The sequence below is a fragment of the Colletes latitarsis genome, unplaced genomic scaffold, assembly GCF_051014445.1.
Source record: "Colletes latitarsis isolate SP2378_abdomen unplaced genomic scaffold, iyColLati1 scaffold0028, whole genome shotgun sequence".
Taxonomy (NCBI): domain Eukaryota; kingdom Metazoa; phylum Arthropoda; class Insecta; order Hymenoptera; family Colletidae; genus Colletes; species Colletes latitarsis.
Window position 1 is genome coordinate 4689577 of NW_027488378.1, and position 144179 is coordinate 4833755.

A 144179-nucleotide genomic window follows, 5' to 3' on the forward strand; every position below is an offset into this window, starting at 1 on the left:
GGCTTATACTTTCGCCTTCTTCGCATACTTGTTGGCCAGATCCTGGGTTTTTTTCGTGTTTGAATCACGTAGTAATGTGGTAACTCACTGAAGCAGTCAATTAAACCTGGTTTCGATCAATATTTTAGAGGATAACACCGGTTAGGTCTGGGTTCGGTCTGGGATTTGCGCGCATATGGCTTATACTTTCGCCTTCTTCGCATACTTGTTGGCCAGATCCTGGGTTTTTTTCGTGTTTGAATCACGTAGTAATGTGGTAACACACTGAAGCAGTCAATTAAACCTGGTTTCGATCAATATTTTAGAGGATAACACCGGTTAGGTCTGGGTTAGGTCTGGGTTATGCCCGCATCTGGCTCATGATTTTGCCTTCTTCGCATACCTGTTGGCCAGATCCTGGGTATTTTCCGTGTTTGAATCACGTAGTAATGTGGTAACACACTGAAGCAGTCTATTAAACCTGGTTTCGATCAATATTTTAGAGGATAACACCGGTTAGGTCTGGGTTAGGTCTGGGAAATGCGCGCATCTGGCTTATACTTTCGCCTTCTTCGCATACTTGTTGGCCAGATCTTGGGTTTTTTTCGTGTTTGAATCACGTAGTAATGTGGTAACACACTGAAGCAGTCAATTAAACCTGGTTTCGATCAATATTTTAGAGGATAACACCGGTTAGGTCTGGGTTAGGTCTGGGTTATGCCCGCATCTGGCTCATGATTTTGCCTTCATCGCATACTTGTTGGCCAGATCCTGGGTTTTTTCCGTGTTTGAATCACGTAGTAATGTGGTAACTCACTGAAGCAGTCAATTAAACCTGGTTTCGATCAATATTTTAGAGGATAACACCGGTTAGGTCTGGGTTAGGTCTGGGTTATGCCCGCATCTGGCTCATGATTTTGCCTTCATCGCATACTTGTTGGCCAGATCCTGGGTTTTTTCCGTGTTTGAATCACGTAGTAATGTGGTAACTCACTGAAGCAGTCAATTAAACCTGGGTTCGATCAATATTTCAGAGGATAACACCGGTTAGGTCTGGGTTAGGTCTGGGAAATGCGCGCATCTGGCTTATACTTTCGCCTTCTTCGCATACTTGTTGGCCAGATCCTGGGTTATTTTCGTGTTTGAATCACGTAGTAATGTGGTAACAAACTGAAGCAGTCAATAAAACCTGGTTTCGATCAATATTTTAGAGGATAACACCGGTTAGGTCTGGGTTCGGTCTGGGTTATGCCCGCATCTGGCTCATGATTTTGCCTCCTTCGCATAGTTGTTGGCCAGATCCTGGGTATTTTCCGTGTTTGAATCACGTAGTAATGTGGTAACTCACTGAAGCAGTCAATTAAACCTGGTTTCGATCAATATTTCAGAGGATAACACCGGTTAGGTCTGGGTTAGGTCTGGGATTTGCGCGCATCTGGCTTATACTTTCGCCTTTTTCGCAAACTTGCTGGCCAGATCCTGGGTATTTTCCGTGTTTGAAACACGTAGTAATGTGGTAACACACTGAAGCAGTCAATTAAACCTGGTTTCGATCAATATTTCAGAGGATAACACCGGTTAGGTCTGGGTTAGGTCTGGGATTTGCGCGCATCTGGCTTATACTTTCGCCTTTTTCGCAAACTTGTTGGCCGGATCCTGGGTTTTTTTCGTGTTTGTATCACGTAGTAATGTGGTGATACACTGAAGCAGTCAATTAAACCTGGTTTCGATCAATATTTTAGAGGATAACACCGGTTAGGTCTGGGTTTGGTCTGGGATATGCGCGCATCTGGCTTATACTTTCGCCTTCTTCGCATACTTGTTGGCCAGATCCTGGGTTATTTTCGTGTTTGAATCACGTAGTAATGTGGTAACAAACTGAAGCAGTCAATAAAACCTGGTTTCGATCAATATTTTAGAGGATAACACCGGTTAGGTCTGGGTTCGGTCTGGGTTACGCCCGCATCTGGCTCATGATTTTGCCTTCTTCGCATACTTGTTGGCCAGATCCTGGGTTTTTTTCGTGTTTGAATCACGTAGTAATGTGGTAACACACTGAAGCAGTCAATTAAACCTGGTTTCGATCAATATTTCAGAGGATAACACCGGTTAGGTCTGGGTTAGGTCTGGGAAATGCGCGCATCTGGCTTATACTTTCGCCTTCTTCGCATACTTGTTGGCCAGATCCTGGGTTATTTTCGTGTTTGAATCACGTAGTAATGTGGTAACAAACTGAAGCAGTCAATAAAACCTGGTTTCGATCAATATTTTAGAGGATAACACCGGTTAGGTCTGGGTTCGGTCTGGGTTACGCCCGCATCTGGCTCATGATTTTGCCTCCTTCGCATACTTGTTGGCCAGATCCTGGGTATTTTCCGTGTTTGAAACACGTAGTAATGTGGTAACTCCCTGAAGCAGTCAATTAAACCTGGTTTCGATCAATATTTCAGAGGATAACACCGGTTAGGTCTGGGTTAGGTCTGGGAAATGCGCGCATCTGGCTTATACTTTCGCCTTCTTCGCATACTTGTTGGCCAGATCTTGGGTTTTTTTCGTGTTTGAATCACGTAGTAATGTGGTAACACACTGAAGCAGTCAATTAAACCTGGTTTCGATCAATATTTTAGAGGATAACACCGGTTAGGTCTGGGTTTGGTCTGGGATATGCGCGCATCTGGCTTATACTTTCGCCTTCTTCGCATACTTGTTGGCCAGATCCTGGGTTATTTTCGTGTTTGAATCACGTAGTAATGTGGTAACAAACTGAAGCAGTCAATAAAACCTGGTTTCGATCAATATTTTAGAGGTTAACACCGGTTAGGTCTGGGTTCGGTCTGGGATTTGCGCGCATATGGCTTATACTTTCGCCTTTTTCGCAAACTTGTTGGCCAGATCCTGGGTATTTTCCGTGTTTGAATCACGTAGTAATGTGGTAATACACTGAAGCAGTCAATTAAACCTGGTTTCGATCAATATTTTAGAGGAAACACCGGTTAGGTCTGGGTTAGGTCTGGGTTATGCCCGCATCTGGCTCATGATTTTGCCTTCTTCGCATACTTGTTGGCCAGATCCTGGGTTTTTTTCGTGTTTGAATCACGTAGTAATGTGGTAACACACTGAAGCAGTCAATTAAACCTGGTTTCGATCAATATTTTAGAGGATAACACCGGTTAGGTCTGGGTTAGGTCTGGGAAATGCGCGCATCTGGCTTATACTTTCGCCTTCTTCGCATACTTGTTGGCCAGATCTTGGGTTTTTTTCGTGTTTGAATCACGTAGTAATGTGGTAACACACTGAAGCAGTCAATTAAACCTGGTTTCGATCAATATTTTAGAGGATAACACCGGTTAGGTCTGGGTTAGGTCTGGGTTATGCCCGCATCTGGCTCATGATTTTGCCTTCATCGCATACTTGTTGGCCAGATCCTGGGTTTTTTCCGTGTTTGAATCACGTAGTAATGTGGTAACTCACTGAAGCAGTCAATTAAACCTGGTTTCGATCAATATTTCAGAGGATAACACCGGTTAGGTCTGGGTTAGGTCTGGGAAATGCGCGCATCTGGCTTATACTTTCGCCTTCTTCGCATACTTGTTGGCCAGATCTTGGGTTTTTTTCGTGTTTGAATCACGTAGTAATGTGGTAACACACTGAAGCAGTCAATTAAACCTGGTTTCGATCAATATTTCAGAGGATAACACCGGTTAGGACTGGGTTAGGTCTGGGTTATGCCCGCATCTGGCTCATGATTTTGCCTTCTTCGCATACTTGTTGGCCAGATCCTGGGTTTTTTTCGTGTTTGAATCACGTAGTAATGTGGTAACTCACTGAAGCAGTCAATTAAACCTGGTTTCGATCAATATTTCAGAGGATAACACCGGTTAGGTCTGGGTTAGGTCTGGGAAATGCGCGCATCTGGCTTATACTTTCGCCTTCTTCGCATACTTGTTGGCCAGATCTTGGGTTTTTTTCGTGTTTGAATCACGTAGTAATGTGGTAACACACTGAAGCAGTCAATTAAACCTGGTTTCGATCAATATTTTAGAGGATAACACCGGTTAGGTCTGGGTTTGGTCTGGGATATGCGCGCATCTGGCTTATACTTTCGCCTTCTTCGCATACTTGTTGGCCAGATCCTGGGTTATTTTCGTGTTTGAATCACGTAGTAATGTGGTAACAAACTGAAGCAGTCAATAAAACCTGGTTTCGATCAATATTTTAGAGGATAACACAGGTTAGGTCTGGGTTCGGTCTGGGATTTGCGCGCATCTGGCTTATACTTTCGCCTTCTTCGCATACTTGTTGGCCAGATCTTGGGTTTTTTTCGTGTTTGAATCACGTAGTAATGTGGTAACACACTGAAGCAGTCAATTAAACCTGGTTTCGATCAATATTTTAGAGGATAACACCGGTTAGGTCTGGGTTAGGTCTGGGTTATGCCCGCATCTGGCTCATGATTTTGCCTTCTTCGCATACTTGTTGGCCAGATCCTGGGTTTTTTTCGTGTTTGAATCACGTAGTAATGTGGTAACACACTGAAGCAGTCAATTAAACCTGGTTTCGATCAATATTTTAGAGGATAACACCGGTTAGGTCTGGGTTAGGTCTGGGTTATGCCCGCATCTGGCTCATGATTTTGCCTTCATCGCATACTTGTTGGCCAGATCCTGGGTTTTTTTCGTGTTTGAATCACGTAGTAATGTGGTAACACACTGAAGCAGTCAATTAAACCTGGTTTCGATCAATATTTTACAGGATAACACCGGTTAGGTCTGGGTTAGGTCTGGGTTATGCCCGCATCTGGCTCATGATTTTGCCTTCATCGCATACTTGTTGGCCAGATCCTGGGTTTTTTCCGTGTTTGAATCACGTAGTAATGTGGTAACTCACTGAAGCAGTCAATTAAACCTGGTTTCGATCAATATTTCAGAGGATAACACCGGTTAGGTCTGGGTTAGGTCTGGGTTATGCCCGCATCTGGCTCATGATTTTGCCTTCTTCGCATACTTGTTGGCCAGATCCTGGGTTTTTTTCGTGTTTGAATCACGTAGGAATGTGGTAACACACTGAAGCAGTCAATTAAACCTGGTTTCGATCAATATTTTAGAGGATAACACCGGTTAGGTCTGGGTTAGGTCTGGGTTATGCCCGCATCTGGCTCATGATTTTGCCTTCATCGCATACTTGTTGGCCAGATCCTGGGTTTTTTCCGTGTTTGAATCACGTAGTAATGTGGTACCACACAGAAACAGTCCACTAAACCTGGATTCGGACAGTATTTAGGAGGATAACACCGGTTAGGTCTGGGTTAGGTCTGGGTTATGCCCGCATCTGGCTCATGATTTTGCCTTCATCGCATACTTGTTGGCCAGATCCTGGGTTTTTTTCGGGTTTGAATCACGTAGTAATGTGGTAACAAACTGAAGCAGTCAATTAAACCTGGTTTCGATCAATATTTTAGAGGATAACACCGGTTAGGTCTGGGTTAGGTCTGGGAAATGCGCGCATCTGGCTTATACTTTCGCCTTCTTCGCATACTTGTTGGCCAGATCTTGGGTTTTTTTCGTGTTTGAATCACGTAGTAATGTGGTAACACACTGAAGCAGTCAATTAAACCTGGTTTCGATCAATATTTTAGAGGATAACACCGGTTAGGTCTGGGTTAGGTCTGGGTTATGCCCGCATCTGGCTCATGATTTTGCCTTCATCGCATACTTGTTGGCCAGATCCTGGGTTTTTTCCGTGTTTGAATCACGTAGTAATGTGGTAACTCACTGAAGCAGTCAATTAAACCTGGTTTCGATCAATATTTCAGAGGATAACACCGGTTAGGTCTGGGTTAGGTCTGGAAAATGCGCGCATCTGGCTTATACTTTCGCCTTCTTCGCATACTTGTTGGCCAGATCTTGGGTTTTTTTCGTGTTTGAATCACGTAGTAATGTGGTAATACACTGAAGCAGTCAATTAAACCTGGTTTCGATCAATATTTTAGAGGATAACACCGGTTAGGTCTGGGTTATGCCCGCATCTGGCTCATGATTTTGCCTTCTTCGCATACTTGTTGGCCAGATCCTGGGTTTTTTTCGTGTTTGAATCACGTAGTAATGTGGTAACACACTGAAGCAGTCAATTAAACCTGGTTTCGATCAATATTTTAGAGGATAACACCGGTTAGGTCTGGGTTAGGTCTGGGTTATGCGCGCATCTGGCTTATACTTTCGCCTTCTTCGCATACTTGTTGGCCAGATCCTGGGGTTTTTTCGTGTTTGAATCACGTAGTAATGTGGTAACAAACTGAAGCAGTCAATAAAACCTGGTTTCGATCAATATTTTAGAGGATAACACCGGTTAGGTCTGGGTTCGGTCTGGGATTTGCGCGCATATGGCTTATACTTTCGCCTTTTTCGCAAACTTGTTGGCCAGATCCTGGGTATTTTCCGTGTTTGAATCACGTAGTAATGTGGTAATACACTGAAGCAGTCAATTAAACCTGGTTTCGATCAATATTTTAGAGGATAACACCGGTTAGGTCTGGGTTCGGTCTGGGATTTGCGCGCATATGGCTTATACTTTCGCCTTTTTCGCAAACTTGTTGGCCAGATCCTGGGTATTTTCCGTGTTTGAATCACGTAGTAATGTGGTAATACACTGAAGCAGTCAATTAAACCTGGTTTCGATCAATATTTTAGAGGATAACACCGGTTAGGTCTGGGTTAGGTCTGGGTTATGCCCGCATCTGGCTCATGATTTTGCCTTCTTCGCATACTTGTTGGCCAGATCCTGGGTTTTTTTCGTGTTTGAATCACGTAGTAATGTGGTAACACACTGAAGCAGTCAATTAAACCTGGTTTCGATCAATATTTTAGAGGATAACACCGGTTAGGTCTGGGTTAGGTCTGGGTTATGCCCGCATCTGGCTCATGATTTTGCCTTCATCGCATACTTGTTGGCCAGATCCTGGGTTTTTTTCGTGTTTGAATCACGTAGTAATGTGGTAACTCACTGAAGCAGTCAATTAAACCTGGTTTCGATCAATATTTCAGAGGATAACACCGGTTAGGTCTGGGTTAGGTCTGGGAAATGCGCGCATCTGGCTTATACTTTCGCCTTCTTCGCATACTTGTTGGCCAGATCTTGGGTTTTTTTCGTGTTTGAATCACGTAGTAATGTGGTAACACACTGAAGCAGTCAATTAAACCTGGTTTCGATCAATATTTTAGAGGATACCACCGGTTAGGTCTGGGTTAGGTCTGGGTTATGCCCGCATCTGGCTCATGATTTTGCCTTCATCGCATACTTGTTGGCCAGATCCTGGTTTTTTTCCGTGTTTGAATCACGTAGTAATGTGGTAACTCACTGAAGCAGTCAATTAAACCTGGTTTCGATCAATATTTCAGAGGATAACACCGGTTAGGTCTGGGTTAGGTCTGGGAAATGCGCGCATCTGGCTTATACTTTCGCCTTCTTCGCATACTTGTTGGCCAGATCTTGGGTTTTTTTCGTGTTTGAATCACGTAGTAATGTGGTAATACACTGAAGCAGTCAATTAAACCTGGTTTCGATCAATATTTTAGAGGATAACACCGGTTAGGTCTGGGTTAGGTCTGGGTTATGCCCGCATCTGGCTCATGATTTTGCCTTCTTCGCATACTTGTTGGCCAGATCCTGGGTTTTTTTCGTGTTTGAATCACGTAGGAATGTGGTAACACACTGAAGCAGTCAATTAAACCTGGTTTCGATCAATATTTTAGAGGATAACACCGGTTAGGTCTGGGTTTGGTCTGGGATATGCGCGCATCTGGCTTAAACTTTCGCCTTCTTCGCATACTTGTTGGCCAGATCTTGGGTTTTTTTCGTGTTTGAATCACGTAGTAATGTGGTAACACACTGAAGCAGTCAATTAAACCTGGTTTCGATCAATATTTTAGAGGATAACACCGGTTAGGTCTGGGTTTGGTCTGGGATATGCGCGCATCTGGCTTATACTTTCGCCTTCTTCGCATACTTGTTGGCCAGATCCTGGGTTATTTTCGTGTTTGAATCACGTAGTAATGTGGTAACAAACTGAAGCAGTCAATAAAACCTGGTTTCGATCAATATTTTAGAGGATAACACCGGTTAGGTCTGGGTTCGGTCTGGGATTTGCGCGCATATGGCTTATACTTTCGCCTTTTTCGCAAACTTGTTGGCCAGATCCTGGGTATTTTCCGTGTTTGAATCACGTAGTAATGTGGTAATACACTGAAGCAGTCAATTAAACCTGGTTTCGATCAATATTTTAGAGGATAACACCGGTTAGGTCTGGGTTAGGTCTGGGTTATGCCCGCATCTGGCTCATGATTTTGCCTTCTTCGCATACTTGTTGGCCAGATCCTGGGTTTTTTTCGTGTTTGAATCACGTAGTAATGTGGTAACACACTGAAGCAGTCAATTAAACCTGGTTTCGATCAATATTTTAGAGGATAACACCGGTTAGGTCTGGGTTAGGTCTGGGAAATGCGCGCATCTGGCTTATACTTTCGCCTTCTTCGCATACTTGTTGGCCAGATCTTGGGTTTTTTTCGTGTTTGAATCACGTAGTAATGTGGTAACACACTGAAGCAGTCAATTAAACCTGGTTTCGATCAATATTTTAGAGGATAACACCGGTTAGGTCTGGGTTAGGTCTGGGTTATGCCCGCATCTGGCTCATGATTTTGCCTTCATCGCATACTTGTTGGCCAGATCCTGGGTTTTTTCCGTGTTTGAATCACGTAGTAATGTGGTAACTCACTGAAGCAGTCAATTAAACCTGGTTTCGATCAATATTTCAGAGGATAACACCGGTTAGGTCTGGGTTAGGTCTGGGAAATGCGCGCATCTGGCTTATACTTTCGCCTTCTTCGCATACTTGTTGGCCAGATCTTGGGTTTTTTTCGTGTTTGAATCACGTAGTAATGTGGTAACACACTGAAGCAGTCAATTAAACCTGGTTTCGATCAATATTTCAGAGGATAACACCGGTTAGGACTGGGTTAGGTCTGGGTTATGCCCGCATCTGGCTCATGATTTTGCCTTCTTCGCATACTTGTTGGCCAGATCCTGGGTTTTTTTCGTGTTTGAATCACGTAGTAATGTGGTAATACACTGAAGCAGTCAATTAAACCTGGTTTCGATCAATATTTTAGAGGATAACACCGGTTAGGTCTGGGTTACGCCCGCATCTGGCTCATGATTTTGCCTTCTTCGCATACTTGTTGGCCAGATCCTGGGTTTTTTTCGTGTTTGAATCACGTAGTAATGTGGTAACACACTGAAGCAGTCAATTAAACCTGGTTTCGATCAATATTTTAGAGGATAACACCGGTTAGGTCTGGGTTAGGTCTGGGTTATGCCCGCATCTGGCTCATGATTTTGCCTTCATCGCATACTTGTTGGCCAGATCCTGGGTTTTTTCCGTGTTTGAATCACGTAGTAATGTGGTAACTCACTGAAGCAGTCAATTAAACCTGGTTTCGATCAATATTTCAGAGGATAACACCGGTTAGGTCTGGGTTAGGTCTGGGAAATGCGCGCATCTGGCTTATACTTTCGCCTTCTTCGCATACTTGTTGGCCAGATCCTGGGTTATTTTCGTGTTTGAATCACGTAGTAATGTGGTAACAAACTGAAGCAGTCAATAAAACCTGGTTTCGATCAATATTTTAGAGGATAACACCGGTTAGGTCTGGGTTCGGTCTGGGATTTGCGCGCATATGGCTTATACTTTCGCCTTTTTCGCAAACTTGTTGGCCAGATCCTGGGTATTTTCCGTGTTTGAATCACGTAGTAATGTGGTAATACACTGAAGCAGTCAATTAAACCTGGTTTCGATCAATATTTTAGAGGATAACACCGGTTAGGTCTGGGTTAGGTCTGGGTTATGCCCGCATCTGGCTCATGATTTTGCCTTCTTCGCATACTTGTTGGCCAGATCCTGGGTTTTTTTCGTGTTTGAATCACGTAGTAATGTGGTAACACACTGAAGCAGTCAATTAAACCTGGTTTCGATCAATATTTTAGAGGATAACACCGGTTAGGTCTGGGTTAGGTCTGGGAAATGCGCGCATCTGGCTTATACTTTCGCCTTCTTCGCATACTTGTTGGCCAGATCTTGGGTTTTTTTCGTGTTTGAATCACGTAGTAATGTGGTAACACACTGAAGCAGTCAATTAAACCTGGTTTCGATCAATATTTTAGAGGATAACACCGGTTAGGTCTGGGTTAGGTCTGGGTTATGCCCGCATCTGGCTCATGATTTTGCCTTCATCGCATACTTGTTGGCCAGATCCTGGGTTTTTTCCGTGTTTGAATCACGTAGTAATGTGGTAACTCACTGAAGCAGTCAATTAAACCTGGTTTCGATCAATATTTCAGAGGATAACACCGGTTAGGTCTGGGTTAGGTCTGGGAAATGCGCGCATCTGGCTTATACTTTCGCCTTCTTCGCATACTTGTTGGCCAGATCTTGGGTTTTTTTCGTGTTTGAATCACGTAGTAATGTGGTAACACACTGAAGCAGTCAATTAAACCTGGTTTCGATCAATATTTCAGAGGATAACACCGGTTAGGTCTGGGTTAGGTCTGGGTTATGCCCGCATCTGGCTCATGATTTTGCCTTCTTCGCATACTTGTTGGCCAGATCCTGGGTTTTTTTCGTGTTTGAATCACGTAGTAATGTGGTAACTCACTGAAGCAGTCAATTAAACCTGGTTTCGATCTATATTTTAGAGGATAACACCGGTTAGGTCTGGGTTTGGTTTGGGATATGCGCGCATCTGGCTTATACTTTCGCCTTCTTCGCATACTTGTTGGCCAGATCCTGGGTTTTTTTCGTGTTTGAATCACGTAGTAATGTGGTAACTCACTGAAGCAGTCAATTAAACCTGGTTTCGATCAATATTTTAGAGGATAACACCGGTTAGGTCTGGGTTTGGTTTGGGATATGCGCGCATCTGGCTTATACTTTCGCCTTCTTCGCATACTTGTTGGCCAGATCCTGGGTTATTTTCGTGTTTGAATCACGTAGTAATGTGGTAACAAACTGAAGCAGTCAATAAAACCTGGTTTCGATCAATATTTTAGAGGATAACACCGGTTAGGTCTGGGTTAGGTCTGGGTTATGCCCGCATCTGGCTCATGATTTTGCCTTCATCGCATACTTGTTGGCCAGATCCTGGGTTTTTTCCGTGTTTGAATCACGTAGTAATGTGGTAACTCACTGAAGCAGTCAATTAAACCTGGTTTCGATCAATATTTCAGAGGATAACACCGGTTAGGTCTGGGTTAGGTCTGGGAAATGCGCGCATCTGGCTTATACTTTCGCCTTCTTCGCATACTTGTTGGCCAGATCCTGGGTTATTTTCGTGTTTGAATCACGTAGTAATGTGGTAACAAACTGAAGCAGTCAGTAAAACCTGGTTTCGATCAATATTTTAGAGGATAACACCGGTTAGGTCTGGGTTCGGTCTGGGTTATGCCCGCATCTGGCTCATGATTTTGCCTTCTTCGCATACTTGTTGGCCAGATCCTGGGTATTTTCCGTGTTTGAATCACGTAGTAATGTGGTAACTCACTGAAGCAGTCAATTAAACCTGGTTTCGATCAATATTTCAGAGGATAACACCGGTTAGGTCTGGGTTAGGTCTGGGAAATGCGCGCATCTGGCTTATACTTTCGCCTTCTTCGCATACTTGTTGGCCAGATCTTGGGTTTTTTTCGTGTTTGAATCACGTAGTAATGTGGTAACACACTGAAGCAGTCAATTAAACCTGGTTTCGATCAATATTTTAGAGGATAACACCGGTTAGGTCTGGGTTTGGTCTGGGATATGCGCGCATCTGGCTTATACTTTCGCCTTCTTCGCATACTTGTTGGCCAGATCCTGGGTTATTTTCGTGTTTGAATCACGTAGTAATGTGGTAACAAACTGAAGCAGTCAATAAAACCTGGTTTCGATCAATATTTTAGAGGATAACACCGGTTAGGTCTGGGTTCGGTCTGGGATTTGCGCGCATATGGCTTATACTTTCGCCTTTTTCGCAAACTTGTTGGCCAGATCCTGGGTATTTTCCGTGTTTGAATCACGTAGTAATGTGGTAATACACTGAAGCAGTCAATTAAACCTGGTTTCGATCAATATTTTAGAGGATAACACCGGTTAGGTCTGGGTTAGGTCTGGGTTATGCCCGCATCTGGCTCATGATTTTGCCTTCTTCGCATACTTGTTGGCCAGATCCTGGGTTATTTTCGTGTTTGAATCACGTAGTAATGTGGTAACAAACTGAAGCAGTCAATAAAACCTGGTTTCGATCAATATTTTAGAGGATAACACCGGTTAGGTCTGGGTTCGGTCTGGGATTTGCGCGCATATGGCTTATACTTTCGCCTTCTTCGCATACTTGTTGGCCAGATCCTGGGTTTTTTTCGTGTTTGAATCACGTAGTAATGTGGTAACTCACTGAAGCAGTCAATTAAACCTGGTTTCGATCAATATTTCAGAGGATAACACCGGTTAGGTCTGGGTTAGGTCTGGGAAATGCGCGCATCTGGCTTATACTTTCGCCTTCTTCGCATACTTGTTGGCCAGATCTTGGGTTTTTTTCGTGTTTGAATCACGTAGTAATGTGGTAACACACTGAAGCAGTCAATTAAACCTGGTTTCGATCAATATTTTAGAGGATAACACCGGTTAGGTCTGGGTTTGGTCTGGGATATGCGCGCATCTGGCTTATACTTTCGCCTTCTTCGCATACTTGTTGGCCAGATCCTGGGTTATTTTCGTGTTTGAATCACGTAGTAATGTGGTAACAAACTGAAGCAGTCAATAAAACCTGGTTTCGATCAATATTTTAGAGGATAACACCGGTAAGGTCAGGGTTCGGTCTGGGATTTGCGCGCATCTGGCTTATACTTTCGCCTTCTTCGCATACTTGTTGGCCAGATCTTGGGTTTTTTTCGTGTTTGAATCACGTAGTAATGTGGTAACACACTGAAGCAGTCAATTAAACCTGGTTTCGATCAATATTTTAGAGGATAACACCGGTTAGGTCTGGGTTAGGTCTGGGTTATGCCCGCATCTGGCTCATGATTTTGCCTTCATCGCATACTTGTTGGCCAGATCCTGGGTATTTTCCGTGTTTGAATCACGTAGTAATGTGGTAACTCACTGAAGCAGTCAGTAAAACCTGGTTTCGATCAATATTTTAGAGGATAACACCGGTTAGGTCTGGGTTCGGTCTGGGTTATGCCCGCATCTGGCTCATGATTTTGCCTTCTTCGCATACTTGTTGGCCAGATCCTGGGTATTTTCCGTGTTTGAATCACGTAGTAATGTGGTAACTCACTGAAGCAGTCAATGAAACCTGGTTTCGATCAATATTTCAGAGGATAACACCGGTTAGGTCTGGGTTAGGTCTGGGTTATGCCCGCATCTGGCTCATGATTTTGCCTTCTTCGCATACTTGTTGGCCAGATCCTGGGTTTTTTTCGTGTTTGAATCACGTAGTAATGTGGTAACTCACTGAAGCAGTCAATTAAACCTGGTTTCGATCAATATTTCAGAGGATAACACCGGTTAGGTCTGGGTTAGGTCTGGGAAATGCGCGCATCTGGCTTATACTTTCGCCTTCTTCGCATACTTGTTGGCCAGATCTTGGGTTTTTTTCGTGTTTGAATCACGTAGTAATGTGGTAACACACTGAAGCAGTCAATTAAACCTGGTTTCGATCAATATTTCAGAGGATAACACCGGTTAGGTCTGGGTTTGGTCTGGGATATGCGCGCATATGGCTTATACTTTCGCCTTTTTCGCAAACTTGTTGGCCAGATCCTGGGTATTTTCCGTGTTTGAATCACGTAGTAATGTGGTAATACACTGAAGCAGTCAATTAAACCTGGTTTCGATCAATATTTTAGAGGATAACACCGGTTAGGTCTGGGTTCGGTCTGGGATTTGCGCGCATATGGCTTATACTTTCGCCTTTTTCGCAAACTTGTTGGCCAGATCCTGGGTATTTTCCGTGTTTGAATCATGTAGTAATGTGGTAATACACTGAAGCAGTCAATTAAACCTGGTTTCGATCAATATTTTAGAGGATAACACCGGTTAGGTCTGGGTTAGGTCTGGGTTATGCCCGCATCTGGCTCATGATTTTGCCTTCTTCGCATACTTGTTGGCCAGATCCTGGGTTTTTTTCGTGTTTGAATCACGTAGTAATGTGGTAACACACTGAAGCAGTCAATTAAACCTGGTTTCGATCAATATTTTAGAGGATAACACCGGTTAGGTCTGGGTTAGGTCTGGGTTATGCCCGCATCTGGCTCATGATTTTGCCTTCATCGCATACTTGTTGGCCAGATCCTGGGTTTTTTTCGTGTTTGAATCACGTAGTAATGTGGTAACACACTGAAGCAGTCAATTAAACCTGGTTTCGATCAATATTTTACAGGATAACACCGGTTAGGTCTGGGTTAGGTCTGGGTTATGCCCGCATCTGGCTCATGATTTTGCCTTCATCGCATACTTGTTGGCCAGATCCTGGGTTTTTTCCGTGTTTGAATCACGTAGTAATGTGGTAACTCACTGAAGCAGTCAATTAAACCTGGTTTCGATCAATATTTCAGAGGATAACACCGGTTAGGTCTGGGTTAGGTCTGGGTTATGCCCGCATCTGGCTCATGATTTTGCCTTCTTCGCATACTTGTTGGCCAGATCCTGGGTATTTTCCGTGTTTGAATCACGTAGTAATGTGGTAACTCACTGATGCAGTCAATTAAACCTGGTTTCGATCAATATTTCAGAGGATAACACCGGTTAGGTCTGGGTTAGGTCTGGGTTATGCCCGCATCTGGCTCATGATTTTGCCTTCTTCGCATACTTGTTGGCCAGATCCTGGGTTTTTTTCGTGTTTGAATCACGTAGTAATGTGGTAACACACTGAAGCAGTCAATTAAACCAGGTTTCGATCAATATTTTAGAGGATAACACCGGTTAGGTCTGGGTTAGGTCTGGGAAATGCGCGCATCTGGCTTATACTTTCGCCTTCTTCGCATACTTGTTGGCCAGATCTTGGGTTTTTTTCGTGTTTGAATCACGTAGTAATGTGGTAACACACTGAAGCAGTCAATTAAACCTGGTTTCGATCAATATTTTAGAGGATAACACCGGTTAGGTCTGGGTTAGGTCTGGGAAATGCGCGCATCTGGCTTATACTTTCGCCTTCTTCGCATACTTGTTGGCCAGATCTTGGGTTTTTTTCGTGTTTGAATCACGTAGTAATGTGGTAACACACTGAAGCAGTCAATTAAACCTGGTTTCGATCAATATTTTAGAGGATAACACCGGTTAGGTCTGGGTTAGGTCTGGGTTATGCCCGCATCTGGCTCATGATTTTGCCTTCATCGCATACTTGTTGGCCAGATCCTGGGTTTTTTCCGTGTTTGAATCACGTAGTAATGTGGTAACTCACTGAAGCAGTCAATTAAACCTGGTTTCGATCAATATTTCAGAGGATAACACCGGTTAGGTCTGGGTTAGGTCTGGAAAATGCGCGCATCTGGCTTATACTTTCGCCTTCTTCGCATACTTGTTGGCCAGATCTTGGGTTTTTTTCGTGTTTGAATCACGTAGTAATGTGGTAATACACTGAAGCAGTCAATTAAACCTGGTTTCGATCAATATTTTAGAGGATAACACCGGTTAGGTCTGGGTTATGCCCGCATCTGGCTCATGATTTTGCCTTCTTGGCATACTTGTTGGCCAGATCCTGGGTTTTTTTCGTGTTTGAATCACGTAGTAATGTGGTAACACACTGAAGCAGTCAATTAAACCTGGTTTCGATCAATATTTTAGAGGATAACACCGGTTAGGTCTGGGTTAGGTCTGGGTTATGCCCGCATCTGGCTCATGATTTTGCCTTCATCGCATACTTGTTGGCCAGATCCTGGGTTTTTTCCGTGTTTGAATCACGTAGTAATGTGGTAACTCACTGAAGCAGTCAATTAAACCTGGTTTCGATCAATATTTCAGAGGATAACACCGGTTAGGTCTGGGTTAGGTCTGGGAAATGCGCGCATCTGGCTTATACTTTCGCCTTCTTCGCATACTTGTTGGCCAGATCTTGGGTTTTTTTCGTGTTTGAATCACGTAGGAATGTGGTAACACACTGAAGCAGTCAATTAAACCTGGTTTCGATCAATGTTTTAGAGGATAACACCGATTAGGTCTGGGTTCGGTCTGGGATTTGCGCGCATATGGCTTATACTTTCGCCTTTTTCGCAAACTTGTTGGCCAGATCCTGGGTATTTTCCGTGTTTGAATCACGTAGTAATGTGGTAATACACTGAAGCAGTCAATTAAACCTGGTTTCGATCAATATTTTAGAGGATAACACCGGTTAGGTCTGGGTTCGGTCTGGGATTTGCGCGCATATGGCTTATACTTTCGCCTTTTTCGCAAACTTGTTGGCCAGATCCTGGGTATTTTCCGTGTTTGAATCACGTAGTAATGTGGTAATACACTGAAGCAGTCAATTAAACCTGGTTTCGATCAATATTTTAGAGGATAACACCGGTTAGGTCTGGGTTAGGTCTGGGTTATGCCCGCATCTGGCTCATGATTTTGCCTTCTTCGCATACTTGTTGGCCAGATCCTGGGTTTTTTTCGTGTTTGAATCACGTAGTAATGTGGTAACACACTGAAGCAGTCAATTAAACCTGGTTTCGATCAATATTTTAAAGGATAACACCGGTTAGATCTGGGTTAGGTCTGGGTTATGCCCGCATCTGGCTCATGATTTTGCCTTCATCGCATACTTGTTGGCCAGATCCTGGGTTTTTTCCGTGTTTGAATCACGTAGTAATGTGGTAACTCACTGAAGCAGTCAATTAAACCTGGTTTCGATCAATATTTCAGAGGATAACACCGGTTAGGTCTGGGTTAGGTCTGGGAAATGCGCGCATCTGGCTTATACTTTCGCCTTCTTCGCATACTTGTTGGCCAGATCTTGGGTTTTTTTCGTGTTTGAATCACGTAGTAATGTGGTAACACACTGAAGCAGTCAATTAAACCTGGTTACGATCAATATTTTAGAGGATACCACCGGTTAGGTCTGGGTTAGGTCTGGGTTATGCCCGCATCTGGCTCATGATTTTGCCTTCATCGCATACTTGTTGGCCAGATCCTGGGTTTTTTCCGTGTTTGAATCACGTAGTAATGTGGTAACTCACTGAAGCAGTCAATTAAACCTGGTTTCGATCAATATTTCAGAGGATAACACCGGTTAGGTCTGGGTTAGGTCTGGGAAATGCGCTCATCTGGCTTATACTTTCGCCTTCTTCGCATACTTGTTGGCCAGATCTTGGGTTTTTTTCGTGTTTGAATCACGTAGTAATGTGGTAATACACTGAAGCAGTCAATTAAACCTGGTTTCGATCAATATTTTAGAGGATAACACCGGTTAGGTCTGGGTTAGGTCTGGGTTATGCCCGCATCTGGCTCATGATTTTGCCTTCTTCGCATACTTGTTGGCCAGATCCTGGGTTTTTTTCGTGTTTGAATCACGTAGTAATGTGGTAACACACTGAAGCAGTCAATTAAACCTGGTTTCGATCAATATTTTAGAGGATAACACCGGTTAGGTCTGGGTTAGGTCTGGGTTATGCCCGCATCTGGCTCATGATTTTGCCTTCTTCGCATACTTGTTGGCCAGATCCTGGGTTTTTTTCGTGTTTGAATCACGTAGGAATGTGGTAACACACTGAAGCAGTCAATTAAACCTGGTTTCGATCAATATTTTAGAGGATAACACCGGTTAGGTCTGGGTTTGGTCTGGGATATGCGCGCATCTGGCTTATACTTTCGCCTTCTTCGCATACTTGTTGGCCAGATCTTGGGTTTTTTTCGTGTTTGAATCACGTAGTAATGTGGTAACACACTGAAGCAGTCAATTAAACCTGGTTTCGATCAATATTTTAGAGGATAACACCGGTTAGGTCTGGGTTTGGTCTGGGATATGCGCGCATCTGGCTTATACTTTCGCCTTCTTCGCATACTTGTTGGCCAGATCCTGGGTTATTTTCGTGTTTGAATCACGTAGTAATGTGGTAACAAACTGAAGCAGTCAATAAAACCTGGTTTCGATCAATATTTTAGAGGATAACACCGGTTAGGTCTGGGTTCGGTCTGGGATTTGCGCGCATATGGCTTATACTTTCGCCTTTTTCGCAAACTTGTTGGCCAGATCCTGGGTATTTTCCGTGTTTGAATCACGTAGTAATGTGGTAATACACTGAAGCAGTCAATTAAACCTGGTTTCGATCAATATTTTAGAGGATAACACCGGTTAGGTCTGGGTTAGGTCTGGGTTATGCCCGCATCTGGCTCATGATTTTGCCTTCATCGCATACTTGTTGGCCAGATCCTGGGTTTTTTCCGTGTTTGAATCACGTAGTAATGTGGTAACTCACTGAAGCAGTCAATTAAACCTGGTTTCGATCAATATTTCAGAGGATAACACCGGTTAGGTCTGGGTTAGGTCTGGGAAATGCGCGCATCTGGCTTATACTTTCGCCTTCTTCGCATACTTGTTGGCCAGATCTTGGGTTTTTTTCGTGTTTGAATCACGTAGTAATGTGGTAATACACTGAAGCAGTCAATTAAACCTGGTTTCGATCAATATTTCAGAGGATAACACCGGTTAGGACTGGGTTAGGTCTGGGTTATGCCCGCATCTGGCTCATGATTTTGCCTTCTTCGCATACTTGTTGGCCAGATCCTGGGTTTTTTTCGTGTTTGAATCACGTAGTAATGTGGTAATACACTGAAGCAGTCAATTAAACCTGGTTTCGATCAATATTTTAGAGGATAACACCGGTTAGGTCTGGGTTAGGTCTGGGTTACGCCCGCATCTGGCTCATGATTTTGCCTTCTTCGCATACTTGTTGGCCAGATCCTGGGTTTTTTTCGTGTTTGAATCACGTAGTAATGTGGTAACACACTGAAGCAGTCAATTAAACCTGGTTTCGATCAATATTTTAGAGGATAACACCGGTTAGGTCTGGGGTAGGTCTGGGTTATGCCCGCATCTGGCTCATGATTTTGCCTTCATCGCATACTTGTTGGCCAGATCCTGGGTTTTTTCCGTGTTTGAATCACGTAGTAATGTGGTAACTCACTGAAGCAGTCAATTAAACCTGGTTTCGATCAATATTTCAGAGGATAACACCGGTTAGGTCTGGGTTAGGTCTGGGAAATGCGCGCATCTGGCTTATACTTTCGCCTTCTTCGCATACTTGTTGGCCAGATCTTGGGTTTTTTTCGTGTTTGAATCACGTAGTAATGTGGTAACACACTGAAGCAGTCAATTAAACCTGGTTTCGATCAATATTTTAGGGGATAACACCGGTTAGGTCTGGGTTAGGTCTGGGTTATGCCCGCATCTGGCTCATGATTTTGCCTTCATCGCATACTTGTTGGCCAGATCCTGGGTTTTTTCCGTGTTTGAATCACGTAGTAATGTGGTAACTCACTGAAGCAGTCAATTAAACCTGGTTTCGATCAATATTTCAGAGGATAACACCGGTTAGGTCTGGGTTAGGTCTGGGAAATGCGCGCATCTGGCTTATACTTTCGCCTTCTTCGCATACTTGTTGGCCAGATCTTGGGTTTTTTTCGTGTTTGAATCACGTAGTAATGTGGTAACACACTGAAGCAGTCAATTAAACCTGGTTTCGATCAATATTTCAGAGGATAACACCGGTTAGGTCTGGGTTAGGTCTGGGTTATGCCCGCATCTGGCTCATGATTTTGCCTTCTTCGCATACTTGTTGGCCAGATCCTGGGTTTTTTTCGTGTTTGAATCACGTAGTAATGTGGTAACAAACTGAAGCAGTCAGTAAAACCTGGTTTCGATCAATATTTTAGAGGATAACACCGGTTAGGTCTGGGTTAGGTCTGGGAAATGCGCGCATCTGGCTTATACTTTCGCCTTCTTCGCATACTTGTTGGCCAGATCTTGGGTTTTTTTCGTGTTTGAATCACGTAGTAATGTGGTAACTCACTGAAGCAGTCAATTAAACCTGGTTTCGATCAATATTTCAGAGGATAACACCGGTTAGGTCTGGGTTAGGTCTGGGAAATGCGCGCATCTGGCTTATACTTTCGCCTTCTTCGCATACTTGTTGGCCAGATCCTGGGTTATATTCGTGTTTGAATCACGTAGTAATGTGGTAACAAACTGAAGCAGTCAGTAAAACCTGGTTTCGATCAATATTTTAGAGGATAACACCGGTTAGGTCTGCGTTCGGTCTGGGTTATGCCCGCATCTGGCTCATGATTTTGCCTTCTTCGCATACTTGTTGGCCAGATCCTGGGTATTTTCCGTGTTTGAATCACGTAGTAATGTGGTAACTCACTGAAGCAGTCAATTAAACCTGGTTTCGATCAATATTTCAGAGGATAACACCGGTTAGGTCTGGGTTAGGTCTGGGTTATGCCCGCATCTGGCTCATGATTTTGCCTTCTTCGCATACTTGTTGGCCAGATCCTGGGTTTTTTTCGTGTTTGAATCACGTAGGAATGTGGTAACACACTGAAGCAGTCAATTAAACCTGGTTTCGATCAATATTTTAGAGGATAACACCGGTTAGGTCTGGGTTTGGTCTGGGATATGCGCGCATCTGGCTTATACTTTCGCCTTCTTCGCATACTTGTTGGCCAGATCCTGGGTTATTTTCGTGTTTGAATCACGTAGTAATGTGGTAACAAACTGAAGCAGTCAATAAAACCTGGTTTCGATCAATATTTTAGAGGATAACACCGGTTAGGTCTGGGTTCGGTCTGGGATTTGCGCGCATATGGCTTATACTTTCGCCTTTTTCGCAAACTTGTTGGCCAGATCCTGGGTATTTTCCGTGTTTGAATCACGTAGTAATGTGGTAATACACTGAAGCAGTCAATTAAACCTGGTTTCGATCAATATTTTAGAGGATAACACCGGTTAGGTCTGGGTTAGGTCTGGGTTATGCCCGCATCTGGCTCATGATTTTGCCTTCTTCGCATACTTGTTGGCCAGATCCTGGGTTTTTTTCGTGTTTGAATCACGTAGTAATGTGGTAACACACTGAAGCAGTCAATTAAACCTGGTTTCGATCAATATTTTAGAGGATAACACCGGTTAGGTCTGGGTTAGGTCTGGGTTATGCCCGCATCTGGCTCATGATTTTGCCTTCTTCGCATACTTGTTGGCCAGATCCTGGGTTTTTTTCGTGTTTGAATCACGTAGTAATGTGGTAACTCACTGAAGCAGTCAATTAAACCTGGTTTCGATCAATATTTCAGAGGATAACACCGGTTAGGTCTGGGTTAGGTCTGGGTTATGCCCGCATCTGGCTCATGATTTTGCCTTCTTCGCATACTTGTTGGCCAGATCCTGGGTATTTTCCGTGTTTGAATCACGTAGTAATGTGGTAACTCACTGAAGCAGTCAATTAAACCTGGTTTCGATCAATATTTCAGAGGATAACACCGGTTAGGTCTGGGTTAGGTCTGGGTTATGCCCGCATCTGGCTCATGATTTTGCCTTCTTCGCATACTTGTTGGCCAGATCCTGGGTTTTTTTCGTGTTTGAATCACGTAGGAATGTGGTAACACACTGAAGCAGTCAATTAAACCTGGTTTCGATCAATATTTTAGAGGATAACACCGGTTAGGTCTGGGTTAGGTCTGGGTTATGCCCGCATCTGGCTCATGATTTTGCCTTCATCGCATACTTGTTGGCCAGATCCTGGGTTTTTTCCGTGTTTGAATCACGTAGTAATGTGGTACCACACAGAAACAGTCCACTAAACCTGGATTCGGACAGTATTTAGGAGGATAACACCGGTTAGGTCTGGGTTAGGTCTGGGTTATGCCCGCATCTGGCACATGATTTTGCCTTCATCGCATACTTGTTGGCCAGATCCTGGGTTTTTTCCGTGTTTGAATCACGTAGTAATGTGGTAACACACTGAAGCAGTCAATTAAACCTGGTTTCGATCAATATTTTAGAGGATAACACCGGTTAGGTCTGGGTTAGGTCTGGGTTATGCCCGCATCTGGCACATGATTTTGCCTTCATCGCATACTTGTTGGCCAGATCCTGGGTTTTTTTCGGGTTTGAATCACGTAGTAATGTGGTACCACACAGAAACAGTCCACTAAACCTGGATTCGGACAGTATTTAGGAGGATAACACCGGTTAGGTCTGGGTTAGGTCTGGGTTACGCCCGCATCTGGCTCATGATTTTGCCTTCTTCGCATACTTGTTGGCCAGATCCTGGGTTATTTTCGTGTTTGAATCACGTAGTAATGTGGTAACAAACTGAAGCAGTCAGTAAAACCTGGTTTCGATCAATATTTTAGAGGATAACACCGGTTAGGTCTGGGTTAGGTCTGGGTTACGCCCGCATCTGGCTCATGATTTTGCCTTCTTCGCATACTTGTTGGCCACGTGTTGACGATAAAACTGTAAGATATAGGATGAATTAAGTTCCATGTCCCTAAAATTTTCCAAATCATAGATTTAAAAATGATTTAGATATTTAGATGATTTTAGTGTGGGTATTTATACAAGTATGTAAATCTCTATTTATGCATAACATGTTACCCCTAAATGGGCAAGTTAATGAATTATATACATGTTAATTGTATAATAATAACCCTTTGTTCCTCATAAAAATTCATAACTGAATTGCTATCATTCTAAAAAAATCCATCCCAAAATATATTGTCAAAACTAGTAATAAATTATTTGGTCAAGGTGATAACAGATTTGAAATATTTAATAAAATTTAAATACCAGTAGTATTAATAAAAGATAATATTATTACTATTTTGACACTGTTATTTGATTTTAATATTAATTATAGATACTTTGATTATTGATTTATTAAAACATAAAGTTAATGAAGTCCCAGTAGATTATAAATATTTTAAAGAGCATGAATTAGCATAGAATTTCATAAAAAATTTGATGAGTGATAGAAGTAACTTGAATAATCTGAATTTTGTAGCTTTTACTATATCTTTGGATATGGAATCACAGATTCATTTTATTAATAAAAATAGAGATAGTACTGATGATTTACTCAGGCTCGTTAAAGTAAGTGGGCCAAGTGGGAAGAATATTAAGATAGATGGATAGATATTGGTAAAAGTATTCTTCTTGTCCTTATATAGGAAATCTTTAATATTACAAATAAACTCTTTCTGTAAAATCTTGAACTTATCATTATAATTTATAGAATTAAAGTCAACGCATCTAATAATGAAAGTGAACTGAAGTATTTTATAGACTTGTCAAGAACGTTTTTTGGTATATTCCTAGCAAACGACCCGTTCAACGATCGGGATGAGTTATACGTAATTCGATTCGTCTAATTCAGTATATTATTTCATTAGTATATGCATTTCATTATCTGCGGAAATTCGGTATTTTTACAAAGTAACTAAGTATTTTAAATATATTCTGACAGGTTCACAGGTGGAAACAAGTGACTGTCGTTACCTGTGTTCAAAATGCCAGCTAGTCAAATGCTAATTTGTTAACAATAACATTTATTGAATGAAATTTCTGCTATTTCTGCAAATATCTCATTGAATAAATCACCATCTTTCTATTATATATACATTTACTAAATACATAATGGCTCAGGTATCCAATGAAGTTACTCTTATTGAAAATATAAAATATTGATAGTATTATATGTTAGAAAAAAGTGGTTTCTTCAATTTAATTCATGTAAGCATCAGTAATGAGATCTTGAAAATTGACGCTGTGATTAATTTTCAAATGGCCTCTGTGCCATTATTTCTACAACAAAATGTTGATTCATCAGTCTCTATCTACTCTACCCTTCCACAATTGCTGCGCAGTATTTTTATTTAATGTTAGTTATATAATATATCACGACATTGCTCATAATTATACGTTAGCATATATGGTAATTTTAAAACAATATCTGTAACTGAGTTTGTTTTTAGAAAACCACGTTCTTTGCTTTTCAAATATCTTTATATAATGCAATGGCTTTTAAAAACTAAGGGTATAAACATCTCACCGTAAACCGTAAATAGTTTACATTTTAAAGATCCAGAAACAGGCGCTCATACGAATAAAACAGAAACTACGTGGAAGCATAGTAAACACTTTTTGCCTGAATATTGTCGGTTAGTATTTGCAGTTCCACACGTTTTTTAATATGTTTTTCTAACATATAATACAAAATAATAAATATTATATTTTCTATTTTCAGCAAAAAAGATAATTTCATTGGGTACTTAAGCCATTACGTGTTTTATAAACCTTCCAAGCAAGGAAAGGATGATTTATTTAATCAGTTCTTAAAAGAAATTTCAGAAATTTCATTTGATGATGATCGATTCTGTAAAAAATCAAAATATACCAGACTTAGATGATAATGAAATTTAATAATAAAAACAAGTTAAACCAACGTACTGCGTACAATAGTAATTTACTATATATTGTAAACACTGTCAGCGACGGGGAGACATTTTTTACTGTTGCTGCATGTACTGTCTACATACCTGGTTTTAATACTGTCCACCTGACCGACTCGTGGAAGTTCTATGCCTAAAAAAATGATTTTTATGCATCATACAAATTCTTCTACAAATTCCCATTTGACAATGTAGAATAGATCCAATTAGATAAATTATTTATAATTTTTAAAATGAACATAGCAACGATGGTCACTAGTTTCTATCTGTGAACCTGTCAAAAAATCTACTTGACCTTACTTTTTTACTGTAACTTTTTATAATAACTGTTAAAATACTGTTTATATTATTTATTATAATGAATCTTGTTACAAAACAAACACACTTATTTTCCATTGTGAAAAGAAAACTTAAAAACTAAAAGAACATTCCTCTACATGTGCTTCTTTCACACACACACACACACACACACCACACTACCCCTCTTATCTGAAACGGTAAACTCCTAAACACTAAAGAAACTAACGAATTTTAAGTCATATTTCTAACACGCCTTCTTGACTTAAAATTTATCAAAACAACAACAAAAATTTTGCCTTTCCTAACGATTTAGTCAGTACATCTGCAATTTGATCGTCCGTAGTCACACTTATTAGTCCCTTTTTTCATAATCATAAACAAAATGATAACTTATATCTATATGCTTGGAATTTTTTGAAAATTTTCCATTTTTTGATAAGGCTATCGCTCCAATATTGTCTTCATATATTTTTACTGGATTGTCATTCTTCACGTCAAAAACAGATAAAATGCCCTTAATTGGAATGATTTCTTCTACACAATCAGCAAGAGCGTAGTATTCAGCATGCGTTGAGGCTCTGGAGACAATTTTTTGTTTTTGCGATTTCCATAGTACTACATTTCCAAAAACTCGTATGATTATCCCTGTAGTCGATTTTCTGTCCGTAGTGTCTGCAGCCCAATCAGCGTCAACAAATGCATCCATTATTTCCTGAGTAGTTGAGTTATAAACAAGATTTATGGAACGAGTGTGATACAAGTATTTTAGAACACGTGTGCTGTCATAGCTATTTTGGAATCGACTTAGGTAATTGACCGCAAATGAAATGTCTGGGCGAGTACCATTTGCAATATACAATAATGCTCCAATTAAATTCCTATATTTCAGTTCTTCATCCACTATATCAGCAGGTTCAATTTTTCGATTCATTTCCATAGGTGTATCGAACCTTTTACTATTTATTATTCCGTACTTATGACTAAGATTTTCAATATATTTTTCTTGATTCAAGTATATTTCCTCTTTACTTTGGTTACGTTGTACTTCAATTCCCAAGTATTGCTTTATTTGTCCCAAGTCTTTCATGCGAAATCGTTTATTAAGCATGATCTTAACTTCATCTATAGCCATTTCATTTATACCACTGATTAATATATCATCCACATATAAAATAATATATATTTTTGTGTCGTTTATCTCTCCAGTATACAGACAGTAATCATAATCAGATCTTTTAAAATGCAAGCTTATCATGTAATTATGAAAACAATCATACCAGTCACGTGGACTTTCTCTCAATCCATAAAGCGCCTTCTTAAGTAAACAAACCTTATCTGACTGTATATTACTACCATCAGGAGGGTAGATGTAAACTTCAGACTTGATATTTCCGTTTAAAAAAGCTGTTTGAACATCCATTTGTTCTATTTTTAAATTTTTAACACATGCAATTGACAGCAACACCTTTAGCGTGCTCATTCTTGCAACCGGTGAATAAACTTCTTCATCGCTTTGGTACAACTGTTGGAAATGCGACTTTGGCGACAATGCGCGCTTTGCATACTCCATCTGTCTTAATTCTATATATCCACTTTACTTCAATTATTTTCTTATTTATTGGAACGTTGACCAAATCCCATGTGTCGTTTTCTTTTAAACCATCAAGTTCTTGTTTCATAGCCGCTTTCCATTTTCTTGACTCTTCGCAGTTCAATGGTTCTTGGTAGTTTTCAGGTATCAAAGCATTGCAATAGTTTGTATATACGACATGATCATCAAATTTCACAACATTTCACACATTATGTTACGCTTGGGGCGTGTATCTTATTTAACTTCCTCAGTTTTGCTGCATTGATAATCGTCAGTTTTATTTTCTTTTATTTTCAAAACTCTTTCTTCTTCTTCTTCTTCTTCTTCTTCTTCTTTTGGCGTTTCCCCTTCGTATTTTTCTTCGTTATCAGTATTTCTATAAATGGTATATCTTGCACGTGACGACTTACAACTATTTTGTCATTAACCAATATCTGTATACCCTATTAATATTAATTCCTTTTTCGGCCTTTGGATTTAGCTTTGAATATCTGCATGCCTCGGGAATTCGTACAAAAGCAGTGCTTCCATATAAGTGTAAGTTTGAAACATCAGCCCTTTTATTAAAAAATATTTCATATGGTGTTTTTCTTATTCTTGTGTTTGCTAATAGGCGATTTCCAATGTAGGCAGCCGTGTAAATACATTCTGGCCAATAAAACTTGTCGACATTTGCCTCTGACAGCAAGCAGCGTGCACGATCCATTATCGTTCTGTTGTGCCTTTCGGCGACTCCGTTCAATTCGTGTGTGTATGCTGGTCCTGGTTTCAAATAAATACCTTCTCGTTTCGCTAATTCATCAAAGTTTTTGTTAAGATATGATTCTCTTCCATTGTCACATCGAATTTCTTTAATACTTTTTCCAGTTTGATTTTTTACTAATTTCCTAATATACCTAATGAAGCAATAAAAAACATCACTTTTTTGTTTTATGCAATACACAACAGCAATTTTACTGAAATCATCTATAAAAGACACAAAGTATTTCTCACCATTATGACCTGTCTGAGTTATTGGACCATGGACATCTGTATGGACTATTTGTAACAAATCATTTGCTCTTGTACGTTTGTTTTTAAATTTCAAATTTGTCATTTTATTCTCCGGACAAACTTCGCATTTTATAAATTCGTTTTCGAGTTTCACCGGTGTTCCATTTAGCAGCTGAGCTTCACACAAATATTTTAAATCTCTAAAATTTGTGTGACAAAGTATATATCTATGCCATTTTTCTATATTTGAAATTCCCATTGAACTAGTGTACGTACTTGTTTTCTTATTCTCAAGTCTGGCAACTTCTCCATTTAATTCAAAGAGTTTATTTCTTTTAACAGCAATAGCAATGAGTTTTTCTTTCGAATTACAAATTTTATTGTAATTCATTGTCTTTCTCAAACATTATTTTTAATTGTTTTGATTTACAAATACAAGAGACACTTAGTAAGTTTTGTTTCATTTCTGGTACATAGTATATACATTTTTAATCTTTATTCCCTCCGACTTATCATTAATGTTAATCATTACATTACCAATTTTTCCAGATATTAGTTTAAAACCATCACCAACTTTAATATCAACCGGGTTTTGTAGATTTTTGGATTCATAAAAGTACTCATCTGTGTTTATTATGTGATCTGAGCAACCACTATCTAGTAGCCATTTAATATTTCTACTTCTTCTATTTTGCTACTTTTCATTACTTCAACCTTGAATGAATTGTAATTTCTACTGTCATCTAGACTCGAATTTCCAGCCACTTTTCTATCGTGTCTATTTTGTATATGTTTGAAAAGGTTGCATTTTGTAATAATTATTAAAGTTTTCTGGGCAGTAACGTTGGATGTGCCCTGACTTATTACACTGACTTAACATACCGCTTCAGTAGTCGTTGCACTGCTATGCTGATTATCCTTTGAATTGAGATACTTGTTCTGATTGCGTTGTACGTGTCGAAACCTATGACCTCTAGGATTTTTAGTTAAATTTGAACTAAACGTGCGAGTGTAATTTCTGCTGTACTCAAAGTAGTAACTTTTACCGTTTCTCTTTTGATACTCTAACAGTAATTTAGATTTTACATACTCAACTGTTTTCTCCTTCGTTGGCAGTGCATCAATAATATCAACAATACGTGAGAAGTTAACGTTAATAACAGATAATTCAATTTATCCTCTTCATTCACAGTCTCACCAGTATTTTTGAGCCTATTTATATGCGTTTCAAATTCGTTAAAGAAGTCACTTGGATTTTCACCTTCTTTCATTTTTAATTCTAACAATCTTCTTTTACACAATAGCTTTACTGCACTGTTTTTAACTAGATAAATTTCGTCAAGCTTTGCAATCATATTTTTCGCAGTCGTTTCTGATATTATTAATTCTAACTGAGTGTTTGAAATACTGTTTACGATGTAACTTTTTGCTTTAATTTCCTTTTTTATTCCAATCTTCGACTCTTATTTCAGCCGGTCTTTCATCATGTAGAATAACCTCGTTACAGTCTTTCATTTCTAAAAATAAATTTAGCCTGAATTTCCAGTTCCATAAAATATTTGTAACATGAAATCGTCCTTTTTTTCACTTGCCATGCTTCAAACTTAGGTTATCTTCCTTTCACAACTAAATTTCTTTTCTTTACTGTTAACGAACAAACCACGGACCTCTGCTACCATGTTAAAATACTGTTTATATTATTTATTATAATGAATCTTGTTACAAAACAAACACACTTATTTTCCATTGTGAAAAGAAAACTTAAAAACTAAAAAACATTCCTCGACGTGTGCTTCTCTCACAAACACACACACACTCCTAAACACTAAAGAAACTAACGAATTTTAAGTCATATTTCTAACAATAACAGTAACATGTACTGAATTAGGCGAATCGAATAATGTATAACTCACCCCGATCCGTGAACGGGCCTAGCGTTTGCTAGGAATATAATGTTCCATAACTTTTCAACAAAGTCTAAAATTTTTCCCAAGGGTTTTTGAATACCTATACACTGTATAGATATCCTGTTTCCTTCAACCGAACGACATGTGTCCCTAAAAAATATATTTATAAAGTAAGTCGGTCAAGTAGGAAGAATATTCAGATATTTAAGAATATGAATATATTGGTAAAAATATCCATTCCTCTTACCTTTATGTCCTGTGTATTGGATAATATAGATTTACATACTTTTACCGCTGAATTCGAAATTCTGAACTAAACATAGGTACAGGACTCGTAAAAACCGTTTTTTATTCTTTTTATAGTTTTATCTGTTTTCCAAAAAACAACCAATTAAATTAAGTTGCAAGAATGCAAAAGCGATAAAACTTACAGAGGCTTTAATAGAAAATTATAAAACAAAATGTTTACTTAAGACTTTACCTTTTGTAAAAACCGGCGATATTGACTGTGTGTGTGTAAATCGTCGTACGTTCGTGCCCGGTGCAGTAAAACACGTGCATCGATCTAGGTTACGTACGTTCCTCACGTGCCACTTTCTCAATCTATACTTTTACATAAAAATTACTTAGAAAATCACTCCTACTCCTCATTTGGACAGAATTTTTACTTTCATGATTTTAGCGAAAAGTCGTTTTCCTGCTCGGGGAACACATATGTACAGGGTGTTCGGCCACCCCTGGGAAAAATTTTAATGGGGGATTCTAGATGCCAAAATACGAAAATACAGACGAAAATCAAGAATACCAATTTGTTGATAGAGGCTACGTTGAAAAGTTATTAACAATTAAACTCAAAAATTTCAAATCGTTCTGGAAAAATTGTTATCGGTTGCGGGGGTCAATTGCAATCATTTTTGGTGAATACACATACCTCCGAAATCTTACCCACTTTCGAGATAAAAATTCGAGAATGTGTGAAATTTTTTCGATGGAAAAGAAAAATTTCAAATCGTTTTGGAAAAATTGTTATCGGTTGCGGGGGTTACTTACAACCATTTTGGGTGAATCGTCATACCCCCCTAATCATGCGCATTTTCGAGAAAGAAATTCAGTACGGGCGGAACTTTAAACGTTAATAACTTTTTAATAAAGCCTCCATTAACAAATTGGTATTCTTGATTTTCGTCTTACTTTGGTCTCTAGAATCCCCTGGGAGAAATTGTAATGGGAGATTCTAGAGGTTAAAGTAGGATGAAAATCAAGAATACCAATTTGTTGATGGAGTAATACGATACTAAACAAGTTATTGACGTTTAAAGTTCCGCTCTTACTTTCGAATTTTTTTCTCGAAAATGCGCAGGATTTCGTATGTGGTATGTCTATTCACCGAAAATAATTGTAATTGACCCCCGAAACCGAAAGTAATTTTTTCAGAACGATTTGAAATTTTCTTTTTCTTTCGTCGAAAAATTTAGGCACTGTCTGTCGATTTTTCTTAAAAATTCCTTTCTGATTTTTATTCAGTTTGTAAAATAGTTGTTTAATAATACTCTTTGTGTAGGTACCCATGAGCTCTACTCGCGAAAAAAAACGTTTCATTGGAATATATTCACTATTCACTATATCAGTAGGAGTTGCGGGGGCTGTTTGAAAATTTGACCAGTTATATGGGATTTTTCTCACTTTACGGGGTCAAGGAACAACTTTTCCAACATCTCTACATATTCTCCATTAAAATATGCGTTGTGTTGCTGTTTGAAACATTAAAATCGTTCAATCCGGCTGTCGACCAAAAAAAAAAAATGCTTGTAACTGACCCCTGCAACGAAAACTAATTCTTCCAAGACGATTCGAAATTCTTTTTTACTTGAATTTTTTTTGTCGAAACTGAGTAGGATTTCGGGGGTACGATTCTAACTGACCTCCGCGACCAACAATAATTTTTTCAGAACGATTTGAAATTTTTTTATTTAATGTTATTAATAACTACTTTTTAACGAAACCTCAGTCGAAAAATTGATATTCTTAATTTTCGTCTTATTTTGGCTTCTAGAATCTCCCATTAAAATTTTTCCCAGGGGTGGCCAAACACCCTGTATATATTAAATCAATATTAATGAAATTACACCTTGACCGAATTCATTTCAATCCCCCCACACTAATACATATATTGTGTGTAGCCCATAAATGGTTGAGAATGGAGTCACCTTTCCTATACTGGTATTATTAGATGGTCGCAGGTCCTGCATAAATTTCAATTTACATAATTTTTGTTTTGAGTAAACTCATTTTACTTTTTTGTATATTACCTAATGCAACTCATATTTTCCAGCCATGCGATGTAGGAATATTTAGACGATTAAAAGTTGCATGGCGAAAGGTAGTACAGGAACATAGACAAAGTACGTAGGTAGACTAAACCCATTACGAAGGTGAATTTCGCACCAATATATATATCATACCATATATAAATTCCATGAAGAAGGAAATGCTTTTAAAGCTTGTGGTGGCCTATGACCGTTTAACTCAAATACAATTTACTAGACAAAACGTATTTCAGAAAGAAGAAAATAAATTAGAATTCATGTCGCCAGATGAAACTGACATCAATGACAGCAATATAGGTAGTTTTACATAGCATTCAAGAGCATATTCCAGATGATCTGAGAGGGGAACAATTTTCTTTTCTATATAGAAAATATTAAAATACAATCGGGACACAACTAAGACACAACACAAGACACAACTCGCAGAGAGAAAGCACTGCTGATGTTCAACGCAGTGCAGTTCATAGTAACAGTAAAACCAATACCAGTGTAGAAGACTAATTTAACAACGTTTCGCTAGAAGAAACTAATATATGATATACTGATCATTAATTAACTTTAATATTTCATGACAATGATGCTTTTACTTTTTTCTAATGGGAATTGTTTTGTTTCCGATGGTACTGAAATCAAACTACATTAATTCTACAACGTTACTTTACTTATTTTCTCGTAAAGACAAAGATTCTTCAGAATCTATTCTGGATAAACATTATCAACATTATCAAAAAATTGAAAAAACAACAAAGAAAAGAAAAGAAAAGAAAAGAAATATAGAAAGGTGTGTGCAATCAAAGTTACATCAAAGACATGGAAATAGACTCAGCTTGAAAAAATAGAAGCAATTGATAACCAGGAAAAAGAAAAACAAAGAATGAAAGAAGAACGATTAGAAAAGAAAAAAACAAGCCGAGAAATTAAAAGAAGAAAAGCTATTGAAAAAAGAAAGAAAAACAGAAAAATGAAAAGGAAAAGGAGAAAGAAAAGCAAGACGAAGAGAAGGAGAAATGTAAAACTCAAACTAAAAATAAAAATAAAGTTAAGAACGTGAAAAGAAAATAATAAATAATATTATTGTGTTGTTTTTACAGGGTGAATGTAGTAACTGAACCAGGTGGTTATGACTATGCAACATTTTTATTAGCATCTTTTTCAAACTCCACTTGGAACAACACTGTACGTATGTATGTATGGGATTATCAGGAACCGTGTTTGTTCGTTAATCGGCACACTCGTATTTATTTCGTTAAACACAGTCACACCTACTACGTACTTTTCTTCAATCTTTCTCTCTTCCGTGCTGTCTTTTCTCGCTTTCTGGGTTATTCACCCATCAGCTGTTCGGCCGTACGCTCGCCGCGTGTTGACGGCTTTTTCGGCGGTAACCGTCTTCGCTCGTGCAAGCTCGTGGACAGCGAACGATTCGCTGTTCGGCCAAAAATTCGTGCGCGATTTAATAATTTTCAACTGCACGGTTCCCTACATACAGGGTGTTCGGCCATCCATGGGAAAAATTTTAATGGGGGATTCTAGAGGTCAAAATAAGACGAAAATCAAGAATACCAATTTGTTGATGGAGGCACTGTTAAAAAGTTATTAATGTTTAAAGTTCCGCTCGTACTGAATTTTTTTCTCGAAAATGCGCAAGATTACGGGGGTATGTCTATACATAAAAAATGATTGTCACCGACCCTCGCAACTGAAACTAATTTTTCACAGAACGATTTGAAATCTTTCTTTTTCATCGAAAAATATAGGCACCCGATTAGATTTTCGGTAAGGAATTTTTCTCTCGAAAGTGCGTAGGATTTCGGGGGTATGTGTAATGACCAAAAATGATTGTAATTGACCCCTGTAACCGAAAATAATTTTTTTAGAACGATTTGAAAAATTTGTTTTTCGCCGAAAAATATCAACACATACTCGAATTTTTTTCTCGAAACTGAGTAGGATTTCGAATATATGTCTATTCACTAAAAATGCTTGTAATTGACCTCCGCAGCCGAAAATAATTTTTCTGGAACGACTTGAAATTTTTGAATCAAATTGTTAATAACTTTTTAACGAAGCCTCCATCAACAAATTGGTATTCTTGATTTTCGTCTTAGTTTGGCCTCTAGAATATCCTATTAAAATGTTTCTCAGGGCTGGCCGAACACCCTCTATACTACTATGTTTACTAGATCCTGGGTTTTTTCCGTGTTTGAATCACGTAGTAATGTGGTAACACACTGAAGCAGTCAATTAAACCTGGTATCGATCAATATTTCAGAGGATAACGCCGGTTAGGTCTGGGTTAGGTCTGGGAAATGCGCGCATCTGGCTTATTCTTTCGCATTCTTCGCATACTTGTTGGCCAGATCCTGGGTATTTTCCGTGTTTGAAACACGTAGTAATGTGGTAACACACTGAAGCAGTCAATTAAACCTGGTTTCGATCAATATTTCGGAGGATAACACCGGTTAGGTCTGGGTTAGGTCTGGGAAATGCCCGCATCTGGCTCATGATTTTGCCTTCTTCGCATACTTGTTGGCCAGATCCTGGGTTTTTTTCGTGTTTGAATCACGTAGGAATGTGGTAACACACTGAAGCAGTCAATTAAACCTGGTTTCGATCAATATTTTAGAGGATAACACCGGTTAGGTCTGGGTTTGGTCTGGGATATGCGCGCATCTGGCTTATACTTTCGCCACTTCGCATACTTGTTGGCCAGATCCTGGGTTTTTTTCGTGTTTGAATCACGTAGTAATGTGGTAACACACTGAAGCAGTCAATTAAACCTGGTTTCGATCAATATTTCAGAGGATAACGCCGGTTAGGTCTGGGTTAGGTCTGGGAAATGCGCGCATCTGGCTTATACTTTCGCCTTCTTCGCATACTTGTTGGCCAGATCTTGGGTTTTTTTCGTGTTTGAATCACGTAGTAATGTGGTAACACACTGAAGCAGTCAATTAAACCTGGTTTCGATCAATATTTTAGAGGATAACACCGGTTAGGTCTGGGTTAGGTCTGGGTTATGCCCGCATCTGGCACATTATTTTGCCTTCATCGCATACTTGTTGGCCAGATCCTGGGGTTTTTCCGTGTTTGAATCACGTAGTAATGTGGTAACACACTGAAGCAGTCAATTAAACCTGGTTTCGATCAATATTTCAGAGGATAACGCCGGTTAGGTCTGGGTTAGGTCTGGGAAATGCGCGCATCTGGCTCATGATTTTGCCTTCTTCGCATACTTGTTGGCCAGATCCTGGGTATTTTCCGTGCTTGAATCACGTAGTAATGTGGTAACACACTGAAGCAGTCAATTAAACCTGGTTTCGATCAATATTTCAGAGGATAACACCGGTTAGGTCTGGGTTAGGTCTGGGTTATGCCCGCATCTGGCTCATGATTTTGCCTTCTTCGCATACTTGTTGGCCAGATCCTGGGTTTTTTTCGTGTTTGAATCACGTAGTAATGTGGTAATACACTGAAGCAGTCAATTAAACCTGGTTTCGATCAATATTTTAGAGGATAACACCGGTTAGGTCTGGGTTAGGTCTGGGTTATGCCCGTATCTGGCTCATGATTTTGCCTTCTTCGCATACTTGTTGGCCAGATCCTGGGTTTTTTTCGTGTTTGAATCACGTAGTAATGTGGTAACACACTGAAGCAGTCAATTAAACCTGGTTTCGATCAATATTTTAGAGGATAACACCGGTTAGGTCTGGGTTATGCCCGCATCTGGCTCATGATTTTGCCTTCATCGCATACTTGTTGGCCAGATCCTGGGTTTTTTTCGGGTTTGAATCACGTAGTAATGTGGTACCACACAGAAACAGTCCACAAAACCTGGATTCGGACAGTATTTAGGAGGATAACACCGGTTAGGTCTGGGTTAGGTCCGGGATATGCGCGCATATGGCTTATACTTTCGCCTTTTTCGCAAACTTGTTGGCCAGATTCTGGGTTTTTTCCGTGTTTGAATCACGTAGTAATGTGGTAACACACTGAAGCAGTCAATTAAACCTGGTTTCGATCAATATTTCAGAGGATAACACCGGTTAGGTCTGGGTTAGGTCTGGGAAATGCGCGCATCTGGCTTATACTTTCGCCTTCTTCGCATACTTGTTGGCCAGATCCTGGGTTTTTTTCGTGTTTGAATCACGTAGGAATGTGGTAACACACTGAAGCAATCAATTAAACCTGGTTTCGATCAATATTTTAGAGGATAACACCGGTTAGGTCTGGGTTAGGTCTGGGTTATGCCCGCATCTGGCTCATGATTTTGCCTTCTTCGCATACTTGTTGGCCAGATCCTGGGTTTTTTTCGTGTTTGAATCACGTAGTAATGTGGTAACACACTGAAGCAGTCAATTAAACCTGGTTTCGATCAATATTTTAGAGGATAACACCGGTTAGGTCTGGGTTATGCCCGCATCTGGCTCATGATTTTGCCTTCATCGCATACTTGTTGGCCAGATCCTGGGTTTTTTCAGTGTTTGAATCACGTAGTAATGTGGTAACTCACTGAAGCAGTCAATTAAACCTGGTTTCGATCAATATTTCAGAGGATAACACCGGTTAGGTCTGGGTTAGGTCTGGGTTATGCCCGCATCTGGCTCATGATTTTGCCTTCTTCGCATACTTGTTGGCCAGATCCTGGGTTTTTTTCGTGTTTGAATCACGTAGGAATGTGGTAACACACTGAAGCAGTCAATTAAACCTGGTTTCGATCAATATTTTAGAGGATAACACCGGTTAGGTCTGGGTTAGGTCTGGGTTATGCCCGCATCTGGCTAATGATTTTGCCTTCTTCGCATACTTGTTGGCCAGATCCTGGGTTTTTTTCGTGTTTGAATCACGTAGTAATGTGGTAACTCACTGAAGCAGTCAATTAAACCTGGTTTCGATCAATATTTCAGAGGATAACACCGGTTAGGTCTGGGTTAGGTCTGGGTTATGCCCGCATCTGGCTCATGATTTTGCCTTCTTCGCATACTTGTTGGCCAGATCCTGGGTTTTTTTCGTGTTTGAATCACGTAGGAATGTGGTAACACACTGAAGCAGTCAATTAAACCTGGTTTCGATCAATATTTTAGAGGATAACACCGGTTAGGTCTGGGTTAGGTCCGGGATATGCGCGCATATGGCTTATACTTTCGCCTTTTTCGCAAACTTGTTGGCCAGATTCTGGGTTTTTTCCGTGTTTGAATCACGTAGTAATGTGGTAACACACTGAAGCAGTCAATTAAACCTGGTTTCGATCAATATTTCGGAGGATAACACCGGTTAGGTCTGGGTTAGGTCTGGGAAATGCGCGCATCTGGCTTATACTTTCGCCTTCTTCGCATACTTGTTGGCCAGATCCTGGGTTTTTTTCGTGTTTGAATCACGTAGGAATGTGGTAACACACTGAAGCAATCAATTAAACCTGGTTTCGATCAATATTTTAGAGGATAACACCGGTTAGGTCTGGGTTAGGTCTGGGTTATGCCCGCATCTGGCTCATGATTTTGCCTTCTTCGCATACTTGTTGGCCAGATCCTGGGTTTTTTTCGTGTTTGAATCACGTAGTAATGTGGTAACACACTGAAGCAGTCAATTAAACCTGGTTTCGATCAATATTTTAGAGGATAACACCGGTTAGGTCTGGGTTAGGTCTGGGTTATGCCCGCATTTGGCTCATGATTTTGCCTTCTTCGCATACTTGTTGGCCAGATCCTGGGTTTTTTTCGTGTTTGAATCACGTAGTAATGTGGTAACACACTGAAGCAGTCAATTAAACCTGGTTTCGATCAATATTTTAGAGGATAACACCGGTTAGGTCTAGGTTATGCCCGCATCTGGCTCATGATTTTGCCTTCATCGCATACTTGTTGGCCAGATCCTGGGTTTTTTCAGTGTTTGAATCACGTAGTAATGTGGTAACTCACTGAAGCAGTCAATTAAACTTGGTTTCGATCAATATTTCAGAGGATAACACCGGTTAGGTCTGGGTTAGGTCTGGGTTATGCCCGCATCTGGCTCATGATTTTGCCTTCTTCGCATACTTGTTGGCCAGATCCTGGGTTTTTTTCGTGTTTGAATCACGTAGGAATGTGGTAACACACTGAAGCAGTCAATTAAACCTGGTTTCGATCAATATTTTAGAGGATAACACCGGTTAGGTCTGGGTTAGGTCTGGGTTATGCCCGCATCTGGCTCATGATTTTGCCTTCTTCGCATACTTGTTGGCCAGATCCTGGGTTTTTTTCGTGTTTGAATCACGTAGTAATGTGGTAACTCACTGAAGCAGTCAATTAAACCTGGTTTCGATCAATATTTCAGAGGATAACACCGGTTAGGTCTGGGTTAGGCCTGGGTTATGCCCGCATCTGGCTCATGATTTTGCCTTCTTCGCATACTTGTTGGCCAGATCCTGGGTTTTTTTCGTGTTTGAATCACGTAGGAATGTGGTAACACACTGAAGCAGTCAATTAAACCTGGTTTCGATCAATATTTTAGAGGATAACACCGGTTAGGTCTGGGTTAGGTCCGGGATATGCGCGCATATGGCTTATACTTTCGCCTTTTTCGCAAACTTGTTGGCCAGATTCTGGGTTTTTTCCGTGTTTGAATCACGTAGTAATGTGGTAACACACTGAAGCAGTCAATTAAACCTGGTTTCGATCAATATTTCAGAGGATAACACCGGTTAGGTCTGGGTTAGGTCTGGGAAATGCGCGCATCTGGCTTATACTTTCGCCTTCTTCGCATACTTGTTGGCCAGATCCTGGGTTTTTTTCGTGTTTGAATCACGTAGGAATGTGGTAACACACTGAAGCAATCAATTAAACCTGGTTTCGATCAATATTTTAGAGGATAACACCGGTTAGGTCTGGGTTAGGTCTGGGTTATGCCCGCATCTGGCTCATGATTTTGCCTTCTTCGCATACTTGTTGGCCAGATCCTGGGTTTTTTTCGTGTTTGAATCACGTAGGAATGTGGTAACACACTGAAGCAGTCAATTAAACCTGGTTTCGATCAATATTTTAGAGGATAACACCGGTTAGGTCTGGGTTTGGTCTGGGACATGCGCGCATCTGGCTTATACTTTCGCCTTCTTCGCATACTTGTTGGCCAGATCCTGGGTTTTTTTCGTGTTTGAATCACGTAGTAATGTGGTAACAAACTGAAGCAGTCAATAAAACTTGGTTTCGATCAATATTTTAGAGGATAACACCGGTTAGGTCTGGGTTAGGTCTGGGTTATGCCCGCATCTGGCTCATGATTTTGCCTTCATCGCATACTTGTTGGCCAGATCCTGGGTTTTTTCCGTGTTTGAATCACGTAGTAATGTGGTAACACACTGAAGCAGTCAATTAAACCTGGTTTCGATCAATATTTCAGAGGATAACACCGGTTAGGTCTGGGTTAGGTCTTGGAAATGCGCGCTTCTGGCTTATTCTTTCGCATTCTTCGCATACTTGTTGGCCAGATCCTGGGTATTTTCCGTGTTTGAAACACGTAGTAATGTGGTAACACACTGAAGCAGTCAATTAAACCTGGTTTCGATCAATATTTCAGAGGATAACACCGGTTAGGTCTAGGTTAGGTCTGGGAAATGCGCGCATCTGGCTTATTCTTTCGCATTCTTCGCATACTTGTTGGCCAGATCCTGGGTATTTTCCGTGTTTGAAACACGTAGTAATGTGGTAACACACTGAAGCAGTCAATTAAACCTGGTTTCGATCAATATTTCAGAGGATAACGCCGGTTAGGTCTGGGTTAGGTCTGGGAAATGCGCGCATCTGGCTTATTCTTTCGCATTCTTCGCATACTTGTTGGCCAGATCCTGGGTATTTTCCGTGTTTGAAACACGTAGTAATGTGGTAACACACTGAAGCAGTCAATTAAACCTGGTTTCGATCAATATTTTAGAGGATAACGCCGGTTAGGTCTGGGTTAGGTCTGGGAAATGCGCGCATCTGGCTCATGATTTTGCCTTCTTCGCATACTTGTTGGCCAGATCCTAGGTATTTTCCGTGTTTGAATCACGTAGTAATGTGGTAACACACTGAAGCAGTCAATTAAACCTGGTTTCGATCAATATTTTGGAGGATAACACCGGTTAGGTGTGGGTTAGGTCTGGGTTATGCCCGCATCTGGCTCATGATTCTGCCTTCTTCGCATACTTGTTGGCCAGATCCTGGGTATTTTCCGTGTTTGAAACACGTAGTAATGTGGTAACACACTGAAGCAGTCAATTAAACCTGGTTTCGATCAATATTTTAGAGGATAACACCGGTTAGGTCTGGGTTAGGTCTGGGTTATGCCCGCATTTGGCTCATGATTCTGCCTTCTTCGCATACTTGTTGGCCAGATCCTGGGTATTTTCCGTGTTTGAAACACGTAGTAATGTGGTAACACACTGAAGCAGTCAATTAAACCTGGTTTCGATCAATATTTTAGAGGATAACACCGGTTAGGTCTGGGTTTGGTCTGGGATATGCGCGCATCTGGGTTATACTTTCGCCTTCTTCGCATACTTGTTGGCCAGATCCTGGGTTTTTTTCGTGTTTGAATCACGTAGGAATGTGGTAACACACTGAAGCAATCAATTAAACCTGGTTTCGATCAATATTTTAGAGGATAACACCGGTTAGGTCTGGGTTAGGTCTGGGTTATGCCCGCATCTGGCTCATGATTTTGCCTTCATCGCATACTTGTTGGCCAGATCCTGGGTTTTTTCAGTGTTTGAATCACGTAGTAATGTGGTAACTCACTGAAGCAGTCAATTAAACCTGGTTTCGATCAATATTTCAGAGGATAACACCGGTTAGGTCTGGGTTAGGTCTGGGTTATGCCCGCATCTGGCTCATGATTTTGCCTTCTTCGCATACTTGTTGGCCAGATCCTGGGTTTTTTTCGTGTTTGAATCACGTAGGAATGTGGTAACACACTGAAGCAGTCAATTAAACCTGGTTTCGATCAATATTTTAGAGGATAACACCGGTTAGGTCTGGGTTTGGTCTGGGATATGCGCGCATCTGGCTTATACTTTCGCCTTCTTCGCATACTTGTTGGCCAGATCCTGGGTTTTTTTCGTGTTTGAATCACGTAGTAATGTGGTAACAAACTGAAGCAGTCAATAAAACCTGGTTTCGATCAATATTTTAGAGGATAACACCGGTTAGGTCTGGGTTAGGTCTGGGTTATGCCCGCATCTGGCTCATGATTTTGCCTTCATCGCCTACTTGTTGGCCAGATCCTGGGTTTTTTCCGTGTTTGAATCACGTAGTAATGTGGTAACACACTGAAGCAGTAAATTAAACCTGGTTTCGATCAATATTTCAGAGGATAACACCGGTTAGGTCTGGGTTATGCCCGCATCTGGCTCATGATTTTGCCTTCATCGCATACTTGTTGGCCAGATCCTGGGTATTTTCCGTGTTTGAAACACGTAGTAATGTGGTAACACACTGAAGCAGTCAATTAAACCTGGTTTCGATCAATATTTCAGAGGATAACACCGGTTAGGTCTGGGTTAGGTCTGGGAAATGCGCGCATCTGGCTTATTCTTTCGCATTCTTCGCATACTTCTTGGCCAGATCCTGGGTATTTTCCGTGTTTGAAACACGTAGTAATGTGGTAACACACTGAAGCAGTCAATTAAACCTGGTTTCGATCAATATTTCAGAGGATAACACCGGTTAGGTCTGGGTTAGGTCTGGGAAATGCGCGCATCTGGCTTATTCTTTCGCATTCTTCGCATACTTGTTGGCCAGATCCTGGGTATTTTCCGTGTTTGAAACACGTAGTAATGTGGTAACACACTGAAGCAGTCAATTAAACCTGGTTTCGATCAATATTTCAGAGGATAACACCGGTTAGGTCTGGGTTATGCCCGCATCTGGCTCATGATTTTGCCTTCATCGCATACTTGTTGGCCAGATCCTGGGTATTTTCCGTGTTTGAAACACGTAGTAATGTGGTAACACACTGAAGCAGTCAATTAAACCTGGTTTCGATCAATATTTCAGAGGATAACACCGGTTAGGTCTGGGTTAGGTCTGGGTTATGCCCGCATCTGGCTCATGATTTTGCCTTCTTCGCATACTTGTTGGCCAGATCCTGGGTTTTTTTCGTGTTTGAATCACGTAGGAATGTGGTAACACACTGAAGCAGTCAATTAAACCTGGTTTCGATCAATATTTTAGAGGATAACACCGGTTAGGTCTGGGTTTGGTCTGGGATATGCGCGCATCTGGCTTATACTTTCGCCTTCTTCGCATACTTGTTGGCCAGATCCTGGGTTTTTTTCGTGTTTGAATCACGTAGGAATGTGGTAACACACTGAAGCAATCAATTAAACCTGGTTTCGATCAATATTTTAGAGGATAACACCGGTTAGGTCTGGGTTAGGTCTGGGTTATGCCCGCATCTGGCTCATGATTTTGCCTTCTTCGCATACTTGTTGGCCAGATCCTGGGTTTTTTTCGTGTTTGAATCACGTAGTAATGTGGTAACACACTGAAGCAGTCAATTAAACCTGGTTTCGATCAATATTTTAGAGGATAACGCCGGTTAGGTCTGGGTTAGGTCTGGGAAATGCGCGCATCTGGCTTATTCTTTCGCATTCTTCGCATACTTGTTGGCCAGATCCTGGGTATTTTCCGTGTTTGAAACACGTAGTAATGTGGTAACACACTGAAGCAGTCAATTAAACCTGGTTTCGATCAATATTTCAGAGGACAACACCGGTTAGGTCTGGGTTAGGTCTGGGTTATGCCCGCATCTGGCTCATGATTTTGCCTTCATCGCATACTTGTTGGCCAGATCCTGGGTTTTTTCAGTGTTTGAATCACGTAGTAATGTGGTAACTCACTGAAGCAGTCAATTAAACCTGGTTTCGATCAATATTTCAGAGGATAACACCGGTTAGGTCTGGGTTAGGTCTGGGTTATGCCCGCATCTGGCTCATGATTTTGCCATCTTCGCATACTTGTTGGCCAGATCCTGGGTTTTTTTCGTGTTTGAATCACGTAGGAATGTGGTAACACACTGAAGCAGTCAATTAAACCTGGTTTCGATCAATATTTTAGAGGATAACACCGGTTAGGTCTGGGTTTGGTCTGGGATATGCGCGCATCTGGCTTATACTTTCGCCTTCTTCGCATACTTGTTGGCCAGATCCTGGGTTTTTTTCGTGTTTGAATCACGTAGTAATGTGGTAACAAACTGGAGCAGTCAATAAAACCTGGTTTCGATCAATATTTTAGAGGATAACACCGGTTAGGTCTGGGTTTGGTCTGGGTTATGCCCGCATCTGGCTCATGATTTTGCCTTCATCGCATACTTGTTGGCCAGATCCTGGGTTTTTTCCGTGTTTGAATCACGTAGTAATGTGGTAACACACTGAAGCAGTCAATTAAACCTGGTTTCGATCAATATTTCAGAGGATAACACCGGTTAGGTCTGGGTTAGGTCTGGGAAATGCGCGCATCTGGCTTATTCTTTCGCATTCTTCGCATACTTGTTGGCCAGATCCTGGGTATTTTCCGTGTTTGAAATACGTAGTAATGTGGTAACACACTGAAGCAGTCAATTAAACCTGGTTTCGATCAATATTTCAGAGGATAACACCGGTTAGGTCTGGGTTAGGTCTGGGAAATGCGCGCATCTGGCTTATTCTTTCGCATTCTTCGCATACTTGTTGGCCAGATCCTGGGTATTTTCCGTGTTTGAAACACGTAGTAATGTGGTAACACACTGAAGCAGTCAATTAAACCTGGTTTCGATCAATATTTCAGAGGATAACACCGGTTAGGTCTGGGTTAGGTCTGGGTTATGCCCGTATCTGGCTCATGATTTTGCCTTCTTCGCATACTTGTTGGCCAGATCCTGGGTTTTTTTCGTGTTTGAATCACGTAGTAATGTGGTAACACACTGAAGCAGTCAATTAAACCTGGTTTCGATCAATATTTTAGAGGATAACACCGGTTAGGTCTGGGTTAGGTCTGGGTTATGCCCGCATCTGGCTCATGATTTTGCCTTCATCGCATACTTGTTGGCCAGATCCTGGGTTTTTTTCGGGTTTGAATCACGTAGTAATGTGGTAACACACTGAAGCAGTCAATTAAACCTGGTTTCGATCAATATTTTAGAGGATAACACCGGTTAGGTCTGGGTTATGCCCGCATCTGGCTCATGATTTTGCCTTCATCGCATACTTGTTGGCCAGATCCTGGGTTTTTTCAGTGTTTGAATCACGTAGTAATGTGGTAACTCACTGAAGCAGTCAATTAAACCTGGTTTCGATCAATATTTCAGAGGATAACACCGGTTAGGTCTGGGTTAGGTCTGGGTTATGCCCGCATCTGGCTCATGATTTTGCCTTCTTCGCATACTTGTTGGCCAGATCCTGGGTTTTTTACGTGTTTGAATCACGTAGGAATGTGGTAACACACTGAAGCAGTCAATTAAACCTGGTTTCGATTAATATTTTAGAGGATAACACCGGTTAGGTCTGGGTTTGGTCTGGGACATGCGCGCATCTGGCTTATACTTTCGCCTTCTTCGCATACTTGTTGGCCAGATCCTGGGTTTTTTTCGTGTTTGAATCACGTAGTAATGTGGTAACAAACTGAAGCAGTCAATAAAACCTGGTTTCGATCAATATTTTAGAGGATAACACCGGTTAGGTCTGGGTTAGGTCTGGGTTATGCCCGCATCTGGCTCATGATTTTGCCTTCATCGCATACTTGTTGGCCAGATCCTGGGTTTTTTCCGTGTTTGAATCACGTAGTAATGTGGTAACACACTGAAGCAGTCAATTAAACCTGGTTTCGATCAATATTTCAGAGGATAACACCGGTTAGGTCTGGGTTAGGTCTTGGAAATGCGCGCATCTGGCTTATACTTTCGCATGCTTCGCATACTTGTTGGCCAGATCCTGGGTATTTTCCGTGTTTGAAACACGTAGTAATGTGGTAACACACTGAAGCAGTCAATTAAACCTGGTTTCGATCAATATTTCAGAGGATAACACCGGTTAGGTCTGGGTTATGCCCGCATCTGGCTCATGATTTTGCCTTCATCGCATACTTGTTGGCCAGATCCTGGGTATTTTCCGTGTTTGAAACACGTAGTAATATGGTAACACACTGAAGCAGTCAATTAAACCTGGTTTCGATCAATATTTCAGAGGATAACACCGGTTAGGTCTGGGTTAGGTCTGGGAAATGCGCGCATCTGGCTTATTCTTTCGCATTCTTCGCATACTTGTTGGCCAGATCCTGGGTATTTTCCGTGTTTGAAACACGTAGTAATGTGGTAACACACTGAAGCAGTCAATTAAACCTGGTTTCGATCAATATTTCAGAGGATAACACCGGTTAGGTCTGGGTTAGGTCTGGGAAATGCGCGCATCTGGCTTATTCTTTCGCATTCTTCGCATACTTGTTGGCCAGATCCTGGGTATTTTCCGTGTTTGAAACACGTAGTAATGTGGTAACACACTGAAGCAGTCAATTAAACCTGGTTTCGATCAATATTTCAGAGGATAACGCCGGTTAGGTCTGGGTTAGGTCTGGGAAATGCGCGCATCTGGCTTATTCTTTCGCATTCTTCGCATACTTGTTGGCCAGATCCTGGGTATTTTCCGTGTTTGAAACACGTAGTAATGTGGTAACACACTGAAGCAGTCAATTAAACCTGGTTTCGATCAATATTTTAGAGGATAACACCGGTTAGGTCTGGGTTAGGTCTGGGTTATGCCCGCATCTGGCTCATGATTTTGCCTTCTTCGCATACTTGTTGGCCAGATCCTGGGTTTTTTTCGTGTTTGAATCACGTAGTAATGTGGTAACACACTGAAGCAGTCAATTAAACCTGGTTTCGATCAATATTTTAGAGGATAACACCGGTTAGGTCTGGGTTCGGTCTGGGATTTGCGCGCATATGGCTTATACTTTCGCCTTTTTCGCATACTTGTTGGCCAGATCCTGGGTATTTTCCGTGTTTGAATCACGTAGTAATGTGGTAATACACTGAAGCAGTCAATTAAACCTGGTTTCGATCAATATTTCAGAGGATAACACCGGTTAGGTCTGGGTTAGGTCTGGGAAATGCGCGCATCTGGCTTATTCTTTCGCATTCTTCGCATACTTGTTGGCCAGATCCTGGGTATTTTCCGTGTTTGAAACACGTAGTAATGTGGTAACACACTGAAGCAGTCAATTAAACCTGGTTTCGATCAATATTTCAGAGGATAACACCGGTTAGGTCTGGGTTAGGTCTGGGAAATGCGCGCATCTGGCTTATTCTTTCGCATTCTTCGCATACTTGTTGGCCAGATCCTGGGTATTTTCCGTGTTTGAAACACGTAGTAATGTGGTAACACACTGAAGCAGTCAATTAAACCTGGTTTCGATCAATATTTCAGAGGATAACGCCGGTTAGGTCTGGGTTAGGTCTGGGAAATGCGCGCATCTGGCTTATTCTTTCGCATTCTTCGCATACTTGTTGGCCAGATCCTGGGTATTTTCCGTGTTTGAAACACGTAGTAATGTGGTAACACACTGAAGCAGTCAATTAAACCTGGTTTCGATCAATATTTTAGAGGATAACGCCGGTTAGGTCTGGGTTAGGTCTTGGAAATGCGCGCATCTGGCTCATGATTTTGCCTTCTTCGCATACTTGTTGGCCAGATCCTAGGTATTTTCCGTGTTTGAATCACGTAGTAATGTGGTAACACACTGAAGCAGTCTATTAAACCTGGTTTCGATCAATATTTCAGAGGATAACACCGGTTAGGTCTGGGTTAGGTCTGGGAAATGCGCGCATCTGGCTTATAATTTCGCCTTCATCGCATACTTGTTGGCCAGATCTTGGGTTTTTTTCGTGTTTGAATCACGTAGTAATGTGGTAACACACTGAAGCAGTCAATTAAACCTGGTTTCGATCAATATTTCAGTGGATAACACCGTTTAGGTCTGGGTTAGGTCTGGGTTATGCCCGCATCTGGCTCATGATTTTGCCTTCTTCGCATACTTGTTGGCCAGATCCTGGGTTTTTTTCGTGTTTGAATCACGTAGTAATGTGGTGACACACTGAAGCAGTCTATTAAACCTGGTTTCGATCAATATTTCAGAGGATAACACCGGTTAGGTCTGGGTTAGGTCTGGGAAATGCGCGCATCTGGCTTATACTTTCGCCTTCTTCGCATACTTGTTGGCCAGATCTTGGGTGTTTTTCGTGTTTGAATCACGTAGTTATGTGGTAACACACTGAAGCAGTCAATTAAACCTGGTTTCGATCAATATTTTAGAGGATAACACCGGTTAGGTCTGGGTTAGGTCTGGGTTATGCCCGCATCTGGCACATGATTTTGCCTTCATCGCATACTTGTTGGCCAGATCCTGGGTTTTTTCCGTGTTTGAATCACGTAGTAATGTGGTAACACACTGAAGCAGTCAATTAAACCTGGTTTCGATCAATATTTCAGAGGATAACGCCGGTTAGGTCTGGGTTAGGTCTGGGAAATGCGCGCATCTGGCTCATGATTTTGCCTTCTTCGCATACTTGTTGGCCAGATCCTGGGTATTTTCCGTGTTTGAATCACGTAGTAATGTGGTAACACACTGAAGCAGTCAATTAAACCTGGTTTCGATCAATATTTCAGAGGATAACACCGGTTAGGTCTGGGTTAGGTCTGGGTTATGCCCGCATCTGGCTCATGATTTTGCCTTCTTCGCATACTTGTTGGCCAGATCCTGGGTTTTTTTCGTGTTTGAATCACGTAGTAATGTGGTAATACACTGAAGCAGTCAATTAAACCTGGTTTCGATCAATATTTTAGAGGATAACACCGGTTAGGTCTGGGTTAGGTCTGGGTTATGCCCGTATCTGGCTCATGATTTTGCCTTCTTCGCATACTTGTTGGCCAGATCCTGGGTTTTTTTCGTGTTTGAATCACGTAGTAATGTGGTAACACACTGAAGCAGTCAATTAAACCTGGTTTCGATCAATATTTTAGAGGAAAACACCGGTTAGGTCTGGGTTAGGTCTGGGTTATGCCCGCATCTGGCTCATGATTTTGCCTTCATCGCATACTTGTTGGCCAGATCCTGGGTTTTTTTCGGGTTTGAATCACGTAGTAATGTGGTACCACACAGAAACAGTCCACAAAACCTGGATTCGGACAGTATTTAGGAGGATAACACCGGTTAGGTCTGGGTTAGGTCCGGGATATGCGCGCATATGGCTTATACTTTCGCCTTTTTCGCAAACTTGTTGGCCAGATCCTGGGTTTTTTTCGTGTTTGAATCACGTAGGAATGTGGTAACACACTGAAGCAATCAATTAAACCTGGTTTCGATCAATATTTTAGAGGATAACACCGGTTAGGTCTGGGTTAGGTCTGGGTTATGCCCGCATCTGGCTCATGATTTTGCCTTCTTCGCATACTTGTTGGCCAGATCCTGGGTTTTTTTCGTGTTTGAATCACGTAGTAATGTGGTAACACACTGAAGCAGTCAATTAAACCTGGTTTCGATCAATATTTTAGAGGATAACGCCGGTTAGGTCTGGGTTAGGTCTGGGAAATGCGCGCATCTGGCTCATGATTTTGCCTTCTTCGCATACTTGTTGGCCAGATCCTGGGTATTTTCCGTGTTTGAATCACGTAGTAATGTGGTAACACACTGAAGCAGTCAATTAAACCTGGTTTCGATCAATATTTTAGAGGATAACACCGGTTAGGTCTGGGTTATGCCCGCATCTGGCTCATGATTTTGCCTTCATCTCATACTTGTTGGCCAGATCCTGGGTTTTTTTCGTGTTTGAATCACGTAGTAATGTGGTAACACACTGAAGCAGTCAATTAAACCTGGTTTCGATGAATATTTCAGAGGATAACACCGGTTAGGACTGGGTTAGGTCTGGGAAATGCGCGCATCTGGCTTATACTTTCGCCTTCTTCGCATACTTGTTGGCCAGATCCTGGGTTTTTTTCGTGTTTGAATCACGTAGTAATGTGGTAACTCACTGAAGCAGTCAATTAAACCTGGTTTCGATCAATATTTCAGAGGATAACACCGGTTAGGTCTGGGTTAGGTCTGGGTTATGCCCGCATCTGGCTCATGATTTTGCCTTCTTCGCATACTTGTTGGCCAGATCCTGGGTTTTTTTCGTGTTTGAATCACGTAGGAATGTGGTAACACACTGAAGCAGTCAATTAAACCTGGTTTCGATCAATATTTCAGAGGATAACACCGGTTAGGTCTGGGTTAGGTCTTGGAAATGCGCGCATCTGGCTTATTCTTTCGCATTCTTCGCATACTTGTTGGCCAGATCCTGGGTATTTTCCGTGTTTGAAACACGTAGTAATGTGGTAACACACTGAAGCAGTCAATTAAACCTGGTTTCGATCAATTTTTCAGAGGATAACACCGGTTAGGTCTGGGTTAGGTCTTGGAAATGCGCGCATCTGGCTTATTCTTTCGCATTCTTCGCATACTTGTTGGCGAGATCCTGGGTATTTTCCGTGTTTGAAACACGTAGTAATGTGGTAACACACTGAAGCAGTCAATTAAACCTGGTTTCGATCAATATTTCAGAGGATAACACCGGTTAGGTCTGGGTTAGGTCTGGGAAATGCGCGCATCTGGCTTATTCTTTCGCATTCTTCGCATACTTGTTGGCCAGATCCTGGGTATTTTCCGTGTTTGAAACACGTAGTAATGTGGTAACACACTGAAGCAGTCAATTAAACCTGGTTTCGATCAATATTTCAGAGGATAACGCCGGTTAGGTCTGGGTTAGGTCTGGGAAATGCGCGCATCTGGCTTATTCTTTCGCATTCTTCGCATACTTGTTGGCCAGATCCTGGGTATTTTCCGTGTTTGAAACACGTAGTAATGTGGTAACACACTGAAGCAGTCAATTAAACCTGGTTTCGATCAATATTTGAGAGGATAACACCGGTTAGGTCTGGGTTAGGTCTGGATTATGCCCGCATCTGGCTCATGATTCTGCCTTCTTCGCATACTTGTTGGCCAGATCCTGGGTATTTTCCGTGTTTGAAACACGTAGTAATGTGGTAACACACTGAAGCAGTCAATTAAACCTGGTTTCGATCAATATTTTAGGGGATAACACCGGTTAGGTCTGGGTTAGGTCTGGGTTATGCCCGCATCTGGCTCATGATTTTGCCTTCTTCGCATACTTGTTGGCCAGATCCTGGGTTTTTTTCGTGTTTGAATCACGTAGTAATGTGGTAACACACTGAAGCAGTCAATTAAACCTGGTTTCGATCAATATTTCAGAGGATAACACCGGTTAGGTCTGGGTTATGCCCGCATCTGGCTCATGATTTTGCCTTCATCGCATACTTGTTGGCCAGATCCTGGGTTTTTTTCGTGTTTGAATCACGTAGTAATGTGGTAACAAACTGAAGCAGTCAATAAAACCTGGGTTCGATCAATATTTTAGAGGATAACACCGGTTAGGTCTGGGTTAGGTCTGGGTTATGCCCGCATCTGGCTCATGATTTTGCCTTCATCGCATACTTGTTGGCCAGATCCTGGGTTTTTTCCGTGTTTGAATCACGTAGGAATGTGGTAACACACTGAAGCAATCAATAAAACCTGGTTTCGATCAATATTTTAGAGGATAACACCGGTTAGGTCTGGGTTAGGTCTGGGTTATGCCCGCATCTGGCTCATGATTTTGCCTTCTTCGCATACTTGTTGGCCAGATCCTGGGTTTTTTTTCGTGTTTGAATCACGTAGTAATGTGGTAACACACTGAAGCAGTCAATTAAACCTGGTTTCGATCAATATTTTAGAGGATAACACCGGTTAGGTCTGGGTTATGCCCGCATCTGGCTCATGATTTTGCCTTCATCGCATACTTGTTGGCCAGATCCTGGGTTTTTTCAGTGTTTGAATCACGTAGTAATGTGGTAACACACTGAAGCAGTCAATTAAACCTGGTTTCGATCAATATTTTAGAGGATAACACCGGTTAGGTCTGGGTTAGGTCTGGGTTATGCCCGCATCTGGCTCATGATTCTGCCTTCTTCGCATACTTGTTGGCCAGATCCTGGGTATTTTCCGTGTTTGAAACACGTAGTAATGTGGTAACACACTGAAGCAGTCAATTAAACCTGGTTTCGATCAATATTTCAGAGGATAACACCGGTTAGGTCTGGGTTAGGTCTGGGAAATGCGCGCATCTGGCTTATTCTTTCGCATTCTTCGCATACTTGTTGGCCAGATCCTGGGTATTTTCCGTGTTTGAAACACGTAGTAATGTGGTAACACACTGAAGCAGTCAATTAAACCTGGTTTCGATCAATATTTTAGAGGATAACACCGGTTAGGTCTGGGTTAGGTCTGGGTTATGCCCGCATCTGGCTCATGATTTTGCCTTCTTCGCATACTTGTTGGCCAGATCCTGGGTTTTTTTCGTGTTTGAATCACGTAGGAATGTGGTAACACACTGAAGCAGTCAATTAAACCTGGTTTCGATCAATATTTTAGAGGATAACACCGGTTAGGTCTGGGTTTGGTCTGGGATATGCGCGCATCTGGCTTATACTTTCGCCTTCTTCGCATACTTGTTGGCCAGATCCTGGGATTTTTTCGTGTTTGAATCACGTAGTAATGTGGTAACACACTGAAGCAGTCAATTAAACCTGGTTTCGATCAATATTTTAGAGGAAAACACCGGTTAGGTCTGGGTTAGGTCTGGGTTATGCCCGCATCTGGCTCATGATTTTGCCTTCATCGCATACTTGTTGGCCAGATCCTGGGTTTTTTTCGGGTTTGAATCACGTAGTAATGTGGTACCACACAGAAACAGTCCACAAAACCTGGATTCGGACAGTATTTAGGAGGATAACACCGGTTAGGTCTGGGTTAGGTCCGGGATATGCGCGCATATGGCTTATACTTTCGCCTTTTTCGCAAACTTGTTGGCCAGATTCTGGGTTTTTTCCGTGTTTGAATCACGTAGTAATGTGGTAACACACTGAAGCAGTCAATTAAACCTGGTTTCGATCAATATTTCAGAGGATAACACCGGTTAGGTCTGGGTTAGGTCTGGGAAATGCGCGCATCTGGCTTATACTTTCGCCTTCTTCGCATACTTGTTGGCCAGATCCTGGGTTTTTTTCGTGTTTGAATCACGTAGGAATGTGGTAACACACTGAAGCAATCAATTAAACCTGGTTTCGATAAATATTTTAGAGGATAACACCGGTTAGGTCTGGGTTAGGTCTGGGTTATGCCCGCATCTGGCTCATGATTTTGCCTTCTTCGCATACTTGTTGGCCAGATCCTGGGTTTTTTTTCGTGTTTGAATCACGTAGTAATGTGGTAACACACTGAAGCAGTCAATTAAACCTGGTTTCGATCAATATTTTAGAGGATAACGCCGGTTAGGTCTGGGTTAGGTCTGGGAAATGCGCGCATCTGGCTCATGATTTTGCCTTCTTCGCATACTTGTTGGCCAGATCCTGGGTATTTTCCGTGTTTGAATCACGTAGTAATGTGGTAACACACTGAAGCAGTCAATTAAACCTGGTTTCGATCAATATTTTAGAGGATAACACCGGTTAGGTCTGGGTTATGCCCGCATCTGGCTCATGATTTTGCCTTCATCTCATACTTGTTGGCCAGATCCTGGGTTTTTTTCGTGTTTGAATCACGTAGTAATGTGGTAACACACTGAAGCAGTCAATTAAACCTGGTTTCGATGAATATTTCAGAGGATAACACCGGTTAGGTCTGGGTTAGGTCTGGGAAATGCGCGCATCTGGCTTATACTTTCGCCTTCTTCGCATACTTGTTGGCCAGATCCTGGGTTTTTTTCGTGTTTGAATCACGTAGTAATGTGGTAACTCACTGAAGCAGTCAATTAAACCTGGTTTCGATCAATATTTCAGAGGATAACACCGGTTAGGTCTGGGTTAGGTCTGGGTTATGCCCGCATCTGGCTCATGATTTTGCCTTCTTCGCATACTTGTTGGCCAGATCCTGGGTTTTTTTCGTGTTTGAATCACGTAGGAATGTGGTAACACACTGAAGCAGTCAATTAAACCTGGTTTCGATCAATATTTCAGAGGATAACACCGGTTAGGTCTGGGTTAGGTCTTGGAAATGCGCGCATCTGGCTTATTCTTTCGCATTCTTCGCATACTTGTTGGCCAGATCCTGGGTATTTTCCGTGTTTGAAACACGTAGTAATGTGGTAACACACTGAAGCAGTCAATTAAACCTGGTTTCGATCAATTTTTCAGAGGATAACACCGGTTAGGTCTGGGTTAGGTCTTGGAAATGCGCGCATCTGGCTTATTCTTTCGCATTCTTCGCATACTTGTTGGCCAGATCCTGGGTATTTTCCGTGTTTGAAACACGTAGTAATGTGGTAACACACTGAAGCAGTCAATTAAACCTGGTTTCGATCAATATTTCAGAGGATAACACCGGTTAGGTCTGGGTTAGGTCTGGGAAATGCGCGCATCTGGCTTATTCTTTCGCATTCTTCGCATACTTGTTGGCCAGATCCTGGGTATTTTCCGTGTTTGAAACACGTAGTAATGTGGTAACACACTGAAGCAGTCAATTAAACCTGGTTTCGATCAATATTTGAGAGGATAACACCGGTTAGGTCTGGGTTAGGTCTGGGTTATGCCCGCATCTGGCTCATGATTCTGCCTTCTTCGCATACTTGTTGGCCAGATCCTGGGTATTTTCCGTGTTTGAAACACGTAGTAATGTGGTAACACACTGAAGCAGTCAATTAAACCTGGTTTCGATCAATATTTTAGGGGATAACACCGGTTAGGTCTGGGTTAGGTCTGGGTTATGCCCGCATCTGGCTCATGATTTTGCCTTCTTCGCATACTTGTTGGCCAGATCCTGGGTTTTTTTCGTGTTTGAATCACGTAGTAATGTGGTAACACACTGAAGCTGTCAATTAAACCTGGTTTCGATCAATATTTCAGAGGATAACACCGGTTAGGTCTGGGTTATGCCCGCATCTGGCTCATGATTTTGCCTTCATCGCATACTTGTTGGCCAGATCCTGGGTTTTTTTCGTGTTTGAATCACGTAGTAATGTGGTAACAAACTGAAGCAGTCAATAAAACCTGGGTTCGATCAATATTTTAGAGGATAACACCGGTTAGGTCTGGGTTAGGTCTGGGTTATGCCCGCATCTGGCTCATGATTTTGCCTTCATCGCATACTTGTTGGCCAGATCCTGGGTTTTTTCCGTGTTTGAATCACGTAGGAATGTGGTAACACACTGAAGCAATCAATAAAACCTGGTTTCGATCAATATTTTAGAGGATAACACCGGTTAGGTCTGGGTTAGGTCTGGGTTATGCCCGCATCTGGCTCATGATTTTGCCTTCTTCGCATACTTGTTGGCCAGATCCTGGGTTTTTTTCGTGTTTGAATCACGTAGTAATGTGGTAACACACTGAAGCTGTCAATTAAACCTGGTTTCGATCAATATTTCAGAGGATAACACCGGTTAGGTCTGGGTTATGCCCGCATCTGGCTCATGATTTTGCCTTCATCGCATACTTGTTGGCCAGATCCTGGGTTTTTTTCGTGTTTGAATCACGTAGGAATGTGGTAACACACTGAAGCAGTCAATTAAACCTGGTTTCGATCAATATTTTAGAGGATAACACCGGTTAGGTCTGGGTTTGGTCTGGGATATGCGCGCATCTGGCTTATACTTTCGCCTTCTTCGCATACTTGTTGGCCAGATCCTGGGTTTTTTTCGTGTTTGAATCACGTAGTAATGTGGTAACAAACTGAAGCAGTCAATAAAACCTGGTTTCGATCAATATTTTAGAGGATAACACCGGTTAGGTCTGGGTTAGGTCTGGGTTATGCCCGCATCTGGCTCATGATTTTGCCTTCATCGCATACTTGTTGGCCAGATCCTGGGTTTTTTCCGTGTTTGAATCACGTAGTAATGTGGTAACACACTGAAGCAGTCAATTAAACCTGGTTTCGATCAATATTTCAGAGGATAACACCGGTTAGGTCTGGGTTAGGTCTTGGAAATGCGCGCATCTGGCTTATTCTTTCGCATTCTTCGCATACTTGTTGGCCAGATCCTGGGTATTTTCCGTGTTTGAAACACGTAGTAATGTGGTAACACACTGAAGCAGTCAATTAAACCTGGTTTCGATCAATATTTCAGAGGATAACACCGGTTAGGTCTGGGTTAGGTCTGGGTTATGCCCGCATCTGGCTCATGATTTTGCCTTCTTCGCATACTTGTTGGCCAGATCCTGGGTTTTTTTCGTGTTTGAATCACGTAGTAATGTGGTAACACACTGAAGCAGTCAATTAAACCTGGTTTCGATCAATATTTTAGAGGATAACACCGGTTAGGTCTGGGTTATGCCCGCATCTGGCTCATGATTTTGCCTTCTTCGCATACTTGTTGGCCAGATCCTGGGTTTTTTTCGTGTTTGAATCACGTAGTAATGTGGTAATACACTGAAGCAGTCAATTAAACCTGGTTTCGATCAATATTTTAGAGGATAACACCGGTTAGGTCTGGGTTAGGTCTGGGTTATGCCCGTATCTGGCTCATGATTTTGCCTTCTTCGCATACTTGTTGGCCAGATCCTGGGTTTTTTTCGTGTTTGAATCACGTAGTAATGTGGTAACACACTGAAGCAGTCAATTAAACCTGGTTTCGATCAATATTTTACAGGATAACACCGGTTAGGTCTGGGTTAGGTCTGGGTTATGCCCGCATCTGGCTCATGATTTTGCCTTCATCGCATACTTGTTGGCCAGATCCTGGGTTTTTTTCGGGTTTGAATCACGTAGTAATGTGGTACCACACAGAAACAGTCCACAAAACCTGGATTCGGACAGTATTTAGGAGGATAACACCGGTTAGGTCTGGGTTAGGTCCGGGATATGCGCGCATATGGCTTATACTTTCGCCTTTTTCGCAAACTTGTTGGCCAGATTCTGGGTTTTTTCCGTGTTTGAATCACGTAGTAATGTGGTAACACACTGAAGCAGTCAATTAAACCTGGTTTCGATCAATATTTCAGAGGATAACACCGGTTAGGTCTGGGTTAGGTCTGGGAAATGCGCGCATCTGGCTTATACTTTCGCCTTCTTCGCATACTTGTTGGCCAGATCCTGGGTTTTTTTCGTGTTTGAATCACGTAGGAATGTGGTAACACACTGAAGCAATCAATTAAACCTGGTTTCGATCAATATTTTAGAGGATAACATCGGTTAGGTCTGGGTTAGGTCTGTGTTATGCCCGCATCTGGCTCATGATTTTGCCTTCTTCGCATACTTGTTGGCCAGATCCTGGGTTTTTTTCGTATTTGAATCACGTAGTAATGTGGTAACACACTGAAGCAGTCAATTAAACCTGGTTTCGATCAATATTTTAGAGGATAACACCGGTTAGGTCTGGGTTATGCCCGCATCTGGCTCATGATTTTGCCTTCATCGCATACTTGTTGGCCAGATCCTGGGTTTTTTCCGTGTTTGAATCACGTAGTAATGTGGTAACACACTGAAACAGTCAATTAAACCTGGTTTCGATCAATATTTCAGAGGATAACACCGGTTAGGTCTGTGTTAGGTCTTGGAAATGCGCGCATCTGGCTTATTCTTTCGCATTCTTCGCATACTTGTTGGCCAGATCCTGGGTATTTTCCGTGTTTGAAACACGTAGTAATGTGGTAACACACTGAAGCAGTCAATAAAACCTGGTTTCGATCAATATTTCAGAGGATAACACCGGTTAGGTCTGGGTTAGGTCTTGGAAATGCGCGCATCTGGCTTATTCTTTCGCATTCTTCGCATACTTGTTGGCCAGATCCTGGGTATTTTCCGTGTTTGAAACACGTAGTAATGTGGTAACACACTGAAGCAGTCAATTAAACCTGGTTTCGATCAATATTTCAGAGGATAACACCGGTTAGGTCTGGGTTATGTCTGGGAAATGCGCGCGTCTGGCTTATTCTTTCGCATTCTTCGCATACTTGTTGGCCAGATCCTGGGTTTTTTCGTGTTTGAATCACGTAGGAATGTGGTAACACACTGAAGCAATCAATTAAACCTGGTTTCGATCAATATTTTAGAGGATAACACCGGTTAGGTCTGGGTTAGGTCTGGGTTATGCCCGCATCTGGCTCATGATTTTGCCTTCTTCGCATACTTGTTGGCCAGATCCTGGGTTTTTTTCGTGTTTGAATCACGTAGTAATGTGGTAACACACTGAAGCAGTCTATTAAACCTGGTTTCGATCAATATTTCAGAGGATAACACCGGTTAGGTCTGGGTTAGGTCTGGGAAATGCGCGCATCTGGCTTATACTTTCGCCTTCTTCGCATACTTGTTGGCCAGATCTTGGGTTTTTTTCGTGTTTGAATCACGTAGTAATGTGGTAACACACTGAAGCAGTCAATTAAACCTGGTTTCGATCAATATTTTAGAGGATAACACCGGTTAGGTCTGGGTTAGGTCTGGGTTATGCCCGCATCTGGCACATGATTTTGCCTTCATCGCATACTTGTTGGCCAGATCCTGGGTTTTTTCCGTGTTTGAATCACGTAGTAATGTGGTAACACACTGAAGCAGTCAATTAAACCTGGTTTCGATCAATATTTCAGAGGATAACACCGGTTTGGGCTGGGTTAGGTCTGGGTTATGCCCGCATCTGGCTCATGATTTTGCCTTCTTCGCATACTTGTTGGCCAGATCCTGGGTTTTTTTCGTGTTTGAATCACGTAGTAATGTGGTAACACACTGAAGCAGTCAATTAAACCTGGTTTCGATCAATATTTCAGAGGATAACACCGGTTAGGTCTGGGTTAGGTCTGGGAAATGCGCGCATCTGGCTTATACTTTCGCCTTCTTCGCATACTTGTTGGCCAGATCTTGGGTTTTTTTCGTGTTTGAATCACGTAGTAATGTGTTAATACACGGAAGCAGTCAATTAAACCTGGTTTCGATCAATATTTCAGAGGATAACGCCGGTTAGGTCTGGGTTAGGTCTGGGAAATGCGCGCATCTGGCTCATGATTTTGCCTTCTTCGCATACTTGTTGGCCAGATCCTGGGTATTTTCCGTGTTTGAATCACGTAGTAATGTGGTAACACACTGAAGCAGTCAATTAAACCTGGTTTCGATCAATATTTCAGAGGATAACACCGGTTAGGTCTGGGTTAGGTCTGGGTTATGCCCGCATCTGGCTCATGATTTTGCCTTCTTCGCATACTTGTTGGCCAGATCCTGGGTTTTTTTCGTGTTTGAATCACGTAGTAATGTGGTAATACACTGAAGCAGTCAATTAAACCTGGTTTCGATCAATATTTCAGAGGATAACACCGGTTAGGTCTGGGTTAGGTCTGGGAAATGCGCGCATCTGGCTTATACTTTCGCCTTCTTCGCATACTTGTTGGCCAGATCCTGGGTTTTTTTCGTGTTTGAATCACGTAGGAATGTGGTAACACACTGAAGCAGTCAATTAAACCTGGTTTCGATCAATATTTTAGAGGATAACACCGGTTAGGTCTGGGTTAGGTCTGGATTATGCCCGCATCTGGCTCATGATTTTGCCTTCTTCGCATACTTGTTGGCCAGATCCTGGGTTTTTTTCGTGTTTGAATCACGTAGGAATGTGGTAACACACTGAAGCAGTCAATTAAACCTGGTTTCGATCAATATTTTAGAGGATAACACCGGTTAGGTCTGGGTTTGGTCTGGGATATGCGCGCATCTGGCTTATACTTTCGCCTTCTTCGCATACTTGTTGGCCAGATCCTGGGTTTTTTTCGTGTTTGAATCACGTAGTAATGTGGTAATACACTGAAGCAGTCAATTAAACCTGGTTTCGATCAATATTTAAGAGGATAACACCGGTTAGGTCTAGGTTAGGTCTGGGTTATGCCCGCATCTGGCTCATGATTTTGCCTTCTTCGCATACTTGTTGGCCAGATCCTGGGTTTTTTTCGTGTTTGAATCACGTAGTAATGTGGTAACACACTGAAGCAGTCAATTAAACCTGGTTTCGATCAATATTTCAGAGGATAACACCGGTTAGGTCTGGGTTAGGTCTGGGAAATGCGCGCATCTGGCTTATACTTTCGCCTTCTTCGCATACTTGTTGGCCAGATCCTGGGTTTTTTTCGTGTTTGAATCACGTAGTAATGTGGTAACACACTGAAGCAGTCAATTAAACCTGGTTTCGATCAATATTTCAGAGGATAACACCGGTTAGGTCTGGGTTAGGTCTGGGAAATGCGCGCATCTGGCTTATACTTTCGCCTTCTTCGCATACTTGTTGGCCAGATCCTGGGTTTTTTTCGTGTTTGAATCACGTAGGAATGTGGTAACACACTGAAGCAGTCAATTAAACCTGGTTTCGATCAATATTTTAGAGGATAACACCGGTTAGGTCTGGGTTAGGTCTGGGTTATGCCCGCATCTGGCTCATGATTTTGCCTTCTTCGCATACTTGTTGGCCAGATCCTGGGTTTTTTTCGTGTTTGAATCACGTAGTAATGTGGTAACACACTGAAGCAGTCAATTAAACCTGGTTTCGATCAATATTTTAGAGGATAACACCGGTTAGGTCTGGGTTAGGTCTGGGTTATGCCCGCATCTGGCTCATGATTTTGCCTTCTTCGCATACTTGTTGGCCAGATCCTGGGTTTTTTTCGTGTTTGAATCACGTAGGAATGTGGTAACACACTGAAGCAGTCAATTAAACCTGGTTTCGATCAATATTTCAGAGGATAACACCGGTTAGGTCTGGGTTAGGTCTTGGAAATGCGCGCATCTGGCTTATTCTTTCGCATTCTTCGCATACTTGTTGGCCAGATCCTGGGTATTTTCCGTGTTTGAAACACGTAGTAATGTGGTAACACACTGAAGCAGTCAATTAAACCTGGTTTCGATCAATTTTTCAGAGGATAACACCGGTTAGGTCTGGGTTAGGTCTTGGAAATGCGCGCATCTGGCTTATTCTTTCGCATTCTTCGCATACTTGTTGGCCAGATCCTGGGTATTTTCCGTGTTTGAAACACGTAGTAATGTGGTAACACACTGAAGCAGTCAATTAAACCTGGTTTCGATCAATATTTCAGAGGATAACACCGGTTAGGTCTGGGTTAGGTCTGGGAAATGCGCGCATCTGGCTTATTCTTTCGCATTCTTCGCATACTTGTTGGCCAGATCCTGGGTATTTTCCGTGTTTGAAACACGTAGTAATGTGGTAACACACTGAAGCAGTCAATTAAACCTGGTTTCGATCAATATTTCAGAGGATAACGCCGGTTAGGTCTGGGTTAGGTCTGGGAAATGCGCGCATCTGGCTTATTCTTTCGCATTCTTCGCATACTTGTTGGCCAGATCCTGGGTATTTTCCGTGTTTGAAACACGTAGTAATGTGGTAACACACTGAAGCAGTCAATTAAACCTGGTTTCGATCAATATTTGAGAGGATAACACCGGTTAGGTCTGGGTTAGGTCTGGGTTATGCCCGCATCTGGCTCATGATTCTGCCTTCTTCGCATACTTGTTGGCCAGATCCTGGGTATTTTCCGTGTTTGAAACACGTAGTAATGTGGTAACACACTGAAGCAGTCAATTAAACCTGGTTTCGATCAATATTTTAGGGGATAACACCGGTTAGGTCTGGGTTAGGTCTGGGTTATGCCCGCATCTGGCTCATGATTTTGCCTTCTTCGCATACTTGTTGGCCAGACCCTGGGTTTTTTTCGTGTTTGAATCACGTAGTAATGTGGTAACACACTGAAGCTGTCAATTAAACCTGGTTTCGATCAATATTTCAGAGGATAACACCGGTTAGGTCTGGGTTATGCCCGCATCTGGCTCATGATTTTGCCTTCATCGCATACTTGTTGGCCAGATCCTGGGTTTTTTTCGTGTTTGAATCACGTAGTAATGTGGTAACAAACTGAAGCAGTCAATAAAACCTGGGTTCGATCAATATTTTAGAGGATAACACCGGTTAGGTCTGGGTTAGGTCTGGGTTATGCCCGCATCTGGCTCATGATTTTGCCTTCATCGCATACTTGTTGGCCAGATCCTGGGTTTTTTCCGTGTTTGAATCACGTAGGAATGTGGTAACACACTGAAGCAATCAATAAAACCTGGTTTCGATCAATATTTTAGAGGATAACACCGGTTAGGTCTGGGTTAGGTCTGGGTTATGCCCGCATCTGGCTCATGATTCTGCCTTCTTCGCATACTTGTTGGCCAGATCCTGGGTATTTTCCGTGTTTGAAACACGTAGTAATGTGGTAACACACTGAAGCAGTCAATTAAACCTGGTTTCGATCAATATTTCAGAGGATAACACCGGTTAGGTCTGGGTTAGGTCTGGGAAATGCGCGCATATGGCTTATTCTTTCGCATTCTTCGCATACTTGTTGGCCAGATCCTGGGTATTTTCCGTGTTTGAAACACGTAGTAATGTGGTAACACACTGAAGCAGTCAATTAAACCTGGTTTCGATCAATATTTTAGAGGATAACACCGGTTAGGTCTGGGTTAGGTCTGGGTTATGCCCGCATCTGGCTCATGATTTTGCCTTCTTCGCATACTTGTTGGCCAGATCCTGGGTTTTTTTCGTGTTTGAATCACGTAGGAATGTGGTAACACACTGAAGCAGTCAATTAAACCTGGTTTCGATCAATATTTTAGAGGATAACACCGGTTAGGTCTGGGTTTGGTCTGGGATATGCGCGCATCTGGCTTATACTTTCGCCTTCTTCGCATACTTGTTGGCCAGATCCTGGGTTTTTTTCGTGTTTGAATCACGTAGTAATGTGGTAACAAACTGAAGCAGTCAATAAAACCTGGTTTCGATCAATATTTTAGAGGATAACACCGGTTAGGTCTGGGTTAGGTCTGGGTTATGCCCGCATCTGGCTCATGATTTTGCCTTCATCGCATACTTGTTGGCCAGATCCTGGGTTTTTTCCGTGTTTGAATCACGTAGTAATGTGGTAACACACTGAAGCAGTCAATTAAACCTGGTTTCGATCAATATTTCAGAGGATAACACCGGTTAGGTCTGGGTTAGGTCTTGGAAATGCGCGCATCTGGCTTATTCTTTCGCATTCTTCGCATACTTGTTGGCCAGATCCTGGGTATTTTCCGTGTTTGAAACACGTAGTAATGTGGTAACACACTGAAGCAGTCAATTAAACCTGGTTTCGATCAATATTTCAGAGGATAACACCGGTTAGGTCTGGGTTAGGTCTGGGTTATGCCCGCATCTGGCTCATGATTTTGCCTTCTTCGCATACTTGTTGGCCAGATCCTGGGTTTTTTTCGTGTTTGAATCACGTAGTAATGTGGTAACACACTGAAGCAGTCAATTAAACCTGGTTTCGATCAATATTTTAGAGGATAACACAGGTTAGGTCTGGGTTATGCCCGCATCTGGCTCATGATTTTGCCTTCTTCGCATACTTGTTGGCCAGATCCTGGGTTTTTTTCGTGTTTGAATCACGTAGTAATGTGGTAATACACTGAAGCAGTCAATTAAACCTGGTTTCGATCAATATTTTAGAGGATAACACCGGTTAGGTCTGGGTTAGGTCTGGGTTATGCCCGTATCTGGCTCATGATTTTGCCTTCTTCGCATACTTGTTGGCCAGATCCTGGGTTTTTTTCGTGTTTGAATCACGTAGTAATGTGGTAACACACTGAAGCAGTCAATTAAACCTGGTTTCGATCAATATTTTACAGGATAACACCGGTTAGGTCTGGGTTAGGTCTGGGTTATGCCCGCATCTGGCTCATGATTTTGCCTTCATCGCATACTTGTTGGCCAGATCCTGGGTTTTTTTCGGGTTTGAATCACGTAGTAATGTGGTACCACACAGAAACAGTCCACAAAACCTGGATTCGGACAGTATTTAGGAGGATAACACCGGTTAGGTCTGGGTTAGGTCCGGGATATGCGCGCATATGGCTTATACTTTCGCCTTTTTCGCAAACTTGTTGGCCAGATTCTGGGTTTTTTCCGTGTTTGAATCACGTAGTAATGTGGTAACACACTGAAGCAGTCAATTAAACCTGGTTTCGATCAATATTTCAGAGGATAACACCGGTTAGGTCTGGGTTAGGTCTGGGAAATGCGCGCATCTGGCTTATACTTTCGCCTTCTTCGCATACTTGTTGGCCAGATCCTGGGTTTTTTTCGTGTTTGAATCACGTAGGAATGTGGTAACACACTGAAGCAATCAATTAAACCTGGTTTCGATCAATATTTTAGAGGATAACATCGGTTAGGTCTGGGTTAGGTCTGTGTTATGCCCGCATCTGGCTCATGATTTTGCCTTCTTCGCATACTTGTTGGCCAGATCCTGGGTTTTTTTCGTATTTGAATCACGTAGTAATGTGGTAACACACTGAAGCAGTCAATTAAACCTGGTTTCGATCAATATTTTAGAGGATAACACCGGTTAGGTCTGGGTTATGCCCGCATCTGGCTCATGATTTTGCCTTCATCGCATACTTGTTGGCCAGATCCTGGGTTTTTTCCGTGTTTGAATCACGTAGTAATGTGGTAACACACTGAAACAGTCAATTAAACCTGGTTTCGATCAATATTTCAGAGGATAACACCGGTTAGGTCTGTGTTAGGTCTTGGAAATGCGCGCATCTGGCTTATTCTTTCGCATTCTTCGCATACTTGTTGGCCAGATCCTGGGTATTTTCCGTGTTTGAAACACGTAGTAATGTGGTAACACACTGAAGCAGTCAATAAAACCTGGTTTCGATCAATATTTCAGAGGATAACACCGGTTAGGTCTGGGTTAGGTCTTGGAAATGCGCGCATCTGGCTTATTCTTTCGCATTCTTCGCATACTTGTTGGCCAGATCCTGGGTATTTTCCGTGTTTGAAACACGTAGTAATGTGGTAACACACTGAAGCAGTCAATTAAACCTGGTTTCGATCAATATTTCAGAGGATAACACCGGTTAGGTCTGGGTTATGTCTGGGAAATGCGCGCGTCTGGCTTATTCTTTCGCATTCTTCGCATACTTGTTGGCCAGATCCTGGGTTTTTTCGTGTTTGAATCACGTAGGAATGTGGTAACACACTGAAGCAATCAATTAAACCTGGTTTCGATCAATATTTTAGAGGATAACACCGGTTAGGTCTGGGTTAGGTCTGGGTTATGCCCGCATCTGGCTCATGATTTTGCCTTCTTCGCATACTTGTTGGCCAGATCCTGGGTTTTTTTCGTGTTTGAATCACGTAGTAATGTGGTAACACACTGAAGCAGTCTATTAAACCTGGTTTCGATCAATATTTCAGAGGATAACACCGGTTAGGTCTGGGTTAGGTCTGGGAAATGCGCGCATCTGGCTTATACTTTCGCCTTCTTCGCATACTTGTTGGCCAGATCTTGGGTTTTTTTCGTGTTTGAATCACGTAGTAATGTGGTAACACACTGAAGCAGTCAATTAAACCTGGTTTCGATCAATATTTTAGAGGATAACACCGGTTAGGTCTGGGTTAGGTCTGGGTTATGCCCGCATCTGGCACATGATTTTGCCTTCATCGCATACTTGTTGGCCAGATCCTGGGTTTTTTCCGTGTTTGAATCACGTAGTAATGTGGTAACACACTGAAGCAGTCAATTAAACCTGGTTTCGATCAATATTTCAGAGGATAACACCGGTTAGGGCTGGGTTAGGTCTGGGTTATGCCCGCATCTGGCTCATGATTTTGCCTTCTTCGCATACTTGTTGGCCAGATCCTGGGTTTTTTTCGTGTTTGAATCACGTAGTAATGTGGTAACACACTGAAGCAGTCAATTAAACCTGGTTTCGATCAATATTTCAGAGGATAACACCGGTTAGGTCTGGGTTAGGTCTGGGAAATGCGCGCATCTGGCTTATACTTTCGCCTTCTTCGCATACTTGTTGGCCAGATCTTGGGTTTTTTTCGTGTTTGAATCACGTAGTAATGTGTTAATACACGGAAGCAGTCAATTAAACCTGGTTTCGATCAATATTTCAGAGGATAACGCCGGTTAGGTCTGGGTTAGGTCTGGGAAATGCGCGCATCTGGCTCATGATTTTGCCTTCTTCGCATACTTGTTGGCCAGATCCTGGGTATTTTCCGTGTTTGAATCACGTAGTAATGTGGTAACACACTGAAGCAGTCAATTAAACCTGGTTTCGATCAATATTTCAGAGGATAACACCGGTTAGGTCTGGGTTAGGTCTGGGTTATGCCCGCATCTGGCTCATGATTTTGCCTTCTTCGCATACTTGTTGGCCAGATCCTGGGTTTTTTTCGTGTTTGAATCACGTAGTAATGTGGTAATACACTGAAGCAGTCAATTAAACCTGGTTTCGATCAATATTTCAGAGGATAACACCGGTTAGGTCTGGGTTAGGTCTGGGAAATGCGCGCATCTGGCTTATACTTTCGCCTTCTTCGCATACTTGTTGGCCAGGTCCTGGGTTTTTTTCGTGTTTGAATCACGTAGGAATGTGGTAACACACTGAAGCAGTCAATTAAACCTGGTTTCGATCAATATTTTAGAGGATAACACCGGTTAGGTCTGGGTTAGGTCTGGATTATGCCCGCATCTGGCTCATGATTTTGCCTTCTTCGCATACTTGTTGGCCAGATCCTGGGTTTTTTTCGTGTTTGAATCACGTAGGAATGTGGTAACACACTGAAGCAGTCAATTAAACCTGGTTTCGATCAATATTTTAGAGGATAACACCGGTTAGGTCTGGGTTTGGTCTGGGATATGCGCGCATCTGGCTTATACTTTCGCCTTCTTCGCATACTTGTTGGCCAGATCCTGGGTTTTTTTCGTGTTTGAATCACGTAGTAATGTGGTAATACACTGAAGCAGTCAATTAAACCTGGTTTCGATCAATATTTAAGAGGATAACACCGGTTAGGTCTAGGTTAGGTCTGGGTTATGCCCGCATCTGGCTCATGATTTTGCCTTCTTCGCATACTTGTTGGCCAGATCCTGGGTTTTTTTCGTGTTTGAATCACGTAGTAATGTGGTAACACACTGAAGCAGTCAATTAAACCTGGTTTCGATCAATATTTCAGAGGATAACACCGGTTAGGTCTGGGTTAGGTCTGGGAAATGCGCGCATCTGGCTTATTCTTTCGCATTCTTCGCATACTTGTTGGCCAGATCCTGGGTTTTTTTCGTGTTTGAATCACGTAGTAATGTGGTAACACACTGAAGCAGTCAATTAAACCTGGTTTCGATCAATATTTTAGAGGATAACACCGGTTAGGTCTGGGTTTGGTCTGGGATATGCGCGCATCTGGCTTATTCTTTCGCATTCTTCGCATACTTGTTGGCCAGATCCTGGGTATTTTCCGTGTTTGAAACACGTAGAAATGTGGTAACACACTGAAGCAGTCAATTAAACCTGGTTTCGATCAATATTTTAGAGGATAACACCGGTTAGGTCTGGGTTAGGTCTGGGTTATGCCCGCATCTGGCTCATGATTCTGCCTTCTTCGCATACTTGTTGGCCAGATCCTGGGTATTTTCCGTGTTTGAAACACGTAGTAATGTGGTAACACACTGAAGCAGTCAATTAAACCTGGTTTCGATCAATATTTTAGAGGATAACACCGGTTAGGTCTGGGTTAGGTCTGGGAAATGCGCGCATCTGGCTTATACTTTCGCCTTCTTCGCATACTTGTTGGCCAGATCCTGGGTTTTTTTCGTGTTTGAATCACGTAGGAATGTGGTAACACACTGAAGCAGTCAATTAAACCTGGTTTCGATCAATATTTTAGAGGATAACACCGGTTAGGTCTGGGTTAGGTCTGGGTTATGCCCGCATCTGGCTCATGATTTTGCCTTCTTCGCATACTTGTTGGCCAGATCCTGGGTTTTTTTCGTGTTTGAATCACGTAGTAATGTTGTAACACACTGAAGCAGTCAATTAAACCTGGTTTCGATCAATATTTTAGAGGATAACACCGGTTAGGTCTGGGTTAGGTCTGGGTTATGCCCGCATCTGGCTCATGATTTTGCCTTCTTCGCATACTTGTTGGCCAGATCCTGGGTTTTTTTCGTGTTTGAATCACGTAGTAATGTGGTAACACACTGAAGCAGTCAATTAAACCTGGTTTCGATCAATATTTTAGAGGATAACACCGGTTAGGTCTGGGTTTGGTCTGGGATATGCGCGCATCTGGCTTATACTTTCGCCTTCTTCGCATACTTGTTGGCCAGATCCTGGGTTTTTTTCGTGTTTGAATCACGTAGTAATGTGGTAACAAACTGAAGCAGTCAATAAAACCTGGTTTCGATCAATATTTTAGAGGATAACACCGGTTAGGTCTGGGTTAGGTCTGGGTTATGCCCGCATCTGGCTCATGATTTTGCCTTCATCGCATACTTGTTGGCCAGATCCTGGGTTTTTTCCGTGTTTGAAACACGTAGTAATGTGGTAACACACTGAAGCAGTCAATTAAACCTGGTTTCGATCAATATTTTAGAGGATAACACCGGTTAGGTCTGGGTTAGGTCTGGGAAATGCGCGCGTCTGGCTTATTCTTTCGCATTCTTCGCATACTTGTTGGCCAGATCCTGGGTTTTTTCGTGTTTGAATCACGTAGGAATGTGGTAACACACTGAAGCAATCAATTAAACCTGGTTTCGATCAATATTTCAGAGGATAACACCGGTTAGGTCTGGGTTAGGTCTGGGAAATGCGCGCATCTGGCTTATACTTTCGCCTTCTTCGCATACTTGTTGGCCAGATCCTGGGTTTTTTTCGTGTTTGAATCACGTAGTAATGTGGTAACACACTGAAGCAGTCTATTAAACCTGGTTTCGATCAATATTTCAGAGGATAACACCGGTTAGGTTTGGGTTAGGTCTGGGAAATGCGCGCATCTGGCTTATACTTTCGCCTTCTTCGCATACTTGTTGGCCAGATCTTGGGTTTTTTTCGTGTTTGAATCACGTAGCAATGTGGTAACACACTGAAGCAGTCAATTAAACCTGGTTTCGATCAATATTTTAGAGGATAACACCGGTTAGGTCTGGGTTAGGTCAGGGTTATGCCCGCATCTGGCTCATGATTTTGCCTTCTTCGCATACTTGTTGGCCAGATCCTGGGTTTTTTTCGTGTTTGAATCACGTAGTAATGTGGTAACACGCTGAAGCAGTCAATTAAACCTGGTTTCGATCAATATTTTAGAGGATAACACCGGTTAGGTCTGGGTTAGGTCTGGGTTATGCCCGCATCTGGCTCATGATTTTGCCTTCTTCGCATACTTGTTGGCCAGATCCTGGGTTTTTTTCGTGTTTGAATCACGTAGTAATGTGGTAACACACTGAAGCAGTCAATTAAACCTGGTTTCGATCAATATTTTAGAGGATAACACCGGTTAGGTCTGGGTTAGGTCTGGGATATGCCCGCATCTGGCTCATGATTTTGCCTTCTTCGCATACTTGTTGGCCAGATCCTGGGTTTTTTTCGTGTTTGAATCACGTAGTAATGTGGTAACACACTGAAGCAGTCAATTAAACCTGGTTTCGATCAATATTTTAGAGGATAACACCGGTTAGGTCTGGGTTTGGTCTGGGATATGCGCGCATCTGGCTTATACTTTCGCCTTCTTCGCATACTTGTTGGCCAGATCCTGGGTTTTTTTCGTGTTTGAATCACGTAGTAATGTGGTAACAAACTGAAGCAGTCAATAAAACCTGGTTTCGATCAATATTTTAGAGGATAACACCGGTTAGGTCTGGGTTAGGTCTGGGTTATGCCCGCATCTGGCTCATGATTTTGCCTTCATCGCATACTTGTTGGCCAGATCCTGGGTTTTTTCCGTGTTTGAAACACGTAGTAATGTGGTAACACACTGAAGCAGTCAATTAAACCTGGTTTCGATCAATATTTTAGAGGATAACACCGGTTAGGTCTGGGTTAGGTCTGGGAAATGCGCGCGTCTGGCTTATTCTTTCGCATTCTTCGCATACTTGTTGGCCAGATCCTGGGTTTTTTCGTGTTTGAATCACGTAGGAATGTGGTAACACACTGAAGCAATCAATTAAACCTGGTTTCGATCAATATTTCAGAGGATAACACCGGTTAGGTCTGGGTTAGGTCTGGGAAATGCGCGCATCTGGCTTATACTTTCGCCTTCTTCGCATACTTGTTGGCCAGATCCTGGGTTTTTTTCGTGTTTGAATCACGTAGTAATGTGGTAACACACTGAAGCAGTCTATTAAACCTGGTTTCGATCAATATTTCAGAGGATAACACCGGTTAGGTCTGGGTTAGGTCTGGGAAATGCGCGCATCTGGCTTATACTTTCGCCTTCTTCGCATACTTGTTGGCCAGATCTTGGGTTTTTTTCGTGTTTGAATCACGTAGCAATGTGGTAACACACTGAAGCAGTCAATTAAACCTGGTTTCGATCAATATTTTAGAGGATAACACCGGTTAGGTCTGGGTTAGGTCTGGGTTATGCCCGCATCTGGCACATGATTTTGCCTTCATCGCATACTTGTTGGCCAGATCCTGGGTTTTTTCCGTGTTTGAATCACGTAGTAATGTGGTAACACACTGAAGCAGTCAATTAAACCTGGTTTCGATCAATATTTCAGAGGATAACACCGGTTAGGTCTGGGGCAGGTCTGGGTTATGCCCGCATCTGGCTCATAGTTTTGCCTTCTTCGCATACTTGTTGGCCAGATCCTGGGTTTTTTTCGTGTTTGAATCACGTAGTAATGTGGTAATACACTGAAGCAGTCAATTAAACCTGGTTTCGATCAATATTTTAGAGGATAACACCGGTTAGGTCTGGGTTAGGTCTGGGTTTTGCCCGCATCTGGCTCATGATTTTGCCTTCTTCGCATACTTGTTGGCCAGATCCTGGGTTTTTTTCGTGTTTGAATCACGTAGTAATGTGGTAACACACTGAAGCAGTCAATTAAACCTGGTTTCGATCAATATTTCAGAGGATAACACCGGTTAGGTCTGGGTTAGGTCTGGGAAATGCGCGCATCTGGCTTATACTTTCGCCTTCTTCGCATACTTGTTGGCCAGATCCTGGGTTTTTTCGTGTTTGAATCACGTAGGAATGTGTTAACACACTGAAGCAGTCAATTAAACCTGGTTTCGATCAATATTTCAGAGGATAACGCCGGTTAGGTCTGGGTTAGGTCTGGGAAATGCGCGCATCTGGCTCATGATTTTGCCTTCTTCGCATACTTGTTGGCCAGATCCTGGGTTTTTTTCGTGTTTGAATCACGTAGGAATGTGGTAACACACTGAAGCAGTCAATTAAACCTGGTTTCGATCAATATTTTAGAGGATAACACCGGTTAGGTCTGGGTTAGGTCTGGGTTATGCCCGCATCTGGCTCATGATTTTGCCTTCTTCGCATACTTGTTGGCCAGATCCTGGGTTTTTTTCGTGTTTGAATCACGTAGGAATGTGGTAACACACTGAAGCAGTCAAATAAACCTGGTTTCGATCAATATTTCAGAGGATAACGCCGGTTAGGTCTGGGTTAGGTCTGGGAAATGCGCGCATCTGGCTCATGATTTTGCCTTCTTCGCATACTTGTTGGCCAGATCCTGGGTTTTTTTCGTGTTTGAATCACGTAGTAATGTGGTAACACACTGAAGCAGTCAATTAAACCTGGTTTCGATCAATATTTCAGAGGATAACACCGGTTAGGTCTGGGTTAGGTCTGGGAAATGCGCGCATCTGGCTTATACTTTCGCCTTCTTCGCATACTTGTTGGCCAGATCCTGGGTTTTTTTCGTGTTTGAATCACGTAGGAATGTGGTAACACACTGAAGCAGTCAATTAAACCTGGTTTCGATCAATATTTTAGAGGATAACACCGGTTAGGTCTGGGTTAGGTCTGGGTTATGCCCGCATCTGGCTCATGATTTTGCCTTCTTCGCATACTTGTTGGCCAGATCCTGGGTTTTTTTCGTGTTTGAATCACGTAGGAATGTGGTAACACACTGAAGCAGTCAATTAAACCTGGTTTCGATCAATATTTTAGAGGATAACACCGGTTAGGTCTGGGTTTGGTCTGGGATATGCGCGCATCTGGCTTATACTTTCGCCTTCTTCGCATACTTGTTGGCCAGATCCTGGGTTTTTTTCGTGTTTGAATCACGTAGTAATGTGGTAACAAACTGAAGCAGTCAATAAAACCTGGTTTCGATCAATATTTTAGAGGATAACACCGGTTAGGTCTGGGTTAGGTCTGGGTTATGCCCGCATCTGGCTCATGATTTTGCCTTCATCTCATACTTGTTGGCCAGATCCTGGGTTTTTTCCGTGTTTGAAACACGTAGTAATGTGGTAACACACTGAAGCAGTCAATTAAACCTGGTTTCGATCAATATTTTAGAGGATAACACCGGTTAGGTCTGGGTTAGGTCTGGGAAATGCGCGCATCTGGCTTATACTTTCGCCTTCTTCGCATACTTGTTGGCCAGATCCTGGGTTTTTTTCGTGTTTGAATCACGTAGTAATGTGGTAACACACTGAAGCAGTCAATTAAACCTGGTTTCGATCAATATTTCAGAGGATAACACCGGTTAGGTCTGGGTTAGGTCTGGGAAATGCGCGCATCTGGCTTATACTTTCGCCTTCTTCGCATACTTGTTGGCCAGATCCTGGGTTTTTTTCGTGTTTGAATCACGTAGGAATGTGGTAACACACTGAAGCAGTCAATTAAACCTGGTTTCGATCAATATTTTAGAGGATAACACCGGTTAGGTCTGGGTTAGGTCTGGGTTATGCCCGCATCTGGCTCATGATTTTGCCTTCTTCGCATACTTGTTGGCCAGATCCTGGGTTTTTTTCGTGTTTGAATCACGTAGTAATGTGGTAACACACTGAAGCAGTCAATTAAACCTGGTTTCGATCAATATTTTAGAGGATAACACCGGTTAGGTCTGGGTTAGGTCTGGGTTATGCCCGCATCTGGCTCATGATTTTGCCTTCATCGCATACTTGTTGGCCAGATCCTGGGTTTTTTTCGTGTTTGAATCACGTAGTAATGTGGTAACTCACTGAAGCAGTCAATTAAACCTGGTTTCGATCAATATTTCAGAGGATAACACCGGTTAGGTCTGGGTTAGGTCTGGGTTATGCCCGCATCTGGCTCATGATTTTGCCTTCTTCGCATACTTGTTGGCCAGATCCTGGGTTTTTTTCGTGTTTGAATCACGTAGGAATGTGGTAACACACTGAAGCAGTCAATTAAACCTGGTTTCGATCAATATTTTAGAGGATAACACCGGTTAGGTCTGGGTTAGGTCTGGGTTATGCCCGCATCTGGCTCATGATTTTGCCTTCTTCGCATACTTGTTGGCCAGATCCTGGGTTTTTTTCGTGTTTGAATCACGTAGTAATGTGGTAACACACTGAAGCAGTCAATTAAACCTGGTTTCGATCAATATTTTAGAGGATAACACCGGTTAGGTCTGGGTTATGCCCGCATCTGGCTCATGATTTTGCCTTCTTCGCATACTTGTTGGCCAGATCCTGGGTTTTTTTCGTGTTTGATTCACGTAGTAATGTGGTAACACGCTGAAGCAGTCAATTAAACCTGGTTACGATCAATATTTTAGAGGATAACACCGGTTAGGTCTGGGTTCGGTCTGGGATTTGCGCGCATATGGCTTATACTTTCGCCTTTTTCGCAAACTTGTTGGCCAGATCCTGGGTATTTTCCGTGTTTGAATCACGTAGTAATGTGGCAACACACTGAAGCAGTCAATTAAACCTGGTTTCGATCAATATTTTAGAGGATAACACCGGTTAGGTCTGGGTTATGCCCGCATCTGGCTCATGATTTTGCCTTCATCGCATACTTGTTGGCCAGATCCTGGGTTTTTTTCGTGTTTGAATCACGTAGTAATGTGGTAACACACTGAAGCAGTCAATTAAACCTGGTTTCGATCAATATTTTAGAGGATAACACCGGTTAGGTCTGGGTTAGGTCTGGGTTATGCCCGCATCTGGCTCATGATTTTGCCTTCATCGCATACTTGTTGGCCAGATCCTGGGTTTTTTCCGTGTTTGAATCACGTAGTAATGTGGTAACTCACTGAAGCAGTCAATTAAACCTGGTTTCGATCAATATTTCAGAGGATAACACCGGTTAGGTCTGGGTTAGGTCTGGGTTATGCCCGCATCTGGCTCATGATTTTGCCTTCTTCGCATACTTGTTGGCCAGATCCTGGGTTTTTTTCGTGTTTGAATCACGTAGTAATGTGGTAACACACTGAAGCAGTCAATTAAACCTGGTTTCGATCAATATTTTAGAGGATAACACCGGTTAGGTCTGGGTTATGCCCGCATCTGGCTCATGATTTTGCCTTCATCGCATACTTGTTGGCCAGATCCTGGGTTTTTTCGTGTTTGAATCACGTAGTAATGTGGTAACACACTGAAGCAGTCAATTAAACCTGGTTTCGATCAATATTTCAGAGGATAACGCCGGTTAGGTCTGGGTTAGGTCTGGGAAATGCGCGCATCTGGCTTATACTTTCGCCTTCTTCGCATACTTGTTGGCCAGATCCTGGGTTTTTTTCGTGTTTGAATCACGTAGGAATGTGGTAACACACTGAAGCAGTCAATTAAACCTGGTTTCGATCAATATTTTAGAGGATAACACCGGTTAGGTCTGGGTTAGGTCTGGGTTATGCCCGCATCTGGCTCATGATTTTGCCTTCTTCGCATACTTGTTGGCCAGATCCTGGGTTTTTTTCGTGTTTGAATCCCGTAGGAATGTGGTAACACACTGAAGCAGTCAATTAAACCTGGTTTCGATCAATATTTTAGAGGATAACACCGGTTAGGTCTGGGTTTGGTCTGGGATATGCGCGCATCTGGCTTATACTTTCGCCTTCTTCGCATACTTGTTGGCCAGATCCTGGGTTTTTTTCGTGTTTGAATCACGTAGTAATGTGGTAACAAACTGAAGCAGTCAATAAAACCTGGTTTCGATCAATATTTTAGAGGATAACACCGGTTAGGTCTGGGTTAGGTCTGGGTTATGCCCGCATCTGGCTCATGATTTTGCCTTCATCGCATACTTGTTGGCCAGATCCTGGGTTTTTTTCGTGTTTGAATCACGTAGTAATGTGGTAACACACTGAAGCAGTCAATTAAACCTGGTTTCGATCAATATTTTAGAGGATAACACCGGTTAGGTCTGGGTTTGGTCTGGGATATGCGCGCATCTGGCTTATACTTTCGCCTTCTTCGCATACTTGTTGGCCAGATCCTGGGTTTTTTTCGTGTTTGAATCACGTAGTAATGTGGTAACAAACTGAAGCAGTCAATTAAACCTGGTTTCGATCAATATTTCAGAGGATAACACCGGTTAGGTCTGGGTTAGGTCTGGGAAATGCGCGCATCTGGCTCATGATTTTGCCTTCTTCGCATACTTGTTGGCCAGATCCTAGGTATTTTCCGTGTTTGAATCACGTAGGAATGTGGTAACACACTGAAGCAGTCAATTAAACCTGGTTTCGATCAATATTTTAGAGGATAACACCGGTTAGGTCTGGGTTAGGTCTGGGTTATGCCCGCATCTGGCTCATGATTTTGCCTTCTTCGCATACTTGTTGGCCAGATCCTGGGTTTTTTTCGTGTTTGAATCACGTAGTAATGTGGTAACACACTGAAGCAGTCAATTAAACCTGGTTTCGATCAATATTTCAGAGGATAACACCGGTTAGGTCTGGGTTAGGTCTGGGAAATGCGCGCATCTGGCTTATTCTTTCGCATTCTTCGCATACTTGTTGGCCAGATCCTGGGTATTTTCCGTGTTTGAAACACGTAGTAATGTGGTAACACACTGAAGCAGTCAATTAAACCTGGTTTCGATCAATATTTCAGAGGATAACACCGGTTAGGTCTGGGTTAGGTCTGGGAAATGCGCGCATCTGGCTTATTCTTTCGCATTCTTCGCATACTTGTTGGCCAGATCCTGGGTATTTTCCGTGTTTGAAACACGTAGTAATGTGGTAACACACTGAAGCAGTCAATTAAACCTGGTTTCGATCAATATTTTAGAGGATAACACCGGTTAGGTCTGGGTTAGGTCTGGGTTATGCCCGCATCTGGCTCATGATTCTGCCTTCTTCGCATACTTGTTGGCCAGATCCTGGGTATTTTCCGTGTTTGAAACACGTAGTAATGTGGTAACACACTGAAGCAGTCAATTAAACCTGGTTTCGATCAATATTTTAGAGGATAACACCGGTTAGGTCTGGGTTAGGTCTGGGAAATGCGCGCATCTGGCTTATACTTTCGCCTTCTTCGCATACTTGTTGGCCAGATCCTGGGTTTTTTTCGTGTTTCAATCACGTAGTAATGTGGTAACAAACTGAAGCAGTCAATTAAACCTGGTTTCGATCAATATTTCAGAGGATAACACCGGTTAGGTCTGGGTTAGGTCTGGGAAATGCGCGCATCTGGCTCATGATTTTGCCTTCTTCGCATACTTGTTGGCCAGATCCTGGGTTTTTTTCGTGTTTGAATCCCGTAGGAATGTGGTAACACACTGAAGCAGTCAATTAAACCTGGTTTCGATCAATATTTTAGAGGATAACACCGGTTAGGTCTGGGTTTGGTCTGGGATATGCGCGCATCTGGCTTATACTTTCGCCTTCTTCGCATACTTGTTGGCCAGATCCTGGGTTTTTTTCGTGTTTGAATCACGTAGTAATGTGGTAACAAACTGAAGCAGTCAATAAAACCTGGTTTCGATCAATATTTTAGAGGATAACATCGGTTAGGTCTGGGTTAGGTCTGGGTTATGCCCGCATCTGGCTCATGATTTTGCCTTCATCGCATACTTGTTGGCCAGATCCTGGGTTTTTTTCGTGTTTGAATCACGTAGTAATGTGGTAACACACTGAAGCAGTCAATTAAACCTGGTTTCGATCAATATTTTAGAGGATAACACCGGTTAGGTCTGGGTTTGGTCTGGGATATGCGCGCATCTGGCTTATACTTTCGCCTTCTTCGCATACTTGTTGGCCAGATCCTGGGTTTTTTTCGTGTTTGAATCACGTAGTAATGTGGTAACAAACTGAAGCAGTCAATTAAACCTGGTTTCGATCAATATTTCAGAGGATAACACCGGTTAGGTCTGGGTTAGGTCTGGGAAATGCGCGCATCTGGCTCATGATTTTGCCTTCTTCGCATACTTGTTGGCCAGATCCTAGGTATTTTCCGTGTTTGAATCACGTAGTAATGTGGTAACACACTGAAGCAGTCAATTAAACCTGGTTTCGATCAATATTTTAGAGGATAACACCGGTTAGGTCTGGGTTAGGTCTGGGTTATGCCCGCATCTGGCTCATGATTTTGCCTTCTTCGCATACTTGTTGGCCAGATCCTGGGTTTTTTTCGTGTTTGAATCACGTAGTAATGTGGTAACACACTGAAGCAGTCAATTAAACCTGGTTTCGATCAATATTTCAGAGGATAACACCGGTTAGGTCTGGGTTAGGTCTGGGAAATGCGCGCATCTGGCTTATTCTTTCGCATTCTTCGCATACTTGTTGGCCAGATCCTGGGTATTTTCCGTGTTTGAAACACGTAGTAATGTGGTAACACACTGAAGCAGTCAATTAAACCTGGTTTCGATCAATATTTCAGAGGATAACACCGGTTAGGTCTGGGTTAGGTCTGGGAAATGCGCGCATCTGGCTTATTCTTTCGCATTCTTCGCATACTTGTTGGCCAGATCCTGGGTATTTTCCGTGTTTGAAACACGTAGTAATGTGGTAACACACTGAAGCAGTCAATTAAACCTGGTTTCGATCAATATTTTAGAGGATAACACCGGTTAGGTCTGGGTTAGGTCTGGGTTATGCCCGCATCTGGCTCATGATTCTGCCTTCTTCGCATACTTGTTGGCCAGATCCTGGGTATTTTCCGTGTTTGAAACACGTAGTAATGTGGTAACACACTGAAGCAGTCAATTAAACCTGGTTTCGATCAATATTTTAGAGGATAACACCGGTTAGGTCTGGGTTAGGTCTGGGAAATGCGCGCATCTGGCTTATACTTTCGCCTTCTTCGCATACTTGTTGGCCAGATCCTGGGTTTTTTTCGTGTTTCAATCACGTAGTAATGTGGTAACACACTGAAGCAGTCAATTAAACCTGGTTTCGATCAATATTTTAGAGGATAACACCGGTTAGGTCTGGGTTAGGTCTGGCTTATGCCCGCATCTGACTCATGATTTTGCCTTCTTCGCATACTTGTTGGCCAGATCCTGGGTTTTTTTCGTGTTTGAATCACGTAGTAATGTGGTAACACACTGAAGCAGTCAATTAAACCTGGTTTCGATCAATATTTTAGAGGATAACACCGGTTAGGTCTGGGTTAGGTCTGGGTTATGCCCGCATCTGGCTCATGATTTTGCCTTCATCGCATACTTGTTGGCCAGATCCTGGGTTTTTTTCGTGTTTGAATCACGTAGTAATGTGGTAACTCACTGAAGCAGTCAATTAAACCTGGTTTCGATCAATATTTCAGAGGATAACACCGGTTAGGTCTGGGTTAGGTCTGTGTTATGCCCGCATCTGGCTCATGATTTTGCCTTCTTCGCATACTTGTTGGCCAGATCCTGGGTTTTTTTCGTGTTTGAATCACGTAGGAATGTGGTAACACACTGAAGCAGTCAATTAAACCTGGTTTCGATCAATATTTTAGAGGATAACACCGGTTAGGTCTGGGTTTGGTCTGGGATATGCGCGCATCTGGCTTATACTTTCGCCTTCTTCGCATACTTGTTGGCCAGATCCTGGGTTTTTTTCGTGTTTGAATCACGTAGAAATGTGGTAACAAACTGAAGCAGTCAATAAAACCTGGTTTCGATCAATATTTTAGAGGATAACACCGGTTAGGTCTGGGTTAGGTCTGGGTTATGCCCGCATCTGGCTCATGATTTTGCCTTCATCGCATACTTGTTGGCCAGATCCTGGGTTTTTTTCGTGTTTGAATCACGTAGTAATGTGGTAACACACTGAAGCAGTCAATTAAACCTGGTTTCGATCAATATTTTAGAGGATAACACCGGTTAGGTCTGGGTTTGGTCTGGGATATGCGCGCATCTGGCTTATACTTTCGCCTTCTTCGCATACTTGTTGGCCAGATCCTGGGTTTTTTTCGTGTTTGAATCACGTAGTAATGTGGTAACAAACTGAAGCAGTCAATTAAACCTGGTTTCGATCAATATTTCAGAGGATAACACCGGTTAGGTCTGGGTTAGGTCTGGGAAATGCGCGCATCTGGCTCATGATTTTGCCTTCTTCGCATACTTGTTGGCCAGATCCTAGGTATTTTCCGTGTTTGAATCACGTAGTAATGTGGTAACACACTGAAGCAGTCAATTAAACCTGGTTTCGATCAATATTTTAGAGGATAACACCGGTTAGGTCTGGGTTAGGTCTGGGTTATGCCCGCATCTGGCTCATGATTCTGCCTTCTTCGCATACTTGTTGGCCAGATCCTGGGTATTTTCCGTGTTTGAAACACGTAGTAATGTGGTAACACACTGAAGCAGTCAATTAAACCTGGTTTCGATCAATATTTTAGAGGATAACACCGGTTAGGTCTGGGTTAGGTCTGGGTTATGCCCGCATCTGGCTCATGATTTTGCCTTCTTCGCATACTTGTTGGCCAGATCCTGGGTTTTTTTCGTGTTTGAATCACGTAGTAATGTGGTAACACACTGAAGCAGTCAATTAAACCTGGTTTCGATCAATATTTTAGAGGATAACACCGGTTAGGTCTGGGTTATGCCCGCATCTGGCACATGATTTTGCCTTCATCGCATACTTGTTGGCCAGATCCTGGGTTTTTTTCGTGTTTGAATCACGTAGTAATGTGGTAACACACTGAAGCAGTCAATTAAACCTGGTTTCGATCAATATTTTAGAGGATAACACCGGTTAGGTCTGGGTTCGGTCTGGGATTTGCGCGCATATGGCTTATACTTTCGCCTTTTTCGCAAACTTGTTGGCCAGATCCTGGGTATTTTCCGTGTTTGAATCACGTAGTAATGTGGTAACACATTGAAGCAGTCAATTAAACCTGGTTTCGATCAATATTTTAGAGGATAACACCGGTTAGGTCTGGGTTATGCCCGCATCTGGCTCATGATTTTGCCTTCATCGCATACTTGTTGGCCAGATCCTAGGTTTTTTTCGTGTTTGAATCACGTAGTAATGTGGTAACACACTGAAGCAGTCAATTAAACCTGGTTTCGATCAATATTTCAGAGGATAACACCGGTTAGGTCTGGGTTAGGTCTGGGTTATGCCCGCATCTGGCTCATGATTTTGCATTCTTCGCATACTTGTTGGCCAGATCCTGGGTTTTTTTCGTGTTTGAATCACGTAGTAATGTGGTAACACACTGAAGCAGTCAATTAAACCTGGTTTCGATCAATATTTTAGAGGATAACACCGGTTAGGTCTGGGTTATGCCCGCATCTGGCTCATGATTTTGCCTTCATCGCATACTTGTTGGCCAGATCCTGGGTTTTTTTCGTGTTTGAATCACGTAGTAATGTGGTAACACACTGAAGCTGTCAATTAAACCTGGTTTCGATCAATATTTTAGAGGATAACACCGGTTAGGTCTGGGTTATGCCCGCATCTGGCTCATGATTTTGCCTTCATCGCATACTTGTTGGCCAGATCCTGGGTTTTTTTCGTGTTTGAATCACGTAGTAATGTGGTAACACACTGAAGCAGTCAATTAAACCTGGTTTCGATCAATATTTTAGAGGATAACACCGGTTAGGTCTGGGTTCGGTCTGGGATTTGCGCGCATATGGTTTATACTTTCGCCTTTTTCGCAAACTTCTTGGCCAGATCCTGGGTATTTTCCGTGTTTGAATCACGTAGTAATGTGGTAACACACTGAAGCAGTCAATTAAACCTGGTTTCGATCAATATTTTAGAGGATAACACCGGTTAGGTCTGGGTTATGCCCGCATCTGGCTCATGATTTTGCCTTCATCGCATACTTGTTGGCCAGATCCTGGGTTTTTTTCGTGTTTGAATCACGTAGTAATGTGGTAACACACTGAAGCAGTCAATTAAACCTGGTTTCGATCAATATTTTAGAGGATAACAGCGGTTAGGTCTGGGTTAGGTCTGGGTTATGCCCGCATCTGGCTCATGATTTTGCCTTCATCGCATACTTGTTGGCCAGATCCTGGGTTTTTTTCGTGTTTGAATCACGTAGTAATGTGGTAACACACTGAAGCAGTCAATTAAACCTGGTTTCGATCAATATTTTAGAGGATAACACCGGTTAGGTCTGGGTTAGGTCTGGGTTATGCCCGCATCTGGCTCATGATGTTGCCTTCTTCGCATACTTGTTGGCCAGATCCTGGGTTTTTTTCGTGTTTGAATCACGTAGTAATGTGGTAACACACTGAAGCAGTCAATTAAACCTGGTTTCGATCAATATTTTAGAGGATAACACCGGTTAGGTCTGGGTTAGGTCTGGGTTATGCCCGCATCTGGCACATGATTTTGCCTTCATCGCATACTTGTTGGCCAGATCCTGAGTTTTTTCCGTGTTTGAATCACGTAGTAATGTGGTAACACACTGAAGCAGTCAATTAAACCTGGTTTCGATCAATATTTCAGAGGATAACACCGGTTAGGTCTGGGTTTGGTCTGGGATATGCGCGCATCTGGCTTATACTTTCGCCTTCTTCGCATACTTGTTGGCCAGATCCTGGGTTTTTTTCGTGTTTGAATCACGTAGTAATGTGGTAACAAACTGAAGCAGTCAATAAAACCTGGTTTCGATCAATATTTTAGGGGATAACACCGGTTAGGTCTGGGTTAGGTCTGGGTTATGCCCGCATCTGGCTCATGATTTTGCCTTCATCGCATACTTGTTGGCCAGATCCTGGGTTTTTTTCGTGTTTGAATCACGTAGTAATGTGGTAACACACTGAAGCAGGCAATTAAACCTGGTTTCGATCAATATTTTAGAGGATAACACCGGTTAGGTCTGGGTTAGGTCTGGGTTATGCCCGCATCTGGCTCATGATTTTGCCTTCATCGCATACTTGTTGGCCAGATCCTGGGTTTTTTCCGTGTTTGAATCACGTAGTAATGTGGTAACTCACTGAAGCAGTCAATTAAACCTGGTTTCGATCAATATTTCAGAGGATAACACCGGTTAGGTCTGGGTTAGGTCTGGCTTATGCCCGCATCTGGCTCATGATTTTGCCTTCTTCGCATACTTGTTGGCCAGATCCTGGGTTTTTTTCGGGTTTGAATCTCGTAGTAATGTGGTAACACACTGAAGCAGGCAATTAAACCTGGTTTCGATCAATATTTCAGAGGATAACACCGGTTAGGTCTGGGTTAGGTCTGGGAAATGCGCGCATCTGGCTTATTCTTTCGCATTCTTCGCAAACTTGTTGGCCAGATCCTGGGTATTTTCCGTGTTTGAAACACGTAGTAATGTGGTAACACACTGAAGCAGTCAATTAAACCTGGTTTCGATCAATATTTCAGAGGATAACACCGGTTAGGTCTGGGTTAGGTCTGGGAAATGCGCGCATCTGGCTTATTCTTTCGCATTCTTCGCATACTTGTTGGCCAGATCCTGGGTATTTTCCGTGTTTGAAACACGTAGTAATGTGGTAACACACTGAAGCAGTCAATTAAACCTGGTTTCGATCAATATTTTAGAGGGTAACGCCGGTTAGGTCTGGGTTAGGTCTGGGAAATGCGCGCATCTGGCTCATGATTTTGCCTTCTTCGCATACTTGTTGGCCAGATCCTAGGTATTTTCCGTGTTTGAATCACGTAGTAACGTGGTAACACACTGAAGCAGTCAATTAAACCTGGTTTCGATCAATATTTTAGAGGATAACACCGGTTAGGTCTGGGTTAGGTCTGGGTTATGCCCGCATCTGGCTCATGATTTTGCCTTCATCGCATACTTGTTGGCCAGATCCTGGGTTTTTTCCGTGTTTGAATCACGTACTAATGTGGTAACACACTGAAGCAGTCAATTAAGCCTGGTTTCGATCAATATTTCAGAGGATAACACCGGTTAGGTCTGGGTTAGGTCTGGGAAATGCGCGCATCTGGCTTATACTTTCGCCTTCTTCGCATACTTGTTGGCCAGATCCTGGGTTTTTTTCGTGTTTGAATCACGTAGGAATGTGGTAACACACTGAAGCAGTCAATTAAACCTGGTTTCGATCAATATTTTAGAGGATAACACCGGTTAGGTCTGGGTTAGGTCTGGGTTATGCCCGCATCTGGCTCATGATTTTGCCTTCTTCGCATACTTGTTGGCCAGATCCTGGGTTTTTTTCGTGTTTGAATCACGTAGTAATGTGGTAACACACTGAAGCAGTCAATTAAACCTGGTTTCGATCAATATTTCAGAGGATAACACCGGTTAGGTCTGGGTTAGGTCTGGGTTATGCCCGCATCTGGCTCATGATTTTGCCTTCTTCGCATACTTGTTGGCCAGATCCTGGGTTTTTTTCGTGTTTGAATCCCGTAGGAATGTGGTAACACACTGAAGCAGTCAATTAAACCTGGTCTCGATCAATATTTTAGAGGATAACACCGGTTAGGTCTGGGTTTGGTCTGGGATATGCGCGCATCTGGCTTATACTTTCGCCTTCTTCGCATACTTGTTGGCCAGATCCTGGGTTTTTTTCGTGTTTGAATCACGTAGTAATGTGGTAACAAACTGAAGCAGTCAATAAAACCTGGTTTCGATCAATATTTTAGAGGATAACACCGGTTAGGTCTGGGTTAGGTCTGGGTTATGCCCGCATCTGGCTCATGATTTTGCCTTCATCGCATACTTGTTGGCCAGATCCTGGGTTTTTTCCGTGTTTGAATCACGTAGTAATGTTGTAACACAGTGAAGCAGTCAATTAAACCTGGTTTCGATCAATATTTCAGAGGATAACACCGGTTAGGTCTGGGTTAGGTCTGGGAAATGCGCGCATCTGGCTTATTCTTTCGCATTCTTCGCATACTTGTTGGCCAGATCCTGGGTATTTTCCGTGTTTGAAACACGTAGTAATGTGGTAACACACTGAAGCAGTCAATTAAACCTGGTTTCGATCAATATTTTAGAGGATAACGCCGGTTAGGTCTGGGTTAGGTCTGGGAAATGCGCGCATCTGGCTCATGATTTTGCCTTCTTCGCATACTTGTTGGCCAGATCCTAGGTATTTTCCGTGTTTGAATCACGTAGTAATGTGGTAACACACTGAAGCAGTCAATTAAACCTGGTTTCGATCAATATTTTAGAGGATAACGCCGGTTAGGTCTGGGTTAGGTCTGGGAAATGCGCGCATCTGGCTTATTCTTTCGCATTCTTCGCATACTTGTTGGCCAGATCCTGGGTATTTTCCGTGTTTGAAACACGTAGTAATGTGGTAACACACTGAAGCAGTCAATTAAACCTGGTTTCGATCAATATTTCAGAGGATAACACCGGTTAGGTCTGGGTTAGGTCTGGGAAATGCGCGCATCTGGCTTATTCTTTCGCATTCTTCGCATACTTGTTGGCCAGATCCTGGGTATTTTCCGTGTTTGAAACACGTAGTAATGTGGTAACACACTGAAGCAGTCAATTAAACCTGGTTTCGATCAATATTTCAGAGGATAACGCCGGTTAGGTCTGGGTTAGGTCTGGGAAATGCGCTCATCTGGCTTATTCTTTCGCATTCTTCGCATACTTGTTGGCCAGATCCTGGGTATTTTCCGTGTTTGAAACACGTAGTAATGTGGTAACACACTGAAGCAGTCAATTAAACCTGGTTTCGATCAATATTTTAGAGGATAACGCCGGTTAGGTCTGGGTTAGGTCTTGGAAATGCGCGCATCTGGCTCATGATTTTGCCTTCTTCGCATACTTGTTGGCCAGATCCTAGGTATTTTCCGTGTTTGAATCACGTAGTAATGTGGTAACACACTGAAGCAGTCAATTAAACCTGGTTTCGATCAATATTTTAGAGGATAACGCCGGTTAGGTCTGGGTTAGGTCTGGGAAATGCGCGCATCTGGCTCATGATTTTGCCTTCTTCGCATACTTGTTGGCCAGATCCTGGGTTTTTTCCGTGTTTGAATCACGTAGTAATGTGGTAACACACTGAAGCAGTCAATTAAACCTGATTTCGATCAATATTTCAGAGGATAACACCGGTTAGGTCTGGGTTAGGTCTGGGAAATGCGCGCATCTGGCTTATTCTTTCGCATTCTTCGCATACTTGTTGGCCAGATCCTGGGTATTTTCCGTGTTTGAAACACGTAGTAATGTGGTAACACACTGAAGCAGTCAATTAAACCTGGTTTCGATCAATATTTCAGAGGATAACGCCGGTTAGGTCAGGGTTAGGTCTGGGAAATGCGCGCATCTGGCTTATTCTTTCGCATTCTTCGCATACTTGTTGGCCAGATCCTGGGTATTTTCCGTGTTTGAAACACGTAGTAATGTGGTAACACACTGAAGCAGTCAATTAAACCTGGTTTCGATCAATATTTTAGAGGATAACGCCGGTTAGGTCTGGGTTAGGTCTTGGAAATGCGCGCATCTGGCTCATGATTTTGCCTTCTTCGCATACTTGTTGGCCAGATCCTAGGTATTTTCCGTGTTTGAATCACGTAGTAATGTGGTAACACACTGAAGCAGTCAATTAAACCTGGTTTCGATCAATATTTTAGAGGATAACGCCGGTTAGGTCTGGGTTAGGTCTGGGAAATGCGCGCATCTGGCTCATGATTTTGCCTTCTTCGCATACTTGTTGGCCAGATCCTGGGTTTTTTCCGTGTTTGAATCACGTAGTAATGTGGTAACACACTGAAGCAGTCAATTAAACCTGGTTTCGATCAATATTTCAGAGGATAACGCCGATTAGGTCTGGGTTAGGTCTGGGAAATGCGCGCATCTGGCTCATGATTTTGCCTTCTTCGCATACTTGTTGGCCAGATCCTGGGTATTTTCCGTGTTTGAAACACGTAGTAATGTGGTAACACACTGAAGCAGTCAATTAAACCTGGTTTCGATCAATATTTTAGAGGATAACACCGGTTAGGTCTGGGTTAGGTCTGGGTTATGCCCGCATCTGGCTCATGATTTTGCCTTCTTCGCATACTTGTTGGCCAGATCCTGGGTTTTTTTCGTGTTTGAATCACGTAGTAATGTGGTAACACACTGAAGCAGTCAATTAAACCTGGTTTCGATCAATATTTTAGAGGATAACACCGGTTAGGTCTGGGTTAGGTCTGGGTTATGCCCGCATCTGGCTCATGATTTTGCCTTCTTCGCATACTTGTTGGCCACGTGTTGACGATAAAACTGTAAGATATAGGATGAATTAAGTTCCATGTCCCTAAAATTTTCCAAATCATCGATTTAAAAATGATTTAGATATTTAGATGATTTTAGTGTGGGTGTTTATACAAGTATGTAAATCTCTATTTATGCATAACATGTTACCCCTAAATGGGCAAGTTAATGAATTATATACATGTTAATTGTATAATAATAACCCTTTGTTCCTCATAAAAATTCATAACTGAATTGCTGTCATTCTAAAAAAATCCATCCCAAAATATATTGTCAAAACTAGTAATAAATTATTTGGTCAAGGTGATAACAGATTTGAAATATTTAATAAAATTTAAATACCAGTAGTATTAATGAAAGATAATATTAATACTATTTTGACACTGTTATTTGATTTTAATATTAATTATAGATACTTTGATTATTGATTTATTAAAACATAAAGTTAATGAAGTCCCAGTAGATTATAAATATTTTAAAGAGCATGAATTAGCATAGAATTTCATAAAAAATTTGATGAGTGATAGAAGTAACTTGAATAATCTGAATTTTGTAGCTTTTACTATATCTTTGGATATGGAATCACAGATTCATTTTATTAATAAAAATAGAGATAGTACTGATGATTTACTCAGGCTCGTTAAAGTAAGTGGGCCAAGTGGGAAGAATATTAAGATAGATGGATAGATATTGGTAAAAGTATTCTTCTTGTCCTTATATAGGAAATCTTTAATATTACAAATAAACTCTTTCTGTAAAATCTTGAACTTATCATTATAATTTATAGAATTAAAGTCAACGCATCTAATAATGAAAGTGAACTGAAGTATTTTATAGACTTGTCAAGAACGTTTTTTGGTATATTCCTAGCAAACGACCCGTTCAACGATCGGGATGAGTTATACGTAATTCGATTCGTCTAATTCAGTATATTATTTCATTAGTATATGCATTTCATTATCTGCGGAAATTCGGTATTTTTACAAAGTAACTAAGTATTTTAAATATATTCTGACAGGTTCACAGGTGGAAACAAGTGACTGTCGTTACCTGTGTTCAAAATGCCAGCTAGTCAAATGCTAATTTGTTAACAATAACATTTATTGAATGAAATTTCTGCTATTTCTGCAAATATCTCATTGAATAAATCACCATCTTTCTATTATATATACATTTACTAAATACATAATGGCTCAGGTATCCAATGAAGTTACTCTTATTGAAAATATAAAATATTGATAGTATTATATGTTAGAAAAAAGTGGTTTCTTCAATTTAATTCATGTAAGCATCAGTAATGAGATCTTGAAAATTGACGCTGTGATTAATTTTCAAATGGCCTCTGTGCCATTATTTCTACAACAAAATGTTGATTCATCAGTCTCTATCTACTCTACCCTTCCACAATTGCTGCGCAGTATTTTTATTTAATGTTAGTTATATAATATCACGACATTGCTCATAATTATATGTTAGCATATATGGTAATTTTAAAACAATATCTGTAACTGAGTTTGTTTTTAGAAAACCACGTTCTTTGCTTTTCAAATATCTTTATATAATGCAATGGCTTTTAAAAAATAAGGGTATAAACATCTCACCGTAAACCGTAAATAGTTTACATTTTAAAGATCCAGAAACAGGCGCTCATACGAATAAAACAGAAACTACGTGGAAGCATAGTAAACACTTTTTGCCTGAATATTGTCGGTTAGTATTTGCAGTTCCACACGTTTTTTAATATGTTTTTCTAACATATAATACAAAATAATAAATATTATATTTTCTATTTTCAGCAAAAAAGATAATTTCATTGGGTACTTAAGCCATTACGTGTTTTATAAACCTTCCAAGCAAGGAAAGGATGATTTATTTAATCAGTTCTTAAAAGAAATTTCAGAAATTTCATTTGATGATGATCGATTCTGTAAAAAATCAAAATATACCAGACTTAGATGATAATGAAATTTAATAATAAAAACAAGTTAAACCAACGTACTGCGTGCAATAGTAATTTACTATATATTGTAAACACTGTCAGCGGCGGGGAGACATTTTTTACTGTTGCTGCATGTACTGTCTACATACCTGGTTTTAATACTGTCCACCTGACCGACTCGTGGAAGTTCTATGCCTAAAAAAATGATTTTTATGCATCATACAAATTCTTCTACAAATTCCCATTTGACAATGTAGAATAGATCCAATTAGATAAATTATTTATAATTTTTAAAATGAACATAGCAACGATGGTCACTAGTTTCTATCTGTGAACCTGTCAAAAAATCTACTTGACCTTACTTTTTTACTGTAACTTTTTATAATAACTGTTAAAATACTGTTTATATTATTTATTATAATGAATCTTGTTACAAAACAAACACACTTATTTTCCATTGTGAAAAGAAAACTTAAAAACTAAAAGAACATTCCTCTACATGTGCTTCTTTCACACACACACACACGCACGCACGCACGCACGCACACACACACACACACACACACACACACCACACCACACCACACCACACCACACACTACCCCTCTTATCTGAAACGGTAAACTCCTAAACACTAAAGAAACTAACGAATTTTAAGTCATATTTCTAACACGCCTTCTTGACTTAAAATTTATCAAAACAACAACAAAAATTTTGCCTTTCCTAACGATTTAGTCAGTACATCTGCAATTTGATCGTCCGTAGTCACACTTATTAGTCCCTTTTTTCATAATCATAAACAAAATGATAACTTATATCTATATGCTTGGAATTTTTTGAAAATTTTCCATTTTTTGATAAGGCTATCGCTCCAATATTGTCTTCATATATTTTTACTGGATTGTCATTCTTCACGTCAAAAACAGATAAAATGCCCTTAATTGGAATGATTTCTTCTACACAATCAGCAAGAGCGTAGTATTCAGCATGCGTTGAGGCTCTGGAGACAATTTTTTGTTTTTGCGATTTCCATAGTACTACATTTCCAAAAACTCGTATGATTATCCCTGTAGTCGATTTTCTGTCCGTAGTGTCTGCAGCCCAATCAGCGTCAACAAATGCATCCATTATTTCCTGAGTAGTTGAGTTATAAACAAGATTTATGGAACGAGTGTGATACAAGTATTTTAGAACACGTGTGCTGTCATAGCTATTTTGGAATCGACTTAGGTAATTGACCGCAAATGAAATGTCTGGGCGAGTACCATTTGCAATATACAATAATGCTCCAATTAAATTCCTATATTTCAGTTCTTCATCCACTATATCAGCAGGTTCAATTTTTCGATTCATTTCCATAGGTGTATCGAACCTTTTACTATTTATTATTCCGTACTTATGACTAAGATTTTCAATATATTTTTCTTGATTCAAGTATATTTCCTCTTTACTTTGGTTACGTTGTACTTCAATTCCCAAGTATTGCTTTATTTGTCCCAAGTCTTTCATGCGAAATCGTTTATTAAGCATGATCTTAACTTCATCTATAGCCATTTCATTTATACCACTGATTAATATATCATCCACATATAAAATAATATATATTTTTGTGTCGTTTATCTCTCCAGTATACAGACAGTAATCATAATCAGATCTTTTAAAATGCAAGCTTATCATGTAATTATGAAAACAATCATACCAGTCACGTGGACTTTCTCTCAATCCATAAAGCGCCTTCTTAAGTAAACAAACCTTATCTGACTGTATATTACTACCATCAGGAGGGTAGATGTAAACTTCAGACTTGATATTTCCGTTTAAAAAAGCTGTTTGAACATCCATTTGTTCTATTTTTAAATTTTTAACACATGCAATTGACAGCAACACCTTTAGCGTGCTCATTCTTGCAACCGGTGAATAAACTTCTTCATCGCTTTGGTACAACTGTTGGAAATGCGACTTTGGCGACAATGCGCGCTTTGCATACTCCATCTGTCTTAATTCTATATATCCACTTTACTTCAATTATTTTCTTATTTATTGGAACGTTGACCAAATCCCATGTGTCGTTTTCTTTTAAACCATCAAGTTCTTGTTTCATAGCCGCTTTCCATTTTCTTGACTCTTCGCAGTTCAATGGTTCTTGGTAGTTTTCAGGTATCAAAGCATTGCAATAGTTTGTATATACGACATGATCATCAAATTTCACAACATTTCACACATTATGTTACGCTTGGGGCGTGTATCTTATTTAACTTCCTCAGTTTTGCTGCATTGATCATCGTCAGTTTTATTTTCTTTTATTTTCAAAACTCTTTCTTCTTCTTCTTCTTCTTCTTCTTCTTCTTCTTCTTCTTCTTTTGGCGTTTCCCCTTCGTATTTTTCTTCGTTATCAGTATTTCTATAAATGGTATATCTTGCACGTGACGACTTACAACTATTTTGTCATTAACCAATATCTGTATACCCTATTAATATTAATTCCTTTTTCGGCCTTTGGATTTAGCTTTGAATATCTGCATGCCTCGGGAATTCGTACAAAAGCAGTGCTTCCATATAAGTGTAAGTTTGAAACATCAGCCCTTTTATTAAAAAATATTTCATATGGTGTTTTTCTTATTCTTGTGTTTGCTAATAGGCGATTTCCAATGTAGGCAGCCGTGTAAATACATTCTGGCCAATAAAACTTGTCGACATTTGCCTCTGACAGCAAGCAGCGTGCACGATCCATTATCGTTCTGTTGTGCCTTTCGGCGACTCCGTTCAATTCGTGTGTGTATGCTGGTCCTGGTTTCAAATAAATACCTTCTCGTTTCGCTAATTCATCAAAGTTTTTGTTAAGATATGATTCTCTTCCATTGTCACATCGAATTTCTTTAATACTTTTTCCAGTTTGATTTTTTACTAATTTCCTAATATACCTAATGAAGCAATAAAAAACATCACTTTTTTGTTTTATGCAATACACAACAGCAATTTTACTGAAATCATCTATAAAAGACACAAAGTATTTCTCACCATTATGACCTGTCTGAGTTATTGGACCATGGACATCTGTATGGACTATTTGTAACAAATCATTTGCTCTTGTACGTTTGTTTTTAAATTTCAAATTTGTCATTTTATTCTCCGGACAAACTTCGCATTTTATAAATTCGTTTTCGAGTTTCACCGGTGTTCCATTTAGCAGCTGAGCTTCACACAAATATTTTAAATCTCTAAAATTTGTGTGACAAAGTATATATCTATGCCATTTTTCTATATTTGAAATTCCCATTGAACTAGTGTACGTACTTGTTTTCTTATTCTCAAGTCTGGCAACTTCTCCATTTAATTCAAAGAGTTTATTTCTTTTAACAGCAATAGCAATGAGTTTTTCTTTCGAATTACAAATTTTATTGTAATTCATTGTCTTTCTCAAACATTATTTTTAATTGTTTTGATTTACAAATACAAGAGACACTTAGTAAGTTTTGTTTCATTTCTGGTACATAGTATATACATTTTTAATCTTTATTTCCTCCGACTTATCATTAATGTTAATCATTACATTACCAATTTTTCCAGATATTAGTTTAAAACCATCACCAACTTTAATATCAACCGGGTTTTGTAGATTTTTGGATTCATAAAAGTACTCATCTGTGTTTATTATGTGATCTGAGCAACCACTATCTAGTAGCCATTTAATATTTCTACTTCTTCTATTTTGCTACTTTTCATTACTTCAACCTTGAATGAATTGTAATTTCTACTGTCATCTAGACTCGAATTTCCAGCCACTTTTCTATCGTGTCTATTTTGTATATGTTTGAAAAGGTTGCATTTTGTAATAATTATTAAAGTTTTCTGGGCAGTAACGTTGGATGTGCCCTGACTTATTACACTGACTTAACATACCGCTTCAGTAGTCGTTGCACTGCTATGCTGATTATCCTTTGAATTGAGATACTTGTTCTGATTGCGTTGTACGTGTCGAAACCTATGACCTCTAGGATTTTTAGTTAAATTTGAACTAAACGTGCGAGTGTAATTTCTGCTGTACTCAAAGTAGTAACTCTTACCGTTTCTCTTTTGATACTCTAACAGTAATTTAGATTTTACATACTCGACTGTTTTCTCCTTCGTTGGCAGTGCATCAATAATATCAACAATACGTGAGAAGTTAACGTTAATAACAGATAATTCAATTTATCCTCTTCATTCACAGTCTCACCAGTATTTTTGAGCCTATTTATATGCGTTTCAAATTCGTTAAAGAAGTCACTTGGATTTTCACCTTCTTTCATTTTTAATTCTAACAATCTTCTTTTACACAATAGCTTTACTGCACTGTTTTTAACTAGATAAATTTCGTCAAGCTTTGCAATCATATTTTTCGCAGTCGTTTCTGATATTATTAATTCTAACTGAGTGTTTGAAATACTGTTTACGATGTAACTTTTTGCTTTAATTTCCTTTTTTATTCCAATCTTCGACTCTTATTTCAGCCGGTCTTTCATCATGTAGAATAACCTCGTTACAGTCTTTCATTTCTAAAAATAAATTTAGCCTGAATTTCCAGTTCCATAAAATATTTGTAACATGAAATCGTCCTTTTTTTCACTTGCCATGCTTCAAACTTAGGTTATCTTCCTTTCACAACTAAATTTCTTTTCTTTACTGTTAACGAACAAACCACGGACCTCTGCTACCATGTTAAAATACTGTTTATATTATTTATTATAATGAATCTTGTTACAAAACAAACACACTTATTTTCCATTGTGAAAAGAAAACTTAAAAACTAAAAAACATTCCTCGACGTGTGCTTCTCTCACAAACACACACACACTCCTAAACACTAAAGAAACTAACGAATTTTAAGTCATATTTCTAACAATAACAGTAACATGTACTGAATTAAGCGAATCGAATAATGTATAACTCACCCCGATCCGTGAACGGGCCTAGCGTTTGCTAGGAATATAATGTTCCATAACTTTTCAACAAAGTCTAAAATTTTTCCCAAGGGTTTTTGAATACCTATACACTGTATAGATATCCTGTTTCCTTCAACCGAACGACATGTGTCCCTAAAAAATATATTTATAAAGTAAGTCGGTCAAGTAGGAAGAATATTCAGATATTTAAGAATATGAATATATTGGTAAAAATATCCATTCCTCTTACCTTTATGTCCTGTGTATTGGATAATATAGATTTACATACTTTTACCGCTGAATTCGAAATTCTGAACTAAACATAGGTACAGGACTCGTAAAAACCGTTTTTTATTCTTTTTATAGTTTTATCTGTTTTCCAAAAAACAACCAATTAAATTAAGTTGCAAGAATGCAAAAGCGATAAAACTTACAGAGGCTTTAATAGAAAATTATAAAACAAAATGTTTACTTAAGACTTTACCTTTTGTAAAAACCGGCGATATTGACTGTGTGTGTGTAAATCGTCGTACGTTCGTGCCCGGTGCAGTAAAACACGTGCATCGATCTAGGTTACGTACGTTCCTCACGTGCCACTTTCTCAATCTATACTTTTACATAAAAATTACTTAGAAAATCACTCCTACTCCTCATTTGGACAGAATTTTTACTTTCATGATTTTAGCGAAAAGTCGTTTTCCTGCTCGGGGAACACATATGTACAGGGTGTTCGGCCACCCCTGGGAAAAATTTTAATGGGGGATTCTAGATGCCAAAATACGAAAATACAGACGAAAATCAAGAATACCAATTTGTTGATAGAGGCTACGTTGAAAAGTTATTAACAATTAAACTCAAAAATTTCAAATCGTTCTGGAAAAATTGTTATCGGTTGCGGGGGTCAATTGCAATCATTTTTGGTGAATACACATACCTCCGAAATCTTACCCACTTTCGAGATAAAAATTCGAGAATGTGTGAAATTTTTTCGATGGAAAAGAAAAATTTCAAATCGTTTTGGAAAAATTGTTATCGGTTGCGGGGGTTACTTACAACCATTTTGGGTGAATCGTCATACCCCCCTAATCATGCGCATTTTCGAGAAAGAAATTCAGTACGGGCGGAACTTTAAACGTTAATAACTTTTTAATAAAGCCTCCATTAACAAATTGGTATTCTTGATTTTCGTCTTACTTTGGTCTCTAGAATCCCCTGGGAGAAATTGTAATGGGAGATTCTAGAGGTTAAAGTAGGATGAAAATCAAGAATACCAATTTGTTGATGGAGTAATACGATACTAAACAAGTTATTGACGTTTAAAGTTCCGCTCTTACTTTCGAATTTTTTTCTCGAAAATGCGCAGGATTTCGTATGTGGTATGTCTATTCACCGAAAATAATTGTAATTGACCCCCGAAACCGAAAGTAATTTTTTCAGAACGATTTGAAATTTTCTTTTTCTTTCGTCGAAAAATTTAGGCACTGTCTGTCGATTTTTCTTAAAAATTCCTTTCTGATTTTTATTCAGTTTGTAAAATAGTTGTTTAATAATACTCTTTGTGTAGGTACCCATGAGCTCTACTCGCGAAAAAAAAACGTTTCATTGGAATATATTCACTATTCACTATATCAGTAGGAGTTGCGGGGGCTGTTTGAAAATTTGACCAGTTATATGGGATTTTTCTCACTTTACGGGGTCAAGGAACAACTTTTCCAACATCTCTACATATTCTCCATTAAAATATGCGTTGTGTTGCTGTTTGAAACATTAAAATCGTTCAATCCGGCTGTCGACCAAAAAAAAAAAATGCTTGTAACTGACCCCTGCAACGAAAACTAATTCTTCCAAGACGATTCGAAATTCTTTTTTACTTGAATTTTTTTTGTCGAAACTGAGTAGGATTTCGGGGGTACGATTCTAACTGACCTCCGCGACCAACAATAATTTTTTCAGAACGATTTGAAATTTTTTTATTTAATGTTATTAATAACTACTTTTTAACGAAACCTCAGTCGAAAAATTGATATTCTTAATTTTCGTCTTATTTTGGCTTCTAGAATCTCCCATTAAAATTTTTCCCAGGGGTGGCCAAACACCCTGTATATATTAAATCAATATTAATGAAATTACACCTTGACCGAATTCATTTCAATCCCCCCACACTAATACATATATTGTGTGTAGCCCATAAATGGTTGAGAATGGAGTCACCTTTCCTATACTGGTATTATTAGATGGTCGCAGGTCCTGCATAAATTTCAATTTACATAATTTTTGTTTTGAGTAAACTCATTTTACTTTTTTGTATATTACCTAATGCAACTCATATTTTCCAGCCATGCGATGTAGGAATATTTAGACGATTAAAAGTTGCATGGCGAAAGGTAGTACAGGAACATAGACAAAGTACGTAGGTAGACTAAACCCATTACGAAGGTGAATTTCGCACCAATATATATATCATACCATATATAAATTCCATGAAGAAGGAAATGCTTTTAAAGCTTGTGGTGGCCTATGACCGTTTAACTCAAATACAATTTACTAGACAAAACGTATTTCAGAAAGAAGAAAATAAATTAGAATTCATGTCGCCAGATGAAACTGACATCAATGACAGCAATATAGGTAGTTTTACATAGCATTCAAGAGCATATTCCAGATGATCTGAGAGGGGAACAATTTTCTTTTCTATATAGAAAATATTAAAATACAATCGGGACACAACTAAGACACAACACAAGACACAACTCGCAGAGAGAAAGCACTGCTGATGTTCAACGCAGTGCAGTTCATAGTAACAGTAAAACCAATACCAGTGTAGAAGACTAATTTAACAACGTTTCGCTAGAAGAAACTAATATATGATATACTGATCATTAATTAACTTTAATATTTCATGACAATGATGCTTTTACTTTTTTCTAATGGGAATTGTTTTGTTTCCGATGGTACTGAAATCAAACTACATTAATTCTACAACGTTACTTTACTTATTTTCTCGTAAAGACAAAGATTCTTCAGAATCTATTCTGGATAAACATTATCAACATTATCAAAAAATTGAAAAAACAACAAAGAAAAGAAAAGAAAAGAAAAGAAATATAGAAAGGTGTGTGCAATCAAAGTTACATCAAAGACATGGAAATAGACTCAGCTTGAAAAAATAGAAGCAATTGATAACCAGGAAAAAGAAAAACAAAGAATGAAAGAAGAACGATTAGAAAAGAAAAAAACAAGCCGAGAAATTAAAAGAAGAAAAGCTATTGAAAAAAGAAAGAAAAACAGAAAAATGAAAAGGAAAAGGAGAAAGAAAAGCAAGACGAAGAGAAGGAGAAATGTAAAACTCAAACTAAAAATAAAAATAAAGTTAAGAACGTGAAAAGAAAATAATAAATAATATTATTGTGTTGTTTTTACAGGGTGAATGTAGTAACTGAACCAGGTGGTTATGACTATGCAACATTTTTATTAGCATCTTTTTCAAACTCCACTTGGAACAACACTGTACGTATGTATGTATGGGATTATCAGGAACCGTGTTTGTTCGTTAATCGGCACACTCGTATTTATTTCGTTAAACACAGTCACACCTACTACGTACTTTTCTTCAATCTTTCTCTCTTCCGTGCTGTCTTTTCTCGCTTTCTGGGTTATTCACCCATCAGCTGTTCGGCCGTACGCTCGCCGCGTGTTGACGGCTTTTTCGGCGGTAACCGTCTTCGCTCGTGCAAGCTCGTGGACAGCGAACGATTCGCTGTTCGGCCAACAATTCGTGCGCGATTTAATAATTTTCAACTGCACGGTTCCCTACATACAGGGTGTTCGGCCATCCATGGGAAAAATTTTAATGGGGGATTCTAGAGGTCAAAATAAGACGAAAATCAAGAATACCAATTTGTTGATGGAGGCACTGTTAAAAAGTTATTAATGTTTAAAGTTCCGCTCGTACTGAATTTTTTTCTCGAAAATGCGCAAGATTACGGGGGTATGTCTATACATAAAAAATGATTGTCACCGACCCTCGCAACTGAAAATAATTTTTCACAGAACGATTTGAAATCTTTCTTTTTCATCGAAAAATATAGGCACCCGATTAGATTTTCGGTAAGGAATTTTTTTCTCGAAAGTGCGTAGGATTTCGGGGGTATGTGTAATGACCAAAAATGATTGTAATTGACCCCTGTAACCGAAAATAATTTTTTTAGAACGATTTGAAAAATTTGTTTTTCGCCGAAAAATATCAACACATACTCGAATTTTTTTCTCGAAACTGAGTAGGATTTCGAATATATGTCTATTCACTAAAAATGCTTGTAATTGACCTCCGCAGCCGAAAATAATTTTTCTGGAACGACTTGAAATTTTTGAATCAAATTGTTAATAACTTTTTAACGAAGCCTCCATCAACAAATTGGTATTCTTGATTTTCGTCTTAGTTTGGCCTCTAGAATATCCTATTAAAATGTTTCTCAGGGCTGGCCGAACACCCTCTATACTACTATGTTTACTAGATCCTGGGTTTTTTCCGTGTTTGAATCACGTAGTAATGTGGTAACACACTGAAGCAGTCTATTAAACCTGGTTTCGATCAATATTTCAGAGGATAACACCGGTTAGGTCTGGGTTAGGTCTGGGTTATGCCCGTATCTGGCTCATGATTTTGCCTTCTTCGCATACTTGTTGGCCAGATCCTGGTTTTTTTTCGTGTTTGAATCACGTAGTAATGTGGTAACTCACTGAAGCAGTCAATTAAACCTGGTTTCGATCAATATTTCAGAGGATAACACCGGTTAGGTCTGGGTTAGGTCTGGGTTATGCCCGCATCTGGCTCATGATTTTGCCTTCTTCGCATACTTGTTGGCCAGATCCTGGGTTTTTTTCGTGTTTGAATCACGTAGGAATGTGGCAACACACTGAAGCAGTCAATTAAACCTGGTTTCGATCAATATTTTAGAGGATAACACCGGTTAGGTCTGGGTTAGGTCCGGGATATGCGCGCATATGGCTTATACTTTCGCCTTTTTCGCAAACTTGTTGGCCAGATTCTGGGTTTTTTCCGTGTTTGAATCACGTAGTAATGTGGTAACACACTGAAGCAGTCAATTAAACCTGGTTTCGATCAATATTTCAGAGGATAACACCGGTTAGGTCTGGGTTAGGTCTGGGTTATGCCCGCATCTGGCTCATGATTTTGCCTTCTTCGCATACTTGTTGGCCAGATCCTGGGTATTTTCCGTGTTTGAATCACGTAGTAATGTGGTAACACACTGAAGCAGTCAATTAAACCTGGTTTCGATCAATATTTCAGAGGATAACACCGGTTAGGTCTGGGTTAGGTCTGGGTTATGCCCGCATCTGGCTCATGATTTTGCCTTCTTCGCATACTTGTTGGCCAGATCCTGGGTTTTTTTCGTGTTTGAATCACGTAGTAATGTGGTAATACACTGAAGCAGTCAATTAAACCTGGTTTCGATCAATATTTTAGAGGATAACACCGGTTAGGTCTGGGTTAGGTCTGGGTTATGCCCGTATCTGGCTCATGATTTTGCCTTCTTCGCATACTTGTTGGCCAGATCCTGGGTTTTTTTCGTGTTTGAATCACGTAGTAATGTGGTAACACACTGAAGCAGTCAATTAAACCTGGTTTCGATCAATATTTTAGAGGATAACACCGGTTAGGTCTGGGTTAGGTCTGGGTTATGCCCGCATCTGGCTCATGATTTTGCCTTCATCGCATACTTGTTGGCCAGATCCTGGGTTTTTTTCGTGTTTGAATCACGTAGTAATGTGGTAATACACTGAAGCAGTCAATTAAACCTGGTTTCGATCAATATTTTAGAGGATAACACCGGTTAGGTCTGGGTTAGGTCTGGGTTATGCCCGTATCTGGCTCATGATTTTGCCTTCTTCGCATACTTGTTGGCCAGATCCTGGGTTTTTTTCGTGTTTGAATCACGTAGTAATGTGGTAATACACTGAAGCAGTCAATTAAACCTGGTTTCGATCAATATTTCAGAGGATAACACCGGTTAGGTCTGGGTTAGGTCTGGGTTATGCCCGCATCTGGCTCATGATTTTGCCTTCTTCGCATACTTGTTGGCCAGATCCTGGGTTTTTTTCGTGTTTGAATCACGTAGTAATGTGGTAATACACTGAAGCAGTCAATTAAACCTGGTTTCGATCAATATTTCAGAGGATAACACCGGTTAGGTCTGGGTTAGGTCTGGGTTATGCCCGCAACTGGCTCATGATTTTGCCTTCTTCGCATACTTGTTGGCCAGATCCTGGGTTTTTTTCGTGTTTGAATCACGTAGTAATGTGGTAATACACTGAAGCAGTCAATTAAACCTGGTTTCGATCAATATTTCAGAGGATAACACCGGTTAGGTCTGGGTTAGGTCTGGGTTATGCCCGCATCTGGCTCATGATTTTGCCTTCTTCGCATACTTGTTGGCCAGATCCTGGGTTTTTTTCGTGTCTGAATCACGTAGTAATGTGGTAATACACTGAAGCAGTCAATTAAACCTGGTTTCGATCAATATTTTAGAGGATAACACCGGTTAGGTCTGGGTTAGGTCTGGGTTATGCCCGTATCTGGCTCATGATTTTGCCTTCTTCGCATACTTGTTGGCCAGATCCTGGGTTTTTTTCGTGTTTGAATCACGTAGTAATGTGGTAACACACTGAAGCAGTCAATTAAACCTGGTTTCGATCAATATTTTAGAGGATAACACCGGTTAGGTCTGGGTTAGGTCTGGGTTATGCCCGCATCTGGCTCATGATTTTGCCTTCATCGCATACTTGTTGGCCAGATCCTGGGTTTTTTCGTGTTTGAATCACGTAGGAATGTGGTAACACACTGAAGCAGTCAATTAAACCTGGTTTCGATCAATATTTGAGAGGATAACACCGGTTAGGTCTGGGTTAGGTCTGGGTTATGCCCGCATCTGGCTCATGATTTTGCCTTCTTCGCATACTTGTTGGCCAGATCCTGGGTTTTTTTCGTGTTTGAATCACGTAGTAATGTGGTAACACACTGAAGCAGTCAATTAAACCTGGTATCGATCAATATTTCAGAGGATAACGCCGGTTAGGTCTGGGTTAGGTCTGGGAAATGCACGCATCTGGCTTATTCTTTCGCATTCTTCGCATACTTGTTGGCCAGATCCTGGGTATTTTCCGTGTTTGAAACACGTAGTAATGTGGTAACACACTGAAGCTGTCAATTAAACCTGGTTTCGATCAATATTTTAGAGGATAACACCGGTTAGGTCTGGGTTTGGTCTGGGATATGCGCGCATCTGGCTTATACTTTCGCCACTTCGCATACTTGTTGGCCAGATCCTGGGTTTTTTTCGTGTTTGAATCACGTAGTAATGTGGTAACAAACTGAAGCAGTCAATAAAACCTGGTTTCGATCAATATTTTAGGGGATAACACCGGTTAGGTCTGGGTTAGGTCTGGGTTATGCCCGCATCTGGCTCATGATTTTGCCTTCATCGCATACTTGTTGGCCAGATCCTGGGTTTTTTCCGTGTTTGAATCACGTAGTAATGTGGTAATACACTGAAGCAGTCAATTAAACCTGGTTTCGATCAATATTTTAGAGGATAACACCGGTTAGGTCTGGGTTAGGTCTGGGTTATGCCCGTATCTGGCTCATGATTTTGCCTTCTTCGCATACTTGTTGGCCAGATCCTGGGTTTTTTTCGTGTTTGAATCACGTAGTAATGTGGTAACACACTGAAGCAGTCAATTAAACCTGGTTTCGATCAATATTTTAGAGGATAACACCGGTTAGGTCTGGGTTAGGTCTGGGTTATGCCCGCATCTGGCTCATGATTTTGCCTTCATCGCATACTTGTTGGCCAGATCCTGGGTTTTTTCGTGTTTGAATCACGTAGGAATGTGGTAACACACTGAAGCAGTCAATTAAACCTGGTTTCGATCAATATTTTAGAGGATAACACCGGTTAGGTCTGGGTTAGGTCTGGGTTATGCCCGCATCTGGCTCATGATTTTGCCTTCTTCGCATACTTGTTGGCCAGATCCTGGGTTTTTTTCGTGTTTGAATCACGTAGTAATGTGGTAACACACTGAAGCAGTCAATTAAACCTGGTTTCGATCAATATTTTAGAGGATAACACCGGTTAGGTCTGGGTTAGGTCTGGGTTATGCCCGCATCTGGCTCATGATTTTGCCTTCTTCGCATACTTGTTGGCCAGATCCTGGGTTTTTTTCGGGTTTGAATCACGTAGTAATGTGGTAACACACTGAAGCAGTCAATTAAACCTGGTATCGATCAATATTTCAGAGGATAACGCCGATTAGGTCTGGGTTAGGTCTGGGAAATGCGCGCATCTGGCTCATGATTTTGCCTTCTTCGCATACTTGTTGGCCAGATCCTGGGTTTTTTCGGGTTTGAATCACGTAGTAATGTGGTAACACACTGAAGCAGTCAATTAAACCTGGTTTCGATCAATATTTTAGAGGATAACACCGGTTAGGTCTGGGTTAGGTCTGGGTTATGCCCGCATCTGGCACATGATTTTGCCTTCATCGCATACTTGTTGGCCAGATCCTGGGTTTTTTCCGTGTTTGAATCACGTAGTAATGTGGTAACACACTGAAGCAGTCAATTAAACCTGGTATCGATCAATATTTCAGAGGATAACGCCGGTTAGGTCTGGGTTAGGTCTGGGAAATGCGCGCATCTGGCTTATTCTTTCGCATTCTTCGCATACTTGTTGGCCAGATCCTGGGTATTTTCCGTGTTTGAAACACGTAGTAATGTGGTAACACACTGAAGCAGTCAATTAAACCTGGTTTCGATCAATATTTTAGAGGATAACACCGGTTAGGTCTGGGTTTGGTCTGGGATATGCGCGCATCTGGCTTATACTTTCGCCACTTCGCATACTTGTTGGCCAGATCCTGGGTTTTTTTCGTGTTTGAATCACGTAGTAATGTGGTAACAAACTGAAGCAGTCAATAAAACCTGGTTTCGATCAATATTTTAGGGGATAACACCGGTTAGGTCTGGGTTAGGTCTGGGTTATGCCCGCATCTGGCTCATGATTTTGCCTTCATCGCATACTTGTTGGCCAGATCCTGGGTTTTTTCCGTGTTTGAATCACGTAGTAATGTGGTAACACACTGAAGCAGTCAATTAAACCTGGTTTCGATCAATATTTCAGAGGATAACACCGGTTAGGTCTGGGTTAGGTCTGGGAAATGCGCGCATCTGGCTTATTCTTTCGCATTCTTCGCATACTTGTTGGCCAGATCCTGGGTATTTTCCGTGTTTGAAACACGTAGTAATGTGGTAACACACTGAAGCAGTCAATTAAACCTGGTTTCGATCAATATTTTAGAGGATAACACCGGTTAGGTCTGGGTTTGGTCTGGGATATGCGCGCATCTGGCTTATACTTTCGCCTTCTTCGCATACTTGTTGGCCAGATCCTGGGTTTTTTTCGTGTTTGAATCACGTAGTAATGTGGTAACAAACTGAAGCAGTCAATAAAACCTGGTTTCGATCAATATTTTAGAGGATAACACCGGTTAGGTCTGGGTTAGGTCTGGGTTATGCCCGCATCTGGCTCATGATTTTGCCTTCTTCGCATACTTGTTGGCCAGATCCTGGGTTTTTTTCGTGTTTGAATCACGTAGGAATGTGGTAACACACTGAAGCAGTCAATTAAACCTGGTTTCGATCAATATTTTAGAGGATAACACCGGTTAGGTCTGGGTTTGGTCTGGGATATGCGCGCATCTGGCTTATACTATCGCCTTCTTCGCATACTTGTTGGCCAGATCCTGGGTTTTTTTCGTGTTTGAATCACGTAGTAATGTGGTAACAAACTGAAGCAGTCAATAAAACCTGGTTTCGATCAATATTTTAGAGGATAACACCGGTTAGGTCTGGGTTAGGTCTGGGTTATGCCCGCATCTGGCTCATGATTTTGCCTTCATCGCATACTTGTTGGCCAGATCCTGGGTTTTTTCCGTGTTTGAATCACGTAGTAATGTTGTAACACACTGAAGCAGTCAATTAAACCTGGTTTCGATCAATATTTCAGAGGATAACACCGGTTAGGTCTGGGTTAGGTCTGGGAAATGCGCGCATCTGGCTTATTCTTTCGCATTCTTCGCATACTTGTTGGCCAGATCCTGGGTATTTTCCGTGTTTGAAACACGTAGTAATGTGGTAACACACTGAAGCAGTCAATTAAACCTGGTTTCGATCAATATTTTAGAGGATAACACCGGTTAGGTCTGGGTTTGGTCTGGGATATGCGCGCATCTGGCTTATACTTTCGCCTTCTTCGCATACTTGTTGGCCAGATCCTGGGTTTTTTTCGTGTTTGAATCACGTAGTAATGTGGTAACAAACTGAAGCAGTCAATAAAACCTGGTTTCGATCAATATTTTAGAGGATAACACCGGTTAGGTCTGGGTTAGGTCTGGGTTATGCCCGCATCTGGCTCATGATTTTGCCTTCTTCGCATACTTGTTGGCCAGATCCTGGGTTTTTTTCGTGTTTGAATCACGTAGGAATGTGGTAACACACTGAAGCAGTCAATTAAACCTGGTTTCGATCAATATTTTAGAGGATAACACCGGTTAGGTCTGGGTTTGGTCTGGGATATGCGCGCATCTGGCTTATACTATCGCCTTCTTCGCATACTTGTTGGCCAGATCCTGGGTTTTTTTCGTGTTTGAATCACGTAGTAATGTGGTAACAAACTGAAGCAGTCAATAAAACCTGGTTTCGATCAATATTTTAGAGGATAACACCGGTTAGGTCTGGGTTAGGTCTGGGTTATGCCCGCATCTGGCTCATGATTTTGCCTTCATCGCATACTTGTTGGCCAGATCCTGGGTTTTTTCCGTGTTTGAATCACGTAGTAATGTGGTAACACACTGAAGCAGTCAATTAAACCTGGTTTCGATCAATATTTCAGAGGATAACACCGGTTAGGTCTGGGTTAGGTCTGGGAAATGCGCGCATCTGGCTTATACTTTCGCCTTCTTCGCATACTTGTTGGCCAGATCCTGGGTTTTTTTCGTGTTTGAATCACGTAGGAATGTGGCAACACACTGAAGCAGTCAATTAAACCTGGTTTCGATCAATATTTTAGAGGATAACACCGGTTAGGTCTGGGTTAGGTCTGGGTTATGCCCGCATCTGGCTCATGATTTTGCCTTCATCGCATACTTGTTGGCCAGATCCTGGGTTTTTTCCGTGTTTGAATCACGTAGTAATGTGGTAACACACTGATGCAGTCTATTAAACCTGGTTTCGATCAATATTTCAGAGGATAACACCGGTTAGGTCTGGGTTAGGTCTGGGAAATGCGCGCATCTGGCTTATACTTTCGCCTTCTTCGCATACTTGTTGGCCAGATCCTGGGTTTTTTTCGTGTTTGAATCACGTAGGAATGTGGTAACACACTGAAGCAGTCAATTAAACCTGGTTTCGATCAATATTTTAGAGGATAACACCGGTTAGGTCTGGGTTAGGTCTGGGTTATGCCCGCATCTGGCTCATGATTTTGCCTTCATCGCATACTTGTTGGCCAGATCCTGGGTTTTTTTCGTGTTTGAATCACGTAGTAATGTGGTAACACACTGAAGCAGTCAATTAAACCTGGTTTCGATCAATATTTCAGAGGATAACACCGGTTAGGTCTGGGTTCGGTCTGGGATTGGCGCGCATATGGCTTATACTTTCGCCTTTTTCGCAAACTTGTTGGCCAGATCCTGGGTATTTTCCGTGTTTGAAACACGTAGTAATGTGGTAACACACTGAAGCAGTCAATTAAACCTGGTTTCGATCAATATTTCAGAGGATAACACCGGTTAGGTCTGGGTTAGGTCTGGGTTATGCCCGCATCTGGCTCATGATTTTGCCTTCTTCGCATACTTGTTGGCCAGATCCTGGGTATTTTCCGTGTTTGAAACACGTAGTAATGTGGTAACACACTGAAGCAGTCAATTAAACCTGGTTTCGATCAATATTTCAGAGGATAACACCGGTTAGGTCTGGGTTCGGTCTGGGATTTGCGCGCATATGGCTTATACTTTCGCCTTTTTCGCAAACTTGTTGGCCAGATCCTGGGTATTTTCCGTGTTTGAATCACGTAGTAATGTGGTAATACACTGAAGCAGTCAATTAAACCTGGTTTCGATCAATATTTTAGAGGATAACACCGGTTAGGTCTGGGTTAGGTCTGGGTTATGCCCGCATCTGGCTCATGATTTTGCCTTCTTCGCATACTTGTTGGCCACGTGTTGACGATAAAACTGTAAGATATAGGATGAATTAAGTTCCATGTCCCTAAAATTTTCCAAATCATCGATTTAAAAATGATTTAGATATTTAGATGATTTTAGTGTGGGTGTTTATACAAGTATGTAAATCTCTATTTATGCATAACATGTTACCCCTAAATGGGCAAGTTAATGAATTATATACATGTTAATTGTATAATAATAACCCTTTGTTCCTCATAAAAATTCATAACTGAATTGCTGTCATTCTAAAAAAATCCATCCCAAAATATATTGTCAAAACTAGTAATAAATTATTTGGTCAAGGTGATAACAGATTTGAAATATTTAATAAAATTTAAATACCAGTAGTATTAATGAAAGATAATATTAATACTATTTTGACACTGTTATTTGATTTTAATATTAATTATAGATACTTTGATTATTGATTTATTAAAACATAAAGTTAATGAAGTCCCAGTAGATTATAAATATTTTAAAGAGCATGAATTAGCATAGAATTTCATAAAAAATTTGATGAGTGATAGAAGTAACTTGAATAATCTGAATTTTGTAGCTTTTACTATATCTTTGGATATGGAATCACAGATTCATTTTATTAATAAAAATAGAGATAGTACTGATGATTTACTCAGGCTCGTTAAAGTAAGTGGGCCAAGTGGGAAGAATATTAAGATAGATGGATAGATATTGGTAAAAGTATTCTTCTTGTCCTTATATAGGAAATCTTTAATATTACAAATAAACTCTTTCTGTAAAATCTTGAACTTATCATTATAATTTATAGAATTAAAGTCAACGCATCTAATAATGAAAGTGAACTGAAGTATTTTATAGACTTGTCAAGAACGTTTTTTGGTATATTCCTAGCAAACGACCCGTTCAACGATCGGGATGAGTTATACGTAATTCGATTCGTCTATTTCAGTATATTATTTCATTAGTATATGCATTTCATTATCTGCGGAAATTCGGTATTTTTACAAAGTAACTAAGTATTTTAAATATATTCTGACAGGTTCACAGGTGGAAACAAGTGACTGTCGTTACCTGTGTTCAAAATGCCAGCTAGTCAAATGCTAATTTGTTAACAATAACATTTATTGAATGAAATTTCTGCTATTTCTGCAAATATCTCATTGAATAAATCACCATCTTTCTATTATATATACATTTACTAAATACATAATGGCTCAGGTATCCAATGAAGTTACTCTTATTGAAAATATAAAATATTGATAGTATTATATGTTAGAAAAAAGTGGTTTCTTCAATTTAATTCATGTAAGCATCAGTAATGAGATCTTGAAAATTGACGCTGTGATTAATTTTCAAATGGCCTCTGTGCCATTATTTCTACAACAAAATGTTGATTCATCAGTCTCTATCTACTCTACCCTTCCACAATTGCTGCGCAGTATTTTTATTTAATGTTAGTTATATAATATCACGACATTGCTCATAATTATATGTTAGCATATATGGTAATTTTAAAACAATATCTGTAACTGAGTTTGTTTTTAGAAAACCACGTTCTTTGCTTTTCAAATATCTTTATATAATGCAATGGCTTTTAAAAAATAAGGGTATAAACATCTCACCGTAAACCGTAAATAGTTTACATTTTAAAGATCCAGAAACAGGCGCTCATACGAATAAAACAGAAACTACGTGGAAGCATAGTAAACACTTTTTGCCTGAATATTGTCGGTTAGTATTTGCAGTTCCACACGTTTTTTAATATGTTTTTCTAACATATAATACAAAATAATAAATATTATATTTTCTATTTTCAGCAAAAAAGATAATTTCATTGGGTACTTAAGCCATTACGTGTTTTATAAACCTTCCAAGCAAGGAAAGGATGATTTATTTAATCAGTTCTTAAAAGAAATTTCAGAAATTTCATTTGATGATGATCGATTCTGTAAAAAATCAAAATATACCAGACTTAGATGATAATGAAATTTAATAATAAAAACAAGTTAAACCAACGTACTGCGTGCAATAGTAATTTACTATATATTGTAAACACTGTCAGCGGCGGGGAGACATTTTTTACTGTTGCTGCATGTACTGTCTACATACCTGGTTTTAATACTGTCCACCTGACCGACTCGTGGAAGTTCTATGCCTAAAAAAATGATTTTTATGCATCATACAAATTCTTCTACAAATTCCCATTTGACAATGTAGAATAGATCCAATTAGATAAATTATTTATAATTTTTAAAATGAACATAGCAACGATGGTCACTAGTTTCTATCTGTGAACCTGTCAAAAAATCTACTTGACCTTACTTTTTTACTGTAACTTTTTATAATAACTGTTAAAATACTGTTTATATTATTTATTATAATGAATCTTGTTACAAAACAAACACACTTATTTTCCATTGTGAAAAGAAAACTTAAAAACTAAAAGAACATTCCTCTACATGTGCTTCTTTCACACACACACACACGCACGCACGCACGCACGCACACACACACACACACACACACACACACCACACCACACCACACCACACCACACACTACCCCTCTTATCTGAAACGGTAAACTCCTAAACACTAAAGAAACTAACGAATTTTAAGTCATATTTCTAACACGCCTTCTTGACTTAAAATTTATCAAAACAACAACAAAAATTTTGCCTTTCCTAACGATTTAGTCAGTACATCTGCAATTTGATCGTCCGTAGTCACACTTATTAGTCCCTTTTTTCATAATCATAAACAAAATGATAACTTATATCTATATGCTTGGAATTTTTTGAAAATTTTCCATTTTTTGATAAGGCTATCGCTCCAATATTGTCTTCATATATTTTTACTGGATTGTCATTCTTCACGTCAAAAACAGATAAAATGCCCTTAATTGGAATGATTTCTTCTACACAATCAGCAAGAGCGTAGTATTCAGCATGCGTTGAGGCTCTGGAGACAATTTTTTGTTTTTGCGATTTCCATAGTACTACATTTCCAAAAACTCGTATGATTATCCCTGTAGTCGATTTTCTGTCCGTAGTGTCTGCAGCCCAATCAGCGTCAACAAATGCATCCATTATTTCCTGAGTAGTTGAGTTATAAACAAGATTTATGGAACGAGTGTGATACAAGTATTTTAGAACACGTGTGCTGTCATAGCTATTTTGGAATCGACTTAGGTAATTGACCGCAAATGAAATGTCTGGGCGAGTACCATTTGCAATATACAATAATGCTCCAATTAAATTCCTATATTTCAGTTCTTCATCCACTATATCAGCAGGTTCAATTTTTCGATTCATTTCCATAGGTGTATCGAACCTTTTACTATTTATTATTCCGTACTTATGACTAAGATTTTCAATATATTTTTCTTGATTCAAGTATATTTCCTCTTTACTTTGGTTACGTTGTACTTCAATTCCCAAGTATTGCTTTATTTGTCCCAAGTCTTTCATGCGAAATCGTTTATTAAGCATGATCTTAACTTCATCTATAGCCATTTCATTTATACCACTGATTAATATATCATCCACATATAAAATAATATATATTTTTGTGTCGTTTATCTCTCCAGTATACAGACAGTAATCATAATCAGATCTTTTAAAATGCAAGCTTATCATGTAATTATGAAAACAATCATACCAGTCACGTGGACTTTCTCTCAATCCATAAAGCGCCTTCTTAAGTAAACAAACCTTATCTGACTGTATATTACTACCATCAGGAGGGTAGATGTAAACTTCAGACTTGATATTTCCGTTTAAAAAAGCTGTTTGAACATCCATTTGTTCTATTTTTAAATTTTTAACACATGCAATTGACAGCAACACCTTTAGCGTGCTCATTCTTGCAACCGGTGAATAAACTTCTTCATCGCTTTGGTACAACTGTTGGAAATGCGACTTTGGCGACAATGCGCGCTTTGCATACTCCATCTGTCTTAATTCTATATATCCACTTTACTTCAATTATTTTCTTATTTATTGGAACGTTGACCAAATCCCATGTGTCGTTTTCTTTTAAACCATCAAGTTCTTGTTTCATAGCCGCTTTCCATTTTCTTGACTCTTCGCAGTTCAATGGTTCTTGGTAGTTTTCAGGTATCAAAGCATTGCAATAGTTTGTATATACGACATGATCATCAAATTTCACAACATTTCACACATTATGTTACGCTTGGGGCGTGTATCTTATTTAACTTCCTCAGTTTTGCTGCATTGATCATCGTCAGTTTTATTTTCTTTTATTTTCAAAACTCTTTCTTCTTCTTCTTCTTCTTCTTCTTCTTCTTCTTCTTCTTCTTTTGGCGTTTCCCCTTCGTATTTTTCTTCGTTATCAGTATTTCTATAAATGGTATATCTTGCACGTGACGACTTACAACTATTTTGTCATTAACCAATATCTGTATACCCTATTAATATTAATTCCTTTTTCGGCCTTTGGATTTAGCTTTGAATATCTGCATGCCTCGGGAATTCGTACAAAAGCAGTGCTTCCATATAAGTGTAAGTTTGAAACATCAGCCCTTTTATTAAAAAATATTTCATATGGTGTTTTTCTTATTCTTGTGTTTGCTAATAGGCGATTTCCAATGTAGGCAGCCGTGTAAATACATTCTGGCCAATAAAACTTGTCGACATTTGCCTCTGACAGCAAGCAGCGTGCACGATCCATTATCGTTCTGTTGTGCCTTTCGGCGACTCCGTTCAATTCGTGTGTGTATGCTGGTCCTGGTTTCAAATAAATACCTTCTCGTTTCGCTAATTCATCAAAGTTTTTGTTAAGATATGATTCTCTTCCATTGTCACATCGAATTTCTTTAATACTTTTTCCAGTTTGATTTTTTACTAATTTCCTAATATACCTAATGAAGCAATAAAAAACATCACTTTTTTGTTTTATGCAATACACAACAGCAATTTTACTGAAATCATCTATAAAAGACACAAAGTATTTCTCACCATTATGACCTGTCTGAGTTATTGGACCATGGACATCTGTATGGACTATTTGTAACAAATCATTTGCTCTTGTACGTTTGTTTTTAAATTTCAAATTTGTCATTTTATTCTCCGGACAAACTTCGCATTTTATAAATTCGTTTTCGAGTTTCACCGGTGTTCCATTTAGCAGCTGAGCTTCACACAAATATTTTAAATCTCTAAAATTTGTGTGACAAAGTATATATCTATGCCATTTTTCTATATTTGAAATTCCCATTGAACTAGTGTACGTACTTGTTTTCTTATTCTCAAGTCTGGCAACTTCTCCATTTAATTCAAAGAGTTTATTTCTTTTAACAGCAATAGCAATGAGTTTTTCTTTCGAATTACAAATTTTATTGTAATTCATTGTCTTTCTCAAACATTATTTTTAATTGTTTTGATTTACAAATACAAGAGACACTTAGTAAGTTTTGTTTCATTTCTGGTACATAGTATATACATTTTTAATCTTTATTTCCTCCGACTTATCATTAATGTTAATCATTACATTACCAATTTTTCCAGATATTAGTTTAAAACCATCACCAACTTTAATATCAACCGGGTTTTGTAGATTTTTGGATTCATAAAAGTACTCATCTGTGTTTATTATGTGATCTGAGCAACCACTATCTAGTAGCCATTTAATATTTCTACTTCTTTTATTTTGCTACTTTTCATTACTTCAACCTTGAATGAATTGTAATTTCTACTGTCATCTAGACTCGAATTTCCAGCCACTTTTCTATCGTGTCTATTTTGTATATGTTTGAAAAGGTTGCATTTTGTAATAATTATTAAAGTTTTCTGGGCAGTAACGTTGGATGTGCCCTGACTTATTACACTGACTTAACATACCGCTTCAGTAGTCGTTGCACTGCTATGCTGATTATCCTTTGAATTGAGATACTTGTTCTGATTGCGTTGTACGTGTCGAAACCTATGACCTCTAGGATTTTTAGTTAAATTTGAACTAAACGTGCGAGTGTAATTTCTGCTGTACTCAAAGTAGTAACTTTTACCGTTTCTCTTTTGATACTCTAACAGTAATTTAGATTTTACATACTCGACTGTTTTCTCCTTCGTTGGCAGTGCATCAATAATATCAACAATACGTGAGAAGTTAACGTTAATAACAGATAATTCAATTTATCCTCTTCATTCACAGTCTCACCAGTATTTTTGAGCCTATTTATATGCGTTTCAAATTCGTTAAAGAAGTCACTTGGATTTTCACCTTCTTTCATTTTTAATTCTAACAATCTTCTTTTACACAATAGCTTTACTGCACTGTTTTTAACTAGATAAATTTCGTCAAGCTTTGCAATCATATTTTTCGCAGTCGTTTCTGATATTATTAATTCTAACTGAGTGTTTGAAATACTGTTTACGATGTAACTTTTTGCTTTAATTTCCTTTTTTATTCCAATCTTCGACTCTTATTTCAGCCGGTCTTTCATCATGTAGAATAACCTCGTTACAGTCTTTCATTTCTAAAAATAAATTTAGCCTGAATTTCCAGTTCCATAAAATATTTGTAACATGAAATCGTCCTTTTTTTCACTTGCCATGCTTCAAACTTAGGTTATCTTCCTTTCACAACTAAATTTCTTTTCTTTACTGTTAACGAACAAACCACGGACCTCTGCTACCATGTTAAAATACTGTTTATATTATTTATTATAATGAATCTTGTTACAAAACAAACACACTTATTTTCCATTGTGAAAAGAAAACTTAAAAACTAAAAAACATTCCTCGACGTGTGCTTCTCTCACAAACACACACACACTCCTAAACACTAAAGAAACTAACGAATTTTAAGTCATATTTCTAACAATAACAGTAACATGTACTGAATTAGGCGAATCGAATAATGTATAACTCACCCCGATCCGTGAACGGGCCTAGCGTTTGCTAGGAATATAATGTTCCATAACTTTTCAACAAAGTCTAAAATTTTTCCCAAGGGTTTTTGAATACCTATACACTGTATAGATATCCTGTTTCCTTCAACCGAACGACATGTGTCCCTAAAAAATATATTTATAAAGTAAGTCGGTCAAGTAGGAAGAATATTCAGATATTTAAGAATATGAATATATTGGTAAAAATATCCATTCCTCTTACCTTTATGTCCTGTGTATTGGATAATATAGATTTACATACTTTTACCGCTGAATTCGAAATTCTGAACTAAACATAGGTACAGGACTCGTAAAAACCGTTTTTTATTCTTTTTATAGTTTTATCTGTTTTCCAAAAAACAACCAATTAAATTAAGTTGCAAGAATGCAAAAGCGATAAAACTTACAGAGGCTTTAATAGAAAATTATAAAACAAAATGTTTACTTAAGACTTTACCTTTTGTAAAAACCGGCGATATTGACTGTGTGTGTGTAAATCGTCGTACGTTCGTGCCCGGTGCAGTAAAACACGTGCATCGATCTAGGTTACGTACGTTCCTCACGTGCCACTTTCTCAATCTATACTTTTACATAAAAATTACTTAGAAAATCACTCCTACTCCTCATTTGGACAGAATTTTTACTTTCATGATTTTAGCGAAAAGTCGTTTTCCTGCTCGGGGAACACATATGTACAGGGTGTTCGGCCACCCCTGGGAAAAATTTTAATGGGGGATTCTAGATGCCAAAATACGAAAATACAGACGAAAATCAAGAATACCAATTTGTTGATAGAGGCTACGTTGAAAAGTTATTAACAATTAAACTCAAAAATTTCAAATCGTTCTGGAAAAATTGTTATCGGTTGCGGGGGTCAATTGCAATCATTTTTGGTGAATACACATACCTCCGAAATCTTACCCACTTTCGAGATAAAAATTCGAGAATGTGTGAAATTTTTTCGATGGAAAAGAAAAATTTCAAATCGTTTTGGAAAAATTGTTATCGGTTGCGGGGGTTACTTACAACCATTTTGGGTGAATCGTCATACCCCCCTAATCATGCGCATTTTCGAGAAAGAAATTCAGTACGGGCGGAACTTTAAACGTTAATAACTTTTTAATAAAGCCTCCATTAACAAATTGGTATTCTTGATTTTCGTCTTACTTTGGTCTCTAGAATCCCCTGGGAGAAATTGTAATGGGAGATTCTAGAGGTTAAAGTAGGATGAAAATCAAGAATACCAATTTGTTGATGGAGTAATACGATACTAAACAAGTTATTGACGTTTAAAGTTCCGCTCTTACTTTCGAATTTTTTTCTCGAAAATGCGCAGGATTTCGTATGTGGTATGTCTATTCACCGAAAATAATTGTAATTGACCCCCGAAACCGAAAGTAATTTTTTCAGAACGATTTGAAATTTTCTTTTTCTTTCGTCGAAAAATTTAGGCACTGTCTGTCGATTTTTCTTAAAAATTCCTTTCTGATTTTTATTCAGTTTGTAAAATAGTTGTTTAATAATACTCTTTGTGTAGGTACCCATGAGCTCTACTCGCGAAAAAAAAACGTTTCATTGGAATATATTCACTATTCACTATATCAGTAGGAGTTGCGGGGGCTGTTTGAAAATTTGACCAGTTATATGGGATTTTTCTCACTTTACGGGGTCAAGGAACAACTTTTCCAACATCTCTACATATTCTCCATTAAAATATGCGTTGTGTTGCTGTTTGAAACATTAAAATCGTTCAATCCGGCTGTCGACCAAAAAAAAAAAATGCTTGTAACTGACCCCTGCAACGAAAACTAATTCTTCCAAGACGATTCGAAATTCTTTTTTACTTGAATTTTTTTTGTCGAAACTGAGTAGGATTTCGGGGGTACGATTCTAACTGACCTCCGCGACCAACAATAATTTTTTCAGAACGATTTGAAATTTTTTTATTTAATGTTATTAATAACTACTTTTTAACGAAACCTCAGTCGAAAAATTGATATTCTTAATTTTCGTCTTATTTTGGCTTCTAGAATCTCCCATTAAAATTTTTCCCAGGGGTGGCCAAACACCCTGTATATATTAAATCAATATTAATGAAATTACACCTTGACCGAATTCATTTCAATCCCCCCACACTAATACATATATTGTGTGTAGCCCATAAATGGTTGAGAATGGAGTCACCTTTCCTATACTGGTATTATTAGATGGTCGCAGGTCCTGCATAAATTTCAATTTACATAATTTTTGTTTTGAGTAAACTCATTTTACTTTTTTGTATATTACCTAATGCAACTCATATTTTCCAGCCATGCGATGTAGGAATATTTAGACGATTAAAAGTTGCATGGCGAAAGGTAGTACAGGAACATAGACAAAGTACGTAGGTAGACTAAACCCATTACGAAGGTGAATTTCGCACCAATATATATATCATACCATATATAAATTCCATGAAGAAGGAAATGCTTTTAAAGCTTGTGGTGGCCTATGACCGTTTAACTCAAATACAATTTACTAGACAAAACGTATTTCAGAAAGAAGAAAATAAATTAGAATTCATGTCGCCAGATGAAACTGACATCAATGACAGCAATATAGGTAGTTTTACATAGCATTCAAGAGCATATTCCAGATGATCTGAGAGGGGAACAATTTTCTTTTCTATATAGAAAATATTAAAATACAATCGGGACACAACTAAGACACAACACAAGACACAACTCGCAGAGAGAAAGCACTGCTGATGTTCAACGCAGTGCAGTTCATAGTAACAGTAAAACCAATACCAGTGTAGAAGACTAATTTAACAACGTTTCGCTAGAAGAAACTAATATATGATATACTGATCATTAATTAACTTTAATATTTCATGACAATGATGCTTTTACTTTTTTCTAATGGGAATTGTTATGTTTCCGATGGTACTGAAATCAAACTACATTAATTCTACAACGTTACTTTACTTATTTTCTCGTAAAGACAAAGATTCTTCAGAATCTATTCTGGATAAACATTATCAACATTATCAAAAGATTGAAAAAACAACAAAGAAAAGAAAAGAAAAGAAAAGAAATATAGAAAGAGTGTGTGCAATCAAAGTTACATCAAAGACATGAAAATAGGCTCAGCTTGAAAAAATAGAAGCAATTGATAACCAGGAAAAAGAAAAACAAAGAATGAAAGAAGAACGATTAGAAAAGAAAAAAACAAGCCGAGAAATTAAAAGAAGAAAAGCTATTGAAAAAAGAAAGAAAAACAGAAAAATGAAAAGGAAAAGGAGAAAGAAAAGCAAGACGAAGAGAAGGAGAAATGTAAAACTCAAACTAAAAATAAAAATAAAGTTAAGAACGTGAAAAGAAAATAATAAATAATATTATTGTGTTGTTTTTACAGGGTGAATGTAGTAACTGAACCAGGTGGTTATGACTATGCAACATTTTTATTAGCATCTTTTTCAAACTCCACTTGGAACAACACTGTACGTATGTATGTATGGGATTATCAGGAACCGTGTTTGTTCGTTAATCGGCACACTCGTATTTATTTCGTTAAACACAGTCACACCTACTACGTACTTTTCTTCAATCTTTCTCTCTTCCGTGCTGTCTTTTCTCGCTTTCTGGGTTATTCACCCATCAGCTGTTCGGCCGTACGCTCGCCGCGTGTTGACGGCTTTTTCGGCGGTAACCGTCTTCGCTCGTGCAAGCTCGTGGACAGCGAACGATTCGCTGTTCGGCCAACAATTCGTGCGCGATTTAATAATTTTCAACTGCACGGTTCCCTACATACAGGGTGTTCGGCCATCCATGGGAAAAATTTTAATGGGGGATTCTAGAGGTCAAAATAAGACGAAAATCAAGAATACCAATTTGTTGATGGAGGCACTGTTAAAAAGTTATTAATGTTTAAAGTTCCGCTCGTACTGAATTTTTTTCTCGAAAATGCGCAAGATTACGGGGGTATGTCTATACATAAAAAATGATTGTCACCGACCCTCGCAACTGAAAATAATTTTTCACAGAACGATTTGAAATCTTTCTTTTTCATCGAAAAATATAGGCACCCGATTAGATTTTCGGTAAGGAATTTTTTTCTCGAAAGTGCGTAGGATTTCGGGGGTATGTGTAATGACCAAAAATGATTGTAATTGACCCCTGTAACCGAAAATAATTTTTTTAGAACGATTTGAAAAATTTGTTTTTCGCCGAAAAATATCAACACATACTCGAATTTTTTTCTCGAAACTGAGTAGGATTTCGAATATATGTCTATTCACTAAAAATGCTTGTAATTGACCTCCGCAGCCGAAAACAATTTTTCTGGAACGACTTGAAATTTTTGAATCAAATTGTTAATAACTTTTTAACGAAGCCTCCATCAACAAATTGGTATTCTTGATTTTCGTCTTAGTTTGGCCTCTAGAATATCCTATTAAAATGTTTCTCAGGGCTGGCCGAACACCCTCTATACTACTATGTTTACTAGATCCTGGGTTTTTTCCGTGTTTGAATCACGTAGTAATGTGGTAACACACTGAAGCAGTCTATTAAACCTGGTTTCGATCAATATTTCAGAGGATAACACCGGTTAGGTCTGGGTTAGGTCTGGGAAATGCGCGCATCTGGCTTATTCTTTCGCATTCTTCGCATACTTGTTGGCCAGATCCTGGGTATTTTCCGTGTTTGAAACACGTAGTAATGTGGTAACACACTGAAGCAGTCAATTAAACCTGGTTTCGATCAATATTTTAGAGGATAACACCGGTTAGGTCTGGGTTAGGTCTGGGTTATGCCCGTATCTGGCTCATGATTTTGCCTTCTTCGCATACTTGTTGGCCAGATCCTGGGTATTTTCCGTGTTTGAATCACGTAGTAATGTGGTAACACACTGAAGCAGTCAATTAAACCTGGTTTCGATCAATATTTCAGAGGATAACACCGGTTAGGTCTGGGTTAGGTCTGGGTTATGCCCGCATCTGGCTCATGATTTTGCCTTCATCGCATACTTGTTGGCCAGATCCTGGGTTTTTTCCGTGTTTGAATCACGTAGTAATGTGGTAACACACTGAAGCAGTCAATTAAACCTGGTTTCGATCAATATTTCAGAGGATAACACCGGTTAGGTCTGGGTTAGGTCTGGGAAATGCGCGCATCTGGCTTATACTTTCGCCTTCTACGCATACTTGTTGGCCAGATCTTGGGTTTTTTTCGTGTTTGAATCACGTAGTAATGTGGTAACACACTGAAGCAGTCAATTAAACCTGGTTTCGATCAATATTTTAGAGGATAACACCGGTTAGGTCTGGGTTAGGTCTGGGTTATGCCCGCATCTGGCTCATGATTTTGCCTTCATCGCATACTTGTTGGCCAGATCCTGGGTTTTTTCGTGTTTGAATCACGAAGGAATGTGGTAACACACTGAAGCAGTCAATTAAACCTGGTTTCGATCAATATTTTAGAGGATAACACCGGTTAGGTCTGGGTTAGGTCTGGGTTATGCCCGTATCTGGCTCATGATTTTGCCTTCTTCGCATACTTGTTGGCCAGATCCTGGGTTTTTTTCGTGTTTGAATCACGTAGTAATGTGGTAACACACTGAAGCAGTCAATTAAACCTGGTTTCGATCAATATTTTAGAGGATAACACCGGTTAGGTCTGGGTTAGGTCTGGGTTATGCCCGCATCTGGCTCATGATTTTGCCTTCATCGCATACTTGTTGGCCAGATCCTGGGTTTTTTCGTGTTTGAATCACGTACGAATGTGGTAACACACTGAAGCAGTCAATTAAACCTGGTTTCGATCAATATTTTAGAGGATAACACCGGTTAGGTCTGGGTTAGGTCTGGGTTATGCCCGCATCTGGCTCATGATTTTGCCTTCTTCGCATACTTGTTGGCCAGATCCTGGGTTTTTTTCGTGTTTGAATCACGTAGTAATGTGGTAACACACTGAAGCAGTCAATTAAACCTGGTTTCGATCAATATTTTAGAGGATAACACCGGTTAGGTCTGGGTTAGGTCTGGGTTATGCCCGCATCTGGCTCATGATTTTGCCTTCTTCGCATACTTGTTGGCCAGATCCTGGGTTTTTTTCGGGTTTGAATCACGTAGTAATGTGGTAACACACTGAAGCAGTCAATTAAACCTGGTATCGATCAATATTTCAGAGGATAACGCCGATTAGGTCTGGGTTAGGTCTGGGAAATGCGCGCATCTGGCTCATGATTTTGCCTTCTTCGCATACTTGTTGGCCAGATCCTGGGTTTTTCTCGGGTTTGAATCACGTAGTAATGTGGTAACACACTGAAGCAGTCAATTAAACCTGGTTTCGATCAATATTTTAGAGGATAACACCGGTTAGGTCTGGGTTAGGTCTGGGTTATGCCCGCATCTGGCTTATTCTTTCGCATTCTTCGCATACTTGTTGGCCAGATCCTGGGTATTTTCCGTGTTTGAAACACGTAGTAATGTGGTAACACACTGAAGCAGTCAATTAAACCTGGTTTCGATCAATATTTCAGAGGATAACACCGGTTAGGTCTGGGTTAGGTCTGGGAAATGCGCGCATCTGGCTCATGATTTTGCCTTCTTCGCATACTTGTTGGCCAGATCCTGGGTATTTTCCGTGTTTGAAACACGTAGTAATGTGGTAACACACTGAAGCAGTCAATTAAACCTGGTTTCGATCAATATTTCAGAGGATAACACCGGTTAGGTCTGGGTTAGGTCTGGGAAATGCGCGCATCTGGCTCATGATTTTGCCTTCTTCGCATACTTGTTGGCCAGATCCTGGGTTTTTTCGTGTTTGAATCACGTAGGAATGTGGTAACACACTGAAGCAGTCAATTAAACCTGGTTTCGATCAATATTTTAGAGGATAACACCGGTTAGGTCTGGGTTAGGTCTGGGTTATGCCCGTATCTGGCTCATGATTTTGCCTTCATCGCATACTTGTTGGCCAGATCCTGGGTTTTTTCGTGTTTGAATCACGTAGGAATGTGGTAACACACTGAAGCAGTCAATTAAACCTGGTTTCGATCAATATTTTAGAGGATAACACCGGTTAGGTCTGGGTTAGGTCTGGGTTATGCCCGTATCTGGCTCATGATTTTGCCTTCTTCGCATACTTGTTGGCCAGATCCTGGGTTTTTTTCGTGTTTGAATCACGTAGTAATGTGGTAACACACTGAAGCAGTCAATTAAACCTGGTTTCGATCAATATTTTAGAGGATAACACCGGTTAGGTCTGGGTTAGGTCTGGGTTATGCCCGCATCTGGCTCATGATTTTGCCTTCATCGCATACTTGTTGGCCAGATCCTGGGTTTTTTCGTGTTTGAATCACGTAGGAATGTGGTAACACACTGAAGCAGTCAATTAAACCTGGTTTCGATCAATATTTTAGAGGATAACACCGGTCAGGTCTGGGTTAGGTCTGGGTTATGCCCGCATCTGGCTCATGATTTTGCCTTCTTCGCATACTTGTTGGCCAGATCCTGGGTTTTTTTCGTGTTTGAATCACGTAGTAATGTGGTAACACACTGAAGCAGTCAATTAAACCTGGTTTCGATCAATATTTTAGAGGATAACACCGGTTAGGTCTGGGTTAGGTCTGGGTTATGCCCGCATCTGGCTCATGATTTTGCCTTCTTCGCATACTTGTTGGCCAGATCCTGGGTTTTTTTCGGGTTTGAATCACGTAGTAATGTGGTAACACACTGAAGCAGTCAATTAAACCTGGTTTCGATCAATATTTTAGAGGATAACACCGGTTAGGTCTGGGTTAGGTCTGGGTTATGCCCGCATCTGGCACATGATTTTGCCTTCATCGCATACTTGTTGGCCAGATCCTGGGTTTTTTCCGTGTTTGAATCACGTAGTAATGTGGTAACACACTGAAGCAGTCAATTAAACCTGGTATCGATCAATATTTCAGAGGATAACGCCGGTTAGGTCTGGGTTAGGTCTGGGAAATGCGCGCATCTGGCTTATACTTTCGCCTTCTTCGCATACTTGTTGGCCAGATCTTGGGTTTTTTTCGTGTTTGAATCACGTAGTAATGTGGTAACACACTGAAGCAGTCAATTAAACCTGGTTTCGATCAATATTTCAGAGGATAACGCCGGTTAGGTCTGGGTTAGGTCTGGGAAATGCGCGCATCTGGCTTATACTTTCGCCTTCTTCGCATACTTGTTGGCCAGATCTTGGGTTTTTTTCGTGTTTGAATCACGTAGTAATGTGGTAACACACTGAAGCAGTCAATTAAACCTGGTTTCGATCAATATTTTAGAGGATAACACCGGTTAGGTCTGGGTTAGGTCTGGGTTATGCCCGCATCTGGCACATTATTTTGCCTTCATCGCATACTTGTTGGCCAGATCCTGGGTTTTTTCTGTGTTTGAATCACGTAGTAATGTGGTAACACACTGAAGCAGTCAATTAAACCTGGTTTCGATCAATATTTCAGAGGATAACGCCGGTTAGGTCTGGGTTAGGTCTGGGAAATGCGCGCATCTGGCTTATACTTTCGCCTTCTTCGCATACTTGTTGGCCAGATCTTGGGTTTTTTTCGTGTTTGAATCACGTAGTAATGTGGTAACACACTGAAGCAGTCAATTAAACCTGGTTTCGATCAATATTTTAGAGGATAACACCGGTTAGGTCTGGGTTTGGTCTGGGATATGCGCGCATCTGGCTTATACTTTCGCCTTCTTCGCATACTTGTTGGCCAGATCCTGGGTTTTTTTCGTGTTTGAATCACGTAGGAATGTGGTAACACACTGAAGCAGTCAATTAAACCTGGTTTCGATCAATATTTTAGAGGATAACACCGGTTAGGTCTGGGTTTGGTCTGGGATATGCGCGCATCTGGCTTATACTTTCGCCACTTCGCATACTTGTTGGCCAGATCCTGGGTTTTTTTCGTGTTTGAATCACGTAGGAATGTGGTAACACACTGAAGCAGTCAATTAAACCTGGTTTCGATCAATATTTTAGAGGATAACACCGGTTAGGTCTGGGTTTGGTCTGGGATATGCGCGCATCTGGCTTATACTTTCGCCACTTCGCATACTTGTTGGCCAGATCCTGGGTTTTTTTCGTGTTTGAATCACGTAGTAATGTGGTAACACACTGAAGCAGTCAATTAAACCTGGTTTCGATCAATATTTCAGAGGATAACGCCGGTTAGGTCTGGGTTAGGTCTGGGATATGCGCGCATCTGGCTTATACTTTCGCCACTTCGCATACTTGTTGGCCAGATCCTGGGTTTTTTTCGTGTTTGAATCACGTAGTAATGTGGTAACAAACTGAAGCAGTCAATAAAACCTGGTTTCGATCAATATTTTAGGGGATAACACCGGTTAGGTCTGGGTTAGGTCTGGGTTATGCCCGCATCTGGCTCATGATTTTGCCTTCATCGCATACTTGTTGGCCAGATCCTGGGTTTTTTCCGTGTTTGAATCACGTAGTAATGTGGTAACACACTGAAGCAGTCAATTAAACCTGGTTTCGATCAATATTTCAGAGGATAACGCCGGTTAGGTCTGGGTTAGGTCTGGGAAATGCGCGCATCTGGCTCATGATTTTGCCTTCTTCGCATACTTGTTGGCCAGATCCTAGGTATTTTCCGTGTTTGAATCACGTAGTAATGTGGTAACACACTGAAGCAGTCAATTAAACCTGGTTTCGATCAATATTTTAGAGGATAACACCGGTTAGGTCTGGGTTAGGTCTGGGTTATGCCCGCATCTGGCTCATGATTTTGCCTTCATCGCATACTTGTTGGCCAGATCCTGGGTTTTTTCCGTGTTTGAATCACGTAGTAATGTGGTAACACACTGAAGCAGTCAATTAAACCTGGTTTCGATCAATATTTTAGAGGATAACACCGGTTAGGTCTGGGTTAGATCTGGGTTATGCCCGCATCTGGCTTATACTTTCGCCTTCTTCGCATACTTGTTGGCCAGATCCTGGGTTTTTTTCGTGTTTGAATCACGTAGGAATGTGGTAACACACTGAAGCAGTCAATTAAACCTGGTTTCGATCAATATTTTAGAGGATAACGCCGGTTAGGTCTGGGTTAGGTCTGGGAAATGCGCGCATCTGGCTCATGATTTTGCCTTCTTCGCATACTTGTTGGCCAGATCCTAGGTATTTTCCGTGTTTGAATCACGTAGTAATGTGGTAACACACTGAAGCAGTCAATTAAACCTGGTTTCGATCAATATTTTTGAGGATAACGCCGGTTAGGTCTGGGTTAGGTCTGGGAAATGCGCGCATCTGGCTCATGATTTTGCCTTCTTCGCATACTTGTTGGCCAGATCCTGGGTATTTTCCGTGTTTGAAACACGTAGTAATGTGGTAACACACTGAAGCAGTCAATTAAACCTGGTTTCGATCAATATTTCAGAGGATAACGCCGGTTAGGTCTGGGTTAGGTCTGGGTTATGCCCGCATCTGGCTCATGATTTTGCCTTCATCGCATACTTGTTGGCCAGATCCTGGGTTTTTCCGTGTTTGAATCACGTAGTAATGTGGTAACACACTGATGCAGTCTATTAAACCTGGTTTCGATCAATATTTCAGAGGATAACACCGGTTAGGTCTGGGTTAGGTCTGGGAAATGCGCGCATCTGGCTTATACTTTCGCCTTCTTCGCATACTTGTTGGCCAGATCCTGGGTTTTTTTCGTGTTTGAATCACGTAGGAATGTGGTAACACACTGAAGCAGTCAATTAAACCTGGTTTCGATCAATATTTCAGAGGATAACACCGGTTAGGTCTGGGTTAGGTCTGGGTTATGCCCGCATCTGGCTCATGATTTTGCCTTCTTCGCATACTTGTTGGCCAGATCCTGGGTTTTTTTCGTGTTTGAATCACGTAGGAATGTGGTAACACACTGAAGCAGTCAATTAAACCTGGTTTCGATCAATATTTTAGAGGATAACACCGGTTTTGTCTGGGTTAGGTCTGGGTTATGCCCGCATCTGGCTCATGATTTTGCCTTCTTCGCATACTTGTTGGCCAGATCCTGGGTATTTTCCGTGTTTGAAACACGTAGTAATGTGGTAACACACTGAAGCAGTCAATTAAACCTGGTTTCGATCAATATTTTAGAGGATAACGCCGGTTAGGTCTGGGTTAGGTCTGGGAAATGCGCGCATCTGGCTCATGATTTTGCCTTCTTCGCATACTTGTTGGCCAGATCCTAGGTATTTTCCGTGTTTGAATCACGTAGTAATGTTGTAACACACTGAAGCAGTCAATTAAACCTGGTTTCGATCAATATTTCAGAGGATAACGCCGGTTAGGTCTGGGTTAGGTCTGGGTTATGCCCGCATCTGGCTCATGATTTTGCCTTCATCGCATACTTGTTGGCCAGATCCTGGGTTTTTTCCGTGTTTGAATCACGTAGTAATGTGGTAACACACTGATGCAGTCTATTAAACCTGGTTTCGATCAATATTTCAGAGGATAACACCGGTTAGGTCTGGGTTAGGTCTGGGTTATGCCCGCATCTGGCTCATGATTTTGCCTTCTTCGCATACTTGTTGGCCAGATCCTGGGTATTTTCCGTGTTTGAAACACGTAGTAATGTGGTAACACACTGAAGCAGTCAATTAAACCTGGTTTCGATCAATATTTCAGAGGATAACACCGGTTAGGTCTGGGTTAGGTCTGGGAAATGCGCGCATCTGGCTTATTCTTTCGCATTCTTCGCATACTTGTTGGCCAGATCCTGGGTATTTTCCGTGTTTGAATCACGTAGTAATGTGGTAACACACTGAAGCAGTCAATTAAACCTGGTTTCGATCAATATTTCAGAGGATAACACCGGTTAGGTCTGGGTTAGGTCTGGGAAATGCGCGCATCTGGCTTATACTTTCGCCTTCTACGCATACTTGTTGGCCAGATCTTGGGTTTTTTTCGTGTTTGAATCACGTAGTAATGTGGTAACACACTGAAGCAGTCAATTAAACCTGGTTTCGATCAATATTTTAGAGGATAACACCGGTTAGGTCTGGGTTAGGTCTGGGTTATGCCCGCATCTGGCTCATGATTTTGCCTTCATCGCATACTTGTTGGCCAGATCGTGGGTTTTTTCGTGTTTGAATCACGTAGGAATGTGGTAACACACTGAAGCAGTCAATTAAACCTGGTTTCGATCAATATTTTAGAGGATAACACCGGTTAGGTCTGGGTTAGGTCTGGGTTATGCCCGTATCTGGCTCATGATTTTGCCTTCTTCGCATACTTGTTGGCCAGATCCTGGGTTTTTTTCGTGTTTGAATCACGTAGTAATGTGGTAACACACTGAAGCAGTCAATTAAACCTGGTTTCGATCAATATTTTAGAGGATAACACCGGTTAGGTCTGGGTTAGGTCTGGGTTATGCCCGCATCTGGCTCATGATTTTGCCTTCTTCGCATACTTGTTGGCCAGATCCTGGGTTTTTTTCGTGTTTGAATCACGTAGTAATGTGGTAACACACTGAAGCAGTCAATTAAACCTGGTTTCGATCAATATTTTAGAGGATAACACCGGTTAGGTCTGGGTTAGGTCTGGGTTATGCCCGCATCTGGCTCATGATTTTGCCTTCTTCGCATACTTGTTGGCCAGATCCTGGGTTTTTTTCGTGTTTGAATCACGTAGTAATGTGGTAACACACTGAAGCAGTCAATTAAACCTGGTTTCGATCAATATTTCAGAGGATAACACCGGTCAGGCCTGGGTTAGGTCTGGGAAATGCGCGCATCTGGCTTATACTTTCGCCACTTCGCATACTTGTTGGCCAGATCCTGGGTTTTTTTCGTGTTTGAATCACGTAGTAATGTGGTAACACACTGAAGCAGTCAATTAAACCTGGTTTCGATAAATATTTCAGAGGATAACGCCGGTTAGGTCTGGGTTAGGTCTGGGAAATGCGCGCATCTGGCTTATACTTTCGCCTTCTTCGCATACTTGTTGGCCAGATCTTGGGTTTTTTTCGTGTTTGAATCACGTAGTAATGTGGTAACACACTGAAGCAGTCAATTAAACCTGGTTTCGATCAATATTTTAGAGGATAACACCGGTTAGGTCTGGGTTAGGTCTGGGAAATGCGCGCATCTGGCTTATACTTTCGCCTTCTTCGCATACTTGTTGGCCAGATCTTGGGTTTTTTTCGTGTTTGAATCACGTAGTAATGTGGTAACACACTGAAGCAGTCAATTAAACCTGGTTTCGATCAATATTTTAGAGGATAACACCGGTTAGGTCTGGGTTAGGTCTGGGTTATGCCCGCATCTGGCACATTATTTTGCCTTCATCGCATACTTGTTGGCCAGATCCTGGGTTTTTTCCGTGTTTGAATCACGTAGTAATGTGGTAACACACTGAAGCAGTCAATTAAACCTGGTTTCGATCAATATTTCAGAGGATAACGCCGGTTAGGTCTGGGTTAGGTCTGGGAAATGCGCGCATCTGGCTTATACTTTCGCCTTCTTCGCATACTTGTTGGCCAGATCTTGGGTTTTTTTCGTGTTTGAATCACGTAGTAATGTGGTAACACACTGAAGCAGTCAATTAAACCTGGTTTCGATCAATATTTTAGAGGATAACACCGGTTAGGTCTGGGTTTGGTCTGGGATATGCGCGCATCTGGCTTATACTTTCGCCTTCTTCGCATACTTGTTGGCCAGATCCTGGGTTTTTTTCGTGTTTGAATCACGTAGGAATGTGGTAACACACTGAAGCAGTCAATTAAACCTGGTTTCGATCAATATTTTAGAGGATAACACCGGTTAGGTCTGAGTTTGGTCTGGGATATGCGCGCATCTGGCTTATACTTTCGCCACTTCGCATACTTGTTGGCCAGATCCTGGGTTTTCTTCGTGTTTGAATCACGTAGGAATGTGGTAACACACTGAAGCAGTCAATTAAACCTGGTTTCGATCAATATTTTAGAGGATAACACCGGTTAGGTCTGGGTTTGGTCTGGGATATGCGCGCATCTGGCTTATACTTTCGCCACTTCGCATACTTGTTGGCCAGATCCTGGGTTTTTTTCGTGTTTGAATCACGTAGTAATGTGGTAACACACTGAAGCAGTCAATTAAACCTGGTTTCGATCAATATTTCAGAGGATAACGCCGGTTAGGTCTGGGTTAGGTCTGGGAAATGCGCGCATCTGGCTTATACTTTCGCCTTCTTCGCATACTTGTTGGCCAGATCTTGGGTTTTTTTCGTGTTTGAATCACGTAGTAATGTGGTAACACACTGAAGCAGTCAATTAAAACTGGTTTCGATCAATATTTCAGAGGATAACGCCGGTTAGGTCTGGGTTAGGTCTGGGAAATGCGCGCATCTGGCTTATACTTTCGCCTTCTTCGCATACTTGTTGGCCAGATCTTGGGTTTTTTTCGTGTTTGAATCACGTAGTAATGTGGTAACACACTGAAGCAGTCAATTAAACCTGGTTTCGATCAATATTTTAGAGGATAACACCGGTTAGGTCTGGGTTTGGTCTGGGATATGCGCGCATCTGGCTTATACTTTCGCCTTCTTCGCATACTTGTTGGCCAGATCCTGGGTTTTTTTCGTGTTTGAATCTCGTAGGAATGTGGTAACACACTGAAGCAGTCAATTAAACCTGGTTTCGATCAATATTTTAGAGGATAACACCGGTTAGGTCTGGGTTTGGTCTGGGATATGCGCGCATCTGGCTTATACTTTCGCCACTTCGCATACTTGTTGGCCAGATCCTGGGTTTTTTTCGTGTTTGAATCACGTAGGAATGTGGTAACACACTGAAGCAGTCAATTAAACCTGGTTTCGATCAATATTTCAGAGGATAACGCCGGTTAGGTCTGGGTTAGGTCTGGGAAATGCGCGCATCTGGCTTATACTTTCGCCTTCTTCGCATACTTGTTGGCCAGATCTTGGGTTTTTTTCGTGTTTGAATCACGTAGTAATGTGGTAACACACTGAAGCAGTCAATTAAACCTGGTTTCGATCAATATTTTAGAGGATAACACCGGTTAGGTCTGGGTTAGGTCTGGGTTATGCCCGCATCTGGCACATTATTTTGCCTTCATCGCATACTTGTTGGCCAGATCCTGGGTTTTTTCCGTGTTTGAATCACGTAGTAATGTGGTAACACACTGAAGCAGTCAATTAAACCTGGTTTCGATCAATATTTCAGAGGATAACGCCGGTTAGGTCTGGGTTAGGTCTGGGAAATGCGCGCATCTGGCTTATACTTTCGCCTTCTTCGCATACTTGTTGGCCAGATCTTGGGTTTTTTTCGTGTTTGAATCACGTAGTAATGTGGTAACACACTGAAGCAGTCAATTAAACCTGGTTTCGATCAATATTTTAGAGGATAACACCGGTTAGGTCTGGGTTTGGTCTGGGATATGCGCGCATCTGGCTTATACTTTCGCCTTCTTCGCATACTTGTTGGCCAGATCCTGGGTTTTTTTCGTGTTTGAATCACGTAGGAATGTGGTAACACACTGAAGCAGTCAATTAAACCTGGTTTCGATCAATATTTTAGAGGATAACACCGGTTAGGTCTGGGTTTGGTCTGGGATATGCGCGCATCTGGCTTATACTTTCGCCACTTCGCATACTTGTTGGCCAAATCCTGGGTTTTTTTCGTGTTTGAATCACGTAGTAATGTGGTAACAAACTGAAGCAGTCAATAAAACCTGGTTTCGATCAATATTTTAGGGGATAACACCGGTTAGGTCTGGGTTAGGTCTGGGTTATGCCCGCATCTGGCTCATGATTTTGCCTTCATCGCATACTTGTTGGCCAGATCCTGGGTTTTTTCCGTGTTTGAATCACGTAGTAATGTGGTAACACACTGAAGCAGTCAATTAAACCTGGTTTCGATCAATATTTCAGAGGATAACACCGGTTAGGTCTGGGTTAGGTCTGGGAAATGCGCGCATCTGGCTTATTCTTTCGCATTCTTCGCATACTTGTTGGCCAGATCCTGGGTATTTTCCGTGTTTGAAACACGTAGTAATGTGGTAACACACTGAAGCAGTCAATTAAACCTGGTTTCGATCAATATTTCAGAGGATAACGCCGGTTAGGTCTGGGTTAGGTCTGGGAAATGCGCGCATCTGGCTCATGATTTTGCCTTCTTCGCATACTTGTTGGCCAGATCCTAGGTATTTTCCGTGTTTGAATCACGTAGTAATGTGGTAACACACTGAAGCAGTCAATTAAACCTGGTTTCGATCAATATTTTAGAGGATAACACCGGTTAGGTCTGGGTTAGGTCTGGGTTATGCCCGCATCTGGCTCATGATTTTGCCTTCATCGCATACTTGTTGGCCAGATCCTGGGTTTTTTCCGTGTTTGAATCACGTAGTAATGTGGTAACACACTGAAGCAGTCAATTAAACCTGGTTTCGATCAATATTTCAGAGGATAACACCGGTTAGGTCTGGGTTAGGTCTGGGAAATGCGCGCATCTGGCTTATTCTTTCGCATTCTTCGCATACTTGTTGGCCAGATCCTGGGTTTTTTTCGTGTTTGAATCACGTAGGAATGTGGTAACACACTGAAGCAGTCAATTAAACCTGGTTTCGATCAATATTTCAGAGGATAACACCGGTTAGGTCTGGGTTAGGTCTGGGTTATGCCCGCATCTGGCTCATGATTTTGCCTGCTTCGTATACTTGTTGGCCAGATCCTGGGTTTTTTTCGTGTTTGAATCACGTAGGAATGTGGTAACACACTGAAGCAGTCAATTAAACCTGGGTTCGATCAATATTTCAGAGGATAACACCGGTTAGGTCTGGGTTAGGTCTGGGTTATGCCCGCATCTGGCTCATGATTTTGCCTTCTTCGCATACTTGTTGGCCAGATCCTGGGTATTTTCCGTGTTTGAAACACGTAGTAATGTGGTAACACACTGAAGCAGTCAATTAAAGCTGGTTTCGATCAATATTTTAGAGGATAACGCCGGTTAGGTCTGGGTTAGGTCTGGGAAATGCGCGCATCTGGCTCATGATTTTGCCTTCTTCGCATACTTGTTGGCCAGATCCTAGGTATTTTCCGTGTTTGAATCACGTAGTAATGTTGTAACACACTGAAGCAGTCAATTAAACCTGGTTTCGATCAATATTTCAGAGGATAACGCCGGTTAGGTCTGGGTTAGGTCTGGGAAATGCGCGCATCTGGCTTATACTTTCGCCTTCTTCGCATACTTGTTGGCCAGATCTTGGGTTTTTTTCGTGTTTGAATCACGTAGTAATGTGGTAACACACTGAAGCAGTCAATTAAACCTGGTTTCGATCAATATTTTAGAGGATAACACCGGTTAGGTCTGGGTTTGGTCTGGGATATGCGCGCATCTGGCTTATACTTTCGCCTTCTTCGCATACTTGTTGGCCAGATCCTGGGTTTTTTTCGTGTTTGAATCACGTAGGAATGTGGTAACACACTGAAGCAGTCAATTAAACCTGGTTTCGATCAATATTTTAGAGGATAACACCGGTTAGGTCTGGGTTTGGTCTGGGATATGCGCGCATCTGGCTTATACTTTCGCCACTTCGCATACTTGTTGGCCAGATCCTGGGTTTTTTTCGTGTTTGAATCACGTAGTAATGTGGTAACACACTGAAGCAGTCAATTAAACCTGGTTTCGATCAATATTTCAGAGGATAACACCGGTTAGGTCTGGGTTCGGTCTGGGATTGGCGCGCATAGGGCTTATACTTTCGCCTTTTTCGCAAACTTGTTGGCCAGATCCTGGGTATTTTCCGTGTTTGAAACACGTAGTAATGTGGTAACACACTGAAGCAGTCAATTAAACCTGGTTTCGATCAATATTTCAGAGGATAACACCGGTTAGGTCTGGGTTAGGTCTGGGTTATGCCCGCATCTGGCTCATGATTTTGCCTTCTTCGCATACTTGTTGGCCAGATCCTGGGTATTTTCCGTGTTTGAAACACGTAGTAATGTGGTAACACACTGAAGCAGTCAATTAAACCTGGTTTCGATCAATATTTCAGAGGATAACACCGGTTAGGTCTGGGTTCGGTCTGGGATTTGCGCGCATATGGCTTATACTTTCGCCTTCTTCGCATACTTGTTGGCCAGATCCTGGGTTTTTTTCGTGTTTGAATCACGTAGTAATGTGGTAACACACTGAAGCAGTCAATTAAACCTGGTTTCGATCAATATTTTAGAGGATAACACCGGTTAGGTCTGGGTTCGGTCTGGGATTTGCGGGCATATGGCTTATACTTTCGCCTTTTTCGCAAACTTGTTGGCCAGATCCTGGGTATTTTCCGTGTTTGAATCACGTAGTAATGTGGTAATACACTGAAGCAGTCAATTAAACCTGGTTTCGATCAATATTTTAGAGGATAACACCGGTTAGGTCTGGGTTAGGTCTGGGTTATGCCCGCATCTGGCTCATGATTTTGCCTTCTTCGCATACTTGTTGGCCAGATCCTGGGTTTTTTTCGTGTTTGAATCACGTAGTAATGTGGTAATACACTGAAGCAGTCAATTAAACCTGGTTTCGATCAATATTTTAGAGGATAACACCGGTTAGGTCTGGGTTAGGTCTGGGTTATGCCCGCATCTGGCTCATGATTTTGCCTTCTTCGCATACTTGTTGGCCAGATCCTGGGTTTTTTTCGTGTTTGAATCACGTAGTAATGTGGTAACACACTGAAGCAGTCAATTAAACCTGGTTTCGATCAATATTTCAGAGGTTAACACCGGTTAGGTCTGGGTTAGGTCTGGGAAATGCGCGCATCTGGCTTATACTTTCGCCTTCTTCGCATACTTGTTGGCCAGATCCTGGGTTTTTTTCGTGTTTGAATCACGTAGGAATGTGGTAACACACTGAAGCAGTCAATTAAACCTGGTTTCGATCAATATTTTAGAGGATAACACCGGTTAGGTCTGGGTTAGGTCTGGGTTATGCCCGCATCTGGCTCATGATTTTGCCTTCTTCGCATACTTGTTGGCCAGATCCTGGGTTTTTTTCGTGTTTGAATCACGTAGGAATGTGGTAACACACTGAAGCAGTCAATTAAACCTGGTTTCGATCAATATTTTAGAGGATAACACCGGTTAGGTCTGGGTTAGGTCTGGGTTATGCCCGCATCTGGCTCATGATTTTGCCTTCTTCGCATACTTGTTGGCCAGATCCTGGGTTTTTTTCGGGTTTGAATCACGTAGTAATGTGGTAACACACTGAAGCAGTCAATTAAACCTGGTATCGATCAATATTTCAGAGGATAACGCCTGTTAGGTCTGGGTTAGGTCTGGGAAATGCGCGCATCTGGCTCATGATTTTGCCTTCTTCGCATACTTGTTGGCCAGATCCTGGGTTTTTTTCGGGTTTGAATCACGTAGTAATGTGGTAACACACTGAAGCAGTCAATTAAACCTGGTTTCGATCAATATTTTAGAGGATAACACCGGTTAGGTCTGGGTTAGGTCTGGGTTATGCCCGCATCTGGCACATGATTTTGCCTTCATCGCATACTTGTTGGCCAGATCCTGGGTTTTTTCCGTGTTTGAATCACGTAGTAATGTGGTAACACACTGAAGCAGTCAATTAAACCTGGTATCGATCAATATTTCAGAGGATAACGCCGGTTAGGTCTGGGTTAGGTCTGGGAAATGCGCGCATCTGGCTTATTCTTTCGCATTCTTCGCATACTTGTTGGCCAGATCCTGGGTATTTTCCGTGTTTGAAACACGTAGTAATGTGGTAACACACTGAAGCAGTCAATTAAACCTGGTTTCGATCAATATTTCAGAGGATAACGCCGGTTAGGTCTGGGTTAGGTCTGGGTTATGCCCGCATCTGGCTCATGATTTTGCCTTCTTCGCATACTTGTTGGCCAGATCCTGGGTTTTTTTCGTGTTTGAATCACGTAGTAATGTGGTAACACACTGAAGCAGTCAATTAAACCTGGTTACGATCAATATTTCAGAGGATAACACCGGTTAGGTCTGGGTTAGGTCTGGGTTATGCCCGCATCTGGCTCATGATTTTGCCTTCTTCGCATACTTGTTGGCCAGATCCTGGGTTTTTTTCGTGTTTGAATCACGTAGGAATGTGGTAACACACTGAAGCAGTCAATTAAACCTGGTTTCGATCAATATTTCAGAGGATAACGCCGGTTAGGTCTGGGTTAGGTCTGGGAAATGCGCGCATCTGGCTTATTCTTTCGCATTCTTCGCATACTTGTTGGCCAGATCCTGGGTATTTTCCGTGTTTGAAACACGTAGTAATGTGGTAACACACTGAAGCAGTCAATTAAACCTGGTTTCGATCAATATTTCGGAGGATAACACCGGTTAGGTCTGGGTTAGGTCTGGGAAATGCGCGCATCTGGCTTATTCTTTCGCATTCATCGCATACTTGTTGGCCAGATCCTGGGTATTTTCCGTGTTTGAAACACGTAGTAATGTGGTAACACACTGAAGCAGTCAATTAAACCTGGTTTCGATCAATATTTTAGAGGATAACACCGGATAGGTCTGGGTTAGGTCTGGGTTATGCCCGCATCTGGCTCATGATTCTGCCTTCTTCGCATACTTGTTGGCCAGATCTTGGGTTTTTTTCGTGTTTGAATCACGTAGTAATGTGGTAACACACTGAAGCAGTCAATTAAACCTGGTTTCGATCAATATTTTAGAGGATAACACCGGTTAGGTCTGGGTTATGCCCGCATCTGGCTCATGATTTTGCCTTCATCGCATACTTGTTGGCCAGATCCTGGGTTTTTTTCGTGTTTGAATCACGTAGTAATGTGGTAACAAACTGAAGCAGTCAATAAAACCTGGTTTCGATCAATATTTTAGAGGATAACACCGGTTAGGTCTGGGTTAGGTCTGGGTTATGCCCGCATCTGGCTCATGATTTTGCCTTGATCGCATACTTGTTGGCCAGATCCTGGGTTTTTTCCGTGTTTGAATCACGTAGGAATGTGGTAACACACTGAAGCAATCAATTAAACCTGGTTTCGATCAATATTTTAGAGGATAACACCGGTTAGGTCTGGGTTATGCCCGCATCTGGCTCATGATTTTGCCTTCTTCGCATACTTGTTGGCCAGATCCTGGGTTTTTTTCGTGTTTGAATCACGTAGTAATGTGGTAACACACTGAAGCAGTCAATTAAACCTGGTTTCGATCAATATTTTAGAGGATAACACCGGTTAGGTCTGGGTTATGCCCGCATCTGGCTCATGATTTTGCCTTCTTCGCATACTTGTTGGCCAGATCCTGGGTTTTTTTCGTGTTTGAATCACGTAGGAATGTGGTAACACACTGAAGCAGTCAATTAAACCTGGTTTCGATCAATATTTTAGAGGATAACACCGGTTAGGTCTGGGTTTGGTCTGGGATATGCGCGCATCTGGCTTATACTTTCGCCTTCTTCGCATACTTGTTGGCCAGATCCTGGGTTTTTTTCGTGTTTGAATCACGTAGTAATGTGGTAACAAACTGAAGCAGTCAATAAAACCTGGTTTCGATCAATATTTTAGAGGATAACACCGGTTAGGTCTGGGTTAGGTCTGGGTTATGCCCGCATCTGGCTCATGATTTTGCCTTCATCGCATACTTGTTGGCCAGATCCTGGGTTTTTTCCGTGTTTGAATCACGTAGTAATGTGGTAACACACTGAAGCAGTCAATTAAACCTGGTTTCGATGAATATTTCAGAGGATAACACCGGTTAGGTCTGGGTTAGGTCTTGGAAATGCGCGCATCTGGCTTATTCTTTCGCATTCTTCGCATACTTGTTGGCCAGATCCTGGGTATTTTCCGTGTTTGAAACACGTAGTAATGTGGTAACACACTGAAGCAGTCAATTAAACCTGGTTTCGATCAATATTTCAGAGGATAACACCGGTTAGGTCTGGGTTAGGTCTGGGAAATGCGCGCATCTGGCTTATTCTTTCGCATTCTTCGCATACTTGTTGGCCAGATCCTGGGTATTTTCCGTGTTTGAAACACGTAGTAATGTGGTAACACACTGAAGCAGTCAATTAAACCTGGTTTCGATCAATATTTTAGAGGATAACACCGGTTAGGTCTGGGTTAGGTCTGGGTTATGCCCGCATCTGGCTCATGATTTTGCCTTCTTCGCATACTTGTTGGCCACGTGTTGACGATAAAACTGTAAGATATAGGATGAATTAAGTTCCATGTCCCTAAAATTTTCCAAATCATCGATTTAAAAATGATTTAGATATTTAGATGATTTTAGTGTGGGTGTTTATACAAGTATGTAAATCTCTATTTATGCATAACATGTTACCCCTAAATGGGCAAGTTAATGAATTATATACATGTTAATTGTATAATAATAACCCTTTGTTCCTCATAAAAATTCATAACTGAATTGCTATCATTCTAAAAAAATCCATCCCAAAATATATTGTCAAAACTAGTAATAAATTATTTGGTCAAGGTGATGACAGATTTGAAATATTTAATAAAATTTAAATACCAGTAGTATTAATGAATGATAATATTAATACTATTTTGACACTGTTATTTGATTTTAATATTAATTATAGATACTTTGATTATTGATTTATTAAAACATAAAGTTAATGAAGTCCCAGTAGATTATAAATATTTTAAAGAGCATGAATTAGCATAGAATTTCATAAAAAATTTGATGAGTGATAGAAGTAACTTGAATAATCTGAATTTTGTAGCTTTTACTATATCTTTGGATATGGAATCACAGATTCATTTTATTAATAAAAATAGAGATAGTACTGATGATTTACTCAGGCTCGTTAAAGTAAGTGGGCCAAGTGGGAAGAATATTAAGATAGATGGATAGATATTGGTAAAAGTATTCTTCTTGTCCTTATATAGGAAATCTTTAATATTACAAATAAACTCTTTCTGTAAAATCTTGAACTTATCATTATAATTTATAGAATTAAAGTCAACGCATCTAATAATGAAAGTGAACTGAAGTATTTTATAGACTTGTCAAGAACGTTTTTTGGTATATTCCTAGCAAACGACCCGTTCAACGATCGGGATGAGTTATACGTAATTCGATTCGTCTATTTCAGTATATTATTTCATTAGTATATGCATTTCATTATCTGCGGAAATTCGGTATTTTTACAAAGTAACTAAGTATTTTAAATATATTCTGACAGGTTCACAGGTGGAAACAAGTGACTGTCGTTACCTGTGTTCAAAATGCCAGCTAGTCAAATGCTAATTTGTTAACAATAACATTTATTGAATGAAATTTCTGCTATTTCTGCAAATATCTCATTGAATAAATCACCATCTTTCTATTATATATACATTTACTAAATACATAATGGCTCAGGTATCCAATGAAGTTACTCTTATTGAAAATATAAAATATTGATAGTATTATATGTTAGAAAAAAGTGGTTTCTTCAATTTAATTCATGTAAGCATCAGTAATGAGATCTTGAAAATTGACGCTGTGATTAATTTTCAAATGGCCTCTGTGCCATTATTTCTACAACAAAATGTTGATTCATCAGTCTCTATCTACTCTACCCTTCCACAATTGCTGCGCAGTATTTTTATTTAATGTTAGTTATATAATATCACGACATTGCTCATAATTATATGTTAGCATATATGGTAATTTTAAAACAATATCTGTAACTGAGTTTGTTTTTAGAAAACCACGTTCTTTGCTTTTCAAATATCTTTATATAATGCAATGGCTTTTAAAAAATAAGGGTATAAACATCTCACCGTAAACCGTAAATAGTTTACATTTTAAAGATCCAGAAACAGGCGCTCATACGAATAAAACAGAAACTACGTGGAAGCATAGTAAACACTTTTTGCCTGAATATTGTCGGTTAGTATTTGCAGTTCCACACGTTTTTTAATATGTTTTTCTAACATATAATACAAAATAATAAATATTATATTTTCTATTTTCAGCAAAAAAGATAATTTCATTGGGTACTTAAGCCATTACGTGTTTTATAAACCTTCCAAGCAAGGAAAGGATGATTTATTTAATCAGTTCTTAAAAGAAATTTCAGAAATTTCATTTGATGATGATCGATTCTGTAAAAAATCAAAATATACCAGACTTAGATGATAATGAAATTTAATAATAAAAACAAGTTAAACCAACGTACTGCGTGCAATAGTAATTTACTATATATTGTAAACACTGTCAGCGGCGGGGAGACATTTTTTACTGTTGCTGCATGTACTGTCTACATACCTGGTTTTAATACTGTCCACCTGACCGACTCGTGGAAGTTCTATGCCTAAAAAAATGATTTTTATGCATCATACAAATTCTTCTACAAATTCCCATTTGACAATGTAGAATAGATCCAATTAGATAAATTATTTATAATTTTTAAAATGAACATAGCAACGATGGTCACTAGTTTCTATCTGTGAACCTGTCAAAAAATCTACTTGACCTTACTTTTTTACTGTAACTTTTTATAATAACTGTTAAAATACTGTTTATATTATTTATTATAATGAATCTTGTTACAAAACAAACACACTTATTTTCCATTGTGAAAAGAAAACTTAAAAACTAAAAGAACATTCCTCTACATGTGCTTCTTTCACGCACACACACACGCACGCGCGCACACACGCACACACACACACACACACACACACACACCACACCACACCACACCACACCACACACTACCCCTCTTATCTGAAACGGTAAACTCCTAAACACTAAAGAAACTAACGAATTTTAAGTCATATTTCTAACACGCCTTCTTGACTTAAAATTTATCAAAACAACAACAAAAATTTTGCCTTTCCTAACGATTTAGTCAGTACATCTGCAATTTGATCGTCCGTAGTCACACTTATTAGTCCCTTTTTTCATAATCATAAACAAAATGATAACTTATATCTATATGCTTGGAATTTTTTGAAAATTTTCCATTTTTTGATAAGGCTATCGCTCCAATATTGTCTTCATATATTTTTACTGGATTGTCATTCTTCACGTCAAAAACAGATAAAATGCCCTTAATTGGAATGATTTCTTCTACACAATCAGCAAGAGCGTAGTATTCAGCATGCGTTGAGGCTCTGGAGACAATTTTTTGTTTTTGCGATTTCCATAGTACTACATTTCCAAAAACTCGTATGATTATCCCTGTAGTCGATTTTCTGTCCGTAGTGTCTGCAGCCCAATCAGCGTCAACAAATGCATCCATTATTTCCTGAGTAGTTGAGTTATAAACAAGATTTATGGAACGAGTGTGATACAAGTATTTTAGAACACGTGTGCTGTCATAGCTATTTTGGAATCGACTTAGGTAATTGACCGCAAATGAAATGTCTGGGCGAGTACCATTTGCAATATACAATAATGCTCCAATTAAATTCCTATATTTCAGTTCTTCATCCACTATATCAGCAGGTTCAATTTTTCGATTCATTTCCATAGGTGTATCGAACCTTTTACTATTTATTATTCCGTACTTATGACTAAGATTTTCAATATATTTTTCTTGATTCAAGTATATTTCCTCTTTACTTTGGTTACGTTGTACTTCAATTCCCAAGTATTGCTTTATTTGTCCCAAGTCTTTCATGCGAAATCGTTTATTAAGCATGATCTTAACTTCATCTATAGCCATTTCATTTATACCACTGATTAATATATCATCCACATATAAAATAATATATATTTTTGTGTCGTTTATCTCTCCAGTATACAGACAGTAATCATAATCAGATCTTTTAAAATGCAAGCTTATCATGTAATTATGAAAACAATCATACCAGTCACGTGGACTTTCTCTCAATCCATAAAGCGCCTTCTTAAGTAAACAAACCTTATCTGACTGTATATTACTACCATCAGGAGGGTAGATGTAAACTTCAGACTTGATATTTCCGTTTAAAAAAGCTGTTTGAACATCCATTTGTTCTATTTTTAAATTTTTAACACATGCAATTGACAGCAACACCTTTAGCGTGCTCATTCTTGCAACCGGTGAATAAACTTCTTCATCGCTTTGGTACAACTGTTGGAAATGCGACTTTGGCGACAATGCGCGCTTTGCATACTCCATCTGTCTTAATTCTATATATCCACTTTACTTCAATTATTTTCTTATTTATTGGAACGTTGACCAAATCCCATGTGTCGTTTTCTTTTAAACCATCAAGTTCTTGTTTCATAGCCGCTTTCCATTTTCTTGACTCTTCGCAGTTCAATGGTTCTTGGTAGTTTTCAGGTATCAAAGCATTGCAATAGTTTGTATATACGACATGATCATCAAATTTCACAACATTTCACACATTATGTTACGCTTGGGGCGTGTATCTTATTTAACTTCCTCAGTTTTGCTGCATTGATCATCGTCAGTTTTATTTTCTTTTATTTTCAAAACTCTTTCTTCTTCTTCTTCTTCTTCTTCTTCTTCTTTTGGCGTTTCCCCTTCGTATTTTTCTTCGTTATCAGTATTTCTATAAATGGTATATCTTGCACGTGACGACTTACAACTATTTTGTCATTAACCAATATCTGTATACCCTATTAATATTAATTCCTTTTTCGGCCTTTGGATTTAGCTTTGAATATCTGCATGCCTCGGGAATTCGTACAAAAGCAGTGCTTCCATATAAGTGTAAGTTTGAAACATCAGCCCTTTTATTAAAAAATATTTCATATGGTGTTTTTCTTATTCTTGTGTTTGCTAATAGGCGATTTCCAATGTAGGCAGCCGTGTAAATACATTCTGGCCAATAAAACTTGTCGACATTTGCCTCTGACAGCAAGCAGCGTGCACGATCCATTATCGTTCTGTTGTGCCTTTCGGCGACTCCGTTCAATTCGTGTGTGTATGCTGGTCCTGGTTTCAAATAAATACCTTCTCGTTTCGCTAATTCATCAAAGTTTTTGTTAAGATATGATTCTCTTCCATTGTCACATCGAATTTCTTTAATACTTTTTCCAGTTTGATTTTTTACTAATTTCCTAATATACCTAATGAAGCAATAAAAAACATCACTTTTTTGTTTTATGCAATACACAACAGCAATTTTACTGAAATCATCTATAAAAGACACAAAGTATTTCTCACCATTATGACCTGTCTGAGTTATTGGACCATGGACATCTGTATGGACTATTTGTAACAAATCATTTGCTCTTGTACGTTTGTTTTTAAATTTCAAATTTGTCATTTTATTCTCCGGACAAACTTCGCATTTTATAAATTCGTTTTCGAGTTTCACCGGTGTTCCATTTAGCAGCTGAGCTTCACACAAATATTTTAAATCTCTAAAATTTGTGTGACAAAGTATATATCTATGCCATTTTTCTATATTTGAAATTCCCATTGAACTAGTGTACGTACTTGTTTTCTTATTCTCAAGTCTGGCAACTTCTCCATTTAATTCAAAGAGTTTATTTCTTTTAACAGCAATAGCAATGAGTTTTTCTTTCGAATTACAAATTTTATTGTAATTCATTGTCTTTCTCAAACATTATTTTTAATTGTTTTGATTTACAAATACAAGAGACACTTAGTAAGTTTTGTTTCATTTCTGGTACATAGTATATACATTTTTAATCTTTATTTCCTCCGACTTATCATTAATGTTAATCATTACATTACCAATTTTTCCAGATATTAGTTTAAAACCATCACCAACTTTAATATCAACCGGGTTTTGTAGATTTTTGGATTCATAAAAGTACTCATCTGTGTTTATTATGTGATCTGAGCAACCACTATCTAGTAGCCATTTAATATTTCTACTTCTTCTATTTTGCTACTTTTCATTACTTCAACCTTGAATGAATTGTAATTTCTACTGTCATCTAGACTCGAATTTCCAGCCACTTTTCTATCGTGTCTATTTTGTATATGTTTGAAAAGGTTGCATTTTGTAATAATTATTAAAGTTTTCTGGGCAGTAACGTTGGATGTGCCCTGACTTATTACACTGACTTAACATACCGCTTCAGTAGTCGTTGCACTGCTATGCTGATTATCCTTTGAATTGAGATACTTGTTCTGATTGCGTTGTACGTGTCGAAACCTATGACCTCTAGGATTTTTAGTTAAATTTGAACTAAACGTGCGAGTGTAATTTCTGCTGTACTCAAAGTAGTAACTCTTACCGTTTCTCTTTTGATACTCTAACAGTAATTTAGATTTTACATACTCGACTGTTTTCTCCTTCGTTGGCAGTGCATCAATAATATCAACAATACGTGAGAAGTTAACGTTAATAACAGATAATTCAATTTATCCTCTTCATTCACAGTCTCACCAGTATTTTTGAGCCTATTTATATGCGTTTCAAATTCGTTAAAGAAGTCACTTGGATTTTCACCTTCTTTCATTTTTAATTCTAACAATCTTCTTTTACACAATAGCTTTACTGCACTGTTTTTAACTAGATAAATTTCGTCAAGCTTTGCAATCATATTTTTCGCAGTCGTTTCTGATATTATTAATTCTAACTGAGTGTTTGAAATACTGTTTACGATGTAACTTTTTGCTTTAATTTCCTTTTTTATTCCAATCTTCGACTCTTATTTCAGCCGGTCTTTCATCATGTAGAATAACCTCGTTACAGTCTTTCATTTCTAAAAATAAATTTAGCCTGAATTTCCAGTTCCATAAAATATTTGTAACATGAAATCGTCCTTTTTTTCACTTGCCATGCTTCAAACTTAGGTTATCTTCCTTTCACAACTAAATTTCTTTTCTTTACTGTTAACGAACAAACCACGGACCTCTGCTACCATGTTAAAATACTGTTTATATTATTTATTATAATGAATCTTGTTACAAAACAAACACACTTATTTTCCATTGTGAAAAGAAAACTTAAAAACTAAAAAACATTCCTCGACGTGTGCTTCTCTCACAAACACACACACACTCCTAAACACTAAAGAAACTAACGAATTTTAAGTCATATTTCTAACAATAACAGTAACATGTACTGAATTAGGCGAATCGAATAATGTATAACTCACCCCGATCCGTGAACGGGCCTAGCGTTTGCTAGGAATATAATGTTCCATAACTTTTCAACAAAGTCTAAAATTTTTCCCAAGGGTTTTTGAATACCTATACACTGTATAGATATCCTGTTTCCTTCAACCGAACGACATGTGTCCCTAAAAAATATATTTATAAAGTAAGTCGGTCAAGTAGGAAGAATATTCAGATATTTAAGAATATGAATATATTGGTAAAAATATCCATTCCTCTTACCTTTATGTCCTGTGTATTGGATAATATAGATTTACATACTTTTACCGCTGAATTCGAAATTCTGAACTAAACATAGGTACAGGACTCGTAAAAACCGTTTTTTATTCTTTTTATAGTTTTATCTGTTTTCCAAAAAACAACCAATTAAATTAAGTTGCAAGAATGCAAAAGCGATAAAACTTACAGAGGCTTTAATAGAAAATTATAAAACAAAATGTTTACTTAAGACTTTACCTTTTGTAAAAACCGGCGATATTGACTGTGTGTGTGTAAATCGTCGTACGTTCGTGCCCGGTGCAGTAAAACACGTGCATCGATCTAGGTTACGTACGTTCCTCACGTGCCACTTTCTCAATCTATACTTTTACATAAAAATTACTTAGAAAATCACTCCTACTCCTCATTTGGACAGAATTTTTACTTTCATGATTTTAGCGAAAAGTCGTTTTCCTGCTCGGGGAACACATATGTACAGGGTGTTCGGCCACCCCTGGGAAAAATTTTAATGGGGGATTCTAGATGCCAAAATACGAAAATACAGACGAAAATCAAGAATACCAATTTGTTGATAGAGGCTACGTTGAAAAGTTATTAACAATTAAACTCAAAAATTTCAAATCGTTCTGGAAAAATTGTTATCGGTTGCGGGGGTCAATTGCAATCATTTTTGGTGAATACACATACCTCCGAAATCTTACCCACTTTCGAGATAAAAATTCGAGAATGTGTGAAATTTTTTCGATGGAAAAGAAAAATTTCAAATCGTTTTGGAAAAATTGTTATCGGTTGCGGGGGTTACTTACAACCATTTTGGGTGAATCGTCATACCCCCCTAATCATGCGCATTTTCGAGAAAGAAATTCAGTACGGGCGGAACTTTAAACGTTAATAACTTTTTAATAAAGCCTCCATTAACAAATTGGTATTCTTGATTTTCGTCTTACTTTGGTCTCTAGAATCCCCTGGGAGAAATTGTAATGGGAGATTCTAGAGGTTAAAGTAGGATGAAAATCAAGAATACCAATTTGTTGATGGAGTAATACGATACTAAACAAGTTATTGACGTTTAAAGTTCCGCTCTTACTTTCGAATTTTTTTCTCGAAAATGCGCAGGATTTCGTATGTGGTATGTCTATTCACCGAAAATAATTGTAATTGACCCCCGAAACCGAAAGTAATTTTTTCAGAACGATTTGAAATTTTCTTTTTCTTTCGTCGAAAAATTTAGGCACTGTCTGTCGATTTTTCTTAAAAATTCCTTTCTGATTTTTATTCAGTTTGTAAAATAGTTGTTTAATAATACTCTTTGTGTAGGTACCCATGAGCTCTACTCGCGAAAAAAAAACGTTTCATTGGAATATATTCACTATTCACTATATCAGTAGGAGTTGCGGGGGCTGTTTGAAAATTTGACCAGTTATATGGGATTTTTCTCACTTTACGGGGTCAAGGAACAACTTTTCCAACATCTCTACATATTCTCCATTAAAATATGCGTTGTGTTGCTGTTTGAAACATTAAAATCGTTCAATCCGGCTGTCGACCAAAAAAAAAAAATGCTTGTAACTGACCCCTGCAACGAAAACTAATTCTTCCAAGACGATTCGAAATTCTTTTTTACTTGAATTTTTTTTGTCGAAACTGAGTAGGATTTCGGGGGTACGATTCTAACTGACCTCCGCGACCAACAATAATTTTTTCAGAACGATTTGAAATTTTTTTATTTAATGTTATTAATAACTACTTTTTAACGAAACCTCAGTCGAAAAATTGATATTCTTAATTTTCGTCTTATTTTGGCTTCTAGAATCTCCCATTAAAATTTTTCCCAGGGGTGGCCAAACACCCTGTATATATTAAATCAATATTAATGAAATTACACCTTGACCGAATTCATTTCAATCCCCCCACACTAATACATATATTGTGTGTAGCCCATAAATGGTTGAGAATGGAGTCACCTTTCCTATACTGGTATTATTAGATGGTCGCAGGTCCTGCATAAATTTCAATTTACATAATTTTTGTTTTGAGTAAACTCATTTTACTTTTTTGTATATTACCTAATGCAACTCATATTTTCCAGCCATGCGATGTAGGAATATTTAGACGATTAAAAGTTGCATGGCGAAAGGTAGTACAGGAACATAGACAAAGTACGTAGGTAGACTAAACCCATTACGAAGGTGAATTTCGCACCAATATATATATCATACCATATATAAATTCCATGAAGAAGGAAATGCTTTTAAAGCTTGTGGTGGCCTATGACCGTTTAACTCAAATACAATTTACTAGACAAAACGTATTTCAGAAAGAAGAAAATAAATTAGAATTCATGTCGCCAGATGAAACTGACATCAATGACAGCAATATAGGTAGTTTTACATAGCATTCAAGAGCATATTCCAGATGATCTGAGAGGGGAACAATTTTCTTTTCTATATAGAAAATATTAAAATACAATCGGGACACAACTAAGACACAACACAAGACACAACTCGCAGAGAGAAAGCACTGCTGATGTTCAACGCAGTGCAGTTCATAGTAACAGTAAAACCAATACCAGTGTAGAAGACTAATTTAACAACGTTTCGCTAGAAGAAACTAATATATGATATACTGATCATTAATTAACTTTAATATTTCATGACAATGATGCTTTTACTTTTTTCTAATGGGAATTGTTTTGTTTCCGATGGTACTGAAATCAAACTACATTAATTCTACAACGTTACTTTACTTATTTTCTCGTAAAGACAAAGATTCTTCAGAATCTATTCTGGATAAACATTATCAACATTATCAAAAAATTGAAAAAACAACAAAGAAAAGAAAAGAAAAGAAAAGAAATATAGAAAGGTGTGTGCAATCAAAGTTACATCAAAGACATGGAAATAGACTCAGCTTGAAAAAATAGAAGCAATTGATAACCAGGAAAAAGAAAAACAAAGAATGAAAGAAGAACGATTAGAAAAGAAAAAAACAAGCCGAGAAATTAAAAGAAGAAAAGCTATTGAAAAAAGAAAGAAAAACAGAAAAATGAAAAGGAAAAGGAGAAAGAAAAGCAAGACGAAGAGAAGGAGAAATGTAAAACTCAAACTAAAAATAAAAATAAAGTTAAGAACGTGAAAAGAAAATAATAAATAATATTATTGTGTTGTTTTTACAGGGTGAATGTAGTAACTGAACCAGGTGGTTATGACTATGCAACATTTTTATTAGCATCTTTTTCAAACTCCACTTGGAACAACACTGTACGTATGTATGTATGGGATTATCAGGAACCGTGTTTGTTCGTTAATCGGCACACTCGTATTTATTTCGTTAAACACAGTCACACCTACTACGTACTTTTCTTCAATCTTTCTCTCTTCCGTGCTGTCTTTTCTCGCTTTCTGGGTTATTCACCCATCAGCTGTTCGGCCGTACGCTCGCCGCGTGTTGACGGCTTTTTCGGCGGTAACCGTCTTCGCTCGTGCAAGCTCGTGGACAGCGAACGATTCGCTGTTCGGCCAACAATTCGTGCGCGATTTAATAATTTTCAACTGCACGGTTCCCTACATACAGGGTGTTCGGCCATCCATGGGAAAAATTTTAATGGGGGATTCTAGAGGTCAAAATAAGACGAAAATCAAGAATACCAATTTGTTGATGGAGGCACTGTTAAAAAGTTATTAATGTTTAAAGTTCCGCTCGTACTGAATTTTTTTCTCGAAAATGCGCAAGATTACGGGGGTATGTCTATACATAAAAAATGATTGTCACCGACCCTCGCAACTGAAAATAATTTTTCACAGAACGATTTGAAATCTTTCTTTTTCATCGAAAAATATAGGCACCCGATTAGATTTTCGGTAAGGAATT